At 36.6% G+C, this 144,179-nt stretch overlaps 1 protein-coding gene and 1 long non-coding RNA gene across 5 annotated transcripts; one reads left to right on the top strand and one right to left on the bottom strand.

Annotated features, from left to right (window-relative positions):
• The first annotated feature begins 57,928 nt into the window (after positions 1–57,928).
• On the top strand, positions 57,929–109,251 carry LOC119877803. The gene is made up of 3 exons (XR_005382925.1): positions 57,929–58,001; positions 106,141–106,191; positions 108,711–109,251. It is a non-coding gene; the product is annotated as an uncharacterized LOC119877803 (long non-coding RNA).
• Positions 80,760–90,333, bottom strand: NAA11 (N-alpha-acetyltransferase 11, NatA catalytic subunit). 4 transcript variants are annotated; one of them, XM_038582329.1, is made up of 2 exons: positions 89,820–90,333; positions 80,760–81,399 (listed from the first exon to the last, which is right to left on the bottom strand). In XM_038582329.1, exons 1-2 carry the CDS (start codon positions 90,204–90,206, stop codon positions 81,220–81,222), a joined length of 567 nt encoding a protein of 188 aa, XP_038438257.1. In that variant the 5' UTR covers positions 90,207–90,333; the 3' UTR covers positions 80,760–81,219. The 4 variants fall into 4 exon arrangements, with proteins under 4 accessions (XP_038438257.1, XP_038438258.1, XP_038438256.1 ...); XM_038582330.1 differs by having other exon boundaries at positions 89,505–90,331; XM_038582328.1 differs by lacking the exon at positions 80,760–81,399 and adding an exon at positions 89,052–89,261 and having other exon boundaries at positions 89,505–90,332.
• Positions 109,252–144,179: the final 34,928 nt, after the last annotated feature.

Below are 144,179 nucleotides of genomic sequence, written 5' to 3'. Positions count from 1 at the left end.
CAGTTACTCAACTCTGCCATTGTAGCATAAGAGCAGACATAGTACATGAACAAGTAAGCATGACTATGTTTGGTTTATTCACCAAACCAGGTAGCTGACTTGTGGGACATAGTTTGCTGACCTCTGCTCTAAGACATTTGGATGGAACTACCTTTCCCCTCTCTTTCTATTTCAAGTATAGGCACATGAGGTGGAACTGGCTAAGTATATTTTATCCATCTGACTGTTGTGATAGGCTCATGATGGACATTTGATTTAAGCTGGACCAGTAAGATTTATGCCCAAGACATTTACTATTACTACTAAGGGAGATATATACTCTTTTAATTGGGAGAATATATTCCTGGGGTTATTGGTGAGCATCTTGTCACTAGAATGAGAACTTCCAACTGAGGTGGAATTCCACCTAAAGCCAACACAGAACACAGAGCAGAGAAAAGATAAAGAGAACGGAGACCTCCTGTGTCAAAAAGAGCTAGTTCGTTTCAGGAAAACTTTTCCAGAAAAGAAAAGATCACAAAACTAATAAATTAATGTTTGTGTCAAGTGATGATTTCTTTAAAATCTTTCCAGGATATTTTTATCTTTTGCTGTAGAAAGTCAGGGCTTTGATTGCAAATATGTCTCTCCATAGGTAGACAGATAGGTAGATAGATACATAGATGATAGATAGATAGATAGATAGATAGATAGATAGATAGATAGATGATAGATAGACAGATCTCCTTCGGTCTGGGTTAGACCCAGAATTTTTATTATTTTAGGAAAGTTTTGTTCCTATAAGTGGCTATTCCCTTGCCCCATCACCCACTCCCAAGAAATCCCATAGCTTTCTATTTAAGCACATGTCCTGTTAGTCGTCACATTTCCTAAAACGATGTCAACCCTGATTACTCCCAGGATGGATGGTTACCAGGGCATATGGGTCTATATTTAACTGGCCTAGAAAAAGAGCTACAATCCAGATACTTTCCAGGCAGCATAAATTAGAACTCACTGACATTTATTTTGGGGTTAATGAAGACAATAGAAAACTGTGAATTTAGTTTTCAAAATGTTTTGCTTTTGTTGAACTATATCTCAAAGCTTTGCTATTAGTTTACTGAAGGTCATTATTAGAAGTGGCCCCATGGAATCTGTTGCAGTTACTGAATGGATATCATTAAGGATTTACTGTCTATATCAGGCAGTGTCCTTTTAATGAGAGTCCATGAGAAAAAATTCTTTCAAATCTCAGTGCCAGGAATATCTGATTTTTTTCAAATCAATTGAGTAGGTTTTTTTTTTTTTAATCTTATGAATGCCATTAATCAACTTCTCTCTGAGCAAGCTAAGGTACTCAGTGTTCTGTTTATGACTCACCTCTACTGAAAGTATAAGATCTTAAAGCATATATTTTTGAGAAATACATTTCAGTCATCTTTTTTCTCAGCCATTATTTTTCTTTTATCCTTATTTTCTAACTATATTAATGTATCACATAGCACTGTGAAACAGTATGTCAATATCTACTGTATATTACATTAGTGAATAGTGAAATGTTAACTATGAAAGGAGAAAGGAACAAGGAAAGAAGTGGGAGGGCACCAGAGGCTGGTTTTTTATAATCAGTTTAATTCTGTGTTTTGCCTGAACTACCAGGTATCTTTTCTGATAAGGGAGAAGCCATGAAGGTGTTCAGACTGTATTGCTTCTAAATATGTGCCAATTCTCAGAGACCCCATCTTTTGGGGGACCTAAGCCTTAGAGTTGAGAGCACCCATAGGATTCACGCTTCCCTGACTCTGGGGTTCTCTTTAGGTCTTTACCAGATGGAAAACTAGCACCTCAGAGCCAGTAAGGTGGTGAGCTAACAGGCTTTATCGACAGATGGAGGACCCCAAGTGTGAATGAAAACAGCTTCAGCTTGAAAAGAAAAAAAAAAAAATTCTGAATCCAGTCTATGTAAGCAAATCTCATACCAAACCAATTATCTATAGAAATTGATCCAATGGCTGCTTCTGTGACTTCACATAACAGGTATTTACCTGTCCACTATCTTCTTAATCCTTTCGAATAGATTATGCTAGGTTGACAAAGAATGGTGTTTTCCTCTTTTAAATGTGAACCTAATGTAGAGTGAAGAATTCCCTTTTGTTGTTGTTGGTGCTAGGATAGTTTTTGACAATTTAGGGCAAATAATTCTAGGCTAACAATTTTATCACACATTGTTTGCAAAACCTGAAGTGTATCCCTATATTCATGATTTATCTGAATGTAAAGAAATAAATGTATAACTTGGATCATATAGAGAGATCAGAGTCCCATCATTTAGAAATAGGACTACAGTTATGAAGTGTTTGTCTAAAGGAAGAAGTCTCCTATCCAATACTTCTAACCGTTTAAATTTTTTCTCTTTCCAGAAATACTAACATTTATGCAAAGAGGATGTTTCTAGTATCCTTAGTTTTTATTCTTATTGTTAAATACTTCTTATAGATTAATTTCACAACATACTTGTCAAAACTATACAAATCTTATAAAAATGGATCTTTTCTTGGTTAACATTTTGTATTTGTTCTATCCAATGCAGAGAAAACATTGACAAAATTCTTATAGGTATTTTTAACTTCTTCTTACAAACTTCTATTTGTTTCTCAACTTCAAAAGGAGTCCAGATATAAATATTACATTCTACTGACCACCATTTCACATGTTCTTGGGTTTTTAATTGTCATAAAAGTTGAAAAGTATATATTTTGGGGACTGTAGTCTATGAATGTAAGTATGCTTAAGATAAAAATCAGGTGTACCTGGGTGGCACAGTCAGTTGAGCACCTACCTCTTGGTTTTGGCTCAGGTCACCAGATGTCAGGCTCCACACTCAGTGCAGTCTGCTTAAGACTATCCTTTTCCCTCCCCCAACCTCCACCTCTCTAAAATAAATAAATAAATCTTTTAGAAAAATATAATCATAAATCTTTACCTAACTTTAAAAGGCTTTCAAAAGAAAAGGGGCGGGGGATGCCTGGCTGCCTCAGTTTGTACAGCATGTGACTCTTGATCTTGGGGTTGTAAATGTGAGCCTTTGAATTGGGTGTAGAGATTACTTTAAAAATTAGAAATCTTAAAAAACTAAAAATAAACGCATAAATAAAAGTTTCTCTAACAGTTTAATCATCGACAAAATATATTTTTCTTCCCTGAGGGTCAGACAATCTAAATTTCATTTTAAAACTGACCTTTAAATTCTGAAGAAATTGTGCATCAACCTGAAGGGTGATTTATATTTTAAATGTTTAAATTTGAAGAACATTCTTTGAGACCATAAAATTTTAATTGTATCATAGATACCAATAACACTATCAGAATTCTTTAGTTAAAGCTGAAGTATTCAAAACCCTATTGAAGTTCCCTTTCTGCCACTGGGAACATGGACTATGCAGCAGAGTTGTAAAGGGCCACACAAACAGAGCCATGTCTGTACAAGTAGCAACACTGTATTGGTCGTGATGGTCGATGGTCTGCCATCTGTCTGATAAAACAGCTCAGTGTGCTAAGTGCTATTGACAGGAAGATGGGCAAACTGCCTCCTTTTGCAGGGCTCTGGCTGACCCTTCCTCAAAGCCTGGCAAACGTTCAAATGTCTGTTTCTTCAATATAAAATACCATCAATCTGTCTGCCTCAGTATTTCCGTTTTCTTAGGGTACATGCAACATTCTTTATGAAAGGAATGGCTATTAGTATATTGCGCTGATCAAAAATGATGAGACTTAAGGTACCTAAATAGGGTCATGTAAATGAGCTTTTTACTTATAGATAAAATGTACCAGATACCAGAGGGACATCTAATCAGCAATGGTGGTTAATGACACGATGGTTCTAGTGATTACTTCCAAGTTATAAGGATGGTGTTAAGGCACACAGTAAGTAGGCTGAACAGTCACATTCAGCTGCTCATCCAACTATGCAAATGTAGATTTCTGGAGACAGCTAGTTTTAAGTAGGTTAGGGAACAGATGTAGAATTTCAGGGCTTCGGAGGAAGGTACTCTTTTCTTGACAATCACCTGTAATTTTTTTCTTTAAAAAAAAAAACCAGCTGTATTACAGTATACTTATATACCATACACTATATATATATGCACATACACATATATATGTAAATAAATATAATTTATATTTCACCCATTTTGAGTATCGGCTTCAATCATTGAAGCACTATCACCTATCACCTATATTTTTTACTTACTAGACAATCTGCTTCATTCTGACAGTGTTTTAGCTAGGAGTATATTATGTTGATTTCTATTTACTTATGAAGCTGCTAGCAATTATTGAGAGAAGTTTTACAATTATTGAAGATTAGTGAAACCAGAAACTTAGGTTTAAGCATTGCATAAAAGCTGGTTCAAGAGTGATCCTTAAATCTTTACTTCTATATAGACTTCATATATAGGTCTCATTTTCCTCATCATAACAGAATATGTATAGTTCATTTGGTGCTATAATTTGGATTATTCATTATATGTCTGTCCAGTTTCCACAGATCAGCAAATCAATTCATCATATATATATATGTTGGATAGAAGCTATATGGTGAATTTAATGGCTATATGGTCTTTGTACTAAAAAAGACAAAAACAAAAACAACAAAAAACAAACAAAACACATTTTTTTAAAGACTCTACAGAATCCCACTTTATGAAGCCTGTATCCCAGGCAACTTCAAAGCTTTGTAAGGAATGCCAAATAGACAGCTGCTATAGCTACTACCAAAGAACAAATCTTTGTTCACCTTGGCATCTGGGTTTTCCATTTGTTGGCCAAAAGAAGCACAATTTCAGCATTGTCTTTAGCCATCCAATAAATACCAGTGGGTAGGGCTACTGGGAATACTGATGAAGAGCAGTTGTTTGGTAAATGCCATAAAAGCCATTATTTTGGCTGTTAAAATCAATTTTCTGAGTAAAAAAATATAATAATCCGTGTTGTTTAACTGAGATTTTTCTGAATTCCTTCCTTTTCTCGTAGCTCACTAAACCTCTGATGGAAAGGTATGCTATAATTTAGAAATTATACAACTTAAAACTTGAAATAAATTATGGAATGAGATTCCAAAGTAATTTTGATGGCCATATATTAAATAAAATTAATTTATGGAACTTCAATACAACAGAGAAAACAGGAAAAATACATTAAGAACATTACAAAACAACCATGATTTCTCTTTAAAAAAATCCCTTATAGTATTATGATGTATATTAGCCCACTTTACCTAGAAAACAGAGCTTGAGACAAAGCTGATGTGCTAATGCTTTCCTGGAGAATACAACCCCAGTTAATAAGAGTGAAGGAAAACGGGAAATGAGATCAAGAGAAAGGAGAGCAAATAAAAATCATTTGTGGGCAGCCTGGGTGGCTCAGCAGTTTAGCGCCACCTTCAGCCCAGGGCTTGATCCTGGAGACCCGGAGCCTGCTTCTCCCTCTGCCTGTGTCTCTGCCTCTCTCTTTCTCTCTCTCTCTCTCTCTCTGTCTGTCTCTCATGAATAAATAAATAAAATCTAAAAAAAAAAAAAAAGAAAGAAAGATTCTCTCTCTGCCTTTGACTGAAGAATTCCTTTAAAAAATCATTTGTTAACTACTCAGTTACAGATTCAGAAAACACATATGGCCAGCTGCTTGGTCATAGGGAATGTCTCCTGAGATGATGTCAGGAATTCCTGTGCATTAGAATAATCAGCAGGAGGAAAGGAAAGAGTTTGTCAGTTCTTACCTGTTCCTGTATCACTCCTGGTCAAAATTCTTGCCATGGACACTAATGTCAATGCTCTTCTGGGTTGTGTTACTTGGCCATTTGGCCATCTTTTGGGGAAATCCAGGTCATACACCTCATAGTGTGATCTGGTTGAGTTGGACAGGAGGAGGTACATTTGCTTTGCTTTCTCCTCTGACAGGAGCCTTAGAGGTGTGCCTAAATCCAGACCTCACTGTGGGAAAGATTAAGAGAATAGCATTAAGTAAAAACTGACAATGGCAGCTGCCAGGAATCCATTGATTAAGTATACAAGGCCCGGGAGTCAGGTAGGACTAAATGAATCTAGGAAGTCTCATAGCTGTATTCAGGATGGAATGTTATTTGCTTTGTAGAAATCCAGTTTGTATGCATCATTAACATTTCACCAACCTAATTATTTTGGTTGTCTACTATGTTTTGAGTGAGAGATAGCCTGAATTACAGATGCAGTGATTCAGGTGCAGTTGTTAATTGTTTGGCTAGATGATCAGGACTTAACAAGCTATGGGAAAGGAAGATTGGTAACAAGGGGGTCTAGTGGACTTCTTAGAATGTGAAGATATTTATTTCCAATGTTACATCCATCTTAAAAGCCAGGCGTAGGGCAGCCCCGGTGGCTCAGTGGTTTAGCGCCGCCTTCCGCCCAGGGTGTGATCCTGGAGACCTGGGATCGAGTCCCACGTCAGGCTCCCTGCCTGGAGCCTGCTTCTCCCTCTGCCTTTGTCTCTCTCTCTCTCCTCTCTGTATATTCTCATGAATAAATAAATAAAATCTTAAAAAAAAAAAAAAAGCCAGGCATGGAAGATGACAAGTTCTCAGGAGGTTGGTCAGCTTTTTTTTCCCCAGGTACCCTATTGCTTGTTTGTTTGTTTATTATTTTAATTTTATTTTTTTAAGTAGGCTCCATGCCCAATGTGAAGCCCAATGCAGGGCTTGAGCTCATGACCCCATGATCAAAACCTGAGCTGACAGCAAGAGTCAGATGCCCAACCAACTGAGCCACCCAGGTGCCTGCTTAATTAATGGGCTCATGCACAAAGTAGCCGTGGTATCAGACATAGGATCTTAACATCATGGCATACCTTTACCAGGGATGAGCTAGTTAGTACTACTGCTGAGTGCCTACTCTCTGACAACAGAGACCAATACTGAGCCCTTGATATGGTGGTACCAGTTCTCAAGGTTTCCAGTTAGACCCTTGATAGGAGATTAATTACATTGGATGTCTTTCATCTCAAAGAATAAATAGATTTGTCTCTTGGAATAGACATATTTTAGATATAGATTTGCCTTTCTTGCCCGTTATGCTTCTGCCAACATTGGACTAACAGAATGACTTGATCTCTTCATTACCTTATTTCAAGGTTAAGTCTGGTTAAGGGACTCATTTGAAAGCAAAAGAAATTCAGCAATAGCCTCATGCTGATGGACTTATACCACATCCTGCATTACTCAGAAGTGGCTGGCCTAACTAAAAGGTGAAATGGCTTACTAGACCAATCAGTAATAGTATAGTTAGGAGACACTTCCCTGAAAGGATAGGGCTCTCTTTTTATAGTACTCAGTATATATGTTGAATCAGAGACCATTATATGATAGTGTTTCTTCTATTGCCAAAATACATGGATATGGGAAGCAAGAGATAGATTTGTGGTACTCTCCTCAAAATAGCACATCATAACCTACCCATAGAAGTTTTGCTGCCTGTCCTTAAAATTTTGAGCTATGTTCCTTTGTAGATCTTAGTCCCCAGTTGGATGGGAGGCAAGGGGTCAGGGGTGGAGAATGCTTCCATTTGTAGGCATAGTAATGATTCCATTGAATTGAAAGATGAGACTGTCATGTGGTCATTTTGTGCTTCTTATTCCACTGAAAAAATAGGTCTGGTTGAGGTGATTGATTCAAATTATCAAGGAGAAATTGGGTTGCTGCTACACAATGGAATAAGGAGGACAATGTCTGAAATTCAATGGATTCTCTGGGATGCCTCTTAATACGTTCATCCTCAATAGTAAAATTCATTGGGAAACTATAGCAATCACAAAGAGGTAGGGTTATTGAGGACTCAGACCCTTTGGGAATAAAAGTTTGGATAACTCTACCAGCTAAAGAACCCTAACCAGCTAAGGTTCTGGCTGAGAGAAAGAATAATATGGAGTGGATAGCAAAAGAAATGATAGATATCAACTGTAGCCTAATGGCCAAATGCAGAAACAAGGAGTTTTATATATTCTTTTTACTTGTAATATTTTCATATACTAACCATTTTCTTCTTCTAATGGCCAAATGCAGAAACAAGGAGTTTTATATATTCTTTTTACTTGTAATATTTTCATATACTAACCATTTTCTTCTTTCTTCTTCTAATTTTATATACTAGTTAGTAGAAGTTAACTTTATAATCTGGTCTTTAAGTAATGGCATATTCAGTTTGAATTATGACAGAATTTGAGGAATTACTGATATAGCCAGCAATGGATACAAAGAATGCTAGGATTATGTCTCTATTCACTTTGGGGAAAGGGCATGAACTTCATCACTTGTAAATAAGATAGCTAAATTTTTCTAGGTGGAAATACAGAGTTGTTGTATGGACTTCAAATGTGTTAGAAGGGTACACATGGAAACCAAGTAGCCAAAGACATGGCCTCATGGTCTGTGATGTTAATAGTTTATTGCTCCACAGCCCCTGATCTGCCACTCATTGCCTGCCTTGCAATAATTTAGATGGACCCTAAAAGCATTTCTCTTTTGCATTAAACATGATGTTAAACTTTGTCAATAGAGAGCACGTGAAGGAACTTTGCAACAAGAATGGGATTCCATCCCTGGTTCCAGTGTGCTCCCAGATGCTTCTTCTTGTTCCTTTGTGCCTAGCTGACAGTGATACATGTGGGAGACATTCAGTGGTACTCATTCCCACTAAGTTTCATTGACAATCTTGTGGATGGCTTCATATTAAGTTGTGTGTGTGTGTGTGTGTGTGTGTGTGTGTATGTGTGTGTGTTTGGAGGCATAGAGGGGCAGAGGGAGAGGGAGAGAAAGAATCTTAAGCAGTCTCCACACCCAGTGCAAAGCCCAACATGGGGCTTGATCTCATGACCCTGAGTTCATGACCTGAACCAAAATCAAGATCTGGATGCTTAACTGACTGAGCCACCCAGGCGCCCCTTCCTATCAAGTTTTATAGGCACCCCCACAAGTGGATTCCTAGCTGAGTTTTGTAGGGCCTCCAGCAATCAGCTTCACAGCAGCAGGTTACTTGTGCCTTGGAGGGGAATTTCCTGCTTGTTAGTTCCAATCTAGTGTCCTGCCTGCTAGCCTCAGCTCACCTGCACCTGGAAGGTCTTTCTGGCTTGACAGTTCTGGCCACGATTCCCTGTCCACCAACTTTAGCTCACTTGTGCTCTAAAGGAGTGTTTCCTGATTACCTAGCAATTATGGATCCACCTGGCCTGGGGAAACTCAGTGAAATTCTCTGCCATTCAGTGGTTTCTAAAATACATTCTCCAGTGAGTTCTGGAGTTAGAGGGTAATATTTTCCTTCTTTGGGTGTACTCTCTCAGCCCTAGAGTATTTTTTAGTGTTCTTTTTATCCTATTGTAGTAAACTATGTTTAAAATCTTTATATTAAACTTTCCCTCTTCAAATGACTTTGAATACTAGTAATAGTGTTTTCTGTCTCAGTCGTTAGTAATTGATAAACTACTTATCTATGAAATCTGGAAGAAATTTTGTATGATAGTTTTTTTTTTTTAGATTACCCAAGTCATTTTATGGGACTGGACCAAATGGGAAATCTCTGGGTAGTAGTCTGAGATTGAGGTAGGACTCTTTCTGGTGTTTATAGTAGTTGAGAGAAAACCCTAGAGCACAACCCACCAAGAAAGACTTCCTCAGGTTCTGAAGACTTCAGGACCCCCCCTTGACCTTCATATCATGGTCTTAGTTGGAAAATGGGTACCTTGATAGTTATCAGTAGTTATACCTAGAGAAGCTTCAAATAAGGTGAATAAATTAGAGAAGGTGCTCTTTTTTACTCAATTATCTTAAGATCTTGACAAAATTGTCAGTTTTAGCAAGAAGGAAAATAAGAAATGTGGGATTCATATCTTTCCCCCTCATGAAAACACTTATACCAATGAAGCATGGAAGATAAGTAATTGGTAAGTAATTTAATCTTTCAAATGATCTCACTCATTTTTAAATTTTTTATTGCATGTTCTCTGCCTTTCCCCCACCACTAAACTATAAACTCCATGAGAGCAAATATCTTTTCTGTCCTGTTTACCACTGCATTGCTTGCATGCTTATTGTATTCTCTGTGAGACAAATTCACTTAGGATACTTCCGGTAGTACTAAACCATGAGACATTAGTACATGTTTGTTGAACGAATGGCAGATATATTGCCTAACTTTTCATTTAGCACATTGTCTGTTATCTTTTCCACTTATTATTTATCTATTATCTACTTATTAGTAAAACAATATTTGGTACACGGAGGTTGGGATAATGTTAATGTTTCCATTATAGTGTGATATGTTCCCAAGACAAAATTTAAGAGCTAATAATTTTACAATGCCATTTAAACATTCTATTGTAGCTCTTGAAAGAGAACTTAAGCAGTTTCTTTTTTTAAAGATTTTATTTATTTATTTGAGATATATAGAGAGAACACAAGCAGAGGAAGGGGAGAGGGAGAAGCAAACTCCCCAGTGAGCAGGAAGTGGACTTGGGGTTTCATCCCAGGATGCCTTGGGATCATGACCTGAGTCAAAGGCAGATGTTTAACCAACTGAGCCACCCAGGCACCCCTTAAACAATTGCTTAAGAGAAATGCTAGAAATGCTCTAAATATTAGTTTAGAAGAATCTTTCAAAATATAATTAAGTGATCAACACCAATGGGGTAATCTGTCACATGGACCCTCTGCATCCCCCAAATGAAAATGAGGCTACCTAATAAGACCCCCTGCCCTTCCCCATAAGGGAAGGTGACATTGCCTGGAGCAATCTTTTCTTTTACTAACAACTTTCTTGCTCCACCCACCCTCGTTCCTATAAAAACTTTTCATACTCTACAACCCAGCAATTGCACTACTAGGTATTTACCCAAAGGATACAAAAATACTGATTCAAAGGGGCATATGCACCCCAATGTTTATGGCAGCATTATTAACAGTAGCCAAATTATGGAAAGAACCCAAATGTCCATTGACTAATGAATGGATCAAAAAGATGTGGTGTATGTATGCAAAGGAATATTACCTAGTTATCAAAAAGAAGGAAATCTTGCCATTTGCAATGAATGTATTATATTGGTGAAATAAGTCAATCAGAGAAAGACAAATACCCTCTGATTTCATTCATATGTGGAATTTAAGAAACAAAACAGATGAACCTAAGGGAATTGGGGAAAAAGAGAGGGAAGCAAACCATAAGAGATTCTTAGCTATAGAGAGCAAACTAAGAGTTGATGGAGGAATGTGGGCAGGAAATGGGCCAAATGGGTGATGGGTTAGGAGGGCACTTATTGTGATGAGCACTGGATATTATACCTAAGTGACGAATCACTAAATTCTACTCCTGAAACCAATATTACCCTATATGTTAACTAACTAGAATTTAAATAAAAACTTGAAAGAACAAAAAAAAACCTCAAAAGAACAAAAGATAAAGTATTTGATAAATAGAAAATGAGCAAATAAAAAAACTTTCATTTTATTAAGTTCTTAGATCTCTACTAGCTCAATTGGATGCTGCTCAACTCATGAATCATTTAATAAAATCAATTAGATCTTCAAAAAATAATAAAGTATTTAAACTAAAAAGACATTTAAAAAGAAAGACCTAGTGATATCTTCAGAGAAAAAGAGTAATCCATTTATTAAAAGTAAGTAGCAATTAAATATTTAAAACAGACTTATTTAACACACTTCAAAAAATCTGATTAAATTCATCAATTGAACCTTGCTTACTTCTCTGTTCCTAAGGCAGTTTACTAAAGTGTACTAATCATCACAGCATGTGCTAAATAGTGAACTAAACACTTAACATGCATTATTTCATTTAATTAATTAGTATGCTGTGTAAAGAATGCAAAAAGACCTTGAATTGACTGAATCTACTGATCATTGGTTTATAAATTCATTATATTCACTTAGAATTCAGATTTCTTTGATCTAGAAATTTGTTCCCCTTGCCCCAATCTATCAGAATTTCTCTCTCTTAAGACAATCATGTCTGGCCCAATGAGTGCCACCTGAGTGATGAGGGTCAAGTTTTGGCTTCTTGAGGCAGAGGTAAGGCAAGAAGACTCCCACAAAGACATGGGCTCTGGAGGTCTGGAGTCCTAAGTCAAGTCAGGGGTATGAGGTGGGGGGGCTTGTTTAAACACCAATCATGATAGGTGCTGCAAAAGTAAGATCTGAGACTTTGATTCCAAAACTAGAAGTTCAGAAGTGGGTGTAGTTTATAAAGCAATGAAAAAACAGATGGTAAAAAAGCTCAGGACTGGAGGGATTTAATTTGATTATTGCAACTATCCATAGATATTTTGATAGCTCATCTTCATTGGTCCAGGGGAGAGTGATGTGTTTATCTGGTTTAAAAAGCTATATATAGGGAAGATCATTACTAGTTCTATATCATAAATATTTGGTTGTTCTCTTGGAAGCCTCAGTTTTTCTAGATATATTCTCTCACCACTGAATTTCAGAGAATTTCATACTCTTCCCTCTATCTTGCCTCCCAGTTTTCCCTGGAGTGGCTTCTTCACAATATATTTATTCCAATTCCTTCCTCATTTACCCATATTCTCCCAGACATCCACTTTATAAGAAATTAAAGACCATTAGTATTTCTTTTTTTTTTCCGTTAGTATTTCTAACAAGAGACAATGCTTAATGACTTAGAACCAAAGGATCTGAGAATAAGAAGACAACTTATTATTAATTATCCCAGTACTTTAATTTAAAAAATTTATCATTTATTGAACACCTAAAATGCACTGGGTACTGTTTTAGAACTGGGGAAATAAAGTTGAATAAAAGATTAAATACTTGTCTTCATGTAACATACATTTTATTAGGGAAATAGATAATAAACAATTAAATACATATAGAAGTGTAGTATAAATTATAGATAAAAGCTATAAAGAAAAATAGAGCATGATAGTGGCATAGAGAATGATGGAGGGAAGAAAAGTGATTGAGATCTTCTAAAAAGTGAAATTTGATCAGATAAATAAAATGAGGAGAAAAGACTCACATTGCTGCTCTGAGAAAAACATGTCTAGGGAAAAGGTAAAAAACTCCAATTTTCTAGGTCAGAAAAACATTTGAGGGTCAGAAAGGAGGCCAGTGAGACTGAAAAAGAGTGGGAAGAATGGAAAGAGATGATATTAGAGACAAAGAGGTCAGATCACATGGTCACGGTGAAGAATTTGGAATTGATTCCAGTGCAGTAGGAATTAAACTATGTTAAGCAAGAGAAAGACAGATATATATTTTTTAAAAATAGATTTTAATGAACCATATATTGAAGAAGGGCAAGAGAGAATGCGAGGACACCAGTTAAGGGGCTCTTGACGTTGTCAAAGTGAGACATGATGAGAGCTGGGATGAAGGCAGTAACAGTTGATGTGGTGAGAAGTAGTCAGGCTTGGAATGTATTTTTTAAAGTTGAAGTTGACAGCGCTTTTGGTTGATTTCATAGGGACTAGTGAGGACAAGAGAGGGGTCAAAGGTGACTGTAAGGTTTTGGATATGAGTGGCAGTGTATATCACATTTAGTGAGATGGGAAAGACTAGGAGATAATTATGTTTTGAGGGGCAACCAATAGTTTAGATGTTTTAAGCTTAGATACTTTTTAGGCACTCAAGTGGAATCATCAAACGCAATGGATATAAAAATATGGAATTTAGGAGAGGTACAGGATGGAGTTATCAAACTGTGGGAATCTGTTGAATGTTAATGGTATTTAAAGCCATTAGACCCGATGAGATCACCTAGGGAGGAGGTATAGAGAAGAAAAGTCTGAGGACTAAGTTTTTGAGCACATCAACATCTAGCAGTTAAAAAGAAGACAAGAAACCAGCAAAAGGGATTTGGAAGGAATGTTCAATGAAGTAGGAGGAAAAGTCATGGTTTTCTAGAAGCAAAGTGAAGAAAACATTTGAGAGAGAGAGGAAGGAGAACTAAAGTTTAGTTATTGGACATGGCAAGACGTATGTTGTTGGTGACATTGACATAAGTAATTTCAGTGGAGTAATGAAAGTCTGACTGGAGAATATTCAAGAAGAAATAGGAAATGAAGAAATAGTTTTCAAAATAGAGATCAGAGGAATGGGATGGTAGCTACAGGGGATGTCAACTCTAATAAGGATTTTATTATTTTTTTTTAATGAGAGGTATTAGAAAATGTGCATATGCTGACAAGAATGATCTGTCATGCCTCGACTTTTGAGTTTGAGAGGAGGGCATATTGTCAGACTTTTATTTGTCAAAACAGATGAGCTTTGTGTCAAGAGAGGAGGTAGTTTTTGTTGATGTCTTCATTAGAATCAATAGCATTGTTTATGAATAGCTTCAGATTTGCTCTTTTAAGACAAACATAAATAACTTCTCAGGGCTTGCTCTGCCTTACGCAGATTCCCAGGCATCTAGGCATGTGGCAGGAGTGGCAGACCTGCCAAGTAGTGTGTCTGGCCCTGTGTGATGGATTGGTGGGTTTGATGAATGGCCTGTTCCAGGAAGCACCATTAGAGCTGACTGGCTCCAGCAAGATTAATTGTTTTAGATTGTACAGGCAGCTTTCAAGAGGGAAGTATTTCTGTATATCTATCTTCTGTCCATCATGAAGGGGTCCTTTGCAGCTTGTCATAATCTATAAAGAGGAACAAAACATTTTCATACCCATAAAGAACGCTTTCAACCATTTCCTCAGTTACTTTTTAGATCCTCAGGGCCAATATGAACATACTGATTTTCTTGTGGTTGTTAAATTATCATTGTAAGTTATCCCTGGTACCATTGAGGAGTGAAAATTAAAACTGAAAGGTCTAAACAGCTTAATATTATGGTTTAATCTAGTTTGTAGAACATAGCAATTATATTATAAATATTTTTCTACATGTCTTAGTTCCCTTGAGAGATACCATAGGGCCTGGAATATATTTATTCAATAAATATTTGTTAAGTGAATTAATTTATGAATGAGATACATAATACTATTTTAGAGTTAATGGTACTTTAAAGGAATATTTAAAAAAGCTTTGACCTTTTCTTAGAAGAAACAAATTGATAAAGAAAATGTATTTCCAAGTCACATACATACTATTTATTTTTTTTTCATACTATTTATTTTTAATCAAACACTTCTTTTCTTTTCTTTTTTTAAGATTTTATTTATTTATTCATGAGAGACACACAGAGAGAGAGGCAGAGACTCTAGAGGAGGGAGAAGCAGGCTCCTTGCAGGGAGCCTGATGTGGGACTCGTTTCCAGGACCCCGGGATCACGACCAGAGCCAAAGGCAGACGCTCAACCAACTGAGCCACTCAGGCGTCCCTAGTCAAACATTTCTATAGAGCTTATTATATGGCAGGCAGTATAATAGTTGCCTTACAAATATGAGCTGTGATAATTTCTTAAGTCAGTATTATTATCAATGCTTGGTAATTGATTTAACGTAAAATATTTTTCAGAATCAATTGCTCTTGACCAGGAATAAACTATAATCAGAATGCTGCACTTGGAACTGCTTTGAAGTGTGAGAGATTCATGTTTTGAAGTCCACAAGACAAATAATTACTGTTCAGTATATATTTACTATTGCCAGGTATCATACTAGGTTTTTTTTTTTTTTTAAGATTTATTTATTTATTTTGGAGAGAACAAGCAAGGAGAGAGGCAGAGGGAGAGGGAGAAACTTCAGCAGACTCTGTGCTGAGCGCACAACCTGGCATGTGGCCTGACCTCAAGACCCTAAGATCAGGGCATGAACTGAAACCAGGAGTAGGATGTCCAAACAACTACACCACCCAGGGGCCCTATGCTAGGTTCTTTATATGTACTACCTCAATTCTTAAATGATGAATCTGAGCAATAGTTTTTACTCTATTTTATAGATAAGGAAACGAAAGTGTGAGTGGAAGAACTGGACATCAAACCCACATATGTCTTATTTCAAAGTCAAGGCTCTATAGAATGACTCAGCTAGGAAAATAAAAGGACCTATTTAAATAAGTCAACTTTGTAGAGAAGATAGAACCAGCTGGGTTGAACTACAGTGTTTTTTGAAGTTGGAATTGAATTTAAGATTGTGTTCTGTAAAAATTCCATTTCATAACATGTGAAAATAAAAATTTCCACTATTTTTCATTTTTATATTTTGATTAATAATTTTGTGTAATTCAAGTAGAAAACCATGGAGAATACAAAAAAAGAAGTGATCAATAACAATAATAAAAATGAAAGTATGTATTCTTAGCAGAAAAATAACTCCTTGCTTTTGTCTTCTGAAATTTATTCTTACTAGGAATCAAGAATTTTGGGCTTTATCTTCTCTTGTCCACCTACAGTTCTATCAAAGTTATCAGAAAATAATAACTGACCTTTGATCTACCTTGGCTAGCTGCCATGTAAAGTACTTTACATGCACTGCCTAATTTAATCTTTATAATAACCCTATTAGTTAGATACTATTATTATTTCATTGATTAGGTAACTGAGAACTAGAGAAGTAATCACTTGCCTAAATTCTCTCAGATAATAAGTAAGAGAAGTGAGATGTTAATTATGGTCTATGTGATTCTAAAGATCATTAAGCATATTTGTTGTAAATTACAGCACCCAATGATAACTGCTTAACTATTTAGCAAGCACTTCCATATCCTTTATCACATTTAATATGATCAATTTTGTGAGGTAGGTAAGTCAGACAAAAGAAAGACCAGAAATATCTTCAGTTTGGAAAAGCTTGTTTTTTAAATGAACAAAGACTATATAAAGTTAAGTACTACTGTTCACCAAAAGGTATATTTAAGAGAAAGAAAATGTAAGCCACAGAATGGGATAAAATAATCTCAAAACCTAAACCTAACAACAACAACAACAAAAACTCTTTAAAATTAATGGAAAATAGGCAGATAACTTAGTAGAAAAATTAGGAAAGACTTTGACAGGCACTTCACTGAGGGTATCAACAGACCAATAAACCTATGAAAAGGTGCTCAACTTGATTTTCCTCAAGAAAAACAAATTAAATCCACAATACAATACCATTTTGGCTAAAACAAAAAAGTGTTGGTAAAGATATAGAGTGGCCAGGACCCTCATACACTGGTGGGAGAATAAATTTAAGATATTTTGAAAAGCTATTTGGCATTTATCTACCAAAGCTGAGTATATACATTCATACCGCATGACCCAAGAATGCCACTCTTAAGGACATACTCAACAGAAATGCATATATATGGGCACCTAAAGACATGCATTTATATTCTATAGAAGCATTTTTTGTAATACTCTAAAACTGTAAACTCTCCAAATGTTCATTGACTGTGTCAAATGGAGAAGTATGTGCGATATATTCACATAATGAAATGCTATACAGAAATTATAATAAAATGCAATTTCGCACAATGACATGAAAGGATCTCCCAAACAAAATGCAGAAGGAGAAAAGACAGATACGAAAGAATACATGCCATGTAGTTCTGTTTATATTACACAGAGAAAACTAATCTATACGGTTAGAAGTCTTGGTAATTATTGGAAAAAAGTATGAGAATAGCATGTGTTAAAACAATGTATTCTGTTATTGATGGATATTTGTGTTGTTTTCCATTTGTGGTATTATGAATAGAGCTGCTCTGAAAAATTGTATATACATCTTTTGATGGATATACATGTTTTAGTAATATTTTTTACTTTATACTCTACTGATATTAATATAGTCATACCCATTTCCTTTTTGTTAATGTTTGTGTGGTATTTTTTTCATCCTAATTATGTCCTTAGAAGACTATATCATGGGAACAACCTAAGTGTCTATCAATGAATGAATGGATAAAGGAGTTATGAGATATGAGATCTATCTGAATACTTATATATAGATCCAAATGGATATATGCAGTGGAATATTATTCAGCCTTACAAAACCACAAGGAAATCCTACCATTTGTGACAACAGGGATGGAACTTGAAAGGCATCATGCTAAGTGAGATAAATCACAGAAAGAAAAATACTGTATGATCTCACTTGTATGTGGCATCTATTTAAAAACACACATATACACAAAAACTCATAGAAAAAGAGATGGGATTTGTGGTTATCAGAAGTGTGAAGTGAGGGGAAGGGGAAATTGGAGAAAGGTAGTTAAAGGGTACAAAATTTCCAGTTATAAGATAAAATAAGTATGCTAGAGATGTAATGTATAATATGGTGACTATAACACTGCTGTATGATATATAGAAAGGTTAAGAGAGTAGATTTGAAGACTTTTGATCACAAGGAGACTTTTTTTCTGTGTAATTATAGATATTCTTCTGACCATGTCAAAAAAGTTAAAAGGAGCTTATAAAATTAATTTTCATATGTTTATCTATATCTTAACACAAATACAAAATTATCATTTCTATATGTATTCAATATAAAATCATTGAGATATTTTACAATCTCTTTTTTTGTACTAAATCTTTGGAATCTGTTGTGTATTTTATATTTATATCACATCTTAATTTGGACTAGCCAAATTTCATGTGCTCTATAGACATGTGACTATGAACTATCATGTTAGATAGCACAGTTTTAACTCTTTTATGTTTGTAAATTAGCTGGAGTAATTTTATAAGAAGATGCTTCTTTCTGATCATAATTTTCAAGTTGATAGGGGAAGATAGATATAGAATATCTAAGAATTACTGATTTGCTTTATTCAGCTACATATACAAGGCAGTCTCAGCAAACAGTACTATTATCCCACTGTAATTATTTAAAAGAATTAAAACTTCTTTTGCATATTCTCTCTCATTTCGTCCCATCTTTTAGTGTTTTACCATTTCTACATTAACAGAACATATGTCCATTACCATATACACTCTTCCTTTTACTTATTTAATCTTTGTTCTGCTAGTAACCGTATGTTTAATGCTGATAAGTGTGCTGATGTTTCTCTAGTCATTTTGGTTGTCTAAATGAAGTTTGTTTTCTAGAAGATGCCTCAAGTAGGGTCCTGGGAACAATATTTTATGATTACTTGAATGTTTCTAACAAATATTCTATGCCCTTTCTCTTTGAAAGTAAGCTTTTCTGGAAGTGAAATTCTCAGCTCACTTTTTCTTTTCTTGAGAATCTGTTGCTCCTCCCTTTTATTTTTTGGCATTCGGTGTTGCTTTAAAATAATTTTAAAAAATATTTTAGAGAAGTTTTCTTGGATTTTGCCTTTAGTTTTTGTTTAGTTTTAGTTCCCTTGCTTTGATTTTCTTCTTTATGTCTCTTATTACTTATAACTTTGCATTAATCTGCATAGATTAATATGCATAGATCTTCAATAGGTGCCACTTTTAAGACCTTTTTATCTCTTTCTCATTTCTTTTTTTTTGGTAAAGATTTTATTTATTTGTTTTTTTTTTTTTTTTTAAGATTTTATTTATTCGTGAGAGACACAGAGAGAGACACAGGCAGAGACACAGGCAGAGGGAGAAGCAGGCTCCATGCAGGGAGCCTGATGTGGGACTTGATCCCAGGTCTCCAGGATCACACCCTGGGCTGAAGGCGGCACTAAACCGCTGAGCCATCCGGGCTGCCCGATTTTATTTATTTGACACAGAGAAAAAGAGCATGCGCACAAGCAAGGGGGAGTGGCAGGGAGAGCGAGAAGTAGGTTCTCCTTTGAGCAGAGAGCCCAATGTGGGGTTCTATCCCAGGACTCTGAGATCATGATCTGAGCCAAAGGCTGATGCTCAATTGACTGAGCCACTTAGACACCCCTCTTCATTTCTTTTTTATTCTAACATTTCCCCCTTTTTAGTTTATATTTCTCTTAAGTCAATTTTTGGTTATGTTTATATGCTTTTGTATTACTTCTAGTTTGATCTTGATTTCTAAAAATTTTTTATTTCTAATTCTTTGAAGTCTGTCACATCATTTCTGAGCTTTTCTAATTCTAAATTGTGCTATTTAATATCTTATATAATTTTGTTAATGCCTTTTAGCTAATTTTAGAATGTATGCTGCTACTTTGATTTATATTTGAGCATGTTTTTCTGGCATGCTTTCACTGTCTGCAGGATGTTATCCTGGCTTTGATTCTCTCTCTGCCATATATCCATACCATTACATTCATTCAGTTCAGATATCCCTGTCCTACTGTTTTTTATTCCACTCCCAGAAGTTTCTTCTCAGTATGGGGACTTATCTTGGAAAGAAATCCTAATGGGTCACTTCTGAGAGTTCATAGGGCCTAGAGTGCAACAGATACTTTATGCCTTGCTACAGGCTTATTAATTTCACCCTCTATTGGATTGGGCAAAACACTTTACAATTTTAGATGCTCTGTCAAATGCATTCATTGCACTTTCCAATGAATACCTGTTTGATATTTTGGGGTTATCTTAATCTGAGGTCCATCAGACATCCTATTATTTCCTTCTGCTTTCTTCTGCACAGATGCTAGTAACACACAAATCTTGGGGCTATTGGTAGTTTGTCCTTGTCCACTTTTACTTTGAAAATAATTGGGATACTTTATCATTTAGCTTTGTTGTAAATGTCCTTTGGTTTTTGTTTTACCATCTGTTTTAATGTGGAAATTTTGGAAGGTGCAAAAACTATGCTGCCATCACAGTTGCCATCTTTCTGGAATATGGTGCTATTTTAAATTAGCTTCCTGAATACCAAATTCCAACAATGAACACTTGATTGACACCTGGCTAGGCCATTCCTGTACCTTCTGTAGAGTAGAATAAGATGAATTTGGGCATTAAATATAGTATACATAGAGTTTTGGCTTGTGAACACCTACTATCCACCATCTGGACTAGGAAAGCATATTCAAGGTTATAGAAAGCTGATTTCTATTTTTGATGAACAGTGATTGGGACTAAGGAAGAGCAGCCATTTGAACACAAAAGGCCTGGAAAGAACTCTTAATAAGAAGGAAATGGAAACTCAACTCCATCCAGAAAACTTGAATTGAAATCTTCATGATGCACTACTATCTCTTTGACTTTGGGGAAGTCATTTATACTAATTGAAAATTAGATTTTTTTTTTTAATTTCTAAAACACTTTCTTTACTTGACTAGGAATATGGGAGGGGAGAAGCAAAAGATGCAATGTTTTAAAGAGATCCTTTAAAGCTAGCAAGTCACTTGTTTAAATTATTTTTGTTACATCTTTTCTAAATATTACTTCTGTGGTGTTATAAAAACCAGTTCTGGGGTCTCTTTAGCTTTAGGGCTATATGCCACATTAGAACTATATCAGCAGGCATTGACATGAAGATTAAAAGGAGAGGTTAAGAATTGCATTACTAAGCACATTGATACGTGATATAAATAAATACTGTTCGAAAGTGATAAAATGACATCACTGAGACATGTGAGGGTCCTCTAAAAATGACTTTAATAAATAGTCTAAATACAACTTTTTTTTTTTTTTTTTTTTTTTTTTTTTTTTTTTTTTATGCAGCTCTTTGTTCATGACACCGGTAAATTTTGGCTTCTACATTCAATCTGGCTGGAAACTCTTGGGCCAGGCAGCCATCTGCCTTGGATGCTTCAGGTGTTGTTTTGGCTAAGTGTGAGACCAAATGACCTTTGAAACACCTTCTGTGATTCTATTTCATTAGGAAGCAGGAAGCAGTGTATATCATTATAAAGTTGTATTATACTATATTCAGTATAGTATACTTTCCAAGTAAAAGTTCACTTGGAGTAAATATAGTTTACTTCAATATTACATATTGAAATAATATGCATTACTTCAGTGCATACTGAAGATCTATGCATATTAATGCAAAGTTACAGGTAATAAGAGACTTAAAAAAGAAAATCAAGACAGGCAGTCTTGTCTTTATTTTATATATATATATGAAATATATATATTTTTTGTATATATATATATATATATGAAATAAAGTCCAAGAATTATTGGAATGGAAAAGCTCAAATGATCATGACTTTCACATTAATTTGTATCAGTAATGTAGGAGAAGAGGTAGGGATAGGATAGGGATACAGTGTGCTTATGTCCTGGACTCGAAGTAAAACTTTGCATATGGATCAGCTAGAGAATAGATAATCACTCAGAAGTTCAACTTTGAAGAATATAACTTTGGGGGAAAATATGGGATCATGAGGTTGAACCCAGGTGATACAATTGTGTTTTTATAATTTTAAGTCATTTAAGGTCCAGAGTCCTTAGGTCTTCAACAGAAATAGGCAACTAAGTGTCTAAAAATATCTAGACCAGCATGATGAAAGATTTTTCCCTTCAAATATTCTCTCTCCGGGCAGCTCCGGTGGTGCAGCGGTTTAGTGCCGCCTGCAGCCCAGGATGTGATCCTGGAGACCCTGGATGGAGTCCCATGGCAGGCTCTCTGCATGGAGCCTGCTTCTCCCTCTGCCTGTGTCTCTGCCTCTCTCTCTCTCTCTCTGTCTCTATGAATAAATAAATAAAATCTTAAAAAAAACAAATATTCTCTCTCCAAAATGCTCTCTGAAAAAATAAATCCTGTTAAATATTAATAAATAAATCATGCTAAAAATATTAAAAAGCACAGCTTGTTATGTGCCCCTTTTGGAGATTTGGCAGGATATTAGCATATTAAAAGCACTGAAAAAGACCAAAGTTTAGAAACCTATTTATCCATCTATAATCTAATATTTCTAGGTGACACCCCTTACTCTCTTTTTATTTTCAAAAAGCTATTAATACTTTGGAGACAAGTGGCTATCTGAGGCAAACTAAGTCTTTGGATCTAACGGTATGGACTGAAAGTTGGTGGAGATAGAAGTGTCATGGATTCGATTTCGGGCTTTAAGCAATCCTAATAGTATTCAAGTGCCTGAAACTGGATAATCATGTAGCCGAAAGTACAATTTCCAATTATATTAGTGGATACAAGGAAGAGCTAGAACCCCCGCTGAAAATCATGGAAGGACAGACTTGTTAAACGTGAGGACAAAAAGAGTTCTCACATACAGGAAGTAGCATACTGTGACATTGCAGCGCTGGGAGATCTCTGCAAAGAATGAATGAGCTTGCTTGGAAAAAAATGAGCTGGACAAATATTATTAACAAATATTTGGTTAATATAATTATTATTCTTAATTCCTTCTGCCTTTGCCACCTCTTACTATAGAGGTTGAAGAAATCTAAATAGTCACTTTCCTTGCAGCTATGGCTGGCCATGTGACTGAGTAATGGCTGGTAAAATGTAAGGGGAAGTTGGGAAATTTGTGAGAAACACCTTGCTGTATAACAAGAGAGAGAAATGTCTGTCTCTCCCAAATACTCTCCAGCTCTGCATCTTCTCTAAATGAGGCTTGCCTCCATAAAGTAAGAAGCCAAGGAGAAAATGATGGTGGAGTCTATGTCTTTGAGTAGCCCAATCAATTATAGGTTCTGCCTAATTGTGGACTTTTATAAGAAAAAACAAACTCTATTTGTTTGAGTCATTAGTAGCTGAATATCTGTTATTTGAAGCCAAACAAAACCTAATTGGTAAAGTAAACATGTTCTAAAGGGTGTAAATATAAGACGTTCTGTGAACTCTACCATTTCAAAGATAGGCAGTTCCCAAGTTCTAATGAGGTTATGATGCCACCAAGTATTTAATAAATGATTATTCTACATCCAGCACCATACTAAGGATATGAAAGAAATACAAGACTGTCTCTGCTTTTTAGAGACTTAGACAGTGACAAGGATGGCAAGATTTAAATACATAAAACATAAATAGTCAAAAAAAATATATTCATATTATAAACTATAAATACTATAAAAATTCAGGCAAGGGAAATAACAGTGTTGTGTGGTTCAAAGTGAGAGCAAGGAAAATCATGATATTTTTATCCCTTTTAAATGGAGTGGTGGTACCAGTGACTGGTACATAGTAGCTATTCAATAAAAATCTATTAAATTGAGGAACACCTGGGTGGCTCAGCGGTTAAGCCTCTGCCTTTGGCTCAGGGCGTGATCCTGGGATCCAGGATCAAGTCCCACATCGGGCTCCTTGCAGGAAGCCTGCTTCCTCTCTCTCTTTTCCCCCATGTCTCTCATGAATAAAATAAAATCTTAAAAAAATCTATTAAATTGAAATATGATTTCCAAAGTCTTGAAGAAAGTATAGGATATAGATGACATGCAGAATGGGAAAAACATTTGTCTGTGATCTTAAATATGTTGTTGCTTGTGTGTATGTGTATACATATATGAGAGAATTAACAATAAAGAATGACTTGAAGAATTGACCCAGTGTGTGCTCAAGATTGAGGTATGACTCTGGGTGAACTTACATGGCAGGTTTGTAGAGCAGAAAGGAAGCACCATGATTTCCTGGGCTAATTGAATGAGAGGTTTTAGCAAGATTAATGTGGTTATAATACACAGATACATTGGCAAAGGGTAGTCATTTAAGATAGTATTAAAGCAAATAAGACATTTAACAATGAATGCTTTTACAAGAGCAGAGGCAGCAGGACTGTAGGAGAATAAACTTATCTGAAAAATGTTACCAGAAAAGCACTTTCTCCTCTCTTGCCCTCTCTCCCTCTCTCATAACCTCTTTACCCCTGGTTAAATAACTCTTCTATTCCATGTCTGCATTCAAGAAGGCATGTATGGTTGAAAAAAAAATATAGACAACAATACCAACTGAACTAACTTTAAATTCATGGCTCCAAGTCTCAAGCAAGTCTACTTGGCAATCCTACTAGACTTTCTGAGTCAATTTATACCCTCATTCTTATAGACTACTTGTTAATCTTGCCTCTCCTCAATTTCCCAATACTCCATACGCCATTTTCACCTACTCTGTGTTCATGGAGGAAATAAAAGCCAGTGGAAGAAAACCTCCAACATCCTTCCAGAAGTCTACTCTCCTCGCTTCATCTGATCCCATATACTCTGGCTTCCTAATATATAATTTTGGATTATTTCAGTCAACATTTCCTCTTGTGAAGTGGATCAGCCCTATTCAAAGTGCAAACCGTGGACTACTGCTGGTCATAGACTAATAACTTATCAGTTTGTGATAAGACAAATACAAAAATGGAGAATAAATATACAGAAACTTTTATAACAATTTAACAAAGTTGACTTTATGTCAGTTTCATATTATTTTTAAAAATGATATTTTATATGATGTGACTATGATTTCTTTCATTATTCTAATATTGATTTTGTGTTGTGTTTAACAAAAGCATTGATCTTGGACAAATTGAGGGGAGCTGGTTTTTTTCATCACTGGATAATTTGAGAAACACTGCACTGATATTATTCCCTTTGAGGACATCTCTCTTGCAATTGTTCCCTATCTTGGAACATCAATTTTTTAAAAAAAAAAATCTATCATTTCCATCATTATACAAATAAGCTGTACTATCTCCCATGGTAAAGTAAATTTCCCTGAATCCACCATTCCCCTTCAGCTTCTGCTCTATTTCTCTGCTCCTTTTACAGCAAAACTAATTGAAAGAGTTGTCTGTTCTCACTATCTCTCATAGATGTTTCCCTCATGTCTTTGCACCACCATTCCAGTAAGAGTCATCCACATGACTCCAAAATACCTGATTTTGTCATGCTCCTCAGTGATCTTTACATGGCCAGATCCAATGTTTAATTCTTATTCCTTATGTTTCTTAATCTTTCATCAGCATTTGGCACCGCTATTCACCCCTCCTCTTTGAAATATATTTTGTGTTTAGCGAAGCAGCATTCTTCTTGTTTTTATCACCTCATTGGCCACTTCTTAATTTCCTTTAATAGACCATTTTCACATTTCTCTAAATGCCTGGTTGTTTGAGGACACAGACCTTGAGTTTTTTCTAATCTACATCCATTTCCTAGAAGACCTTCATTGAGCTCCATGACTCTGATGACCATCTCTAGCCTGATGAGACTCCAGCCACAACTTCCTTCTCGTTGCTACATTCCAATGAGAGTCTCATTCATAGAGTCTCTATGAATTCTAAATTTCATGTTGCCTACTCAACTTCTCTATTTGAATATCTGATTGGCATTTCAAACTTAAAATATCTAAAATAGACTTCTTAATTTTCTTCCCAAACTCTTTCCTCCCCTAGTCTTCCACATCTCAATAAATGTAGTCCCATCCTTCCACTCACTTGGGTTAAAATCTCTGCAATCATCTTCATTTTTGTCCTTTCTTAAACCCTATACAACTTATTAGCAAACTCTGTTGCTTTACCTTCAAATTATACTTCAAGTCTGACCACTTTATTCTACTTCTGCTAACCCCACTCCAATGCATCATCATTTCTTTTCTGGATTTCTTCAATAACCTCCACACTGGTATTCCTTCTTCCATTCTTGCTCCTCTGCAATGTGTTCAACACACAGCAAGAGACTGTTTCTGTTTTTTAAATCTAGGTCAGGTTAAGTCAGTCCTCTCTTCAGTACCCTCCTCTGGCACCCCTCTTACTCAAATTATTATGCTGGACCACTGTTCCTAATAAGACTGTCTTATCCCCTCCCTCTAGCTTACTCCCTTTCACCCGCAAAGGTGTCTTGCTGTTCTTTGAACACACTGAGCTCTTTCTTACTTGACAGTCTTTACTGTTCCTTCTGCCTGAGATGCTTCCTCCAGTTATGTGCAGGGCTTACTTACTCCCTCATCTAATCAGATCTGAGCTCAGAGAGGTATTTATCAGAGAGGCATTTCCCGACTAAGTGTTAAAAAATAATGCTAATCTCCTCTACACCACTCATTTAACCCTATGTTATTTTTCCTTAGAGCACTTTTCACCCACCTATTAAAATGTTTTATGTGTGTATTTGTTATTTGTCACTCTCCTCTAGAATTATTATGCTCAGAATCCTTGTAAAAATTATCTTTATTTCTTTAAATTAAAAGGTCCATGCTTGGTCCTTTTGCCTGTTGGGAAAATTTGGTCTTAAGCTCACATTCTTCTGCTCTCCCTTTTCAGTGTTGTTGTCTATGCCTTTTAGATGTGACTCTCTCCCACCCACTTGCCCTCACATCCCCACTTCTGGAGCATCCATTACACATGCATTCAGTTTTATAACAGAGTGTGAGACTTGCAGGGCCTCTGCCAAAGCCCTGCTCACCCAGAGTCATTTAGTGAAGGAGTCCATTATGATCAGGACTTGCAGAGCAAAATCCCCTGTGATGGAGGCAGCCCACTCAAAGCAGACGCATTCTCCTCCTAATGACATTCTGCTCTGTCTGGCAGGCTTCCTGATGGGGACTCTGCCCCCCTGGAAGAGCACCAAAGCACAGAGGAACATCCAATAATGACAATAGCCACAGCAATAAAAAAAAATGTATATCTTCACAGGATTGCCTGAAGAGAGACAAAAGAAACTGAGCTTTGTAGTCGTTGTGACTGTTTTCGGCCCTCAGCATGATGGCGTTGCTAGGTCAGGCACCTGACATCCTGGGCTTTCTTGCAGTTTGGCATGCTCTTTCCTCTAGAAGCCAGGTTCTTATAGAAGCTGACAGTTTTTATAGTCCCAAACTCAAGAATCCTTTCATGTGGGGAAAGAACTTTAAAAAGGTCTTTCAGTTGAAGACACCTGGGAAACTCTTCCAATAACTAGAGCAAGGAGTTTTTATTTTTAGGATGTAATCACACCACAGAAGATTCTTCTTTTCCTATTTTCTGTTAGCATTATTGAGTCACCACTTCACCTGGGAACAGGAAGCAGAGACCAAGAGGAAGGAAAGTGTACATATATTAAGGGGGTAATTAGGGCTTCACTCTATCAATGAGGAGCATTATATTAAATCAGTAAAACTTTTGGAATAACATATTCCACCGAATGATGAATTTATAACTATTCAAATAAAAAGCACATTAAAGGACAAATAACATGTTTTATTAAACTATAGGGAAGAATTTCTAGAACAGGGATAATTCAGTCACATATTATCCAGCTTATATATTTAAGCAAACGGAAATGCTTTGAGTAGATATAAATTATCAAAAGCATAGACCTAAATCACAACTGTCTTCCTGAAGCAACTTCATTTATATGTTTTAACTAAGGGAAAGCTGAGAGAAACTTCATAATAGTCTTCAGGAAGATGCAAGCATATTACATACTAAATATGCTTTATTTCTATGGAGAACAGAATGAAGACAATGAATTTCAGTGGGGGAGATTAAGTAAAAATTAAATGACTTTTCAGAATGAAGATTATTACACCAGGGGAGAGACTAATAATGAAGGAGGAACCACCCCTAGCAGTGGAAGTCTAGAAACACTGACAACCTCAAACATTCATCCAGACTCTGAACATTTGGACAAGTCCTAGAATGTTTCTTTAATTGCAGAATGAAAAGGTAGATCCTTACGAATCTTTCTATCTACAAAGATATAACTTGTTTGGAGGCAAAGGGCTATACTATTTGAATGGTTGAGTTCTTCCCACGGAGATGTTTCTTTGTATTGGAATCTCATAACTGCAAATATTAAAGCCTGAGACCGAACCCTGACACAGCAGCTTCAGGGAGAACTTCTGGTTCTTTGTCCTCTTCTGGGGGAAACAGACTTTCCCTGCCTGCGGTTGCTGGCATGACACCACAAGAAGAGTTTGTTTCCCTATTCTGATGACTGGGAAATGGCATGTGCACTAAGCCCTCAACAGCACTGAAGAGTTTTGGGGTGTGTGTCTTCAGTACTGTGGGAGCTGACGTTCCCGTTGCTGTTTCCTAGGAGGAAACAGCAGCTTCTGCCTGCCATATGTTCATATAACACTGCATGCCAACTTGCATGCCATATCATGCCAGCCTGGAAACAAGTATGTTCACCAGGACTATATTAGCATCATTCTACTTGCAATCTAATTAATAATTAGCTGTCTTCCTGCAGCCCTTGAAGACAAATGTGAGAGTAACTTTGTCATGTTTATTAAGAATACACTTATCTTGTGGTGTTTTAATATGGACAATGCAAAAGGGAAATTTCAAAATCTTGGAGCATTGGTGAATTTGAGTGAAAGGTTCAAGGGACTCTTTGTACTGTTTTTTGAAACTTCCAGGGAGTCTTACAATCATTTCTAAATAAAAAGTTAAAAAAAAAAATCTGTGACACAAAATCAAGGCTGGCCTCATCTATCAAAAGAGTAAGCAGTAACTTAGTATCACTCCAGATATTTACAAAGTCCATGTCAGAAGCTAAAATTCTGATTCCTTTCAGTCTTCTTCAGATCATTTTAGTGTAAATGATTTAGGAAGAAGTTATGAGAAGGTGAGTGATAGAAGATCAAGGAGGCTGACCTTTCTTGCTTTATAACCCTACCGCAGGTGATCCTTGAGGTTGGTTCATTATGCTCCTAGACCTGGGTTACTGGCTAGTACTACCAGAGTACAAAAAATTGAGACCATTTTGCAATTTTATCTTTTTTATTTTATCTTTTATAAAGTGTGTTTTTCTTTTTAATTTTTATTTATTTATGATAGTCACACAGAGAGAGAGAGAGAGGCAGAGACACAGGCAGAGGGAGAAGCAGGCTCCATGCACTGGGAGCCCGACCTGGGATTCGATCCAGGGTCTCCAGGATCGCGCTGGGCCAAAGGCAGGCTCTAAACCACTGGAAAATTGACTATGTATCTTGGACATCTGGACCTTGAAGACCTCTTGCTGTAATGTCACATTATTGCATACAGAATTTTTTATTCCTCTAAATAGAACTATCTTTATGAGCAGCTAAGGATACTTTGTGTTTTTCTTTTCGTAAAAAGGAACATAAACATTTGTGTCTCTTGGGACACCTGGGTGGCTCAGTCTGTTAAGTGTCTGCCTTCAGCTCAGGTCATGATCCCAGGGTCCTGGGATGGAGCCCTGCGTCACGCTGTCTGCTTGGCGGGGAGTCTTTCTCCCTCTCCCTCTGTCTGCTGCTGCCCCCAGCTCATGCTTTCTCTTTCTCTCTCAAATAAATAAATAAAATCTTTTTAAAAATTTGTTTCTCTCCGCACACTAAATGATTTCTTGATAGGTTAAGAAAACTTAGGGCATTGCTAAATAATTAAATATGTTTAGGGGAAATACTCCTTTTCAACTTAGTAAGAGGGAAGAAGCTGTTTCCTAATTTTTCCACAAAATTGAACTAAAATAAGAGCAATTTTTATTTAAGTAATGTTCAAGTGTTAAATTCTTACTAAAATTGCTGTAAATTAGGAATTAGGCTGTGTAAGTCCATTTGGTTAATATGTAAACAGTAAATAAGGCAAGAAAATACAGTAAAACTATATTTGAATGATACATTTACAAATAAAAGGCAACTCATAGTGTTGTTGCCCGTCTCCTGAGGATGTGGTAGGGAGGCGGGAATGGTGAGCTAGAATCCAGAGCGTTTACGTCCTAATGCAGTGCTCTCTTCCTAGCCATTAAGCAAATGTAAAGTAACTGAAATAACACCATATGCTTATTAGTGTATAACTATTCCTCACTAAAATTTATATATATTTGCGCATATATACACCTATACATAATATATGCCATATACACAAATAAGGCCATATTGTAAAGGTCTTATCTTGTACATGGTAAAAGCACTTCTTAAGGCTTCAAAACTTGTACTTTTCCCAATAGTATCTACATATTTATAATTGATGTTGTCAAAAGAGAATTTGTATAATTTCCCAAAGTTGTTGGAATTTTATTAAAAGAACCAAATTTCCTGGAAGGAAGTGTTGATTTTATTCAAATTCAAACCAGACTGTTGGATATATATTTAGACAAGAAAGACCAAGTACATTGATCTGAATTGATATCCTGTACAATAGCAGAGACCTAAAATATCTAATCGCTTATTTTATGGGCAAAGCAAGGGAGTAAACCCTTCGCTGACAATGGAGTGAGTGAGACATGGAATAGAAGAAAAGAGGAGTAAAATGGATTTTGAGCACTTGCTTTTCTTCCTTTCCTTTAGTTTCTTTTAACTAGAAACTACGATGATTTTTACTGTATGAATTACAATTTCAGAGGGAGATTTTTCTCTTATAGGTTGTAATATCAGTGTTGTGGAATGATGCTAAAGAAGTTACAGATTCACGGGGGGGGGGGGGGTGGGGTGTCTTCCAGGTACCAACTGCTGTATAACATTTAAAAAATCATGTTATTATGCTCGCAATTCTGTAGGTCAGTAATTCAAGGACAGTTTATCTCCATTATATTTAGAGCCTCAGTTAGGATGGTAAGAACAGCTAGAGATGCTGGGATGGCTGGGATCCTGGAATGTCCCAGTTGCTCATTCTCTCACATGAACGGCACCTGGGCTATGAGAGCTGGGACAGCTGGGGGATGGCTCTTGTCACTGTCTCTCCATACTATCCCTCCACGCGGCTTCATTAGGCTTCATTACAGCATGTGAGTTCCAGAGTATTAAGGGTTCTTACATGGCACTTTGCTTCCCTCAGAGCAAGAGTTTCAAGATAAGGGAAACAGAAACTGACAATCCTCTTAAATTAGGCCCATAACTGGCAAAGTATCACTTCTGGCATGTTTGATTGGTCAAAACAAGCAGTGGCCAGCCCAGATTCAAAGGATGCCATAGATTCCATCTGTTGATGGGGGAATGGCATACAAGTACAAGGAAGGGAGAAATTGATAGTGGGCACTTTGGAAACAAGCTACCATAAGCCATAAGGGAAATTTTTAGTTTATGTAGTTTTGTAGATACTAATGCAATTTTAGCTCATGTAGATGATACCCTATTTTTATAGCTTAAAAAAATGATGGATTAAAAGAATATGTATGGAAGGTCAATTTCAGACAGAAATTCAGAGGAAGCTGGAACACAATAAGTTATATTAGACTCTGGAATAGTCTCCACGGGGTGGGGGGAAATAGGGAGAGACCAATTGCCTGAGTCGCTTTAAACCAGGCTGGAAAAAAATACGCTGCAGGGATCAATGTTGCATTGGCAAGGAAGCGCTATTGGTCTTTTTAACTCCAAATATCTATGGTGTGTTGCAATATATGTATTCTTTTGTGGCCGATAAAACTATGTCATAAAGTTCACTGAACTGTTCACATTGTCCATTTTGAGGATTCTATCCAAGCATGTTACCAGGTTCCTGGGATGCCACTGAACTGTGTAATCGATCACCCAATGCAGTTTGTTGGTGTGTTAAAGGAAGTTAAGTACATTGCTGCTGTGAAACTCCTCTATGCACAACTTTCCTTCCTCTTCTGTGAACATAAAAGTGCAGGAATTCTTTCATCAGGCTATTTGCAAGTCCCTTGCTCCTCCATGTCAGCTGCCCTTGGCTGCAAGATAACCATAAAACATTTACTGCAAAGCCATGAAGAATCCATATGTCCATTTGATGTGTCAGGCCACCAAGAAGCCAGAGCTTGTGGGGTAGCATAAGGATGTCTGAAGGTGACACATGCTGTCAGTTGATGAACAGAGATGCAGAAGGGGGTTCTGGCAGCCTCTATCTTGGCCTTGACAACTTGTGATGGTGACCAGGTGGGGTGTGTTATCTTAATAGTCTGGAGCTCTTGTGAATTATTTGCTGATAGATGTAAACAGCTGTTATTCTTGGTAATGGAAAGCAATTAGAAACATCTGTACTCTTGGCTATGAGTAATGCCTCCTATCCTCACTGCTCCCAAGTGCCAATTGGAAATAACTACATCATTGAGATGGTGTTGGCAATTCTATGCCACATTATGGGCTGATGATTAGTACTGAGCTGTGAAGAACAAGAGGTGAAGTGCGGGAGAAAGCGCCTTTACCTGGGATTTATGAAGCAGAGGGAAACACTGCTTTATCCGTGCAACAGAAAGCAAGCATTATGGCCTTGGGAAAGGTATTTTGGCTTCCATCTCAGAGACACTTCAGTATAAAAAGTTACCAGTTCCTAAAAGAAACTTGTTCATTGACAAGTCTAACCTAGTAATTAAGCATGGGCTTCAGCAGTTGGGACTCATCAGGTTTGCCTGCCAGCCCTGCTACCTGTGTGACTTTGGGCAGGTGTTTAACCTCTCCTAGCTTTAGTTTTCTCATCTATAAAATGGATATAATACCTACTATATAATGTGGCTATGAGAATCAAATGAATTTGTATATGAAAAGTGCTTAAAACCATTAATGGCAAATAATAAGTACCCACACAGTCTTATCCAATGTTGTTATTAAACACCTACTGTGTGGGCAGCCCCGGTGGCTCAGTGGTTTAGCGCCGCCTTCAATCCAGGGCGTGATTCTGGAGACCCATCGGGCTCCCTGCATGGAACCTGCTTCTCCCTCTGCCTGTGTCTCTGCCTCTCTCTCTCTCTGTCTCTCATGAATAAATAAATAAAATATTAAAAAAAAAAAAAAGAATCTGTAGGTGGATACTGTCAGGGTAGATAATAATGAATTAGAATTGTTAGATTTGTTAAGTAATTATATTCTAATACTCTCTCATCCCAGAGATTGCTATAGTTTTTTTTCTTTCTGATGCCCATTAAATGTACAGCACACACATTGCCAAATTGAAATATGCTGCTATCTATATGCTTCATCATTTGGAAAAAAATAGAGATCAAGTTCTGTCTCTGGGTGTAATTGTCACAGTATATAGTTTCATGATAGAGATCTGTGAGGAAGACAAATGTTTGTCATAGGGAAAGGTGATGGGGAATTTGAGTGAATTCTGTCATAAGAAAGGGGAAAATTGAGGCATTTCAGCCCCCTACAAGTTGAGTATCATCTTAGGAATGATAGTCTACCAGATAGAGACTTTGTCTTGGTAGGACAATATTTTTCACTCATTTATTCAACCAATATATAATATATACCGAAATCTAGACTTATGTAAAATAGAACAGGGTTCTAGTTTACTATGGACAAGGAAAAAAATGAGATGCTTGCAAACTGCTGAAAAGGGGAAGTGAAAGAGTTTCTCATTAAAAATGAGAAGATCCTCAAAGTTAGGTGAGTTAGGACTTAGAAGGATATGCTGTAAGCAACATGCGAAATTTGCAGTGAGCCTGGCATTCTTTTGGATACTAACAAATGCATGCTTGTTAATTTAACTGTTTAAGAAATTTACAGTTTAGGAGGAGAAGACTTCTATGAAACTCATGCTTAATCATCTTGACAATATATTACATATTTTTAAAGGACTGGGATATTTTAATGCTTTTTCTTCTGTTGCTAAAAGTCCTTACAGGTCTTGCTCAACTGCTCGTGTAAAGGGAAGGCATAGATTCGGCTATTCCCATTCATCAAATACAGAAACTGAGACTTAGAGCATCTAATCCATTTTATAATAATTTAAGCAACTTTCCGATTCCTACTTGGAAATCTTGCTCTTTTGATCGTGTTCTTGTTTGCAAGAAGAATGCATTTCTTTTCTTTTCTTTGTTTTTCATTTGTTTGTTTGAAAATGCATTTAAAATGCAAAGGTTGACTAGAAAAGAAAGTAAAAGCCAATGGAGACTGGTAAGTCTTCACAAATATATCTGCACCACCATGAAGAAAGACAGGCACGTGACACTATCAGAGTAGCTGAAGTCTGGCTCACCAGGTCTCCTGGAGTGATTTATTTGCAAACTTCTTTAAAGAAAAATTGGCCAGTAGAAGCTTCCCTTTCTTGGTTTCCATTTCTTGGACTCGCATTTCTATCTCCCCTACCATCCATAACCCCATACAATTAACTAGTTCTAGAGCTTCCCACTTTCTTTGCCTTTTCTCTCCTCTCTACTGTCTTATTTTCCTCCCTTGTTGCCTCCCACTTGGACTCTTAGAGGAACTTTCTTCATATTCTTGTCCCCTTCAAATTCATCTTCCACTTAGTTGCCAGTGGTTAGCCAATAGACATCTGATCATGCTGTATTATTTCTTATTCCCATTCTGAGTTCACATTGCCTAAAGAAAGTCTAAGTTTCCTAACATGTCATAGGATGCCCTCAATTACCCAGTTTCTACTTCTTTAATCCTATCTCTCACTTTCTTTACTTTGACATTTTTTCTTAAATCTGTTTATAATCACTCTGCACATATGCCTTTTTCATATTGTTCTCTTATTTTATTTTATTAATTTTTTATAAGATTTTATTTATTCATTCATTCATGAGAGACACACACACAGAGAGGCAGAGACACAGGCAGAGGGAGAAGCAGGCTCCCCACGGGGAGCCCGATGCGGAACTCGATCCCGGAACTCCGGGACCATGACCTGGGCCAAAGGCAGACACACAACCACGATCCGCCCAGGCGTCCCTCTTATTTTATTTTTTAAAAGATTTTATTTATTTATTCATGAGAAACATAGAGAGAGGCAGAGACACAGGCAGAGGGAGAAGCAGGCTCCCTAATGTGGGAGCCTAATGTGGGACTCTATCCCAGGACCCAAAGATCACGACCTGAGCGGAAGGGAAGGCAGACGCTCAACCACTGAGCCATCCAGGTGTCCCCATACTGTTTTCTTTGATGACAACGTTCTTTGCCTAAAAAACTCCTAGATATGTCTATGGGCTATCTCTCCAGAGTCATCTCTGTCAAGAAGCTCTCTGGACCACTTAGGGCATAATAGTTGGATTTTCCCTATGCTGTTTTTTGGGCTTATCTCTACCATTCATATTTCATTGTTTTTAACTGTTTGAGGTCTAGATTGTGAGATACTTGAAAGCTAAAAATTGCATCTTATTGCTATTTGCACACTTAACATTTTTATAGTGGGTCTTCAGTAAATATTCTATGATTCAAATACCAATGATGATTATTTTAATAGTAATGTATATTGGTTACTTACTATGTGCTGGGAAGTGCTTTGCAAGAATTTTCTCACTTAATTCTCCTAGCAAATCTATGAGATGTGTACTACATTTACTCTCATTTAACAGATGAGAAATTGAGGCTTAGAGTGAATATGTAACTGGCTTTGGGTCACACAGCTGGTGAGTGGTGGAACCAGGGTTATAATTCAGGTCTAGCTGGCTCTCTTAAGTGTTCTTTTGAATTAAACTAGATTTTGCCTAAATCCTAAATTCTCAAGTTAGCCCTGCAATTAGCTTGCTCTGTAACCTGGGGATTAAGATTCCTCCAACTTTATTTCCTCCTCTAGAAAAGGGAACAATAATGTTTTCTCTGAGTATGAAAAATTAGCTCAATGTCCATAATCCTTTCCACCCGAAGCACGAAGCCAGAGAGACCCTATAAATTGCTCCCCTCCTCTCAATTCCAAAAACTCACAAAGCTCTCTTGGCTTTACCTTTTCATTGCTTACTCCAGTTGGACTTGATCCTACAGACTTTTCTGGCTGTTGCCCAGCCTACTAAACCTTAGGTTGTTCTTTTTTGGATTTATTTGTCTACTATTTCAACAAATCTGTGTCAAGTACTTGCTATCCACCAGACACTGTTGTAGAAGTTTGCAGCACATCAGGGAACAAAGAATAAAGATCTCTGATCTTGAGGAGTGTATATTTTAATGGGAGTTTTAGACAATAAAAAGCAACATAGCAACTAAGTTACATAGTTGATTAGAAAGTGATTTGTGGTTATCTCAACTCCGGGTCATTAGTTTGCTATGATGCCCCATCTTGACTCAGGACCCAGTGCTGGCCAGAGCTTCTGCACCTCTCTGTATGGTTGAGATAAATAAATGGATAAATTTTGGATAAGTGACATTATCAAGTGAGTAAATAAATGTGAAAATGTATTGTAAACCTGTTTTTTGTCTAATCATCTCAGAATCACATTGCTCCCAAGGAATTAGATGGCAAGGTCTCAGAGGAGATAACCTATGGCTTCTCAGGTAATCAGAAACACCCCTTGGTATTCCAGCCTAAACTGAACCCCTAGTGCTGTTGGGCGGAAGATGAGGGTGCAGCTGAAGAAGAGAGCAGACATATGAGACATGTTCCAGGAGATATATCCATTTCCTGTCAGACAGCCAGTACCAGCAATCATCTGTGGGCCTTTTTCAAACTGGAATACACGAGAAGTACAAAGGTATAATAGAGGCCACAACTGAGTAATTTTCTTGGGGGTTTAGAACATTTATATAAAATATACAAATTATGATGCAAGAAGGCAATGCTAATTGCCAAACATCAGGAACTTTGTAGAAGTTCCAAGAAAGACGTGATGGTTAAATGCTGGAGCAGCATTTATGACCTGTACCTGAAAAGAGCTGAGGGCTTAGCAAGTGAAATGACAGGGAAAGAAAGCTGGGAGAAAAGAATGGACAACTAAGGTGAAGATGAAATAATCTTGGACTTGGGGCTACAGTTATTTCTGAGTTAAAACTATCCTACCTACTAACTGCCAAACAGAGAACAAACCTCTTAACATTTCTGAGCATTGGATTCTTACTCTATTTTACAATGTAACTGTGAGGAACAAATGAGATCCTGGGACATAAAAATTATTTAATTATAAATAATTATATATATAAACTATTACTTTTATAATAGATGCCAATAGTTTTTGCTTTTCCAGCCTCCAGGCTTGTCTTTTCTTATAAGAACACTCCAATTTTGTTTTGGGGAGTTACACTTCCTTCTCTAGATACTATGCCTTCCCCTGGCTGAGGGATGGACATATAGCCCAGGCCAGCTTACTTATGTTATTTCTCTGGGATATGACTCTTGAGAAGAATGACACGAGGATGAAAGTTGTTGCTACTGACTCCTCCTGGTTAGGACCATGAAGACCCTATTCTTTAGTTCCTGTAATCTAAGACCTACCATGATTCTTTCCTTCCTGAGTCTTTTTTTTTTTTTATTTCCATTTTTTCCTTGGATTCTATAAGATCTACCATATTCTTTCAATAAATATGTTTTCTCTATTGAGGCTTTCTAAGATCAGTTTATGTTTCTTATAATCAGAACCTTAACTGATAAGTGGCTTTAGGAGACTAAAGAATTTGAAGGAAAAGGTGGCATCTTTCATTTATGTATATCTCCAACATCAATAGTGGGTCCAATACATGTGCTTAATGTTGGATGAAATAAAACGTGTGCACATGGCTTGGACTGAATGGAAGTGTTCATATGATGCAATGAAGGAAGCTAATTAATATGAAGAGAGATATAGGTATTACATCAAGGAAGGCCTTGAAGGATAAATCACATTCTTAATTATTTGAGAATAGGGAGGGCTTGAAAGGTTTTTATCCACAGTTGCAGGGTATGATGGGTTAGGAGTTGATGCAGGAAAAGCAATGTTTTAGAAAGATTAATTGGACAAGCAGGGAAGAAACTAACCCTCATTAGTGCTCTCTAAGCTATGGCCAAAATTGTTCCCATGGATTACTGTGAAAATTAACCAATTCTTCACAACAGTCTATGAGATGGGTACCTATTTTACAAATCAGGAAACAGAATCACAGACTGGCCAAATAATGTATCTGCAGTCAAACATCTAGTAAGTGATAGAGTTGGAATTGAAACCTAGGCAGTCTGACTGAAGAGTCCATGCTTTAACTATTTATTCCACTGCTCTGCCTCCATAGTATGGCTATGCAGATGGGGAGAAGAAAGAGATTTCAAGGAGGCAGTAACAAATTCAAGTCATGGGGATCTGGGTTGGAGTAGTAGCTGTAAGAATAAAGAGTTGTCAAGATTTGGCCTCACTGGATATGGGCTGATGTTTGGGAAGAATCAAGGGCCAAAGTTAATTAGTCAGTAATGTATCCATTAGTTCCATAAGCATTTATTGAGGATCTACCAAATGTCAAGCACTGTTTTATCTGCTAGGGATGCCATGGTGAGCAAGGCAAGCAAGTTCTTTGTTGTCAGAAAGTACAGATTCTGAAAAAAAAAAAAAAAAAAAAAAAAAAAAAAAGTACAGATTCTCTGAACTGACCATAAACAATTAAATTTAAAAAAACCTCAGGTAGCAATAAATGCTATAATAAAAATAAAAGAGTAAAGTGGTAGGGACTTAGGGTCTGTTTATACAGACCAAAAGTTCTCTTTGAGGAATTGATATGTACATAGAGATCTGAATGATAGGAAGGAACCAACCATCTAAAGATCTGCAGGCAAGTGTCCCAAGAGAGAGATCAGCAAGTACAAAAACTCCAAGGAAAGAATGATCTGGGCATGCTTGAAGAACCCAAGTAAGGCAAGTATGTCTGGGGTATAGTGGGCAAAGAATATAGAGATAAAGACACTGCAGTGAACAGAACCTGCTTTATACAAGGCACTGGATGCCAGGATTAAGGGTTTTTAATTTAGGGAGGTTTATTTATTTTTTTTTAAAGATTTTATTTATTTATTTATTTATTTGAGAGAGTGCACAAGCATAAACGGGAGGGGCAGAGGGTGAGGAAGAGAGAATCTCAAGCAGACTCCATGCTGAGCATGGAGTTCCATCTCAGGATGCAAAGATCATGACCTGATGGAAACCAAGAGTCAGATGCTTAACCAACTGAGCCACCCAGGCACCCCAATTTGGAAGGTTTAAAAAGAGCAATTACATGGTACAAATTCTATTTTAAAGAAAGTCACTGGCTAATGTGTGAAAAAGGAGTAGTGGTATAACAAAAGTAGAAGGCAAGCACCATGTTCAGAGATAGAAACAGCAGTCTGCTTTGTAGTGATAGGGAATAGGGTTCATGGATTTGGAAGATATTGTGGAGGTAAAATTAACAAGATTTACTGGTGGATTAGACATAGGAAGGAAGAGAGGAAAGGAAAAGATTTCTAAATATTTGAACAACCAGGTTGATTGTGGTGCTTTGTAGTGACCGTTTTTTCTTTGGTTTTATTTTATTTTTTTTAAGATTTTATTTATTCATGAGAGACACGGAGAGAGAGGCAGAGACATAGGCAGAGAAAGAAGCAAGCTCCCTGCAGGGAACCCAGTTTGGGACTTGATCCCAGGACCCCAGGATCACACCCTGAGCAGAAGGCAGACACTCAACCACTGAGCCACCCAGGGATCCCTGTAGTGACATGTTTAAAAACAAGGGAAAAGCAGGTTTTGCAGGTCATAGAAATTTTGTTTGGGGTATGTTAATGAGACACATATTAGAAATTCAAGTGGAAGTATCAAGAAGCCAATTGGATTTAAAAGCCAATTTTGGGTAAAGTTCAAGGATAGAGAGATAAAACTCAGAATCACTGGAAATATGAATGTTCTTTAAAGCCGTGGGATTCGATGATATCAACTAGTGAGAAGGTGTAGATAAGAAGAGAAAGAGCCCCATATCCATACTAAGGAGCCAGCAAAGGAATGGCTGGTAAAGACAGAGGAAGAGTCAGCAGTAAAGTATCTTTAAGCCAAAACCAGAGGCTTTCCAGGAGGACAGAATGGGCCAATGCTGTTAAGAAGTCTATAAAAATGAGAACAGAAATGTTAATTGTGGGATATGAAAACAGGTAAATGATGATGTTAGTGGGCAATCTCAGTGGATGGAAGTCTAGAAAGCCTGTTGAAATGGGATAAGGAGAAAATAGGAGTGATGCAATAAAGGCAGAAACTACAGACAACCTTTTCAAGAAATTTTGCTCTGTGTGGGGGTAATATAATGGTCAGTAGAGAGCAGAATGTTGTGGAAATGTTTTTAATGCACAAAACTAAAAGTTCTTTGTTAATAAGAATGATCAGTGGAGAGGGGAAAATTGATTAGACAGTATAAAGGCAGTCCTATTTGCAGGAGGAAATTTTTTAAGGATCCAGAAGCTATTGTGTGTCGGGTGCAGTGAAGACCTGACTTGATAGGAGGGGACTGTCTTCCATTAAAACAGACAAGAAGGCAAAAATTACAGTTAGAGGTTTGATAAACTGGTAGACTTCTTGTTGGGAAGATGAGGGAGTTTCTGTCTCATTGTGTTTAGTTTAATCAGAAAAGCTGAGGCAATATTTCAAGTCAAGATAACTTGAAAAATGATGGAACAAATCACATGTACACAGAAAGAAAATCACTATGGGTGTATGGAGTCTTCACGGGGTACATAGAGATGAGCAGAGAACTTAGAAGTGGATAGTCACTTCATCTGTCTCTATTGAAAGAGCCCTCATAGGGATGCATGTCTTTCACATGGTAGAGATTAGAGAAGGGGGGAAAACATAATTTTGCACATTCCTAAAAGGGACTTTTAATATCAGTACTCAAAAATCAGTTGTAGTGATATATTTCATGCCTTTATGGAAACCAGGAAAAATATATGTATATCTCAGTTGTTATTTTTTTATATATTTATTTTTTATTGGTGTTCAATTTGCCAACATATAGAATAACACCCAGTGCTCATCCCATCAAGTGCCCACCTCAGTGCCATCACCCAGTCACCCCCACCCCCTGCCCACCTCCCCTTCCACCACCCCTAGTTTGTTTCCCAGAGTTAGGAGTCTCTCATGTTCTGTCTCCCTTTCTGATATTTCCCACTCATTTTTTCTCCTTTCCCCTTTATTCCCTTTCACTATTTTTTATATTCCCCAAATGAACGAAACCATATAATGTTTGTCCTTCTTCGATTGACTTATTTCACTCAGCATAATACCCTCCAGTTCCATCCACGTCGAAGTGAATGGTGGGTATTTGTCATTTCTGATGGCTGAGGAATATTCCATTGTATACATAGACCACATCTTCTTTATCCATTCATCTTTCGATGGACACCGTATCTCGGTTGTGTTAATTGGAATTGTACTTTTTACTTACCTATTGTTAAAAAAAAAATCAATATAATAAATGTGAAGATCTAACTGCCTTCAGCAAACAATTCATGAATCCCATCCAGCAAGCAGAAGGGAACTCCAAAAGGCTACAGAAAGGAAAAGGTTATTAAAGGTAGGACAAGAAGTTATAAACAGAAAAAAAAAAAAAATGACGATTTCAGGTGCAGTCACCTTCAGTGGGTTTTAGCAAATTTAGCAAATACTTCCTCTGGAGTATGAAGAGGGCTTATAACAGATTACCTTATTGGTGCTGACCAGAAAATACCCTGATTGGTTAAGACTACTTTTCTGGGGAGTTGAAACTGAGTTACGGTAGGTATTAAGTCTCGGTTTACTGACTAGGGGTCTTAACATAACTGACAACCATTTTGGGCCTATGGTTGTTTGTTTGTTTGTTTAACACTATACATCCCCATTAATTGCCACAGAGCCCAGGGCCCTAATAAATATTTCTTGAATGGATGGATGAATGAAGTGCTATGAAGAACTTGGAAGTCAAGGAAGGCACTACATTTTTCCAGGATAGGTGGAACAGTACATGAAAGAAACAAAGATTTCATAAATATAATGCTTTATCTCTAAATTTAAAAACAAAAGAGTAAAGTTGAAGAGGGAGCAGAGTTAAGGTAGAACTCTTAGGAAATGTAACTCAACTTTTATGTAGCTCTAGAAATTACTAATTAGAGTAATTTAAAAGGCTCCAGAGAACATTGTGACCCTAGATAACAATTTTATGTCCCCTTTCGGATAGTAGTATCCACCAAAGTTAATACCTAAACCATGGTTCTTGAGAAATAAAAGGCCATATGAATTAGTATAAAGAAGCCTCATTAACAGAGTATCCTATTTAGTTCCTAAATAGAATCCTAACTGTTAAAGAGAATCTTCTGTGGCAGGCATAAATTTGCAATCCCTGCCTATCGATCAAGCCCGAATCAAGACTATCGGGTTTATTATGTGAAAAAAAATCTGCAGTTAATCATCCTGGGTAGCAACATCTAACAACAGATTCTAGTTCTTCTTCTTCTTCTTCTTTTTTTTTTTTTTGAAGAATGGTGAATGCCTCTAAGAATGCGAAAATTGAATATTATAGCATTGGTTAGGAAGTAAGTGACCAGTTTAGTAAATTCTTTAAAAGGGAGTTTGTCATTTTTTGGTAGGGTATATTTAAAATCAGTTGGAGATTACACTGATAGCTTTTGCAGCATTGGGCAGAGCCAGTAGATGGTGGTCTTAAGTTGCAAGTTGCTTTTACAGTAACACCTGTCAGCATGTAAAATAGCTACTGCTTTCCACAAAATGTCAAAATTCACTTTTCCATTCACTGTATGCTGTAAATTGGAAGATGATGGGATAAGAGAGCATTCTGAGATGGCATGTTAACTGTTATTTTTTGAAAGCATTCTTTCCTTTTAACAAAAATCATAGGAAATTTATAACAGCATTTAAAAATCATGCAATAAAAATGCTTATATCAGAATGTGATATAAATGGCTTTATCTATTGTTTATCTTTTCTTCAAGAATTAAAGAGATTTTTAATTTCTTAATTAGAATACTCTTTTGGAATTCTCAAAAAACAAGTCCAACTCTAAGCTGTAATACCTAAATAAGATATCTACTTAACATTCTCTGTTGTTAAATGCACTTTAGAGAGTCAGTTGCAGGAGTATTACAATACCTTGTAATTATGCAGACTGAGTAGAATTAAAGACTTTGGAAATTAATTTTGAGTTGAAATATTAAATTAAGTAGAATGTTTTATCATAATGGCATAATTTAAAACTAACTAAAAATAGCATTAATAATAATCATGATCACCCTCCTTTCATTAAAAGAAGAGATTTAGCACTAAATTATTAAATGATCAAATTTATGGTGCCCAAGTTAGTAAAGATTTTGTAGTAGTGTAAATCATGGTACATGATTTCTGTCCAGTGACTATAGCAAATTAGTCATTCTAGTAAATTTTAGAGGGTGTTAATAATACAAACACTTCAGTGTTGGAAGCTTTGGTAGAATGGTACTGTATACATCCTTGGGCATTCAAATATTCCTTTTTGTTGTTGTTGTTGTTGTTCCAACAGTGTATTATCTAACTGCCATGGGTGGTAACAGGGACCTTGAACAAAAGTAAAGGGTAAGCCTTTTATTTTATAAGCCAACGATTTATGAGAAGTGATTTCTGCTTTCCAACAGCAGTAACATTTGGCCTCTTTCTATTCAACAGTCTTCTGATTTTACTCTGCAATTGTACTGTCTGTGTTCTAAGCAGAACATATGTGGCTCATTTTCTTTAATGATTCTCATATCAATTCAATTTTATTCTACAAACTAAAAAAAAGCAAGAAATAATTTGCTTTTCAGCTTATTTAAAATCATCCCCAATTATATATATAATTTTATATATAATTTCCCCCATAATTGAATTAGATCTACCAATATATGAGTTATAAAATGGGCAAGCAACCTAAAATAGAAAGCAAACACACAATAACCCCTTGAGTGATGAGGGTGGGGTTGTGTTAAGGTAAAGGGAGATTTGCTTCATTTCATATGTTACTTAAGGAAAGTTTTTTATAAGGATGCCTGGGTGGCTCAGTGGTTTGGTGTCTGCCTTCCTTCAGCCTGGGGTGTGATCCTGGGGTCCTGGGATCAAGTCCTGCATTGGGCTCCCTGCAGTGGAGCCTGCTTCTCCCTCTGCCTGTGTCTCTACCTCTCTCTCTTTCTGTGTCTATCATTGATAAATAAATAAAATCTTAAAAAAAAGAAACTTTCCTATAGATATTTTAATGTACACATATGCTATAGACTTGTCTGTATTTAATACCTTTAAATGTTTCCTTTCTCTTTAGCCATGGATATGGTTTTTGTTACCCGATTTACATTTTAGAAAGTTATCAGATCTGAGATCCCAAAAGCCATGTAATATTGCAACGAATTGGTGCATGTCTAAAAATGTTAGGAATCATCCAAATCACTCCTTAGAAGAACTTTGTCTTTCATAGTCTAAATATCAAAGTCTGTGCAGGTTTTGTACCAACAAAAACTATATGTAACCTACCTGTTAATTCATAATGCAACTTTTAGAAAATTGTGGGGAAATAAGTCACCTAACCAAACTTGCCATTATGGGTTCATTTTTGAGAATGTTAGAATTATTTTTGACCAAGAATGCTAATTTAGAGCAAACCAATCACTTGTTACTCTTATTTTACTTAGTAACATTTTGGCCATGAGTTTAGTAACATTTTGGCCATGAGTTTATCCTATGCCTTTAGCATTACCCAAATCATTTTGGCAAAATACATTTTGCAGAGAAAATTCTCATTACAAACATGGATTGAAGATGGCGTGGTACAAAACCCGGGTAGTGCATTCTTCACAGAACTTTGGGGCGTCATTAACAAGAGGCTAGTTATTAATGATCACACATTCATTTATTTAGCATGTTCACTGTACTTTATAAAGTGATGTGTGAATAAAATCAACACAATTGGCATATCTCTGGTATCAAAGGCACTTTAGCTTAAGATAATTTTCTTAAAATATTAATTCGACAGATAGGATATTCAGTAGAGAACTAATACATCATATTGAGACAATTAACTAGGCTCAGGAGTCAAACACACATCTGAAAACATCTATCGACTCATTAATATTGTTTCAGTAATTGCTTTGGCTTTCATATAACTCAGGAAATAGGAAACCATAACATCGTAAATAGTGTTAAACTGAACCTATCCATGTAGCCAAAGCAATTTTAAGCCAATCATTTCTCATTACGCTAATGCTAGTAAAGTTTCTTATTCAGATAATTTTTTTTCTTTTTTCTTCTTTTGGCTATTCAGTAGCCAATGAGGTGTAATAAGTTTTAGCAAACTGGGGCTGAGGTCTCTTAGGTTAGCTTTATTCTTTGCTGTAAATTACAGTAGCTTTATAACTGCTTAACACAGCTCTTGAATCAAGAAATGTCACACCTGAATTTTTTTGTTCAGGCTAAATGACTGGCAGAGAGAGAGAGAGAGAGAAGGAGAGAAAAAGAGGAGGAGAAAGAGTGCATACACTCCTAGAATTCAGTATTAAAACTACTTTCAGACTGTCATACTGATTTATATTTTAACCATTGAGCAGCTGACATGGCAATTTAATAGGATTCCAATATATTAGCATTTTCCCATATATTTTCTCTCTGCAGATTACAATTTGGCAAATTGTTGAATTTTTGAATGCACTCTGTGTACCTGCTGTTGACTTTGAATTGGATTTTGTATTTTGTAGTTTACTTTTGATTTCAGGTTCAAAACTATGAGGTATGATGTAGATTACTTGCTTCTCCGACTTCACATCTGTTTCTAAAGCACAAGAAAGTCAGTCACTGCTATAAGGACCCTCACTTGGTAAGCAGCAGACTTACATAAGAAGATGGTATGACAATAAAAAGGATACTAGTGTAGAAGTCTTTCTTCTCTTAGCAGCTTTCAATCAGCAAATGTGACTTGTTGGCTGTCTTCCTGTTTTTCTCATTGACAGTTCATTACAAAATGAGGTAGGTTTTTTTTTTTTTTCTGACTAGATTAGCAAAAACAGAAAAGTAATTAATACATAAAGTACCAAATATGAAATATTACTCTGCACAGAGGCATTTCACACTTCATTGATTTCATGAGTAGGACAGAGGTGCCAGAACAATAATTAATATGTTGTAAGGGAAAAATTATTATGCAAGGTCAGCAGCATTTGAAGACTTTACAAAAAAGAGGCATGAAAAGATATTCTGAAACTGTTTCTCAAATAGGACTTAAAATTGAATTTTAAATGAATATTTGAAGAAATACATGATTTTTATATGAGAAATTAGTAGGGATTTTTCATTTATCACTGAAAGTATACGCTCTTTATGTAAGCATAAGGTAAATCAATATACTGGTATTTGGGGGGAATCTGAATAAATATGCACGGGTATGTATAGACTTATGGATATCATCATTTACATTTCCAAACTGTTAATGAAATAGAAAAATTTGAAACTCAAGGAAATTCATTTACATTATTTTTAAATTACTAACCAGTACATGTTTTGCAAAAAAATAACAATCTCAGAAAAGCAAAAATAAAAACATCACATCAAATCAGCCATAATCCTACTATGCTGATATATAGATGTTAATATTTTGGGAGTGCCTGAGTGGCTCAGTTGGTTAAGCCTCTGCCATTGGCTCAGATCATGATCTCAAGGTTCTGGGACCGAGCCCTGAGTCGAGCTCCCTGATGTGTGGAGAGCCTGCTTCTCTTTCCCCCTGCTCCATGTCACTTGTGCTCTCTCTGTCTCCCACTCATTCTCTCTCTCAAGTAAATAAATAAAATCTTAAAAAAATAAAGATGTTAATATTTTGGTATATATCCTTTCAAAGTTTTTCTCTAAGAAATATATATATAATATATATATATATTTTAATGGTATATTGCAATGTTGTTTCTAGTGTGCTTTTTCACTTATTGCACTATGTGCGTATTGCACAATGATTATTCCCTTATGTCATTCAGTATTTTTCTACTATTTTTAGTGGCTACATAATGCTTCACTGGATATATCATAATGTATTTAAGCAGTCTTCTGTGGATGGGGATACAGTGGTTTCCAATTTCTAACACATTGCAACACTCTTCCTTAGAGTTATACTTTGATCAAGACTTTTTGGACACATCTCTAGAAATGGAGTTCCAATTGCTTCACATATATTACCAAACTGTCCTCCATAGAGATCATGTCAGTTTTCCCCCAACAGAGTGTCTGTTTCAAAATCACTCTCAGCTGTGATTTTAAAGCTCTTCTTTACTCTGATGTCATGTAGTAAGTAATGGATTTTCCAGGATTAATTGAAGATGATTGAGAGAAAATCTCTTGAAAGACTTTTCAGAAGCAAAATGTTCCCAGTGATTATCTTAAGACCAAAATAAATAAGATCATTTAATATCATATTTTAATCCCAAATTGAAAACTACTAATAGCTATCATTTAGTGAGTGCTTACCATGTATCAGCGATAACTTGGAAACATTTCTATGTACTTCACATCAATTATTTATATTTTATCCTCACAGTTATCCTGTGAAGTAAGTTTATTAGGCTCCTTTTAAAAACAAGGAAGCCAAAATTCAGACAGTATATAAACAAACTGCCTAAGGTCACACATCTAGTTGGCAGGGCAACTGAAATTTGAATCCAGAAGCACCTAATCCAAAAGATCATATTTCAGCTACTGTAAAAAAAAAAAAAAAAAAAAAAAAAAGGAAAGACCTTAAACTTGTGATTCTGAAAGTACTGTACCTTCAAATAGCACACACTGTAGCTAATTTGTATATTTACAACAACCACCTTTTCCCTCAATCTATTGTCATTTTGGTATCAGGACTGTAGGTGTCTGCTTGGATTGACTATGGATTTCTACCACCTGGAACTGTGCTAAGAAACAGTGGGTCTCATTTCTCAAACATGAGGTGCTAGGAAGGCTGGAGCCAGGTTGGCAGAGCAGGTTGTCATCTTTTCTTCGTGCATATGGCTCTTTGGTGTAGGAAGCTACCACTAGTCCCTCAGTTTTTTTCTCCTCTACTCACAAACTGGAGTCCATATGATAGTGTGACTTTCTTGTTAACCTCCTTTCTGTGACTCTGAGATGATATAAAGAAGGAAAAAGCCAGAAAACTGGGAGCAGGGACAGCGTTGAGTTTTCCTTGGGAAACTTTCCTTGAGGCACCAAAACATTGTTTTGAAATCAGACTAGTGGGGAGGGGCATTTCTGAAAGGATGTCTCTCTTCTGACATAATTCTGTGAGGGCTAGGTAGGGGAGACAGGAAGAAGTTAGGTTCCAGACAATATTCAACCCCAGATACAGTGGGAGTTCATAAAGGGAAAGGGAGAAAGTATTCTCTATTCTGGATATGGAGTTCAACAAAGTGACATAATTAGGACCAGAAATTGTCCTATTGTGGCATTCCAAATGCATACTTGAGCTTCTGTCCTACTCATTATGAATCTTCATCCTTTCCTCTCCCTCTGCTCCCTCTCTCATCAGCAGGCTAAAGAGAGGATACATCTCTAGCTTAAGCTTGGGGCTTTTTGGCACGAAGCTTGATTGTCTCGGTTTCCTCTTGGCAGATTTAAATTGTTAGAGAAATGAAACTCGTTTGAAAACAGTAGGCCCTGGCAGGCACTCTCCCAGGCATTGCCCAGGACTCCAGGAACAGTTGTCAACTTGCATGGCATTTGTCTAGGTTGGGTTTGATCTTATTCTCAGATCCCATATGGTAAGAAATAATTCAATTTTAAAGTTTTGTGTGTTTTACGGTTGTAGGGATTGAGGTCAGAAGAGGGAGAGAGGTTGCTGCATATGGAGCTTACAAATTTTTTTATATTAAAAGTAAAACTTAGTGAAGATGGGAGATCAAGGAAAAAATTCTCTAATTTGCATTAACATGAGACAAAACTGAACAGGATTTTTTTTTTACTTTCTCTGAATATAAGTCTTTATTTGATTATGATGTCCTTAATTGTAAATGCTTCTACCATTATGGAAATATAATCCTGACAACTAATATGCATATATGGTAGTTTAGAGATTAAAAACACATTCATGCTCCTTAGTTAAAAAAAAATAGTATATAAATGAAGAAACAAAAGAAAATGATACCATTTCTAGTGGTTCTAACATAATACCCAGTGTTTATTTATAAGAGCATATGCTGCACTATATAATGAATCTAGTGGTAGGTAATAATATGCTTAGTGGTACTAGTAAGATATTTCCCAGCCTACTTACAAGTTTTTCTTTAGAATTATAATAGAAGAGAATAATAGTAAATAATTAGAGTAAAAATACCCTCCAAAATATGGGGGTAAGTTTGTAGATGCCATGCATAACTTTTATAACCATTTTCTAGTGAAACCAATACTGCTATTTGATTATGTAGTTTCAAATTTAATCTTCCTTCTTCTATCTTCATATAACTAAGTGGGAAGAGAAATGAACACTTAGAAGCTGGATTTGTGAACACAGAATGGATTTCAGAGCAACAAAATGTGTATGCAGCTCCAAAGAACATTTTAGGCATCATAAATAGCCAGTATTTAAAACCACTAAATCCCTTGTATACTGCCTCTGTTTAGTTTGCCATGCTACACCATTGTTCCTCTTCAACACACAGTTTCTTCCTCTTCTTTCAGAATGTCAAAGGGGCAAATACTAGATCCATTTCACAGACTCAATTTAATATAGACTAACATGCACAATGATAGATGCAAAAGTACCAATGTAAGCTTTCTGTATTTGATGGGTTTGGGAGTTAAAATAAGTTATCATCTGACACCTCAAACATGATTTTTGACCTGGATTTGTTCTTTACATATCCAGCCATCAGGTAGCCTGTTAATGGAAGCCAACGGAGAGTAGACTAAACTGGGGGTAGAGGACCAATCTGATTAAATCTAACAATTTGTACATCTGTGTCTGACTTTCATCACTTCCTGTGATTGTACATAAACTACCTGCTGTTGAATGAGGGATTAAGCCCATTCCAATAATTGATGCTTTTTAACTTTACAGATGTCAAAGGCATTTCTTCAAACCTGTTCATTTCCAGAGCAAGGCTTTTCCAGATGGGAATTAGAAAGCAAGATTTGATAAAATCTGCTTCTCTATTACTCAATACAAAGGAATATTACAGTAGCACTCCTGTTTCTGCTAATCCTTTCATTTCAGGTTTGATTTACCTTTTTTGCCTTGATCTAAAATCCATGTGGCTTTATAGGATTTATATTGCTATATTCAGGTTTTGAATGAATCACAGTGTATGTATTTTAATATGATTTCTCTGATTCCAAAGCCAGGATTAACCTGTTGTTTTTTATTAAAAAGATTTTATGTTTAGATTTTAGAGGAAGAGTGTTAAATTTCTCTAGTTATTTATAAATAGACAAAAGAAATTCTATTTGTTGGCTATATTGATGGAAGGAATGAAGGAAGCATAATTTTATAGAGAACTTAAAATAGTAATACTTAATATCAACTCTTAAATAAGAGTGAAAATTTCCTTAGCACCGAGCCTTTTATTCCTTATGTTGACATCTTGCAGGTTGAGACTACTGAAGCAGACCTCATTTGAATCTAGTAAAGAGAAATATTGGTGACTGGTTAGGTCTTAGAAATTAGATACTAGAAAACCAATTACTTTAGTGTTTAAAAATCAGGAGACATTCTACTCTCTTCTCTTGTGGTGCTTTTTAAATTTTTTTTTTTTTTTTTTGGCTCTGCTACAGTGCTTATGTTAGTAGGAAGATACAGTAGGAGTGCCTGATATTATTTTAAGGAACAATAGTATTGTAATAGCAAAACCTTAGAGATGCTTTGAATGTGACATGCTGCAATCTCATGATAAAAGTTTTAATGAATGAGTTGCTTTCTATGGATGAGCAAAGAAAATAGTTCTTGATGGAATCTACTCCTAGTGAAGATGCTATGAAGATTGTTGAAATGACAACAAAGGATTTAGAACATTTCATAAACTAAGTTGATATAGCAGCAGCAGAGGTTGAGAGAACTGACTCCAGTTTAGAAGAAGTTCTGCTTTGGGCACAATGCTGTCAAGCAGCCTCACATGCTCCAGAGAAACCATTCTTGAAAGGAAGAGTCAGTCAGTGCAGCAAACTTCAGTACTATTTCATTTTAAGAAATGGCCACAGCTCTCTTCAACAAATGGTGCTGGAAAACCTGGAAAACAAATGCAGAAGAATGAAACTGGGCCACTTTCTTACACCACACATAAAAATAAACTCAAAATAGATAAAGGGCCTACATGTGAGACCTGAAACCATAAAAATCCTAGATGAGAGCACAAAGAGTAATTTCTCTGACACTGGCCATAGTAACATCTTTCTAGATATGTCTCCTAAGGCAAGAAAAACAAAAGCAAAAAATAAATAAATAAACAAAAAACAAACTATTAGGACTACATCAAAATAAAAAGCTTTTGCACAGCAAAGGAAACAACAAGACTAAAAGGCAACTTCCTGAATGGGAGAAGATATTTGCAAATGATATAGCTGATAAAGGGTTAGCATCCAAAATTATATAAAGAACTTATACAACTAAACACCAAAAAATAAATAAATAAATAAATAAACAAACAAACAAACAAACCACAAAACCCAAAAACCATATAATTAATTTAAAAATGAGCAGAAGACATAGATATTTCTTCAAAGAAGACATAGAGATGGCCAACAGATATATGAAAAGATGCTCAACACCACTCATCATCAGGGAAATTCAAATCAAAACCACAGTATCACCTCATACCTGCCAGAATGGCTAAAATAAAAAACACAAGAAACAACAAGTGTTGTCAAGGATGCGGAGAAAAAGGAATCCTCTTGTACTGTGGGTGGGAATGCAAGCTGATACAGCCAATGTGGAAAATGGTATGGAGGTTCCTCAAAAAATTAAAAATAGAACTACCCTATGACCCATTAGTTACACTACTGGGTATTTACCCAAAGAAAACAAAAACACTATTTTGAAGGGATACATACAACCCTATGTTTACTGCAGCATTACTTAAAATTATTTACAATAGCCAAATTATGGAAATAGTGTAAGCATCCATTGATATATATATAGAGATAATAACTAGAGTGTACATGTGTACACACACACACACACACACACTGGAATATTATTCAGCCATAAAAAAGAAGGAAAGACATCTTGTCTTTTGCAACAACATGGATGGATCTAGAAAATATAAATGCTAAGAAAAATCAGAGAAGATAAATACCATATGATTTAACTCACATGTGGAATTTAAGAAACAAAATAAACCAACAAAGGGGAAAAAAGAGGCCACCCAAAAACCAGACTTTTAACTATAGAGATGGTTAAACAGAGGGAGCTGGGTGGAGGATGGATCAAATAGGTGAAGGGGATTGAGAGTGCACTTATCTTGAACATATATAGAATATAGAATTGTTGAATCACTGAAACGAATATAATACTGTATGTTAACTACACTGGAATTAAAGTTTTTAAAAAATTGCCAAAGCTACCTCATCCTTCAGGAACCACCACCCTGACCAGTCAGCAGCCATCAACATCAAGCCAAGACCCTCCACTAGCAAAAAGATTATGATTTGCTGAAAGCTCAGATCATGATTAGCATTTTTTAGAAATAAAGTATTTTTAAATTAAGTTATGGACATAGTTTTTAGACAGTGCTATTGCATACCTAACCGACTATAGCATACTGTAAATATAACTTTTCTATGCACCAGAAATCAAAAACTTCATTTGACTTGCTTTATTACAATATTCTCCTTATCACAGAGGTCTGGCACCAAACTTGCAAAATCTCCAAGGTATGCCTATACTAGGAAAGATGACTTTCTTTTGCTTATATCTGGTGACTTCATTCAGATCACTTTCTGTGGTCCTTTTACCCAGTTTCTTACAAAGAAATCAAGCATTACTCTCTATCCTTAGTGAAATAAGATTTTAATTTTAAGCATTTCAGTGTATCTGAAAAATAAAAATGAATCTGATGTGAAAAATTGTGATCCATAATTTTCTAGGGATGCACTGTCCATATACTCGTTTGTATTTTCAACTGGATTCTGAACTCCTCAAAAAAAAAAAAAAAAAAGCTTCTTATTGACTATTCTTGTATAATCTACTCAACTCCCCCTTCCCCATGCCCTCATCACATTCTATATTGATAGCAGTGATGTGCACATAGTAGATGTTTAATAAATATGTGTTGTGTGAATAAATTGCTTTCCATCACCGAAGCTTTTTGGGGGATTATTTTTTAAACAATAAAAGGGCTTATAAAGAATATAATAAACATAGTTCACAGCTGGGGTTGAATGTAAATCAAGCATCTATCTCCAGGTCTCTGATTGTGACCTCCAAACAGTGCTTGACTACAAAGCAAACAGGTATATCATCAGTACATCTTCCTCTGTCGAAGGGACTCAAAAGGTGTAATGAAAAAGAAGAGATGATGTTGGAATTTGCTTTCTGGCTGCATGCTTTGCCTTTCAAGCACTAACTGAGCTGCAGCATAAGGTGTGAAATTTGGACAAATGTTCCAAATCCTAGAAAACAAGTATTTTATTTAACTCTATCCTGCTTAAGAAATCTGTTTCAGCACTGTAGGTTTCCAGGAGAGATTGGTGACTAAGGAGTGGTCAGTTTGAATGGGATAATATTTGACAATGAAAGCTAAAATAAATGCTGGCACAATGGAACAGCTTTGATAATGATGCTCACAATGATGTATCAGTAGTTTCAGACACAAAGGAAGAATAAGAGTAAATTCTTAGCCAGTTTATTGTTTAAAATCATAATGGCCCCAATGTTAAACACTGGATATCTGCATTACTCCAATTTTCCAGGTTCCCTGGGTAAATTTGAAATTTTCAAGGATTGGCAAAGAGGCAGCCCAGTCAGATAGTGTAGAGGGGAGAGCAAGGGAGAAAATGTTTGAAATGTTAAATATCTGATGAATATTTAACATTTCAGTTGTGAAAGATGTTTCTTGTTCAATGAGTAAAGACAGTTTAGGAAAACGAGATAGTCGAGGATAAAGTATTCTTTTATTATAGTATTTTCTATTTCCATCATTGATAAAGTAATGCAGAAACAGATTGAATTATTAGAACCACAAACTCTCCTTATTGATTTAATATAAAATACATAATTTGTCCTTCTGCCTGAGAGTTCTGTTCCTCTGAAAAATAATGTCTTTAAATTATTGGATTAGATGTAGCTTCTAGTTGCTTGTATTCAGTCTTGAGCTGAGCTAATATTAATAACTGGATTCTTAAAAGCCACTTTTTAAGGAGATTCTTTTTTCTTTTTTGCTATTTGGAATTTCTTTCCTTCACTTAACCAAAATTCTTTATTCTGTAATTAATTCATTTTGTGTGATTCTATGTAGAAGTAGAAATAGCTCTATATTGAACCCTTACTTATATGACAGTGTGTTGAATGCTTTATATTAATGCACTTAATCTCCATAATAGTGCTATCAGGAATGTTACTAACTCTCCCCGTTTTACAGATGAGGAAACTAAGGCAGAGAGAAGCAACCTACCTAGGATCACACAGCTTATAGCTATGCAGCCAGGCTTCATCTTCCAGAGGCCATCCTTTTAACCAATAAGCAACACTCTATTCTTTAAGAGAGAGGACATCTTGTTCATCATTGTATTTCACACATTGGTCCCAGTGCCTAGTACTTGGTAGGCGTTTATAAAACGTTTCTAAAACTCAACACTTTTGAGCTCTAGAATGTTACTTCCTTCATTTCTTTTTTTTTTTAATAAAGATTGTATTTATTTATTCATAGAGACCGAGAGAGAGAGAGAGAGAGAGAGAGAGAGAAAGGCAGAGACACAGGCAGAGGGAGAAGCAGGCAACATACAGAGAGCCTGTCGTGGGACTTGATCCAGGGTCTCCAGGATCACGCCCTGGGCTGCAGGCGGCGCTAAACCGCTGCCACCGGGGCTGCCCTACTTCCTTCATTTCTTCTCAGTTCTCATCTCTGCAGCCAGATACATCTTGTTCCTTCTAAGAGCACCTCATTAATTTCTTCCATTCTGACCTTTAATTGATACCAGCTTAAAGAACAGTTTTGAACTTTTGATTTCATCCCCTTGTTCAGAATTCTACTATGGATCCTCATTACTTCTGAACTGTTGTGTCTGGCTTTCAAGGCTCTCTATTCTTTGCCCTAGTTTATCTTAACTCTTGTTCACCACAGCCTTGTACACGCATTCAGTATGCCTAACCGTCCCACTCAGTCTTGTCGGAGGATGCCCTATGATTTCACATTTACCTTCACCCATAGACTACCAAATGCTTTTCCATTGTTGTGTGCTTCTGACATTTTCAGACCCCCATCTAATAATCTCCACTATGATTAAGGCTATTGATTCTTCAAGCTTCAAATCCTGTGTTAACACTTTAGTAACATGTTATCCACTGATTTCACTTGACTATATTTCCTCCCTCTTTTGAACCTCTAACAGTACTTTACCACATTCTACTTGATATTAAATGCTTTTATCTTTTCCTTCTAATTAGGTAATAAACTTCTTGAGACCAGGGATTTTATCTTATTCATTAAGAACTGACAATGAAACAAAATCCATGTGTGTAACTGTGAGACTATCACCAAATATCTGTTTTTTTTCTTTCTTGAGGTCTGTTTTGAGAAATTTGCTATCACAAACTCATTATACTTCATAGCAGGAAGAAACTCCTGCAATTAATTCAGTACCTGCCTTATTTAATAACAAAAAAACTAAGATGTGGTGAAATTTCATGCTCAATCCTGAGCCCTACTCACTATACAGTGTTACCTCACTACATTTTTTAAAAGATAAAAAGATAGTATAACAACAAATTAAGGGACTTTAAAAGCTTCCAGATGGCATTGTGCTATCCTCTAATAGGCCCTGTAATGATTCGCCCAGCAGGAAGAGACTCTAAAGGGTGGTAGGGGTTTTAAGGTCTTAATGTTGGAACTATGGTTGAATCTTCAATCAAACTCTGACCAAGAGTTTTTATAGAGATTGGCTATAAAAAAAAAAAAAATCAGTTCGTTATGTTGAATCTTAGTACTTTAACTTCTCTTGACATCTGTTATATTAGTTGATACCCTCTCCCCCCAAAAAACAAAACAAAACAAAGACCCAAAACAAAACAAAAATTGTCAGGGATCTTGGATAGGTACTGTTTCCCATTTTATGGGTAGAGAATCTCAAAGGAAGTGACTGTCAATATTAGGATTGTGACCTTAGCCAGGATATGAGCCAGGAAGGATCCTGCTCTCAGATGGTAGATACCAGGGCAACCTCCTTCCTCAAGAGAGGGTAACTCTAACTTCTTAATGTGATATTATGATATCCTAAGTATAATTTCATTAGCAATGGAGACTGCAAGTGACAGGTGCTAAGTCTGAAGTCAATACTGCAGAACCAGCCACCACTGCCAACGAGCTGTGGCTTGGTTCAGCTTGGTTTCCCCATGTACTTTCAGGTGATGGAGATGTCATGCCTCAACATGTCCAGTTACGCTACTAATGGCAATCTGTTGTACCTTCCAAAATGAGGCAATGATGCCCATAGGAGCAAGCACTTACAGATACTGAAAGAGTAGAACAATTTGGGAAATTGTGATAATGACATGGAATGACATTGAGAACTGCTTCTCCTGAAAGATTCAGCCACATGATTGTGTAAGGTGTTGTGCAAAATGCTTGTCCATGTTTGTAGAGGAAAGAAAGGATTGGGGCAGAGGGAGCAATATGATGAAATGTGTTTCTATACTTTGATGTATACTTCAAAATATGTTTCAGTGCAAAGAGCACTTCAGGTTAAAATCCAACTCTCACACTGGTATTCAAGGTGCCCCCACAATCTGGTCTACCTATCTTGCCACTTCTGTCACTTGTTCCCTTCACATCCCACCAGTCGACACCGGCCGCTTGCTGTGCTCTCAACATGCTGACTCAGCAAAATTCAAATAAACATTTGTTTAATGTCCACCATATGCTTGGAATTTTACTAGAAACTAAAGAAAGTAGGAGAAGTCATTGCTTCTATCTTTAAGTAACTAGAAATCTAGTGGGAAAGACAAGCAAGTACATAAATGAATCTGATACAAAGCAGAATCAGCAGTGGGAAGGGCAAAATGTAGAAAGGTAAATTGGGGCTATTAAAGGACATTAAAGATTTGTGAATAAAACAGAGAAACAGATACTAAAATTAGGGAAGCCATACTTTAAGTAAGCTATAATAGCAGTTCATGTGGGATTTGATAAGGGCCACAAAGGTAATCACTGGCAGTAGAAGTGAGATTGGAAGGGATGAAGTCCAACAACATTGCAAAAATGCTGTTTTAGTACAGTGGTTAAGCATGTGAATTCCAGAGTTAGACATAGTTTGTACTCTGTCTCTGCCATTTATTAGCTTTGTCACCTTAATTGAATTAATAAACTGGTCTATGTATCGGTATCCTCAATGAAATTACCTTGGCATCCAATTACAAGTGTCTTTTGAGTTCATAAGAAATAATCCTTATAGAATAGCTGGCACAGAGTAAGCATTCAGTAAATGTTAACTGACATTATTATTATTATTATGGATGGGTTTTAAGGAAGGTGGCTGAAGAATGTGATCAGAATATCCTCTTCCCAACTTTTTTTGAAGAATTTCTTTCTGCTTTCCTCTTTGCCTTGTTAGAATCTGCCCATCTCAGTCGCATTTCCACTATGAAGAATCCCTTGAATGGTCCTGTGCGCAGTGATCTTTCCTGTGAGTTCCTAAAATATAATATGCCCCCACTAAGCTATTAAGTATTTTGCTCCCTTCCTTATTTCAATTAATTTACAAATTCTGTAATATTTCTTGTATTACTCTGTATTCTCCACTGTACGGGCATCAGCTTGCACATTTGCCCATGATAAAAATGTATTGATTGTTTAATATTGCTAAATATGTCAATTCTTATTTACCAGAACTCAGGGAAACTGTAACACAGGTTAACCTTAGAAAGTAATTTCATTTTGGCTCAAAACTTGGTTCCAGAGCCCACTTCTCGATCATCTCCCTAGAGTCTTTAAAAGGACAATGAATTAAGTTAAAACTATTCCTGCACCGAGTGGTGATAAAGCCTGGGCACCAGTGGAAAAGCAGATGAGCTCTAACCTGGGGCTGAGCAGGTACCAGGGCTCCAGCTGGCTAAGGAACAAAGCAGGAAGCAGTTGATTCTAGGGACCATTCTACAATCACCCACGATGAACATCTGAATTCAATTCTAACTTTTTAGGATAAAGATACTCTTTTCAATAGTAGCTAATATTTATTTCACAACTTACTGTATTCTAAAAGAGGCTTACAATTAATTTGTCTGGAATGGGAGGCAATCGTAAGGAATCTCTATTTTTTTTTTAAAGATTTTATTTATTTATCCACGACAGAGAGAGAGAGAGAGAGAGAGAGAGAGAGGCAGAGACACAGGCAGAGGGAGAAGCAGGTCCATGCAGGGAGCCCAACGTGGGACTCGATCCTGAGTCTCCAGGATCACGCCCTGGGCCGAAGGCCAACATAAATATTTTTTGAAAGCCTGCAAGCTAATCCCTAATTTAAAAGGAAACAATGAAAGAAGTAAATTTACAAGTTAGTTTCTAACTTGGCTCCTTAGTTTCTCTTTCTTCAGTCTCATTGTTAGTGTATAGAGATGCCACTGATTTCTGGGCATTGATTTTGTATCCTGCCACGCTACCAAATTGCTGTATGAGTTCTAGAAATCTTGGGGTGGAGTCTTTTGGGTTTTCTATGTACAGTATCATGTCATCTGCAAAGAGGAGAGTTTGACTTCTTCTTTGCCAATTTGAATGCCTTTTATTTATTTCTTTTTGTTGCCTGATTGCTGAGGCTAGGACGTCCAGTACTATGTTGAATAGCGGTGGTGAGAGTGGACATCCTTGCCATGTTCCCGATCTTAGGGGAAAGGTTCCCAGTGTTTCCCATTGAGAATGATATTCGCTGTGGGCTTTTTGTAGATGGCTTTTAAGATGCTGAGGAATGTTCCCTCTATCCCTACACTCTGAAGAGTTTGATCAGGAATGGATGCTGTATTTTGTCAAATGCTTTCTCTGCATCTATTGAGAGGACCATATGGTTCTTGTTTTATTTCTCTTGTTGATATGATCAGTCACATTGATTGCTTTATGGGTGTTGAACCAGCCTTGCATCCTGGGATAAATCCCACTTGGTCATGGTGAATAATCTTCTTAATGTACTGTTGGATCCTATTGGATGGTATCTTGGTGAGAATTTTTGCATCCATGTTCATCAGGGACATTGGTCTATAATTCTCCTTTATGGTGGGGTCTTTGTGTCTGGTTTTGGAATTAAGGTGATGCTGGCCTCATAGAATGAGTTTGGAAGTACTCCATCCCTTTCTGTCTTTCGGAACAGCTTTAGTAGAATAGGTATGGTTTCTTCTTTAAACATTTGATGGAATTCCCCTGATAAGCCATCTGGCCCTGGACTTTTGTGTCTTGGGAGGTTTTGGATGACTGCTTCAATTTCCTCCCTAGTTATTGGCCTGTTCAGGTTTTCTATTTCTTCCTGTTCCAGTTTTGGTAGTTTGTGATTTTTCAGAAATGCGTCCATTTCTTCTAGATTGCCTAATTTATTGGCATATCGCTGCTCATAATAAGTTTTGAAAATCGTTTGTATTTCCTTAGTATTGGTTGTGATCTCTCCTTTTTCATTTGTGATTTCATTAATTAGAGTCTTTTCTCTTTTGTTTTTAATAAGGCTGGCAAATGGTTTATCTATCTTATTAATTCTTTCAAAGAATCAACTCCTGGTTTTGTTGTTCTGTTCCACAGTTCTTCTGGTCTCTATTTCATTGAGTTCTGCTGGAATCTTTATTAACTCTCTTCTTCTGCTAGATGTAGGATCTATTTGCTGTTTTTTCTCCAGCTCCTTTAGGTGTAAGGTTAGCTTTTGTATTTGAGTTATTTCCAGTTTTTTGATGGATGCTTGTATTGCAAGTCCTCTCAGGACTGCTTTTGCTGTATTCCAAAGATTTTGAATGGTTGTATCTTCATTCTTATTAGTTTCCATGAATCTTTTTAATTCTTCTCTAATTTCCTGGTTGACCCTTTCATCTTTTAGCAGGATGCTCTTTAACCTCCACATGTTTGAATTTCTTCCAAACTTCTTCTTGTGATTTAGTTCTAGTTTCAAAGCATTATGGTCTGAAAATATGCAGGGGATAATCCCAATCTTTTGGTATTGGTTAATACCTGATTTGTGACCCAGTATGTGGTCTATTCTGGAGAAAGTTTCGTGTGCACTTGAGAAGAATGTGTATTCAGTTGCATTTGGATGTAAAGTTCTGTAAATATCTGTGAAATCCACTGGTCCAGTGTATCATTTAAAGCTCTTGTTTCTTTGGAGATGTTGTGCTTAGAAAATCTGTCAATTACAGAAAGCGCTTTGTTCATGTCTCCCAGTATAAGTGTATTATTATCTACGTATGTCTTAACTTTGGTTATTAATTGATTGATATAACTTGGCAGCTCCCACATTAGGGGCATAAATATCCATGATTGTTAGGTCCTCTTGTTGGATAGATTCTTTTATTTTTTTTATTTTTATTTTTTTGATAGATCCTTTGGTATGATATAGTGTCCCTCTTCATCTCTTACTACAGTCTTTGGGATAAACTTTGATTTATCTGATATGAGGATGGCTACCCCTGCTTTCTTTGTGGACCATTTGAATGGTAAATGGTTCTCCAACCTTTTATTTTCAGGCTGTAGGTGTCCTTAGGTCGAAATGAGTCTCTTGTAGACAGCAAATAGATGGGTCCTACTTTTTTATCCCGTCTGAAACCCTGCACCTTTTGATGGGATCGTTAAGTGCATTCATGTTCAGAGTTACTATTGAAAGGTATGAATTTAGTCATCATAATACCTACTCAGTCCCTGTTTTTGTGGATTGTTTCCTTGGACTTCCTCTTTCTTTTACAGAGTCACCCTTAATATGTATTTGTCTTTCTTTGTCTGACTTACTTCACTTAGGAAATGCCCTCAAAGCCCATTATGTTTTTGCTTATATCAGGAAATCCTGTTTATTTTTGATGTTCACATAATTCATATAAAGACATTTTTATTTTTGTTTAATGTATACAGATATGTTGTTTTTATATTTTAGCAAGATTTTTTTGAAATGAGCTACTGAATAGAAATATTTCATTTGGATAGCCAATATAGTAAAATCAAATTGTATCTCACGTACACATTTTGAAGAAATTGTATACTTTTAACTACTTTTAGTGTCCTCCTTTATTCTCAGAAATATCCTGGTTTGGGGTTTTTATGTGGTCATACTCCCTAGAAATTTTGTGTGTGAGGAACTTGAACTCAACACAATACCCAAACCTAGGGAGTGACAAAGGAAAGCGGGCTTCAGGCAAATCAAATGATTCTGGAACCTATTCTGAGCCTTTCACTGTAATAGAATGAGTACTATACCTGCTTGGGTGCAAATTAAAAGCACTCTATCAATAAAAAGGTTTAATATTGAGAGCCCAGGACTCATGTGGCAAGAAACGGACATAGTGTAGAAGCAGGAATACAGGGCCTACTTTTCTTTCTCCCTCCACTAGCTCCCATCCCCCATATGCTGCACCAAGAAATGGCCCTCATTGGCAGTGGTATCTTATCTCTCTGTCATGGAAGGAGTGGCCTCTCCTTGTGGGCTGAATTCTTTCTTTCTCCGAACATTCTTTGGTCTTTTATGTAGAGAATACTACCGGGACTGACTCATGCCTTCTCTGGATGACATTTGACATGTGACCAGATAGGTTAGCACTACCAGCTGTGGTGTTTATCTTCAAATAGAAATCCCCTTCCCCAACATGCATAAAGTAGAGTGGTGAAATGAAATGATGCTTAATAACTGGGAAAAAATGCTTTACATGAATCTTAAAGATTCAATAAGAAATCTTGGAAAACAAAGCCATTACTATCAAACTGCTCTTTAAAAATTGTTCATATTTCCCAAAGTAGAACATTACCACTGCTATACTCACATGGCTATTAATTCATCTTGAGTGTTCTGAGATCTAGATTTAGTAGAGTTTGTACCTAAAATATTTTGAAAATCGCTCATATGCCCCAGAAAAGCCCGCATGGATCAAGTGAACAGGGCCTTCTTCTTAAGGTGTGCATTTGAGTATGATGCCAAGTATTTGTTTCATGTGAGTGATGTCATGGTCCCTAACGGCTTTATTTCACATCCTGCTGTCATTAATAGGAAGCATTTACTTATTCATTATAAGGACCCTTAAAGGGACAGAATGTTTGGGGAAGAAAAAAAAAAGTCATTTTTTAGTAATAGACCTCAAACTAGGCTCCTTTTGCTTATTTTGTAAAATAATCTGAAATAGTATAACTCTATAATCCTTGAAAAGCTATTTTTCATTATTCTCCCCCCTAGTAGTTTATAAATATTTCTTCTTTATACCCAATCTGAAATCAATTAGCAGGTATGTTCACTTCTTCACAAGTTAACTCACTTGTAAAAACAGATGTTTCTATGGGGATCGTGTTTTCATGCTTTCTTGGTGCAGCTCTGGCAAGGCCCTTTCCAGCTAGTTATATGTGACACTTTAATCTTAACAGAGATGATGTGACTGAATATTCACAAACCAAAGTTTAAGCAATTAAGGGAACATTGATTTCCATAAGTAAACACTGAAAATCTGGATGTTGTGGCTCAGTTAAGTGTCTGCCTTTGGCTCAGGTCATCAGGATATCCTGTATATTTTTGATGTTCACATAATTCAATATGATCCCAGGGTCATGATCCCAGGGTTCTGGAATCGAGCCCCTCACTCCCTGCTCATTGGGGGAGTTTGCTCTCCCCTCCCTCTGTCCCCTCCCCTTCTCCCCTCCCCCTGCTCATGCTCTCTCTCCCTCTCTCTATCTCAAATAAATAAATAAAATCTTCAAAAAAAAAAAAAAAAAGAAAGAAAGAAAGAAAGAAAGAAAGAAAAGAAAAGAAAACTTGGATATTTATACCAAGTGTCAGAATTTTGTCTGAGCAAGGTAGAAATGACTTAAATTTAAGCCTATCTTCACTTCCTTATTTGCCTTTAAAAGAGAAAGAGAACTGTACTAGCTGCTAGGGCTGCCATAACAAAGTACCACAGACTGTAGCTTAAACAACACAAATTTATTTTCTCACAATTCTGGAGGCTGGAGAAGATCACAGCAGCACTGGTTTGTTCTAAAGCTTCTTGGCTTGTGGTTGGCCATCTACTCCCTGTGTCTTCACATTGTCTTACTTCTGTGTACCCATGTTCTAATCTTCTTATAAGGATTAGGGCTTAGTCATCTTGATTAGAGCCAACTCTCATTTTAGCTTAATTACCTCCTTAAAGACCCTATGCCTAAATAGAGTCACTTTCTAAGATACTGTAGGTTAGAACATCAAAATACAATTTTGGGGGGGACATAATTCAGTTCATAACAGGAACCATGCCTATTACTTTTATTTTTCAATGACAGTACTTTAAAAATGACATTGTTTCTCCTTCTTGCACTGTAAAAGTAATGGGATATGTTCAAGACCACAGGACATCTACATAGGTAAGTATAAATCTTGTTGGCATTTTAATTTTCTCACTGGAAATCTTGTTTCCATGTGCAAGTACTGAAGGTTCTGGGAGATTTTTTTCATTATTGCTCTCCTTATGAAAGCAGCTGTTCAATGAACACGGCATATTTTGTTACCTCATCAAGAAGCAGAGGAAGATTATGTTGTGATCAGGTTTTGTATGGCTATAGTCAATGCTTTTCTGATTGTCTGAGCCCCAGTGATTGATTTAATAGGTCTACTCCAGGGCAGTTACTCATCCCTGATATTTGTCCAACTCAAAGCTCCATGTTATTTATGTAAACGATGCTTTATATGCCTTCCATGAAGATAAATCCAAGTTGACAGAACTGTTTAAGAGATGAGTGTGCCAACCAATTGGGATTATGATCACAGAATTTATCTATATCAACTTTCATATTACTTCACTGGCAAATTGGGAGCTTTGGAGGATAAGAGGATAAGATATGATTGGTAGAATCTATTTTCTACTCTGAAGGTAGTATTTTGACATTTCAGAGGACTGTGCATCTAGGAAGACTTCTGAACACAAACAAAGAAAAACAGGCTTGGGAACAGATTATTTGTCTTTGAAAAATGAAAACACCTCTAAACCATGGGGAAAATAAACCAAAGTCATTTAGACATACATACCCAGCATTTGGAAAATGTTCTTATATGTAATGAGTTATGCATTTTTAGCTTTGGCCAGGGATTTTTTTTCTCTTACATGGTAGAATATGAGCCTTATGTATTCTCTATACATGTGGTTGTTAGAAGATCAAAAGGTTAACATATGATTTCTGCTTTGAAGATGATGGAGTGAGGCCTATGAATTGTACCCTTTTATAAGAAATCATCCAAAAGCCCAGAAAGAATGAAGAAAAATTAATGCACACTTGGTCTCTGATAGGACTGAGAGATACATGAAATCTCAAAACAATAACAACAAAGTAGGAAAAAGTTAACAGCCAAAATCAATAAAAGGCCAACTGGAACAGATGAACATGTAAAATGAGGACTTGCATAGTGACAGAGCTCAACAAGCTCAGCATAATCTCTCAAATAAGTATGTTCCACTGAAATATAAAATAATAGCTATCTTATTTGTAACAATGGGAATAGGGAATAACTCTGGATGCCTGGAAGTCAGGGTTGATTGAGGAGTCACATGAATAATCCATGACTGCAGAAAGTAACTCTGGTTGTAGGAACGAGGAGGAGGACACTTTATATTGTTAACAGTGCTGCAGTTTGTTAGCAGGGAAGATGTAAAAGCTAAAATAGCTTACACAGGCAACTCTGTCACAAGCAGAACTGCTGGTAGCCTACAACACAGCTTTAACCATTCTTCCACCAAAACCTTCCTCAGAGGGCTAATAGGAAGGGTGCTTTGAAAGGAGACTGATAATGATAACAGGAACCACCACAGACTCCAAACAAAGCTGTTAAGAAGAGGAAGAGGAGGTAAAGAAACAGGAAAAACAAATAACAGGTGAAGAACACTTACCAAAAAAAATATACCATGGAGGAGGTAAAAATTATACCCACATAGGTCATCAAGAATTAGTAAAACAAAACAAAACAGCTTAATGAGGAAATCATAACTGATAAATAAAAGGACATAGTAGAGATATAAGAGCTCAGAAAAAATGCTCCTCCAGATATACTCCATACCTTTTCCACCCTCCTCTGTATCCCAGGAAGCTGGGATACCTCGGAACTAATTCAAAAGGTTCGCTTTTCTAGCTTCTTGTTGGGCTTGGGCAGCTAAGAGTATTAGCAGAAGAAGAGAGGGAAAGAAGAGAGTAGGTAAAGGTACTTATTCCTTTGGCTCTCCCCATGGGACCATGCTAGCTGGCTCCCCTGACTAAGTAAGGAGCTCCTTTAAGATGGCACTCTCTGGGTTCCAGTTACTACTCCTTCTCTTTGTGCCTTTGAGCTATCGTAGTTACAGTGGCCCAAGTGGGTTACTGCACTAACCCTAGAGGCTTTCCTACATTCTGCCTTCACCTTCAGAATAATCTCTAGTAATTGTCTTCAATTTGACTGTGCCATCTCTTTTATGCAAAAATTCTAACTGATAAGATGATGAAACTGGCAAAGCTGATCAATGAAGTAGAAGGAGAAAAAAATTAAATACTATAGAAATGAGCCAGATTGGAAGCAGCACAAAGGAAAATTGTGTCTTTTGAACAGAAGCTTAATTAAGGGTAGGAACTAGAAAAGATGCAAAATGAAATTAAGATAGTTTGAAAAGGCAAGAGCGAAAATAATGGATATGGAAGATAGACAAATCAGTAATGGACGAAGAGAACCAAAATAATGTAACCAAACAAATATTTAAAGATATAATTCAATATAACTTACCAAAAATAAAACACTTGAATCTACAGATGGGTTGCATATGGCATATCTAAAGAGAAAAAATAACACAGAATGATCAAAACAAAAACTCATCCTAGTAAAATTTCATAGTTTCAATATATACTTATATATAATCTGCATCCAGATAGAAAGATCAAGACACGCAGGGAAAAAAAAATGTAGGATAGCCTCAGATTTCTCTCTGTCAATACTCAAAACTAACTGTGGAACAATCAATGCCAATTAAGTCCCTGGAAAAAGACTGATTAGAATGTAAATGTTAAAAACCTGGACAAATAGAAATTACATACCCAACAAAAGTTGAGATGAGGGAGACAGCAGTAAGAGGTGGAATAAATATGCTGACCTCTTTTTCTCACAATGGATAGAGATATTATTAATAGGGATATAAGGATATCTGGATATAAAGGTGGGCTGATTTTGATACTAAGAGGAAACAGATGGCATATTCAAAAAGGGTGATTGAAGAGAGTTTAATGAAGGTCTGTTTATAAAGGCCTGAGAAGAACAAAAGAGATCAATAAGGGAAGACATTAATTACCATTCCTGAGTCTGAAGGAGAAAACCATTACTGGAATGTGAAGAAAAAAGTAGTAATGGGGGCAGCCTGGGTGGCTCAGCGGTTAGAGCACCTGCCTTCGGCCCAGGGCATGGTCCTGGGGTCCCAAGATCGAGTCCCACATCAGGCTTCCGGTATGGAGCCTGCTTCTCCCTCTGCCTGTGTCTCTGCCTCTCTCTCTCTCTCTATGTCTTTCGTGAACAAATAAATAAAATTTTTAAAAAAGTAGTAATGGGACAATGTCTGCTAGACAAGAACTGTAGCCATAGATAGAGGAAATCAATCAAATTTAAAAATTGTGGATAAGGAAGGGGTGCTGAGGACTAAGGTAACTTCTTCAACTTTTCTCTTTCTACTTGGTTTCATTGACTCATCCTAACTAGAAACTAGAAAGGGCAAGAGAATTCATAGAGGTCAGCCTTCTATGAAATAGAGCAGGGCATCATAGCCACACCCAAACATACACTTATTCTATGATCTCTTTCCCTCTACGACCCTCAGCTGGATGAGTGCTTTATCTGGTAAGATGACCCAAACCTTTTTGACTATAGGATCTGAGTTATTAAGTTACTATCGTTTTGGCTAGTACTTTTAAACAAGGGAATACTAAGATGTGTCTTAGTTAAACTCCTGGATTCCAGACATAGTCTTTTCTGTGCAAGTATATGACAACAACACAAGTTTCTTTCTAGGAAATGGCATCAATTATCCTGATGGTTTACTAGTTCAGAAGCATGAGGAACCAAAAATGGCCAGAGGCAGTCACAGGTTCCAATTTAATAGATTGATAAAAGTATTCCTCTTTAGAATACTAGGACCACTAAACCCACTGAGCCAAGATTATAGAGTTGTGAAATAAAAATTAGGTAGGTTATTAGTTATAGTATGAGAAGAACTACTATCAACTTTATCCCTAGCTCTCAAGCCAATATATCCTGACTCTTGGAGACATAACACTATACACTGGTGCCTAGTTTAAGGTGTATGCTGCTTCTTACAGAAAGTTTCCCAAACTCTCAAGGTTGAATGCCACTGAACTTTTCAGTTCAGTTTTTTTTATTTTAGCCATTTCTAGAAGATGGGACATGGTAAAACCAGTGATTCCATGGGCATGAGCCCATTGCTACATTTCCTTTGCTAATAGAATAGGTTTCTTGCCCAGGGTTCCTTGCTTGTGTAGCATTACAGGGCAATGATAAAGGTTTCTTAAAGTTCACAAATAATGGTATTGGAGAAGTGTTGGTAGACTAAGAGGGAAATCCATATCCAGAATATGTTTATTTTTATATAAAGGCAAATTGCTATATCCTCCATGAGAGAAGGGATCCAATGTGATGAACTTGTAACCATGTTGGGCATTCAGCAATGGTGGTAGTCAGATCAGCCTCATTGAGAGGAAAAATCATGTTGAGCCCATACATAGCTTCCATCCTTGACTATATGGATACTCTGTATAAGAAACCATTGAGCAAGTATTGGAGGTACTGGAGAAATAGGCTTTACAATACATAGTTTAGATATGTTTGCAAGCAATATATGGACAAAATTTTTTATGGGTGTGAATTCAATCTGAGCATACAATTATATTTACTGTCCTATTTTACATATTTGGATTTTTTTTCCTAGAGGGAATTCAAGTTGTTACCCTTATTTATATTAAATTTTGGTTTATTCTTGTCTTCCTATCTAATGATCTGATAGTAATGAAGCTACACACAGATCCATAATCCCTAAGACTACAATCTGGCCTATTCCTTTCTGCTATCAGGGCATTAGAATATGTCAACTAGCTAGGCTTAGTTCTAGGCATTAGACTGTATTCTTCCTCACCATTCAACTCCTTATAAATTTCTTACCTGAACCATCAAATTTTTCAGCCTTTTATTTTTTAAAATGATTTTTAAAATTTATTTATTTGAGAGAGAATGAATGCATGAGTGGGGAGAAGTGGCAGAGGGAGAGGGAGAGAGAGAAATCCAAGCTGATTCCACGCTGAGTCCAAGCCCAACTCAGGGCTCGATTTCACAACCTTGAGATCATGACCTGAGCTGAATTCAAGAGTCAAGACACTCAACCAACTGAGCCACCCCTGTGCCCCTTTTTCAGCTTTTTATTAAGAGACACTACAATTTCCTGATTTCCCTGGGACCTTTTCATTTCCTATCATTCCATGGGATGCCTGTCTAATACCTGCCTCCAGACCTGAGGTTAATGATAATCATGTCCTTTGAGTTTCTGCTTTATTTTGCCCCACAAAGACATTTGTCTTACTCTTGATCCTGGCTAAGTTGTTTTGGTTATTGTTCCTTATATTTTATACATCTTTGCTGTATATATGGAAGAAGAGTAAGCCAATGAATGAACCCACTTTTAATTCTGAATGCATCTACTCACTATCTACTATTTAGTAGTTAAGGAATAAAGAGAAACATCTGGATATCTAAATATATGTACTGATTGAACCTAAGAGCTACTTTACTCTGTTTATATTCATTGGGTATTGCATGTCCTCAATCCCTTGTGTTTAATTACTAATAAGAAATTATTATTAACAATAATAATATTCCATTCATCTATTCTGGCAAATTTTACACTGTATCATATGTAAGACTTTTTGGTCCTTGTTATATGGGGAGGGATGAATTAATGTAATGACTTTAAATAGGGAAATAAGTAATACTCTGGATTTTTATTTAAAAACCCATCTATAGGGACTCTTGGGTGGCTCAGTGGTTGAGCATCTGCCTTGGGTTCAGGTCATGATCCTGGGGTCCTGGGATTGAGTTCCACATTAGGCTCCCCACAGGGAGCCTGTTTCTCCCTCTGCCTATATCTCTGCCTCTCTCTGTCTCTCACGAATAAATAAATAAAATCTTTAAAAATAAATAAATACCCATCTATAGTAACAGAGGACAGCAGAGATATGGCTAAATGGGAGCACACATCACAAGGACTTTAGCATTTTAGTTGAATAAAAGTTCTGCATAAATTATTAATATATGTCCAAAAATCTCATTTAAGTTATGCACAATAATATAAATATAGTGATGAGGAATAGGTCATTGGATATCCCCTCTCTGCTCTCTATGGATCATGCTAAACATAAACTATTATTTTCAGTCTCAGATGCCATATTTTAAAAGGAACAAAGTGGAGTTTATCTGGAGAAGAGAAATAAAAATATTAAAAGTTGTGAAAACTATTATAAATAAGGAACATTTTAAGCAACTGACCTTTGAAGGACTTCATAAGCATCTTCAAATATTTCAAGGATATAAATATGAAAGGAAGATTAATCAGTCCACGTAGTTCAAGAACTAGAATAGATATGTTTTCTAATTCTATAAAATTAGAAAATATTGGGAATTTTATAAATATTAGAATTTTAAAAATAAATTCAGGTATCTTTATTGCGATGAGTTTCTAATCATTGGAGTTATTCACATAAATGCTGATGGATATTATACTAAAGATTAATAATTCATTGTGTCAGTATCTTTTCCTTTGAGGTTCTACCATGTATCAAGTACCTCACTAAACTCATACATTTTTGTAAACCTTGTCAACTCCATTCCTGCATTATGTGCCAAATTCTCTTTCATATGCTCTGCCTTTACAAATGTTGTTTTATCCCATTTTTATCTCCATCACTATTTTGCTTAAACTCTTCTTGTCTTTAAGTCTCAGCTTCTTCTCAGTCTCACTTCTTCCTGGAAGATTTGTTTTTGTTTTTTTTTAAGATGTTATTTATTTATTCATGAAAGACAAAGAGAGGCAGAGACACAGGCAGAGGGAGAAGCAGGCTCCATGCAGGGAGCCCGTGTGGGACTTGATCCTGCGACTCCAGGATCACGCCCTGGGCCAAAGTTGGGGTTTTCCAATTACAAGTCTAACTCTCCAGTAAGTCATGAGTTCCTTTAACTAAAACACTATATATCCCATGAGTATACCTGCCACTCTATACAGTGCTTGACACAGTGGATAGGTGGGTAGATAGACTAATTACTTGATTAAGGTTTGTAGTATTATTCTAGCCGTAAACAGAAGCAAGACTTAGGTGTCAGCATTTCGGCAAAAGAAGGCTATAGAAAGTAGCCAATGGCAAGACATATTAATTTTGGACCAGGAATTAAAATAGCCAGAAAAACAACAAAAGGCCAACAGAAAAAAATTTAAATTGGAAAGCATTATTTGAAAGGGAGAGGGACGCCTGGGTGGCTCAGTGGTTGAGTGTCTGCCTTTGGCTCCAGGGTGTGATCCTGAGGTCCGGGATGGAGTCCCACATCGGGCTCCTTGTGGGGAGTCTGCTTCTCCCTCTGCCTGTGTCTCTGCCTCTCTCTGTGTCTCTCATGAATAAATAAATAAAATCTTTAAAAAAAATGAAAGGGAGAAAGAAAATATGTGCTTGTGAAGAAATCAATTCACCTTTGTATATTGTTTTCTATGGTTGATTCAACTCCAATGCTTTTGATTAGAATAATTTTTCATGAAGATTCAACTTTGCTTATGATGTAAGAGGCCAGAAAAACCTAGGAGAAAAATTATATTTTATTGATATAATTCTAAAATATTCCATTCACTGGGATTTAACTTCTTTTACAATGTGAAGGGCATCTGCATTCTATATTGGAAATATATGGGCCAAGTTGTTGTATAACCAAATAAATCACTACTATGTTCTAGTTTTATAGCTTTGACACTCTGTAATCCTGTGGATATATAAATATATAATGGAAACACCATGATAATTATTTTATGAAGGGAAACTAGTATATTCTCATGTCCTATAGCCTTTTAAAAAGATAAAAAGGAGGGGAAAAAGCCCTTATTAATTCATACCTGCAAAACAATTGCAGTCATTTTCCTGGCTGAAGACTAAATTATTGTACATTATAGTGTGCACGTCTATGATAAGTAGATTACTATAGATCATTCCAAAAGGAGGTGGAGGGAATATTGCACTAACATTAGCTTCTCTGGTATTTGCAGGCTGTAAATTTCCTTAAATGATAGATGTAAAGATGGAAGACAGATGGATAGAGGAAAAGACAGAATCAGATACTGGATGAGTTAGTAAAGCAGCCTGTGCTTCAGTGCTGTCTTATTAACACAAGGCTAGCAAGCATCCAAGCCCCCCCCACCCCCCACCCCAGCAGCCCCCACTCCCTCCCCCTGAAATGTACCGATTTATATGAAAATTAAGATTACAAATTAAAGCCTGGCTATCCTGGAGTTTTCCAGTTCATCAGCCATCCAATAAAAATGATGTCAAGCCTGTATGCATAATTCCCAGAAGATTACTTTGTCCTTACAGCTAAGCCCTGTCCCTGATATGAAAGATCTCTATCCACTTTTATTGAAATAAAGAACTAACATCATAATCCCAATATTGAGGTATAATCTTCATTATCTCCTGACCCTCTTGAGGCTCCCCCAATCTATATTACTTCAGATTTGTTATTTATAATCCTTATGTATTTACCTTTATTGAGATAGGATTAAAAACTGGAGGGAGGGGGAAGCACCAAAAAATCCTTATGATTTCAGTTCACCAACAATCAACTAATGTGTTAGACTGAGGGTTGTTGTTGTTGTTGTTGTTTTTTAATGGTTCTTATAGTTGTATAGTCTAAGCTTGAAAAGACATTAATTGGTCCCCTGAGTGTCCTCATTTCATTAAATGAATTATTTCCAATCCAACCTGGTTTGTGAAATGATGGCAGCATCCTCTTTTCCTATTTATTAAAATAGGTGGGGGAGGGGTTAATGAAAAAATAAACATAGAATAATCCAAAGTAACTTTTATCTCTTTTCTTAGGAAGTTTTGATTCATACCTATAGTTAATTACTGGTAAACCACAATCCCCTAACCTTTTTTCCCCCCCCCAGAGCCTTAATGGCCTCTGGCTATGCCTCGGGCTGTTAACTACCAAACTAGTCATTAATGCTGGTCAAGATGATTTCTTGGAGATCACTGCTCATTTATTTTTTTAATAGACAAAACAGACTTTGTTCTACACAAAGAATGAAATAGTACTTTAGCCTTTTTTTCCCTATCAAAAGCATAAAGAAACACCTATGAAAAACACATTTTACTGTTCTATTTTAAAAGCATTTCAAATATTAATTTTACTTCCAAAGTGCAAATTGAGTTTTCAATGTTCTGATTTTCACTGATAATTGTGCTTTCTTACTTTAAATGATTGTTTGCTATTGTATTTGGAAAAACACATCTTGATGAAGATATTTGATAGTGTTCTTAGTTATCTGTACCTCTTATTTTTATGTTTTGTGCAAGGAAATGTTAGGGCAATATTATTTGGCTTTTAGATTTGAAAACAGATTGGAAATAGAAGTACTTTAGTATTAGCATAAAACTGCACTGGAGCACTTTCTTCTTAAAATAAGATTTATTGATTGTAAAGGACTCTTGTTCTACAATTATTTGATGTAAAGTGGGATTTTTTACAATTTTCATTGGCTCAGTTATTCCTCATCTGTGAACCCTTGCTTTTCATTCAACCTTGCTTTTACTTGAGCACCTGCTATTGCCTGGGCACACTCAGAGATAAATAAGAGTAGAACAGAGAAGAGAGAGTGGGCAGACAGAAACCACTTAATGATCACTGAATAATCTTTTTGCAGGAAATGATATTCAAATATAAAATCCTACATTGGTATTGTTAGCCTTATTAAAATGTTTACTTACTAATTGAAAGGGAAGTTGCTGGATCCAGTATTTATTATGCACCTAATATTTTCTGAATATTGTTCTGAGTAATTTTCATGAATATTCTGATTTAACCCTTACAACAACTTTGCAGTCCTTAAAGAAATCCTACAATTATTCCTATTGTATGGATGTAGATACTGTGATTTTACTGAAGATAATGGGAAAAAGAATAAGAAAGAACTAGAGGAAAGATGCAGAAAAGAAAGTTTGGGGGCTTCAAAAATGTATATTGCTTACTTAGTACCCTATACCTTCATTTGCTCATAGACGGGAAATGCATTCTCCCTTTCTCTTGAAACCATCCCCACAGAGTCCCAGTTTAGATCCTTTAAGAAGGTATATCACACCAATCAGAGATTCATTTGAATTAAATATATATTCTTTAAAGGATCAAGCCTTCTAGTTATTTATAATTTAGTATGAATTTTTAAAAACTGCTTATTACCAACTAGGATATGGGATCTACAACTATCTATTTGCTTATTTATTTATGGGAAGTAGGAACAGAAGGGAAAAAAACTGAAAATACAATCTAAGAATGTGAGTCATTTCAAAGGAATTCTAGTCTAAGCTAGGGGTGTATAATTTAAGACCAGAAAAGAAAAATAGAATGAGTATCAGGGATGGAAGAAGAATTCAGGGTGAAGAAGTGAAAATTAATTTATGCCCTTAGCTTAGCCTAGCCCTATCTGACATAAAACAGTGTGCAACCATGTCCTGGAAAAGGTTTATGATTTATAAAGCTTTGAATTTCCAGGGATAAGCCATGAATTACAGGGTAATTCTAAAAGCTTTACATTCTAAGATAAGCCCCTATTATCCTTTTTCCTCATCAAAAACAGGAACTCCTGTTTTTTAGCAAACCTGACCCTAATGTTTTCCAATTAGAATTGTACTGGTATACAAAAATTTAAGCTATAAATATGGCCTTCTTTCTTTATTCTGAAACTACTCCCTTTCATTGTGCAAACAAAATTCCAATCAATTATTTTAAAAATGATCTATAATTTTTTTTTTTTTGGACAAGGGTAATAGACCTAAAACAAATTTTATGAACAATCTTTGACATTCTAACAGTTGACAGTGTCTTCCATTATTATACACTATTACTTTTTTGTTTTTTAAATATTTTATTCATTTATTCATGAGAGACATAGAGAGAGGCAGAGACACAGGCACAGGGAGAAGTAGGCTCCATGCAGGAAGCCTGAAGTGGGACTCAATCCCAGAAGTCCAGGATCACTCTCTGGGCCGAAGGCAGGTGCCAAACTGCTGAGCCACCCAGGGATCCCCCTACAGTATTACTCTTAAACTGATTTTATAACTCTGGATTTTGATTTTATCATCAGCTGGCAAATGACTATTTCTTTTTTTTTTTTTTTTTTTTTTAATTTTTACTTATGATAGTCATCACACAGAGAGAGAGAGAGAGGCAGAGACATAGGCAGAGGGAGAAGCAGGCCCCATGCACCGGGAGCCCGACGTGGGATTCGATCTCGGGTCTCCAGGATCGTGCCCTGGGCCAAAGGCAGGCGCCAAACCGCTGCGCCACCCAGGGATCCCAAATGACTATTTCAGGTTACATCAGGTGCCTGGGCAGGGTTTAGTGTTGATAGGGTTGCTATCCTTACAAAGCAGGGTATATGGGATTATTTACATACTTCCAAAGCAGGTGCCTCGGAGTGTAACTCCAGGTGTAACTTACAATATGTGAGCTTAAGCACAATACGATACTACTTACTACCCATCAACTTAAGGCAGTTGAGACAAAGCTACTGATCAATTAGGGCCACAAAAGCTGTGACACTTTAGCCTTAGATGCTTACTGTATATAAACTAACCTAACCCTTATCCTAAGCCCCAATTTTAAGGAAGAAAATAAAATTAACATGTATGAAGTGCTGAAAAATATACCATAAATCATTGTTTCTCATACTGAGGAGTGCTTTACAAGGGATACAAAAGAATGAATAAATTTAAGGGACTTAAAATCTGTATCTTCAGCTTCCAACCGTACATCTTCCTAGACTGATGTGCCTGCGAGCATACTTGGTGTTGGTTCTTCTTTCTCACCTTTCCTTCATACCAATCTTTCTTCCATTTTACAAAAGAAATGTCTACCTCTCACTCACCAGGGAATCTTACTAAGTAGGACACACTGTCCCAAGATACAAAATGTCTTGGATGCCAAAGGGACAATTAGAAATATTTGCTTCCTAGAAGCCTCCTTATATGAGGGAGTCCGTAAGTTTCAAGATTCTTTATAACATCTATTATTTAACAAACTTTAGCTTTTGCATCTGCTTTCAGTAAAAAAGCAGGGACAATGGGACTTAACACTTTGCTTAGGGCTCTGGAATGGAAAATCAACCAGATGCTTGCCCTAACACACTATTGCAGTTTACTAAAGCTTTTGAGTATGTGAAAACTTTGGTCACTGTGTGCATTGTGTGTGTGTGTGTGTCTTTTACTCAAAACCATGTAAAACGGGAGGCAAGTACAGTTTGATTTACATGAATAATCTTATTACATTTGAATGTTTAGGTCATAGAAAGAGATAATCTTATTAATCCCCTTTTGTTTTTAAGTGAATATACAGTTTATTTCCTACATTTATAGGAATCCGCTCCTTTCTTCATCCCTTGGAATACTCACACACATTACACATTCATCATTGTCAAAGCACTGATTTTTTTCTGGATGGCTAGGAAGGAAAAAGAAAATGATCACTGTTATTTTGCACAGTTTGAATGTTGGGATAAAAGTCTCTGAAAGTAGAAGTGTTAGCAATAGCATTTACATGTCTTCTTACAAATTACAATGCAGTTTTTCTCATACTATCTCATTACACAATAACCCTGAGGGCATGGAAGTTATTTTTATCTCTATTTTACAAATGAGAAAATTGACATGCCAGAGGATATCCAGGTAGTAATACACCAAACTAGGATTAAGAGTTAAGCCTTAGGACTCTGAGGTCTATGATTTCCCACTCTATTAAACCATCCCTTGTGAAAATTGTTCAACTTGCTAAAGACTATGTTCTCTAGGTAAGCTTTTAAAATATGCAGTTGAGAATGATGACTCCAATCCCAAAGTGCAAAATCTATCTTAATTTTGGGTAGGAAATCATATATGTATGATTTATAATCGAAGGACTTTTTCCCCCCAGAAATTCACAAAATGTAATTCCTATGTCCATATAAGGAAACATGGTGTTTAAATAACCCTTCAAGTATGTGTCAAGGAAATGAACTGTAACTTTTAAGATTTCAAAGAAGCATTCATGTCTAAAAAAAATGTGTAAAGAAGGATCTTGATAAGTCACTTGATCTGTTTCATTGGTTTTTGGCTGAGTACTATTAATACAAGTTCTAGCTCAGAACACCCAAATGATGATAGGATATGAAGAGCTAATGAAACATGAGTAGATGGGCATGTGATTCCAGACTAGTCTGGTATATGGTTCTTAAGTGGACATTGCATTATTTGAGCTTTTTGTTTTAGAAACAAATTAACAATCTAGTGTAATTTGTGAGTGTTCTCATTCTTCAAGCTGGTGCTATAGCCACATTTGCAAAATTGTAGCTGTTGTTTGCTTTACAAGAACTTGGAGAGGGGCACCTGGGTGGCTGTGGTGGAGCAGGTCTTTGGCTCAGTTGTGACCCCAGGGTCCTGGGATCAAGTCCCACATCAAATTCCTTGCTGGGAGCCTGCTTCTCCCTCTGCCTATGTTTCTGCCTCTGTCTCTCTCATGAATAAATAAATTTTTTAAAAAGTCTTAAAAAAAAAAAAAACTTGGAGGGGAAAAAACAGGATAAAATTATGTTTACACTCTAGGGAAAGGGATGTGGGTAGACTGTGGAAAAGATTGGAGGGGGCAAATAATGACCAAGAAATGCTCTAAAAATAACATACATGACATAATCACATTTATGTAAAATATATATATAATCATATACATGGATCAAATGATTACACTTAGGTAAAATTGTGTGTATATATTTTTTAATTAATAGACTATTTGAGAGCAATTTTAGATTTACAGAAAAATGAGCAGATCATAGAGTTCCTATATACCACCTCAACCATTTCCATATTTTATAATAAACAAAAATGATTTAGATCTTTGAGTTTTTGCTACTCTTGACAAATTAAATCTGGAAGTATCACCATGGCAAAAGTGCCCTTCAAATTACTTTTATGAGGAATTCAACACCTTGTACTAGTCAGTGATTTTCAGATGGCACTTGGTGAAAAAATCTGAGCTGGAGTCAATTCGAGCTGCATCTTTTAACATAGCATCTGGGTGACTTTGATGTGTAGGTTGAAAACTCCTGGGCTAGAAATTCTTATCCCTGGCCAGAAAACCTTTCTTAAAAGTGTTTCCCACACCACCTCCACATAAAGATCTAACATCTGATGCTACAATTTAAAACAAAACAAAAGGTTGTGTTCATTTTCAAATTGTGTCAGATGTCAGCATGGAAAAAATTATTAGTGTCTGGGGTAATCTATGGACCAATGAACACAATAAATTGAGTGATAGTGAAAAGTGAAGTTTTTAAAAATCTCATATACTGTTTACTTGCTTGGATATCAAAGGTGAGGAAATATTAACTTATCAAAGCACTCTAACAGAAGATGTAATGTCAATTATTATCAATATATTTCGTACTGTACATATACTTTTTTTCTTGTACACATTTTGATGAAATAGACTGGAATTTTTATTGAAATTATTAGGTCATCAACCCTATGTAATAAAACTCCAAAGACAAACAGGATTTATGTGACTCTATATTTAACAATGGGCTTCTGAATTATTTAGTGTCTAATCCAGACTGACTCAAGGGCTAGTCACAGGTGTTTTGGACTTTGTTCCAGGGTTGGAGATGAGCTTTAAGACCCTCACTAGGCAAAGTGTGGTTCCTAGACCAGCAACATCAGTATTGTCTAGAAATGGCTAGAAATGCAGACACTCAGGCCCCAACCTAGACCCACTGAAACAAAATCTGCATTTTTAACATGATCTCCAAGATGATGCATCTGCACATAAAAATTTGAAAAAAAACTTCCCTCCAGCTATTTCAGAGTCCTGATCCTTTCCAAATTTTCCCAGCTTTGAACTAACTTCCAGCACTACTCCCTACTTTTCCCACACACCCACAAACCCTATTATTTTTATTTTAGATGATCATCTTCTGCCCCTTGTTCTCATCTCCAAAGAGAGAATTCACACAAATTCTAACTATGTAACTCACAGGCTTCATTTCATTCACAAGTGTCTCTCTTGCAGCCAAAGATAACTCTTCAACTTGATAATTAATATTTTTTTTAAGATTTTATTTATTTATTTATTTATTTATTATTTATTTATTATTTAAAGGCAGAGAGAGAGAGGCAGAGACACAAGCAGAGGGAGAAGCAGGCTCCATGCAGGGAGCCTGACGTGGGACTCGATCCCGGGTCCCCAGGATCACACCCTGGGCTGAAGGTGGCACTAAACCGCTGAGCCACCTGGGCTGCCCAGATAATGAATATTTCTGAATAGTTTTCTGACAGACCTGAGCCCAGCCAGTAGTTTCTTTCTAACTCCAAATAAAGGAGAGGGTATGGGTCATTCTCTCCAGCTAGTACAAAGTTGTTCACCATTAACTATCCTACATCCTTGCTTCAAAGCCTTGCTTTAGCCTTTCTAGGATTGTACTTAAGTAAAAACCAGTCAGGCCTATTTAAACACACACACACACACACACACACACTCTGATCTGTTCTATGTAAAAAGAACACTGTTACTACAAACAGCAGTGTCACAGGTTTCCACAATTTCAGTGTTAACAGAAAGCTACTGGTGCTGCTAAGTCACTGTTATTACTCTGGAACCACTTAGGAACATGCTAATTTATGCCCAAAGTAATATTAGTATTATTATTTATTTTACTCTTATTATCTAAAGAGGCACAGTTCAAACTAGGTAGGTTGTTATAATTCTGCCTTCTCCTGGTACAACACTGGGAAAAAGGATATAATGGTAACAAAGAAAAGCAGCCAACAGTTTTAGTAAATAACACTGCAAAAGCCAGATATCATTTCTTATTTTCCAATTACTCCAATTCCTATCATCAAGTTACTATAGACAGTAATGTGCCTGGTGCTGGAGAGAAATCACTCAGGTAAGCTGAGGCTACTCCTTCTGTTTCCCCATCTGCTAAGTTGTTAACACGAAGATATATTGACAAGGGCTCAAGGAAAACATGGAATATTTCATCGGTAAGATTATGCTGCCCTAGAGACAGATGTTAGAATGCTGCAATATTTAAAAATAAAGAGATAAACACATGCTTGAGGGGAAGGAATAAAATAGTTTTAGAGCTGGGAGAGAAAATTGAAAAGAAAAAAAGGAAAAATGGAAAGATAAATGAGAGGTTTGTATTACCACAGGAAATAGCAAATCCTTATTGTGTACGGGAAAAACTTTTAAATCTGCCTCAGGCAAGCATTTACTATTAGTAGGCATTCTTAGAGTACACTGGGGCAGATTTGTAAGAAGTGCTTAGCAGGGCTGATTATGATTACAAAGAACAGATTTATTTCTTGTCATCAGATGGTTAATGTCAAGGCTTTGACTTAAAACCATATACACTAGTTTTCATAAAATTTAAACATGAGAAATGTTATATACTATGGTAATTCACATTCAGCGAATATAAAAACAACATTAAGTAATGATAACTCTGTATTTAGCTAGTGACTTACAATGCAGAGGTCAAAGCATTTTGTCTTCACTTATTTTACTGGAGAAAAATAGGAAAACAGGATTATAATGGTGGGTTATATAAAAATATTTACAAAGGATATACAGTTGCCATGTATTAGGTCAACAAAGCATTTTAAACTGTAGATTTTCCCTTTTTTTGGCTATAGTTTTCACTTTTTTATAAATAAAATGCAAAGAGTGGCAATAGGAAAGTGAAAGGAACTTTGGTCTTGAATTCAAATAGACTCTGGTTCAGATCCTAGATATTTACTCTGCTTCTCTAAGCTTCAGGTTTTGTCACCTATAAAACAGGAATTATAACACTTATCTCCTAGGGGTGCTGAGTTAAATTATCATTAATAAAAGTCTTACATTGTACCTGAATATCATAGGTACTCAATAAATGGCAAGTTATGTCATAAGAAAAAAAAAAAAACTGACACCAACAAGGAGATTACATATTGCAGTTTAATTACTGGTTGTCCTTTTTCTTAAAATCTCCAAGTTCTGATTGCATAGTAGAACCCCTTAGTCGTGACTTTTTCCAACTGGTAGAGAGGGAAAATACCTCCTCAAGAAAGGGGAGGGTATGACAGAGTCGATGAGTTCCCAGAGAAAGGAAGAGAAAAACAGAATACTTCTAGAAAAGGAGAAGGGAGAGAAAGGAAGGCATGAGGTCTGACTTGATGGTTCTATCGCCTCAAGAATGAAAACCCAGATAAATAATGTCAGAAACTGAAAGCAGAGGAGCTTAAGGAGTTTGCCCTTTTTCCTGTTCAGCATTCTGGGAGAAAACACTGCAAGACAACCACACCCAACACAGGACTACTACGGAGTAAAATGGTGGCATGGTGTGAGTAGGCCAAAGAAGATTCTGTGATGGCAGGCCTCAAACTTTCTTGGCTCTTGTTCAGGAAGCTCTTCTATCCAGGCATTCCTTTATAATCCCAGTAGGATATGTGGAAGGTTGCTGTTGAGAGTGAGAAGCCACTGGTGTCACTGAGATGACCCCAGAAAAGGTGCTGCAGAGCAGACAGGCTAAGCCAGGGCTCAGAAGGCAGACGTGGCTGAGACACGAGGAACTGCAATGCTGTTGAGAAGTGAGAAGACAGCGAGTGAGCAAGAGAGGGCTTACAGGTTCTAACCACTCTAAAAGAATAAAATACTGGCTTAACCAGTAAGACTTCAGCAGTTGATCAACAAGATAGTAGTAACCAGTTTAGACTATAGATACATCTCCGTGGACACCAATGGAAATTGAGATGACAGCACAAAGATCCACATGTGGATCTGGGGGTCTCTCCCCTTACAGCCATGAGGACACATGAACTTTTCCTAGTACCTAAAATCCACTTCTGCCAGGAAAGGGGAAGGAGGGAGAACACTGAAACACCCCCCAAAATCCAATTTTAACCTAAAGAAACCAAGATACTTTTGCTTGCCATCTTCAAATTCTAGCCCATCCTACTCCACTCAGAAAGAAATTTATTTCAATTCTAAAGAAATGAAAGGCCTTTTTAGCTCTTGATAAGCTAGATACAATGTGTCCAATTCTATAAGTCATATTTTCTTTCTGTGAGACCAGGAGATGAAACCAAAATATCCATTAGATCTCTTTATTCATAACTTTAAGATGTTCTAATTAAGTTAGGTAATAGGAAATAGTACCTTATATACATTTTCCTTTTTAAAATTACTGCATAGGTAATTTGGGAGTTTCCTTTCTTCCGTCATTCATTTAGTAAATATTGACTGCATACTTACAATGAATGAATAATGTGCCAGGAGTTTAGGAAACAAAGATAAAGGAGACATGAACCCTATCCTTATAAGGCAGAAAGGTTTATAATGATATGTGAATGGAATATATAAGTTAAAGAAAAGCTAGTTGAGTATTGCTGCCCATTGCTGAATAACTGCAAAACAACAACAGAACTTTACAACTGTAAAGATGCATTTTTCTCATCTATCAAGTGCACCCAAAAATAAGATAAAGGTTATTATGCACACAGCAGTTAAAAAGCATTTTTTCCACAAAATCATAATTACAGAAAAGTCAGTTTCTAGAATAACAATAGTAAATCAAGTTGTAAGACAGAAACATACAGTACAAAATCTTATTTTTCTTTAAGTTTATTTGCTGAAATAGAGGAATAAGATGTGAGAGAATGGGTCAGAAAGACTATCTTCATTACCTTTTTCAATTTGTTTCAAATATTAAGATAGGCATGCAAAAGTAGTTATATGAAAACCAAATATTCTATAGTTGTTTTAATTTTCTCAGTAAATACTGCTTGATAATATTAAGACATTAAATTTTAAAAGTCAAATAACAATGTAATAAATGCCCTAGGACACTTCATTCTTTAAGGGTGCAGAAGCTTTTTAGAGTGATTCTTTTAAAAATACAAATATTAAAGCTCTTAATTAGCTTATTAAATTCAAATTTGTAAATTACCAGGATTTTTTAAGATAAAAATCTTAATCTTAATTGTATATTATCAAAACATTTACCCAATTCCCAAACACTGCACGTCATTTACAAATATTTAGTATCAAAATTACCTAGAATGAGAAATATTAAATTTCAGTAAAGCTAAATTACAAGTCCTTGTAAGTTTTTTTCCTTAGTTTATTTTTTTCTTTTTTCTTTTTCTTTTTAATTGGAGTTCAATTTGCCAACATATAACATATCACCCAGTGCTCATCCCGCCAAGTGCCCCCCTCAGTACCCCTCACCCAGTCATCCCATCCCCCCGACCCACCTCCCTTTCCACTACCCCTTGTTCGTTTCCCAGAGTTAGGAGTCTCTCATGATCTGTCACCTTCTCTGATATTTCCCACTCACTTTCTCTCCTTTCCCCTTTATTCCCTTTCACTATTTTTTTATATTCCCCAAATGAATGAGACCGTATGATGTTTGTCCTTCTCCGACTGACGTATTTCACTCAGTATAATACCCTCCAGTTCCATCTATGTCGAAGCAAATCGTGGGTATTTGTTGTTTCTAATGGCTGAACATTACCAGGATTTCTTAAAGGTGGGCAATAGAAGCTTGAGAATTTTTTTTTTTTTTTTGGCATAGAGCCCAATGCAGGGCTTGAACTCACCACCTTGAGATCAAGACCTGAGCTGAGATCAAGAGTTGGACACTTAACTGACTGAGCAACCCTGGTGCCCCTAGCCTGAAAAATATTTTAATTGTTAACATGATTTTATGAATATAAAACAGAATTTTATACTTTACTTTTTTTATGCTTTGCTTAAAAAAAACACACCTATGCAGTTTTGAGGATATTAGTCTATAGAAATAGCACTGCAGAATGTTTTCAGGAAGGTTTTTTCCTCTGGCTCCACTGCCATTCACATAATTTTTAATATCCTCTTTACCTTGTATCTTCTACCATAAAGCTCACATTCGAATTTATATACTGGAGCACAGATAGAGTATACAATTTAGGAAAAAACCTCTGCTTCTATCAGTTACCCCTGACAAAGTTGGTATTTCATTCACTCTAAATGTACATCGTATACTGATTGAAAAGTGACATTGTTAGAGATTATAAATAATTCAACAAATGGTATCTATCTGATTAGTATCTCAAAACAATATTTTATCTCTTCCCAACCCCCTCTTTATCTTCACAGAGTGTATTTGCATTTGAAATCTATGGTTTCTGGCATTTCTGGGGTAAGGTTATACTAGGAATTTACCAGACCTGTCAGTCTCTAACTTTCTTCCATATTTCATTATATCATTCCAGTTATAATTAGTTGTCTGGTAAAATTAAGAACAGTCTATTTCAGTGAATGCGTATGTGAACATTTAACAACTTTTTGTTAGGATGACAGCTTAGCGACAGAAAGAATAAACCAGAAAGGAGAGTCACTGAAGTAACCCTGGCTAACTCAGTATTGCTAGCTGAATGGAAAATTTTGAGATTTTGCTTTTTTTTTCTTTTTTGTTATTAATCATCAAGCACATATTTCATGTCAGGAGATAAGCATCAGTTTGATAGCATTCCTGCCTCAACTAGCATGTTTTGAACTGACCTGTCTTCATTGCTACAGCTCCCTAGAAACTTTGCTGTTGATTAGCATTGATTCAGCTGAATGCTTTGACATTCAGCTTGTCAGTGAAAGCTATTTTAATCATTAAGATGCATCTCCCTTCCAAGATTGCAAACTGTTGCTACTTATACATAACATTTTATCATTTGATTATTGTGGAGAAGAAAAGTAAAGAAGCTGAATGGTTACTATTTTTTTTTAAAGATAGATCGATAGATAGATAGATTTATTTATTTATTTATTTATTCATTCATTCATTCAGAGAGAGAGAGAGAGAGGAGAGAGGCAGAGACACAGGCAGAGGGAGAAGCAGGCTCCATGCAGGGAGCCCGACGTGGGACTCGATCCCGGGTCTCCAGGATCACACCCGGGCTGCAGGCAGCGCTAAACCGCTGTGCCACCGGGGCTGCCCTGAATGGTTACTATTACTACAGATTATATTAAGAGCTAAAATTTACAAAATATTTGCCTGTGAGGTGTTGTGCTAAACAATTTATACGGATTGTCTCATTTAATCCTCACCATTATGGAGTCTCACTATCATAGTGTTCATTTATTATCTGTAAGTCAGGCAGCCCTCATCTGTAAAATGGAGTAATAGTACATAACTTCAAGGGCTATTATGAAGATTAAATGAGATCATTCATAGACAGTCCCTAGAATAGCATCTGTAACATAGTGAATTTCATATTCTTAGCAGTAATTTTTATTACTTTGTAGATGAAGTCACTCAGTCTCCTTCACCAACTGCCCTACTCACCATCACCTCTAACTTTAACTGTTTCTATTGCCCAGACCCAAAGGAGGAGAGAAAAGAAAATGGAAAGTTACTATTTCAAGACTTTCTCTGTAGGTATTTGAACTCTAGCTCCAAGGAAGGTGTGTCATAATTGTGGCAGGATAATTAACCTTTAAAATCCTTTCTTCCTGTTCTTTCTGTCCTCACAAGTAGGCTTTTCCCATACAGGCAATTAAACATACATACTAGTGAAATTCTGTTGAGTGGGATGGCGATGAGGGATGATAACTGAAACTTTACAGTTTGGGGGTTTTCAGAATAAAGGAGTCATTTCTTTCAGGCTCTAATGAGAGGCATGAAGGCAGCAAGGTAGCCAAATCCTAGTTTTCCATGCCCAAGTCTGTACAAGAACAGAAAATACGTGTCCTGTGATTAAGCAGATAGCTCCGGGTAGCCTCACGTGATGGCGAGGGAGCAGCACAACAATCCCAAGCTCTTAGATAGGCAGGAAGCAGAATTTCTCCTAGTCCACAGCAGTATGAGGATGTCTCCTACCATTGCAGAAACTATGCTGTCTGGTTACCAGAACTCATTCTTCTTCTTCCTGGGCACACAGCTAAATAACATTTCCTAGCTTTCTATACAGTTAGTGGGAAAATGGTACTGCCTTTTTTTCTTAGGATTTTATTTGTGAGAGTGAGTGTGCAAGTGTACACAAGTCTGGGGGGGGCGGGGGGGACAGAGGGAGAAGCAGACTCCTCACTGAGCGGGGAGCCCGACTGGGATCATGACCTGAGAAGGAAGACACTTAACTGACTGAACTGCCCAGGCGCCCCAAAGTGGTACTGACTTTAAAACCTACATAAACTTCCATGTGAATTCTCTTCCCTTATCTGTATGTTGAATGTATATGAGTCAGTAGGGGACACATGACTCTAGAAAATGGCAGAGTTGCTGAATCAGGGGTTCTTAACCTGCAATTTTATAATAGAATTTAGATTATGACTGGGGATTTGGAACAGAAATATCCATATTTTCATTAACCTCTAACTGAAATTTAGCATTTCCTTCAATTATGAATGTAAGCACCGATGCATACGAGGACTAGCATTACTTGTGGCTTTGTCACCAACAAAAATACCTAAACCATAGGTACCTTCATATTATATTACAGCTGTTGAAGGTATCTCAAAATATCATTTATAACCAAATTTTCTTTGAAGTAACAGCAATTACTAGGCCCATAGGTACTTTCATGTTATATTACAGCTGTTGAACGTATCTCAAAATATCATTTATAACCAAATTTTCTTTGAAGTAACAGTAATTACTAGGCCCACTGCTTGATTTTTAAATTTCATATGCTAACAAAGAGGCACATACATAACAAATTTATTTTAAAATAGCTTGATAACTGTATTTCAGTAAAACTGGTTTCCTTTGAAATCCTAAATGATTTGTCTGCCTTTTAAAAAACAACTTTCTTAGAAGAGATCCCTTGGCTTCACTAGATTGCCACAGAGGTTATGGGGAAAAAAAAAACAAAGTAAGAACAACTGTTCTCAATGGATTTCTGAATGACTTTATAGAGTAGGGCCCCACTTTTCCTTTTCCTTTCACATCCCTACCACACTGCTGACTGACCCACACTGGACTGTGATGTAAGAAATAAGCTCTTATTTTGTTAACTTACTGAGATTGAAGGTTATTTATTTTTTTTTTTTTAGGACAGTTAGCCTATGTAGACTAATCCCCTTGCTACCAAAATGGCCCAAACATGGCAGAGTATAGAGACCTTAAGAGGCTTCTGGGTAGAAAGGACCCAGAAGTGAATAGCGAAGACCAAAGATTAGATGGGGCCAAGGAAGAGGACTGAGCAGATATCAACCTGGAAGGATACTACAGGAATCATCTCCTTCAACTTAGTAATATAAAGAAACATTTTAACTAGCCCTGAATTTGGACACTGACATTTGTAATTGTCACACAATAATTTTCTTATTTCATAATATATATTATTTTCTCTTCCCCTATTAGGATGACAGTCTTTTTTGTTTCTCATAGCAGATATTAAGCACTTTTGAATTCATCAAAGTATGTGTATATATGTGTATATATACACACAAATGTAAATATATGTAATATAAAGTATATAAATAACAAAATATTTAAAAATATATGAATCCTTTATATATATGAATATATATAATTTATTCATTATTTTAAAGCAATCTTCAATTAGCTCTGTTTTAAAATCCTTCTTAGCTACAGTGTAACAGCTGAAGAGAAGGCAGCAACCAGGAAGATGAGATCAATATTACAGAAGTCCGATTTAGTGATCTGAACATTGGTAATTTTTTAAAGGCTTGCTGATATAAATGAAAGTCTTGACAGAGCTCTCAAGATTTTTTTCCTGCTTTTCAGTTTTCATTTTAATTCCAGTTAGTTCACATATAGTGTTATAGGAGTTTCAGGTGTATAGTATAGTAATTCAACACTTCCGTACATCACTCTGTGTTCATTACAAGAGCATTCCTTAATCTCCATCATTTATCTAACCAAGCCCCCACCTCCTTCAGGGTTTTTAATTTGACAACACTTCTCCTAAGGCATTAAGTTTTATTTCATTTTACCTTCCCTTTTAGACGACTGTTTTGCTGCCTTTATCTTAAACTTAGACTAAATGAATCAGTCATTTTGAAATGTTCATGTTGTTAAAAACCAGATGCAAAGAGTCTTCTGAGATTAGACTCTTTCTAACCTCTATGAAATTACTGTATCTAAATTTTTATAACCTATGGAACTGTATGTGAATGATAATAAAATAGGGTTAGTGTGCAATACAGTTTGGGTTTCAGCATTAAAAGTCACAAAAAAGTTAAGTGTCACATAATGCAAACATCAACCTGTCCAGATCATAACTGTGTACCAACCCTAAGCGTCATGCCTGGTAAGTAAAAATATTTAAGAATGAGTAAATCAAGCAGCATTTATTTTAACTATATGCAGTGTCTATCACTCATGAATGGACCTTAAGGTGAGGAGACTAGGTTTAGAAGTTAAAGCTTCCAAGTGGACAGTAGCTCATGATCCTTGAAATTCTTAGGGTGTTAGAAAGTCCTGATGGAAATTAAATAGTCTTTTAAAACTAATTTTTAGTGGCTGCTTAGTATTAGCATTAATGTATTAGGAAGTATACTAACTTTCACACATTCAAAAGAGTAAAGAATAGCACAATGACTCCCCCCCCCCCAAGTACTCACTGCCAACCTCAACAATTAGCACATGTTGCCATTCTTATTTTATATATTTCTCCCTTCCTAACTTTTTTCCTCTCTTTTTGCTGGAAATTTTAAAGTAGACCTCATTTTCTCTCACCTTTAATTATTTCAGTAAGTAGCTATAATAAATAAGGACTTAAAAAAAAAATACAATACCATTTAGTTCACCAAACAAAATCACTGACAATTCCTTAGTAACGTAGGCCATGCTCACAAATTTTGCTTGATTATCTCAAAATGCCTTGTATTTGATTTATTTAAATCAGGACCCGAACAATGTCCACGATGGTTACTTTTGGATAACATATCCCTAAAGTTTATTTTAATAAGTCCCTCCTCCCCTTTTTAAAATGGCAATTATTTGTTTGTTGAAACCAAGCATTTTTTTTCTGTAGAAATTCTCTCTCTGTAATTAGCTGGCTGAATCATGGCACAATTTAATATGTTCCTGTAATTTTTTTTTTTTTTAATAGAAATGGTAGTTAGACCTAGAGAACACTGTTGGGATTCAAGATTAATTTTACACACACACAATTTCCTTTTGGCAAGAATATTTCCTAGGTGTTACTGTGCAATTCGTATTACATTAGGAGGCACCGTAACATTTGTCTCCCTTCTAGAGATGTTATACTTGCCCAGTGACTTCAAGCGTTGTCAACCTGATCCACGACTGCAAGCGCTTCAGCTTTCACGGAGCAGTTATTAGCCGCTGATAACAACGGTTGGCTAAATCTCTGATTTTTATCAGGAGTTACAAAATAGTGATTTTATGATTCTACCATTCTTTCTGCACTTATTAGCTGTGATCCTGTAGGAGATTTCTTTCACCAACGATGCGGGTACCCTGAAATACAATTCACACTAAAAAAGCTGGATAAATGCTGGTTTCTTTTACTCCATGTAATCTACTTTTAGCTTCTAAGTAGGAATCCTACTAACTTGCAATAGTGAGCAAGGAGTCCCCTCCAATCCACTCTACTCTCCTCCCCGAGGTCACCAGGTGGTCCAGCAGGTCTAGCCTGGGATGGGACAGGATGGGAGCGGGCAGGCCCAGGGTGTGATGCAGGAACTCAGGGGACAAGGGACTGAATCGGGACAGAATACCTTAAGCAGGTTCTAGGAGGTGGAATCTGAATCTTCTGAGCTGTTCTGGACATCGGTGCCCTCCGTGGACTCGCTGGGCTCCTTGCTGTCGCTGCCACTACTGTCAGCGGCGGGGTTCTCCTCCCGACCATCCTCTTGGGAGCTAGGAAGCGTGTTTCCCTGCGTTTCCTGGTTTCCCCGGGAGCCCAACACCACACCCCCGCACTTCTTCAGCTCCAGCTGCCTTCTCAGCTCATCTGCCATCTGCGAGAGATCTCGCTTCATAGCGTAAGCGTCTTCCCCGTCTGCATAGTATTTGGGCTCCACCTCACTAACCTGAAAGCGGAGGGTGTTGGAATACAGGTGCAAGGCTGCTCGGTTACTCTTCCTGACGTGCAGGGACACGTACTTGGCACTGAAGTTCTCGATCATGGCCCGGGAGGCCTGGTCCATCAGCTTCTGGGCCAGGCCGAGGCGACGGTGTGAACGCTTCACGGCCAGTGAGGTGATGTGTCCATGGGGGACGTCGTCTGGGTCCTCCTCCATTTTGGCCAGGACGTAGCCCACGACCTTCCCGTCCTCGTCCTCGGCGATGTAAGAAAGCTGGGGCCAGGACAGGCCGTGGTAGAAGTAGTACTTCATCTGGTAGTTCTCCGGCAGGCAAAGGAGGTTGCAGTGCTGCATGTTAACCAGGTCGTCTGGCCGAGCATTGCGGATGTTCATAACGGCGGCGGGAAAGAAAGGGGAGTCGGGAGACGGTGACCAGGGCACAGGCCTCCGCCTCGAGGGCCCGCGGCGAAGCGCCGACGCCTGGGGGTCTGCCGCGGGGGACGCCGGAGGGCGGGAAGCCAGGGCGGCGGGAGGCGGAAGAGGCGGTGCTAAGATGCGGCTCTCGGGAGAGCGACGGCGGCCGCAGCCAATGAGGGCTTCGCGCGGGGGGGCGGGAGGGCGGTGCGCGCGACGCTGGGCGGAAGCAGGGGGCGGGCCGTGCGCTGCCTTGGGGCGTCGCTGCTTTGGCGTCCGCTGTTCCGTCTGTTGCTGCTGATGGAGCCGTCAGGGATGGCTTCTTGATGTGGATACGTCTGGGTGAACTTTGGTGACCTCAAGAGACCCGGATAACCGGAATGAATGGACGTCAAGAACCAGAACGTTGCTCACGCCCCGGAAATTCCCGCTCAGATCCCCTTCCGGCGCCCCCTGACCTGCCCTGACCTGCCCTGACCTGCCCGACGGCCATCGTGCCCCCTGCACCTAGATTTCCGACGGTGTAGTCGGGAGCTCTTCACCTTCTTTCCCGTTTGATATTCCGTTGCCTGAATAGGTCACAATTTATTCAACCCTATTCTACCGTGGGGGGTTGTATTCTTTCCATTTTGGGGGGATATAGCGGGGAATGTAGCTGAACGTTCCGGAACATGCCTTTTATAGAGACATCCATGTTTGCCCAGGATGAGAACGGCGTCGCATCGGAAGATATTATGATGTTCAACTTTTATGAATTCTTGCAAGCAGTTTTCCGAAGTGGTTGCTCTGTAACCGGACGCAAATCTGTCTGACCCGTGTGCAGCAAAGCCAGTAATCACGGAGACATCAGGTCTGCAGCGAGGGAAGTGTGTTGGAGAAACAACTGGAAAAGGAGATGGGCAGACACACCTGCAATCTGCCTTCCCAGGGAGGAAAGAACAAAAATCCCTATGATTTTTTTTTTTTTTTTTATCAACAGTGGGATTGAGATTTATTTATATTGATGAAAAGGGTGGGAAAACAGGCGGAAAGATGGAACATGTACGTTGAATAAACGTATTTGTGACATGCATCTCATGGGCACCTTGGGAGTGGAAACAGCATCCATCAGGAGGCTAAATTCAGTTCCTGAAATCATGAGGTTATCTTAAGACAAGGAGAAGGGGCTATGGGAATGCTCTGAGAGCAGGTATAAACTAGATGAGTCTTGGGCTTATCATTTCAGGTAAGAAATGTAGGGCTTTGCTTGTTCCTAGTCTGGAACCAGTTGACCTTGAGTCCGTGCTTCCTTAGAGACCAGTGATTTGTTAGTGGAGTCTGAAAAGACACAGCAGCTCACTAGGGGGAAACCGTTCTCTGAAAAACAAGCTTTAAACTTTCTGCTAGTTTCAACCATGTTAACCCAATGGGTCATGGTTTTAGTTCCCTATTTTTATCAATATTTGGTATTTGCCATCTTTTTTTTCATTTTAGCCGTTCTTGTGTGTGGGTAGTGGTATTACAGGATGGTTTTATTTTGCATCTCCCTGATGACTAAAGAAGTTGAACCCCTCTTTTACACCCTTATTAGCCACCCTCTATTCTTTTTTGTGAAGTGGTTAAAGTCTTCGGTTCATTTTCTATTGGGTTGTATGTCTTTATCCTCTTAATGTTTAATAGTTTTTTTTTTTTTTTAAGATTTTATTTATTCATGGGAGACACAGAGAGAGAAAGAGAGAGAGGGAGGCAGAGACACAGGCAGGAGAAGCAGGCTCCATGCAGGGAGCCTGACGTGGGACTCGATCCTGAGTCTCCAGGATCACGTCCTGGGCTGAAGGTGGTGCTAAACCACTGGGCCACCCGGGTTGCCCCAGTTTAATAGTTTTTTATGTTAAATTCCAGCTAGTAGGGATGCCTGGGTGGCTCACTAATTGAGCATCTGCCTTTGGCCCAGGTTGTGATTTGGGGGTCCTGGGATCAAGGCCTGCATCAGGCTCCCCATGGGGAGCCTCTCCCTCTGTCTATGTCTCTGCCCCTCTGTGCCTCTCATGAATAAATAAAATCTGAAAAAAAAATCTAGCTGGTTAATATATAGTGTTATATTAGTTTCAGGTGTATAATTCCATCCACCACTCAGTACTCATCACAAGTCGCTGCCTCCTTAATCCTTACCACCTATTTAACCCATCCCCCCCCCCACCATCTGCTAGCCTCTGCTAGCCATCAGTTTGTTTTCTGTAATTGAGTCTGTTTCTTGGTTTGCCTCTATTTTCTTTGTTTTCGTTTTCATTTCATTTTCATTAAATGCTATATATGAATGAAATCATATAGTATTTATCTTCCTCTGACTGACATTTCGTTTAGCATTATACTCTCTAGCTCCATCCATATTGTTGCAAATGGCAAGATTCCATTTTTTATGTCTGAATAATATTCCATTGTGTAAATATACCACATCCTCTTTATCTAGTCGGTCAATGGATAGTTGGGGCTGCTACCATAATTTGGTTATTGTAAATATTGCAGCTATAAACATAGTGGTGTGGGGATGTCTGTGGGGTGCAGTTGTTTAAGCATCTGACTCTTGGTTTTGGCTCAGGTCAAGATTTCATGGTGGTGAGATCAAATCCCACATCAGCCTCCATGCTCAGTGCAGAGTAGGCTTGAGATTCTATCTGCCTCTGCCCCTCCCACTCGTGCTCTCAAATAAATAAATAACTTCAAAAACAACAACAACAAAAAAAACATAGGGTTGTATCGTATACCTTTGAGTTAATGTTTTTGTATTTTTGGGGTAAATAACCAGTAGTGTAAATACTGGATCATAGGGTAGTTTTATTTTTAATTTTTTGAAAAATGTCCATAATGTTTTCCACAGTGGCTGTGCCAGTTTGCATTCCCACATCCTCACCAACAATTGCTATTATGTTTAATAGTTTTTAAAAATCTATATTCTGGATAAGAATCCTTTATCAGATATGTTAAAGTGAATAGCTTCCTACTTTATTGGTTTTTCACTATCTTAATTATGATTTTTGACACCAAGTAGGAATTTTAATATAGTCCAATTTATCCAGTTTTTAAATTTCATGGTTAGTGCTTTTGTGTCCTATTTAAGAAATCTTTGCCTCCTCTAAAGTCACAAAGATGTTCTTCTATGTTTTCTTCTTAAAGCCTTATTGTTTTACATTTTATATTTAGATATGCATTCCACTAGAATTTATTTTTGTGTAAGTTGTAAGGTAGAGATTCAACTATTTTTTTACCTGTATGGATATTGTGTTCATCTAGCACCATTTTTGGAAAAAATCATACTTCCTCCCCTGGACTGCACTGTTGCCTTTGTCATAATGTAACTGAACCCAAGGTCATCTGCTAGATACACAGCAAAGACAAACATTGAAACTGTTGAGTTATGTAGCAAGGAAAGGGTTTGAGAGGCAGCCAAATAAGGAGTCAGGAGCAGCAAGCCTCAAATCTGACTCTCCAGAGGAAATGGAGGAGGTGGAGGAGGTGGAGGAGGTGGAGGAGGTTGAGGAGGGAGGAGGAGGAGGAGGAGGAGGAGGGTCCGGAAATTTAAAGGCAAATGAAAAGGTCTAAGTAAAAAGTTGCATCTGGTTTAGTGGTCAACAGCTGAGATTAGTCCCATTAACCCTTTGGTTACTGGTTTCAATAAATCCTAAAATGCACTTCTAGATACATTAAATTTTTATGCCATCCCGATAAAGCATAATTTGGAGTATTTCTTTGATAGTGTAGAGAGGTCACATTTTATTGGCACCACTTGAACATAAGCTGGCTATAAGCCCCAGAATTTTCTATATATTTTGTACCATTTTCCAATTTTCTAGAATATCATTACCTGGGTACTCAAACACCAAAGTTTATTCTGTTGTAATTAGTTCTTTTCTTATATCATTAGCCAGGTCCTACTTACATCTAACTCATCTACAATATGTATGTGACATTTCTTCCAATGAAGATAGACAGGTCTTTACTAGAGCCATGTGATTTGTGAAACATAGCTTGAATAGCAAATATTTTTGGTTGTAGTTTCACAGTTCTGTTTTCATTAAAAAGTTTTTAAAATTTAAGATAAGATTTTAGTTTCTTGATGTTTTGATCAACTCTATATATTATTTCCCAGTATTATTCCCATTCAGAAATTTCTGTTTTATGTTATACCTCATTCTGTGGACAGGGATATGTACCTTGAGATGATATAGCTCTAAAAATAATCCAGAAGAGTCAGTTGTTTATTTTATAATAGTTTCTTCTGAAAGGGAACTACCAAAATATGAGCACATTGTGTTCTTCTATAGGAACATTGTGTCTTTACTGGAATTCCTAAAATATGGGCTTGATAAGTGGGGCAATTGTGACAAAATTAACCAACTCACAGAATTAAACTCACACATCAATTGTCTGTCATCGGTACTGTCGTCTCTTTTGTTCACACTACTCCTTCCATGTATCAGGAAAGCAAAATGAAGAAGACCCTTGGATCCATACATTTGGGAAGAAGAGTCACCTTATTAATGAATAGGTCTTGTTTGATTGATTGATTCTGTTTAATCCTGAATCTGAGACCTAATATTAGAGTAAGACAACAACAAAAAGAGTTTTCAAAGGCAACTAGCTGGACGCAAAGGGGAAATGGCTGTTACTTTGGTTGTTTGAACCAAAGCATTTCCATGCCTAAGTTGTTTGGAGGGCAACACAGTTTATAATAGCTATATTAGAAAGAAATTGTATGACATATAACAGATCCTCAATGAATGAACAAATAGCATTTTTATACTTTCTGAGGTGATAAATTCTCATTGTTTCTTTCACTCTCCATGGTCATAAACACCACCAAAGATTATAGATTCAGTCATGTGGGTAAGCAACAATATAGATAGCAAAGAAAAATATTCTACTTTCTCATCTTACTGCATATTCCAAACCCACCTTTTTTTCTGGCTAGTGACAGTGTACATCAACATAAAAGATGAGATTAAAAATTGGGGAAAAAAAGTTTTTGAAGTTAGCACTGGTTTTGTGGGCAATGGGCAGTGTCCGTAAGACAGTCATGAAACTCCTCTTGCATTGAAACAGGAGCAAAGAGGCTGGGTTCAATAAAAACCCAGCCTTCTCTGTTGGCAGAGAAGAATAAATTTTTTTTTAGGCTGGTGTTAGAGTGTGATTGTGTATTTAGGAATGCTGTGACTATGTGGGGAAGAGTTCAAGTCAGAGAGGTGCTCAAGACCAAAATAGAGGAAACCTCAATCAGAATAGCAGCTGCAGACAAGAACCAAATCCGGGCAGAGTGGACTCACATTAAGCAATGGGCTATTTTTTGTCTGCATGAATCTGTATTCACACCTAAAATGGTTTCTTTCTCCTCATAGCATGAAAACATATGGGCTTATGATTATCAAGACTTCAGGCTGAGATTCTCTATAAGATTGTTTTTTTGTTGTTGTTATTTTTAAAGGAGAACAAAGCCTCTTTGTCTTCTTGTGGCAAAAGTCATGAATCTGGAAGGTTAGTTTAAATTTCATGCAATAGAAGTTTTGAATTAGAAGCTATGTTATTATGCTATATATGCAAAAGCTAGTTAGGTGGTAAACATTTGTGAAATTTGAGATCAGTTTTTATCCTAAAGGATGTCCTCACTCCTAGTATAGGTATGTAGTGTCTCAAGTAGTGAATCTGAGATAGGCACCACCATATATTTTTAGAGTCTTTGTAGCACAGAAGAAGGTCTACAGAAGCAGTAAGATTTAGGTATCACATTTTCCAGTACGAGAGTGGCTAACAAGTTCATCTATATCTTGTGTAGAGTTTCCAGTATACGAAATGTTATCTGAATCCCTTTCCAAATGTGGAAAACAAAGAAAATTTTTGATTACAGCCTCTCATACAGCAGATCTGTATGACTCTTGGGTTGTACTGGGAAAGAATGCAAGTTACAACAAAGATCCACTGCTATAAAGTATTCAGTAGTATGTAGGAAGCAGAATAGCAAGGGGACAGGGTTTGAAATGACAGAAAAAGGAGTTAATGCTGTAGCATGTACCGCTTTAAAATTATGAATATCTCTGCTAAGTTTCTGGAATTACTAAGTGGATAGAAATGTGAGAGGTTATTTTCAAGCATTTTCTTGAAGTAAGCAAATGATTCAGTATTATAATCAATACAGAAGGTGGCATATAAGCAATCATTATAAGATTATTGTGTGAATGGGAAGCCTTCAGAGAGATGAAGCATTTGCTTTGATTTTTCTTATATTTTCAGATTAGGTTCAAAGAGCCTCTCTTCTAAGAAGCACAGGTGGCTCTATCGGTTAAGCGTCTGCCTTCAGTTCAGGTCATGATCCCAGGGTCCTGGGATCAAGCCCCAAGTTGGACTCCCTGCTCATGGGGGAGTCTGCTTCTCCCTCTCTCTGCCTCTCCCCCTGCTTGTCCTCTTCACCCTCTTGAGCTCTCTCTCAAATAAACAAATAAAATCTTAAAAAACAAACCCAGAAATGCTCTCTTTTGTTCAGTCTTCTTTGACTTGCTTCCTGCTGGAAAAAATGAATTATTTTCTTATTTGTGTGCTCCTCTCAATCATATTTATGTAGTATATATATATCATTTACTTTATTCTTAATTCCTACCCTCCATTTTTTGAGGACATGATCCTGTCTTATAAAAATACTTGCTTTTCTAGGGATTGGCAAATTACATACCACATAGTAGGTCTTGAGTGGGTGCTTATATAATGAATATGTAATTGGAGGTATACATATCTTGACAGACGAAGTAAATCCTTTCTTTATACAATCCAAGTAAATTGTATGATTTTAGTACATATTTTTGTGTAATGATATCCATTATTGTTGCTTAAAGTGTATAATGAGAAAATATGATAGTACTTATGCTACATTACTTTCTATACTTTGCCTGATTTTCACTAACCAGCTACATTATGTACCAAATGCTACAATGTCTAGGCTACTTAGAAATTTGCAGATGATTTTTATTATATAAAAGAAAAGTAAATTGAACATAATTCAGCAATCCGTTTGCAGCTCTAAGTTTCCTCTTTTATGCCTTAGGAAGTGGATTGGTCATTGTCTGCTTACTAATATTTATTTTTGACCCTTCACCCACAAAATGTTTCTCAGACTTAACTTGCAAACTGGCTTTTGGTAAATTTGGTACATGCAAGGCCTGGGGTTGAAGTGGTGATGGGAGGAAAAAAAAGATGAGAGAAACCAGGGTATTTCTTCTTTCTAGCTTATCCATGGGTAATATCTTTCTATAATGGCCAGTGTCCTCTGTGTTTTTTTATTTTCTTCACTACAAAGCCTTTGCTGAGTTCTAGTGTTTCCACCACCAATCGTGATTTCCAGTCTCTGATAATAAGACTTTCCCCCTTTGTCCTTCTAGGGCCAGAAGTGGTAGTAGCTTCTTGCAATTGTGGAAACCACCAGGGTTGTTTCATCATCCTCTACTGGCTTCTCAACAATTCCATCACTCATTACTTATGTATTAAATCTCCTCAATTTAAGTTACCTACAGTAATTTCCTGGATATTCCCTGATAGGAATGATAGTAATTGACTATATTTTTAATGTGAATTTAAGTTGTATGTGATTTTCCCAGACTGACATATAAAACCTAAATACTCCAGCCACTAAAGAATGATAGTAAGGCAAAATATTCAGAGACAGTCATGAATTCACTGTCTTCAGAAGAGAAGGAAGACCTCTTTAAATTTACAGACTCGCTGCTTGCAAAGGCACCAGAAACTTGTTTCATCAACTCTATACTATTTCCTCATAAGTATCTCAGTTGGTACTGGTGCCACAGAGAATTCAGGCACTGCAAGGCCTTTGGAGATTGCCAGAAGTCCCTTGTAATTAGTGTTGTGTCCACAGCAATTTGGATGCAAGCTCATAAACATTATTGCATGGAAATAGATATGGAAGTGAAGAGTAAGAAGAGAGGAGTGATGAACAGAGACAAGCTGATGCATCTAAGGAGAAGTGTGGCTTTAAGAAATCATACTGAGCATTGTGCAAAGAAATTTCACTTCTATTCTTAGTTCGGTCATTTATTTAGCTGTGATCTTGGGCAGGCCACTTCACTTTTCCAAGCATTCTCTTTTCTTCTCTAAAGAATGGAAATCTATATATCAACACTGCTACTTTAAGAATGGAATGGGGGACGCCTGGGTGGCTCAGCGGTTGTCTGCCTTTGGTTCAGGGTGTGATCCAGGGGGCCCTGGGATCGAGTCCCACATCGGGCTTCCTACATGGAGCCTACTTCTCCCTCTGCCTGTCTCTGATGAATAAATAAAATCTTAAAAAAAATAAAAAAAAAGAATGGAATGGGATGATGTATATAAGAGCTTCATGCAAAGATTAATATTATTATCAAATGTAGTTTTCCTATGAAAAGAGCTTAACTTGAAACCCTGAAAGGGCTGACTGATAGGTATACTTGATGAGAAGGAAAATTGGGGGCAAAGGCAATACGACAAAATTTATTTATAAATAGCAGAAGTTATGAATTGGCTCCAAAATAATTTGATTAAGAAAAGTAGTCCTGGGGTACCTGAGTGGCTCGGTTGGTTAAGTGTCTGCCTTTGGCTCAGGTTATGATCTAGGGTCCTGGGATCTAGCTCAGTTTAGGGCTCAGCGGGGAGTCTGCTTCTCTCTCTACTTCTCCTTACCACTCCCCCTGCTCATACTTTCTCTCTCTCAAATAAATCAATAAAATCTTTTAAAAAATAAAAAAGAAAAGCAATCCTGCAATGACAAACAGAGAAGAGAATAATAGTCTCCAGCTTTTGAAAGTATCCAAGAAGAGAAAAATTTATCTCATTTTTCCATTTAAATCTTATAAGGTGTTCCATTGTTAGTTATATAAGCAGCCTTCTTAAAACCTCACTGGCATATTTTGTTCCATGATCCCTTTGGAGCATTGGATGCAACCAAATCCCCTCACCTATATTTTGAAGTAGGAAGTAGAGTGATTAAGTATGAGAAATAAAACCACTTGAGAAATTAGTCATAGATTTTAGAGAGATGGCAAATTCCTACATAAATTGCTTTTGGTTTCCTAGTGTACAACTGGTTGCCAACATTTATAAATGTTGTTCCTTTATAGTCTCCATGCTGCAAGGTCCTATTCCCCTTGAAAATAGTTGACCTAATTATTATTATTTTGTGTGTGTATGCCAAAATCCAGCTGTTAAAAAGTGAATTCTTTCTCAAATTCAGGGAGCTAATAAACCTTCTCAATGATGGTCTATGGGAAAAATCCAGTTTTACTTTTCTAGTGTTCATTTCAAAAAGAAATTTTAACTACCACCCCAAATATAGTGTTATTGTTCAGCTGAGCCACATGTTTTTTTTTTTTTTCCTTTATTTATGATAGTCACACACAGAGAGAGAGAGAGAGAGCGAGGCAGAGACACAGGCAGAGGGAGAAGCAGGCTCCATGCACCGGGAGCCCGACATGGGATTCGATCCCGGGTCTCCGGGATCGCGCCCTGGGCCAAAGGCAGGCGCCAAACCGCTGCGCCACCCAGGGATCCCTGAGCCACATGTTATCTTGAATCTTTTCTAGTTCTAAAATTTTGCTGACTGTTTAGTCTAGTACAGATGAATTTATTGTTGGGAGTGGGATAGTGGGAGTCAAAGAGGACAGGGATAAGGCAGTGTCCTAATACTTAAATATTAAGTTGAATTCACTAAATGAAAATCATTTCCTCTAACCTAACAGCAATGATTATTAAAATTTTTATGCTGGAAGGGGAAAATTGGTGAATTCTTTTTTCCTTATTCTTAGTGATAATTTTTTATAGTTAGTAATTTGATCTTTTTTAAGCCACAGCAATAACATATATAGATACTACCACCCTGTTTATGCACATTCCTATTATTGTAGGCTAGAATTAGTTTGCAAAGTAGAATGTGTTAAAAGTGCCTGGTAATTTAGAAGATACCCAGTGATCCTTTTTAGCTGGTTGTGAGAATTAAGCTTTGTGAAATCTGAGTTAGCAACATTTTGTTATAAGAAACTTTTGGTACATCTATACAAAGTCTTTTTTTTTTAAGAGTTTATTTATTTATTCATGAGAGAGAGAGAGAGAGAGAGAGAGGCAGAGACACAGGCAGAGGGAGAAGCAGGCTCTGTGCAGGGAGCCTGATGTGGGACTTGATCCAGGGACTCCAGGATCACACTCTGTGCTGAAGGCAGATGCTCAACTGCTGAGTCACCCAGGGATCCCCTATACAAAGTCTTATTGCAAGGTGTTCCTGCCGTAGATCTAGCTCAGATCGTTCACTTAGCCATAGTGGTCATGAGATTCAAGACAACCATTAGAGAAGTAGAATTAGATTTGGAAACTTAGTGTAGAAACAGAGAACTGGCTTGTCTTTCAAGATTTCATTAGGAAGGTTCACGAGTTCTGGTTCCACGGAGTTTCTCAGGACCCTTACTAAGATATTCTTCTCATAAGCAAAATGGTTCAATACTCAAGATGTATAAGCAAAACAGTTCAATATTGTAAACATAGGTGGTGTGTTTCAATTGAATAAATAATTCATCCACAATCACATTGCCAGTTAAACAGTGGTTTATGATTCACTTTCTAATTAATCCAAAAAATGTGAAGCATATTTAAATTTGTTTTCTCTCCCTGCTTTCAGCTTTTGTGTCTTTCTCTTTTTCTTTTTCTCTTTCTCCATTATTAGTGCTTGGGTTTTCTCTTGGCTTCAGTTTCCCAACACAGCACAGATTGAACATGCAAAGCATACAACACAGCAGAAGAAAGATGACACCTGGGTCACTAGTCTCCTGGCTCACTTTGCTAATCTGCCTCAACTGCCATCAATAATTAGGGTGAAGAGATGACTACTACCATGGCTGCTACTGCTGTTGCTGTATTTAAATGCACTTGGAGAGCCATACATAATTTTTTTCCACTTGATGAACTTATTACTCGATTTCTAATCTAGGAAGACAAGAAATTAACTTTCTGGAGTTTAGGGACTTTAAAAAAAAAAAAAAAAAACAGGATTATAGGGCATCCCTGGTGGCTCAGCGGTTTAGCACCACCTTCAGCCCGGGGTGTGATCCTGGAGACCTGGGATTGAGTCCCATGTCAGGCTCCCTGCATGGAGCCTGCTTCTCCCTCTGCCTGTGTCTCTGCCTCTCCCTCTCTCTCTCTCTGTGTCTGTCATGAATAAATAAATAAAATATTTTTTAAAAAAAACAAAACAGGATTATAAACTCTTAGTGGTAACTTTTCCATTTAAAATACCATTTTTAACATATATGCAGAATTTTAAAAATAATAAGCTCCCACGTACTCACCACTGAGCCTAAGAAGTAGGCTAACAACATCTTTGAAGCCGCTTTTATAACCCTCACAAGTATCTTCCTCCACCAAAGGCAATCTCAATCTTGACATTGTATATTAACCATTTCTCATTGATAAATGTCTCTAAATGATATATCATTTAATTTTTCCTGTTTTAACAATTATATAAATAGAGTCATAGGGAGTATATTTTTATGATTTGCATGTTTTTGCTGAATAGCTTTTTGAGATCAATTTATGTTGATATAGTTTATTTAATTTTATCATGGTTTAGCACATTTTATGACTATAATGAAATAATTCATTAATTCATTTGCTACTCATAGACATATGGGTTATTCTAGAATGGCTTTGTTTTGTTTTTGGTTTTTGTTTTGCCATTACAAACTGTGTTATTTTTCTACTGTTGCATAACAACTTACCACAAATTTAGACTTTGAAAACATCACAAATTTGTTATTTTATGGTTTTATGGGTCAGGAGTCTGGGCACAGCATGGATCAGCTAGCTGGTTTTCTTTACTTAGGATCTCAAAAAGTCAAAATAAAGATGTTGATCAGAGTCTCTTCAGAAGCTTCCAAGCTGTTGGTAGAATTTAGTTTTTTGTAATGTGAGACTGAGGTCTCTGCTTTCTTGTTGTCTGCCAGCTGCAGACTTTCTTAGTTTGGGGGCCACTTAACTTACGTAGCATATGAACTATTCTGCAACATGGCAAGTTTGCTTATTCAAAGCCAGCAAAAGAGACATGTTTAGCTTTGAATGTCTTCTTCTTTTCAGGGTTCCTTGATTAGGTCAGGCCCACCGAGAGTGTTATTTCTTTTGATTAACTCAAAGTCAACTAATCACAGATCTTAATTACTTCCACAAACTCCTTTCTGCCACATAATATAAAATAATCCTGGAGGTGATATCTCATCAGGTTCATAAGTCCTGCTCATACTCAAGGTGAGAGCATTTTACAGGATATGTATATACCAGAGGGTGAAAATCTTAGGGGCCAATTTAGAATTTTGCTTACCACATGAATGTCTATAAATAAATACATTTGAATATGTCTCTTATTTATTTTTTTGTAATTTTAGGAATTCTTTTTATGTTTTCCAACTCAGTACTAAGTTTGGCTAAGTTATTTCAAGATGGTTGTACCATACATAGCTACCATTAAGTTAAAAGAATTTCTCTTGTATATATCCTCACCATAATTAGAATTTGTATTTCAATTAATTTTTATAGTTTCTTCATTAAGTTTTATTCATAATTAGACTTATTCCTAGGTATCTTACTTTTTATTGATATTGTAATTTTTGAGTTTACTAAATATTCCTGAAAACTTCAGTGAACTCACTAAATTACTTTATTACTTTTAGTAATTTGCTTGTAGGGTTTTGTTTTTGTTTTTGGATTTTCTATGGGGGCAAATGCATCATTTAATTAATAACGACAACTTTTCCCCCTTTTCTACTTACATATTGATTTTTACGTCTTTTTGAGCTGGGTAGATCCTCCAGTACAATATTGAATAGAAGTAGTAATAAGCATTCTCTTTAACCACTTTCTGGTTTTAGGGGTAATGTTAGTCTTTAATGTTTAGGTGTTAAATATATAGTTTACTATATGTTCTGAGCAGATATCCTTTATCAAGTTCTTGTCCCTGTCTTCACAAATTTGATGTAAAATTTCAAAGAAATTCTAACAAAACCTCATTAGGGACTTTGGGAAACTTCGCAAGATGATTTTTATATGTATATGAAAAAAATGTGTATGAAAGAGCAAAAGTCTTAGAATAACCAAGATACCACTGAACTGAAGAAAAAGAAAAATATGTGGGGACATGACCTACAGATATTAAAACTTACCATCAGTGAAAAAGAAAGTCATTTCATAATGATAAAAGATCCAACAGGACAGAACAATTTGAAAGATTTTTAACTTAAGAAGAGAGCTTCAAAATACATGAAGTAAAAAACAGAACTGAAATAGACAAATCTTCAATTATAGCTGGAAATTTCAATATTTTGCCCTCAATAACTGACAGAACAAGCAGACAGCAAATCAGTAAGTATGTAGAACACTTAATGCTATCAACTAATTTTACCTAATCGAATTTATAGAACAGCAGAATCTGTAGTGCACATAACAAAGTTACTAATATAGAACATATTCTGGACCATAAAACAGGCCAATAAATTTAAAAGGATTTAAATCATCAGAGCATGTATGAGCTTTGACCATAATAGAATTAAATTAGAAATCAGTAACAGAAGATAATAGAAAATACCCAAATATTTGGAGACTATACAATGTATTTCTAAATATCCTAGGGGTCAAAGAAGAAATCACAAGGGCAATCTGATGGTATTTTGAACTGAATATGATAAAACTTAAAAAAAAAAAAGGGAAAAAAAATGGACGAGTCAATGATATTTGTCATGTTAACATTGTTAAATTGGGTGGTGGGTTGGTTCATAGGTGTTTTCTTTGTTATGCTTAAAGCTTTCATGTATATTACTTGTATACTTCAGTTCATATTGAAAACATACAATTAAAAGAAAATGGAAATCAGTCTAAAATAAACACATGGGAAATACTATCTTAAAGACTATGTAGGCATAATTCAAAGTGGATTTGGGCTTGATATATTCATATGATAGATTTCAGGCTTTAAATTTAAAAAAGCATTAAATCTTAGACTACAATACAAGAAATCACTTGATTAATGTTGCTATTTTTACTTCTAAAAACATTTGACCTTGAATAACACTTAACATACCACATCCCATGCTTGTTGCAAGTTCAGGTTCTCTGTAGTCTTTGTAAGAGAATAGAAAATGAGCATATGTGCTCCATGCAGTTGCTTGTATCATTAGGCATAAAAAAAAAAAAAAAATCCACAGCATCTGCAATTTCTTGTTTTAATTAGATTGTGAAGCAATGGCTACAGCTGAGCCATTTATTGTTTCTGTAAACCAGAGCCAGTAGAGGGAAGATGTTTGTCCTAACGTTACTTTTGAAAGATGAATTTGATGGCAATAGCATAAATGGGACAACTCAGAGTGAGCAACTGAGACTATCTTCTAGTGTAATGGAAACAACTGAACAAAGTGTGTTTATCATCTAGGATCAAGGGACACAGGACAGGCCATAGAAATGTACTTGTGACATAAAAGCACAACATGGTAACATAGAGTTACCAACCAAAGGATAAAATCAATAAAAAGCCAGCTTCTAATTAAGTTTTTATCTTAATAAAATGAGTAAATACTTTCATTCTTAAATCATATTTTATTTTATTTCTAAAGATTTTATTTATTTATTTGAGAGAGAGAGAGAGCATGCACATGTACACATACGGGGACAAGAGGGGTAGAGGAAGAGAAAAGAGAGAGAATTCCAAGCAGACTCCTCTGTGAGCATGGAGCCTAATGTGAAGCTCAATTCCACGGCTCTGAGATCATGACCCATGCCAAAATCAAGGATCAGAGGCTTAACTGACAGTTATCCAGATGCCCCAAATCATATTTTAATTTAAAATGAGAATTTTTTTGGAATTGTGTGTGTGTAGAAAATTTTCCTGAGCTATACTCCCCACTATAATCACAAATTCAATTGCTGTTAACTTATTTGATATTTCTCTGAAATGAATAGTTACATACTTTTTATTAGTAGCATTTTAAAATTATTATTAGATTAAAAATATATGTAGACTTCATATAGCTATAATTTCCCCAGGTGAAAATGTACCATGACAAAATATTGGTTGCTGAAAACCATTATGTGTATTTTCCTAGTTTTTGAAGATTAGAGTGTAAATAATCCTTTCTTCCTTTCTTCCCAATATTGACAAACTTGTTTTTTAGATTCTAAACTTGTTTCTTAAAAAAAAGATCACATCATAAAGATTGCACAGAATATTTTTACTATTGGCTATAAAATATATTCTTGACTATTGACTATAGCTCAGAAAAATGACATTTTCGTAATATTAAAATGGGACCAGGAAAGCATGTCAGATTTATAAAACTATTTGTTCCTGCAAAACTTGGAGTAGAAGGCTTTAGAAGAGGGTTGGCTTGAAGCACTTCATTATTTTGAATGCCCGATTAATGTTCATAGTTTTTCGTTGCTCTCTTTTATGTGGGGGTTGGTCTGAAACGCAGTATATTATGCAACGGTTTTGTCATGTATCAGTGATGATATTAACAGTCTAATGCTAAACAGGTTCTGAGGAAATGAAGAGGGAAAAAAATGACTTACCTTATTTACCCTGAAACAAGATTCAATCTGCCAGCGTATTTAATGCTATATTTTTCATTATCTCACAAGCATATGTTGAAACTGCTACAGATGATGAAGTTAGCTGCTGGGCAGAGTTATCATCAATGCTTTCCATCTTTATTTTAATAAGAAGAACGAGCAGATTGTGACCTTTGTCAAGGGCTTCCTAGAAGACAAGAAACCTAACCACAAAATCACTAGCCTGGAGCCCTACTGAATATGCAAAACCACCTTTCCTAGAATAAAATGTCTTATAACAAAGCTATTGTTTCTTTTTTTTTTTTTTCCAAAGCTATTGTTTCTGATAGAGCCTTGTCTTGAACAAAAGATCCAGAAGCTAGAGGTAAAATGTTATTTTCTTTAAAAAATGTTATACTTGTCAAATGTGTAAGTGGTCATGTTGGGTCTGTAGGGAAAATACATTTCCTTAAGGTCAACCCATTCTTAAAAACAATAACGCCTGCCACCACTTAGGACACTGGAATCTAAGTTAACCTTGACACATTTGTAAAACGAAGACTCCTGAGTTAGGTGAAATCACCATATCTAAATAGCAATAGTAGCATCTATTGAGTGCTTACCACTGTTGCTGTGCTAAGCTCTTTACTTGGTTATCTCATATAATCCCTTCTCTAGAGATAAATCCTGTGATTATCTCTGCTTTATAAATTGGCAAACTGGACAGAGAAAGACCAAGTAACTTGCCTAAGGTTACCCAGTCAGTGTTGGAGCTCATATGATGAGCCACAGACACAGTTAACGTTCTATATTGAAGTGATCTGGACTTCCCAAATTGCTATGGAATGATCCCATTCATTATATAAATGATGTATCTGCTTTTTTCTGTAAATCCAAAGGATAAGAGAGTGAGAGAAGTGCTTGGTTTCTGTGGCACACACTCAATTATCCTACTAAATTATCAGAACAATGGATAGTCTGTTTCCCTGTAGGAAGATTACATTTCCATTCTAGAGTTATCCTGACCTATCTCTAGCTCAAAAATATTTTAAACACGCTTTTGGTCTTAATCTGGGGACCAATATATTTTAGATGACATTCACTTTATTGCTATGAGCTAAATGTTTCCGTCACAAAATTGATATGTTAAAAACCCTAATGTGATGGTATTTGGAGATGGGACCTTTGAGAGATAATTAAGCTTAGATGAGGTCTTGAGGGTGGATTCCTCATGATGGGATTAGTGTCCTTATAAGAAGAGACCAGAGGCCCTCCTTTTCTTCTTTCTCTCTACCATGTGAGGAACACAGAGAAAAGGAAGCTGTCTGGAAACTAAAAAAATGACTCTCATCAGATGTTGAATGGCCAGGATTTTGATCTTGGACTTCTCAGCCCCGAACTGAGAAACTGTGAAAGAGTTCACTGAGAACTCTGGAAGATAAATGTTACTTGTTTATGCCATCCATTTTATGGTATTCTGCCATAGCATCACAAACATAGTAAGACAGATGTCATTAAGAAAGCCTAAGCTAATATAAGCAGGTGCTTACAAGCTAAAGTTCCTCATTCCTAAGTGGAAAATGGCCAACATTCCTTTACTTATAACCCTAGTTATAAAATGGTTCAATCTACAATAAAAGAGAAAATAAATATTACCATTACCCTTGCCTGTCAGTTATGGGAAGATTGCTGAAGACAGTACAACATGTGAACTTTTGGTCTTTTATGTTCATTTCCTAAATGTTATTTTCTTACAGTTTTCCCTAAATAGCAGTATATTTTTCTAAAACTCTCCTTTAGTTATTTATGTACGTGAAAATAGCACTGGTTTGAGAAAAATCAGTTGCCTATTTTAAAGCCCCACTTTATTCACATGTGATTTTAAAATCTTGATTAGAAACAGATATTTAACAGTGATGATGCATTGAAATAATCTTTTCTTAGACAAATGCTACATAAAATGTGGTTAGGCAACTGGTGGCAGTATCTAAACAGTCCAGTCCATCATACACTAGGGAGCTTGCCCCAGAATGGAAATCAACACATTGCTTTCTTTATTGTGAGTGTCTTGTAATGAAAAAACAGTATCTATAGCTGAATCAAACTGTATTTCTGACAAAGTTGATTTAAATTCTCAGACCGGCATTTTGAGTAGGACTTCCAAGGACCACTTTCAAGCTAGACTTCACAATTGGAAACTATTTTCTTTACTAGATTGTCTTCGCTAAAGGCATTTATCTATTACCTTTTATTAAGGTCATTTAGTCATTTGAGAAATATATCTCAAAATCTTGATAAGAACATGAAGCATACCTTATCAGTAGTTCTCAGTGTCTTCATTTTTTTTATTAAGTAGTAGCTAATAGTTCTAATATTTCTTAATTAGTAAAAACATTATCAATGGTTGAAGTTTTAGGGTGAAGAACTCTGGACCAAAAGTCCTAAGAGAAGGTTTGGTTTCTTCTTTCACTGAATAGACATATGTTGTTCACTCAATTTCCTTATAAATTGATTTCTTTAAAAAAATAAAACAAATAAATCACTTTTCATTTAAAAAATGAATTATATTAATTTCCTTTAAAAATATTGCCATAAACCACCCCTTTTAAATTCAATAAACACTTCCATGTCACCATTTCATAAAAATCCCTCTCATTATTAGAGATATTTCAATAGCTATATTATGAACCAATGTCTTAAGTTTGCCCAAATTAAATGACTAAAGCCCCTGACACTGAATTTCAATCATATAATTTTATGTACATGCATCTGTTAGTTGAAGAATTGAATATACACTGTCAAAAATTTTTAAACTGAAAGCTGTTTTGTAACATTTTAAATGGAAAAATGGAGTACAGTGTTATTCTCTTAGCTTGTTTCATTCTTGTTTGTTTTTTTTTTTAGCTTCAGTAAAGGATTCCTGTCACAACATTAAAGAAATATGGACAGTCTTCAGTGATGAAATTGATAATGAACAAAAATGAAAATAAAACCATGGTTAATCATAAAAGACATACTGAGAAGAACAAATTCGTGTTTAGAAGTGAGGAAATCTATTAAGTCGTCACTAATGTAAGAGTTATGTAGTTGGAACAATGTTGGAGAGTCCAACTTGACACTCCTTCAGGCAAGGACATACAAATGACTAACCCCCCAGACCCCCAATCCTGAGCCCTGCACAGGTCCCCTCTATGGGATTAGCCCTGATTTAATGGCTTTATCTAATTTGAACATGATACATCCTTTCAGCTCTTAAATTTCTCACATCAATCTTACTGATCATTTTTGGGGGTTTAATCTGCCTAGTGTTTTAGGGGCTACACATGAATCTTTTTCAGTGACTTCACTCCTAGAAATGCATTCATGGAGAAATAGGAAAAATAGCTGTCTTGTTGTGAACTGGCTTTCAGGGTGGAATGCCCACTTGCTTTGTCTTAGGCTAACGGTTAGGATTTAAACATATGTGCTGGAAAGTCTTGCCGCTGTTTGATATTGGCTGCTACAGGAAGTTTGCAAAGGAAAACACATGTCTTGAGAATAATAATATTGATATCCTGTAGACTTGCATAAAGAAATATTAAAAGAAATATTACCTAAAAGTAGTCTCCTACTTATATGTCTTCTTATGTTACCATAGACTTGGCTAACTCTGTCTTTTGCTATTGGGGTGGTAGTCTGTTTACACTAAAATGGAAACCATTATTAAAGGAGTAAATGTCATATAAAAGAAAAGAAGTGGAATTTGGAGTCAGGAAGTCTCATTCTAGATTACCAATTGAGAGAGTGCAGAGAAGTCTGTCTCTCTGAGACATCTGAAAAACAAGGCTCTTAATTCTTACTTCAGAAGATATGCCTGTAGTATAAGAGGAAAAAATGCAGGGCAGCCCGGGTGGCTCAGGGGTTTAGTGCCGCCTTCAGCCCTGGGCGTGATCCTAGAGACCCTGGATTGAGTCCCATGTCAGGCTCCTTGCATGGAGCCTGCTTCATCTCTCTCTATGTCTCTGCATCTCTCTCTCTCTCTCTCTGTCTCTCATGAATAAATAAATAAAATCTTAAAAAAAAGAAAAAATGCATTAAAGACAGCATAGTTCCTAATAGGCAGTAAGTGACTAATTAATATGTAAAATTAATATCTAGGTGCAAATAGATTCATTCTTATTTTTAAAATATATTTATTTATTTGAGAGGGGGAGGGGTGGAGAGAGAAGAAGCAGTTTTAACCAGACTCTGTGCTGAACACAGAACCCCATAGGGCTTGAGTTCACGACCCCAACAGAAACCAAAATGGGATGCCCAACCAACTGTACCACCCAAGTGCCCCCATTCTTGTTTTTTTTTCTTCTTTTTTTTTTTTTTATTTATGATAGGCACACAGTGAGAGAGAGAGAGAGAGAGAGTCAGAGACACAGGCAGAGGGAGAAGCAGGCTCCATGCACCGGGAGCCCGACGTGGGATTCGATCCCGGGTCTCCAGGATCACGCCCTGGGCCAAAGGCAGGCGCTAAACCGCTGCGCCACCCAGGGATCCCCGATTCTTGTTTTTCAAAAATGGAATTCTGAGTTTCTATAACCAACTGACACCATTGTTATATCCTAATATGAAGGTCATTCACTCATGTATTCATTCCTTTTGCATATTCAGTGTCTATGTGTGCGCACATAGAAAATTATACATATACACACCCACACCCACATTTGCCTCTAAATTCAGATGATTTATGGACTCTCTGAAGCCCATTGAGATTTTTTTTCTCTATATCCATGAACCCAAATATAAGAAATTTCGATTCAAAGTCTTTGTTTATCTCATGACATTCATTTGGATGATTAAATAGATAAAGTCGCCACTAATAATGCTATCTGCCAAGTGGTTCTGCATTCCTTTGTCTTCCTTGCTATTTCCTTGTTGGCCGAAGAATCAGGGAAGAAACTTCTAAAATTTGTAAAGTCAAACTGTAAAAGCTGATTGGCTGTCTTCCAAGAGACCAAAGCCAGATTGTCCTTGGAAATTGAAACTAAAACCCTGCATTTATGATCAGAGACCTTAGAGCTGCCATTTATTAATACCATTTTGATATCCAGCACTTGAAAAATACTCTGTATGAACAATTGGGGAGTCTAGCAAAATAGTTTTGACATTTTGCTAACATTAGTTCTTCAACACTGAACCATCTGCTAGAGAGTTCTGAGTCTGAATGAAAGGTGTAAACCTGGATTAGCATCGATATGGTTTTCTATCAAGTTTGGCTTATTCTCATCTCACTGGATGTTTTCCAGGTCCCTTTGGAAGCCAAGATTGCCATTGTAGAGTGTAATGCCATATGTTAAGATTCATATGACATATTACCTAAAAGTCATGAATTATTACACCGTGTCTCTTTATGGAGCTGTGATTAGAAATGTTTATGTAAATGCACCTCCAAAGAAAAATGGTACCTACTGTTAGGCAACACTACGCATGGAAGCACTGAAGAGATTCCCTGACTTGCATGTATCTTGAAAACAGTCTAATCCTGGGATAATGGAAAATCAATGCCTTTTTCTAAATGTACTGATGGGGGGAGGTAGAGATCAAAGGAATCATTAGGAAGAAGCCAGGAACTTCCTCTCTAAAATCACAAAATCACTAATAAAAATGACTCCAAAAGCAAAACAAAATGCTGTATGTCTAAGGGCAAGTCAAAAATGACAGAAGAACATATTATATTGCCAAAGAAAACAGAAATATGAACTTTTGTTCTGTTGAATATTTTAAAATATCATATATATATATACACATGTACGTATACATACACCCATACACATACTTATGCACATATACAAACATACACACGGTATTTTCTAGTTGTTTATGAGGGATTCTGTAGGTTATAAGTAGAACCTGACCCTTCTCTAATGTTATCCAAGAAATGGATAAATAGAGCTCATTTTTGGGATCCAAAAATATTACACAACATTCTGGTTTTTAAAAAGGCTTTGAAACTACTAGCTCTGCATTTCTTCATGCACACATGGAAGGTAAGTACTGCTCTAATGTCACTCCTGTTCTAATAGTATAGACTTGCACAGCTCCAGGAACGTTCTCCTATTCTAATCCTTTGCTATTAAAGTTTTATGGGTTAATGCATAAGGATTAGACTAACTTTGGGCAGGGGTAATGTTTCTATAATGTAATCAATGTTCGATATTCTATAATATTCACAGACACTGATAGATGTACACTTATGCTTTTCTTAGAGTATCTGGAATAAGATCATTTTTTTATTCTAACATTAAAAGAAAATACCAATCATTGTGAAAAACAAAGCTAAGTCTTTGAAAGCAAAACTTCAATGTGTCAGTGTTTTTGATCTTCTGGATATGCAACATTTGCTCCATACATGAATTAGTAATGAAAGATTAACAAGACTGGTATTTCTATAAATCACCTGTAGGAGATATATACTTTTCTATGCCTATCAATAAATAATTGATTTTGTCATTAACATAGTCTACATATATTTGAAGTGATCTAATAAATACGACATTCAAATGTAAGGAATGCTCCCACATAGAACTAATACAAATTATAAATATTTCCAAATCTTTAGGAAATTATATGGAAGTAAGGTGTTTTTATACATACATGCATGTAAACATGTACATTTCATGTATTTATAAAATGAATAGCTTCACCCAAACTTGCTGGCCTGTATATTCTTAGCTCTAATCATACTCACTGGGCATATACTCAAGGCTCAGTGTCACTGTGAGATCAGCATGATCGGCTGTCACTGGTTTCACTGACATCTGTCCCCACAGTGAGACAAGCTGCAACATGAATTATTGAAGACATACACATGCAGATCTGTGTCATGATTACGCCAAATAATACATGTTGCCACACTCTAGAGAGCTGAAGAAAGTCATGGCCGACATAGTCTTTAACCCTTTTTGACAATCTGCTACTGTGTTACAGATTTAAAAAAGAAACACCAATACACTTTGTGATCTGCTTTTGTCTCAGGTAAAAAAAAAAAAAAAAAAATCTCCCAAAAGAGGTATTATCTGCTCTCTTTAGCACATGCTAGCCAAATGATTTGAACATGCTCATTTTGTTAAATTTCCTCTTTCACCATATGATTAATATCCTATAGTTAAATGATTAAAAACAAAATTAGCCTCCTCATTTGTAAAGTGATTTTAACTTGGCAAATTAGTTACTTCACTAAAAAAGCATTTCTAGCAGGGTGAGCTTGAAGCAGATTACAAAAAATAATAAATGCTTGTATCAGTAATCTTTTCTAAAGTTATTACAGAATTTAAACAACTTTGTTGATATTCTTATCAAATAAGAAATATACTGTAAAATAATCTTTCAAGCGTCTATTATTGAATATTTGCTGTACTCTGAATCAGTGCTATTATAATAAACCCTTTAGAACTTCACTCAGTTTTATCTATTATGTATTTTTATAGTTTTGTGTTCATCAATTAAGGGTTGAATGATAAATACATATTTATAATTCTGGGGCAAATTATATTGCTATATTACTAATGATATTATTAATTTAATTGAACACAAGTTTACTAACCTCTTTGTGTTTGTTTTATTTTGCTATTAAATGGCCTAACAGTTACATACTTGCCTTTCATGCAGAAACATGCTGTATAGATAGAATAAATCAGTACATGTAAGAATGCGTAACACATCAGAACACTACTATTTAATATCTGTGTTCATAATAGCTGTTTCATAAGCTAATAGCTGTTATAATGACATTCCTCCAAAGATATATGCATTTTAACAAAAGGATCTAGGAAATTTCCCAGTAATTTTAGATACCCTATCTTATTTTATACTCAATTCTTATTTCTTTTCTTTTCTTTTTTTTTTTTTTTTTTTAGACTTTTTATTTATTTATGAAAGACACATAGAGAGAGGCAGAGACATAGGCAGAGGGAGAAGCAGTCTCCCTGTGGGGAGCCCAATGTAGGACTCCATCCCAGGACTCAGGGATCACGCCCTGAGCTAAAAGTAGAAGCTCAACCGCTGAGCCACCCAGGCGTCCCTACTATTTCTTTTTCTAGGGTAATGCAAATGGTGTCTGCAGCTCTTAGAAATACATTCTTGCAAAGTGCTTGGAAGAATGCGTTGGATACTGTTGGCAGACATGTCTTGTTTCTTTCCATGTGGTTCATGGATGAAAACCCCTTTTTGGTTCTGGACTATTATTTTAAGTATGTCCATAGCAAACAGCCTTGGAAGATAAGGTAACATCTTTCTCCAAAATAAGGGGCATGTATGCTTACTATCCATTATCCAAGATTTGGGTTTTCCAAGCTCAGAGTTTTTCTTTATAATGCAACCCAGCCCTTTTTGCATGGCCCTGAAGGAGCTAAGGCTCAGCATAAATGCTGATTTTCTGACCACTGCTGTTGCTATGAGTAATAAACTGTCCTTTGTCTTTGACCTTAGAATCTTATGTCATTTGCCAGCATTCATGAAACTGTGGTGGGCTAACTTGTTAGGTTGCAAGTATGGTAAAAATCTCAGACCCATCCCGGTTCTTCATAGATATTTCCAGAAAAATACCCCACTGTGTCCCTGTTCACAAGTAGCTACCTTTTCACAAAAAGAGATTGCAGGTGAGGTGGGGGACTGCGGGGAGAGTGACTTTGAAATAAAACAATTACAAAGTAAGAATGAATGGAAAGGAGTCCAAATTCACTATTTATTCCTAGTTATCAATAAAGGAAGGCTTAACGGTAGTACAAACCTAATGGTATTGGTAATAGCAGGTTCTAATAAACTCTAAATTCTATACCTTTAACCTGCTTCACTCACCACACAGCAAATGCCTTCTGACCATAAACCAAAGAAGTTCCAGTATGGTTTGTAGTCATTGCCCAGAAAACCACTTGTATCCCTCTGACCTGCTCCTAATTTTCATCTCTGTCTAGCTCCTAGATCTTGACATTGTTATTTGGTTAATGCCTTGTTTCTTCATTTTGAACCTGGTATCTGGCTATCAACATCAACGCACTTTGGCTAAGGGGTGTCCTTTCTTTTCTTTCTTGAGTAATAAATATGGTAAAAAATTGTTGTTTGACAGCTAGTATATATTTCTCCGTTTTTTGTTTTGTTTTGTTTTTTTTTTTTGGTGAAAATATCACAAACTTTCTTTGGACAGATAATTTTTATCAACCACATGCTTAGATGAGATCAGATCCATCCTAAGCTCTAGAGGTGGGACATTGATTGCTTAAGCTAAAAAGCATATTTTGCCCCTCCTCTCTGCAATGATAGCAAGATGGACATATTACTTAACCAATCCATTAAGACTGGATCTCAGGTATTTTGTTGATTATGCTGAGTCAGATCTTGATGAATTTGTACAAAGAGATATAGTTCTGGTTACTGCAGCACCCATTAACAGACCTGAGGAGATGGAGGAAACAAATAGAGGAATATAAATTGGTTTCTAGTCACATAGTTTTTCATGCTGGATCAAGACTTATTACGTGATGCCTTTGATAGACTTTTCATTCAATAGTACCAAAAATTTCCTTTATTTTCTTGGGTTTTCTGTTACAAGCAAAGTATTCTAATTAATAGGGAAAATATATACTGCCCCAAATTGAGTCCTTTAGGACTCAATGCTTTGTATTGGCTCAGACATTGCTGTGGTTGAATCTATACAGATCCTTCTAAACTATTGTTTACAATATTCTGGAGCGTGTGAACTCTCTTGGCAATATGAAATCTATGAGTCCTATTCCTCCAAATATTCACACAAATAAACATAAACAAAAATTTGCATATGGCTTAAGAGGGTTTATTGTTTTCCTAAATTCTGTCTACTGTTCATGGGTCCCAGGTGAAGAACCTATTGACTAAGTTATAAATGACAGATAATAATAGCTTTATGTGTTAATCTCTCTGCCAAAATATTTTCATTTAAACAGCTGTTAGAGTCTAAAAAGACACAATTCTAACTGTAACTTTGTACACTAATCCAGTGGATGTAGAAGATAATTTGGGTGGAGGCATCTTCCTATGTTCCCTGAACCTTGACTGGTCAAGGCCTAACCTACTATATTCTCACTGGCCTAGTATATGAAAGTGGGCATTGATGGGAATCAAGGAAGTAGTTCCTAGTCATTATATTAGAATTATATAGTCTTCTGTAATAATGTTGTTGTGCCCAAGATTGCAAATCCGAGAAACCACCAAGGAGCCAACACCGATGCAAGTACATGAGGGTTTATTAGCAAGCTCGAGCTTGGGTCCAAGTTTACCTCACACAGCAGAGCAGGCACTTGGACCCCGAGGTGGGTTCCAGCTGGGTTTTTATGGGCTGGTCTAGGGGCCCTCCAGAAGGGGTGGAGGAATTTCTCAAGCTCTGTTCTCATTCTAATATGGGGCTTTCAAGGGTGTTAAACTGTTTTTTCCTGTAACTGAAGTAAGGTAAAATTCAGCTCTTATTCACAGGGGCCTGAGATGGCTGTACTTGTGCTAACGCTGAACTTAAGGTGGAATGGCCTTAATTTTCTTGGCCTCCACAATGTAGTAGTAGTGTACTGATGTATTTACATTAATAATATAATAATGCTGACTCGGTAGCAAGCAGACTTGAAAGTTGTCTATATGGACTTGTCTGATTAATTTCTATTATTCCCCAGGCTAGTATGGAACCAGAATAAACTTTGGAGAAGGTAAATTTCCTTTTCAAACTCAAAGTGTTGAAGGCACACAATTAACCAAATATAAGAATCATGATGCACTTTTTAGTACTTGAATGAAGTGTGTAAATTACTAAGATTGCGTGAGTATAAATTTGTTTTGTGCCAGGAAAAGAGAAAAAGGTGCAGATCTACCTTATCCCATATGTCTCATGATCCAGGATATGCATATGTTACTATAAAATTTCATTTTAGAGCCTATCATATATACCACACTTTAAATATTATTTGCACACAGTTACAATATATTTTGCTTCTGAATATTGAAGCAGTTTGGGCTACCTTTGGATTTCTGAGGCAGGATAGGGAAAATTAGGAGAGCGAAATCTTTATAATGAATTCATAGTCTCATTTAAAAGGTGATTGAGTGAGAGAAAAGTTGTTTTTCAAAAAATCTGTAGTTCTCTGTTGTAAGTTAATTATAAAAAGGATATATGGAAAATACTTGCATTGTTTGCGGCTGATACACTGGTCTCCCCATGCTAACTTATTTATGAGTATGCAAATTTTATGCAAAAGTAGGAGACTCCCTGGGGGTATAGCATTCTACTGTCAGCAAGATATTCCAAAAACAGATGTTTTAATATAGTCTTTAGGATTTGATGAGGGAAATTATGGAGTGCTATGTGAAGTCAGCTTTTTGTAATTTGAAAAAATTTCAAAATTATATTGATGCATTCTTCCTTATAATATATATATATACAAACCCTCTTTTACTACAAGTCAGAACACAAAAAGATTTAGTATGGCAAATAATAATAAGAATGTGCCATCTTAAAGGGCCTTTCAAAATTTAGGCATTTATTTCCTTTTACAACTTTGATTATAATTTGGCCTTTTGGGCGTTCTATATCAAAAACCTGCACTAATTTGTGCTTTGTAAAAATGGATTATTTATTAAAATATACTCTAAATAATCATATAGCTTCTATAAGAAAAGTAAGGATTATAGATTCTTCACAATTTTCAAATATTCATAGGCTTTATATAATTTACTGTAAAATTTATGGAATAAAATCATTTCTTCAAAATGGAACAGAAAAGCCCACTGATCTGTTATCTCTTTCTCTAGACCTCATTTAATAATGAAAATAAACAGAAAGCTTTATTCTTTTCGTCTCACAGAAATTTGTGAATTAGTGGCATGACACATGCCATGTCAGGTGTGAGAAAGAGTAGCCCCTTCACCTTCTATTCCCATTTCTTACTTGTCCATCCCTTACTTTCTCAGTTAATTTCTTTTTTTTTTCTCAGTTAATTTCTTAAAGCTACAAAAATATGTTTGTTCAATAAGAATTAGATCAAATATCAAAGTTTGTAACTCTTTGAGCTTTTTCAATATTAAATATTATATTATAAATGAGTTGTATTCATTTCATTTATAGTCATAAACTCTGATTAAACAAAGAAGATTCTTTTAAATAGTTAAAGCAAAGTAGGCCTGTGAGGAGAACATTTTTTTTTCCCAATGATATATTCCCATTTAAAAAAAAAAGCGCTAGGCTTTTGGCTCTCAATACCAATTTGCATTCTATTTGCATATATTTGCATATGACATTCCTGAGCCCCTAATTCCAAATATCCAAAATAAAATAAAATAAATTAAATAGGGAAGATGACTACAGTTGAATTCCAACTCAATGGGAAGGGCATGGCACACACAAAATACCTAACAGATTTAAAAACCAATCATTCTAATTGCATCCTAGAGGAAGTGCCAGTAACCCTGAAGCAAAAGATGGCTTTGCCTCAACTTTTCTTGGCAGAGGGCTTGCCAGGGACTCCTTTGGCAAATCCTGCCTTTCTGGCTCTCCTAGTCCCATCTATTAGAGGTCACACCACCATCATCATCATCATTATCATTATTAGTCTACATTTTTATACTTGTACATTTATATACATGATCTCATTTGATTTGATTTTCACATCAACCCTCTGAGGGAAGAAAGAGGAAATTATTCTCCTTAATTCAGAAATGCAAAACCTGAGGGCAAGAGAGGTTAAATGATTTTCCCAGAATTATATTTATAACAGGTAGCAGAGTTGGAAAAAAAAAGCAAAGCTGGGATAGTTTACTCCAAATTTAATTTAATCTTCTCTAAGGTATTTCTCATCTCCCTTCCATTCTAGCTTTGTGAATAAGATAATCGCTGATCAGTTTTATGTATTTATTATGCCAATTGCAAAGCTCTTTTGGGGCATCCTTATGTACCTTTCTCTCTATTACTTCAGATTCTTAATGTTTTAATTTTTTCTCCATTTCATTTCTTTGATTTGTTTTAAGAAAAAAGATCTTATAAACTCATTTGTGTGCCAATGTTTATGATTTGCTGGGTTACATTAAATAATCTTGCTTCAGCAAACCTGATGAACATCTGTTTATCAATTTATTGAGAATCTATTATATGCCAAGCCCTTCTCTAGGTTATGAGTACAATAGCACAGAACATAACATTTAAGAATATTGCCCTTATGGAACTTAAATTTGGGGTCAGGAGAAGTAGAGATAGGCAATAAATAAATTGTAAAAGATACTAAATGATTATAGATGGTATGGAAAAAAGAAAAGAAGAGGATAGGAAGCACCAGATTTGGGTTGGGAGAGATTGGTTCAATTTTAAATAAGACATTCAAAGAAGGCCACAGTGAGATGGTAACATTTGAATAAAGATGTGAGGAGGTAGGAACCAAGGCATCCCAAAGGGCATCTTGGACCTATCAGTTCCCACTGGGAACTAGAAGCATGAGCTCAGTGTAGCAATTTCAGGATTGCTACAAATGAGGACTACTGTGTGCTTTCTGTTGTGCTCCTCAAAGAAGAAGAGCATCTAATGAAGTTCTTTAGTCTCCAGTTTATCATAATATGTTGGGTATATATGTGGGGTACAGATCTTTGTGGTTTGGATAACTGCCTTCTTAGTGAACAGATCTCTGGGTGAAAACGAATGCAGCTAAGGAGTTATATCTGTATCTGGGCCAGATGCAGATTGTGAGATAGAGACGTTTAAGTTTGATGCTATATTGGGATGAATTGGAGGAGAGAGGTAAGCAATATTGTGTATTTGTTAAGAATAGAGATATTTGTAATCAGAGGATGGACTGTGGTGGATTGAAAAACATGGCTGCACTATTTTGTATCTCCTTTCATCAAAAAGTGTGGTCTATCTGGTTTAGGCTACTGGATGGAGGGCAAAGGCTATATAGAGGACTGAGTTTCTCCAGCCAACAGCATACCAACTGCCAAATCTGTAACTGAGGCTATCTTGGATCTTCCAGCCCAATATTCCAGCAAAATGCAGCTGCATGAGTAAGCCCAGATGAAACCATCAGAGGAACAGCCTAGCCAACCCATAGACTCTTAAGAAATAATAAGTCATTGTTGTTTTAAGTCATTAAGTCTGGGGATGATTTGACTCACAATGGCAGCTAATAAACACCATTTTAGTAGGATAGCTCTATTTTGTTCTAGGTAGTCTATAATGGACAAGGTGGTGGGACTAGAGAAGGTAAGGAAGCATAATGACAAGTCAAATACCTTCCATCAAACTTAAAGGAAATAAGAAATAAGAAATTAAGATATAGGAAGCTAAGTAACATACCCAGGTTGCATAGCTAGTAAGAGCTGGAACTGGAATTCAAACCCAGGCAGACCTGAAATTCTAGTCTGTGCTCCAAACCACTCACTACACTGTATTTCAAAGACAAAAAATTTGTAGGAAGGTCTTGGTTAAGTAACATTTATTGAATTTCTGCTTTTACTGGGTTCCAATTTTGTATATTATATTATTGAATACCTAATGTGAAGTTTTAGGTTTTTTATTTTTTGTTCTTAAAATTAATTTTTTTTTTTGGTAAAATTGAGGCTTAGTCTATCTAGGATAGTGAGTAGAACAGTGAGGCAATATTTTCTAGATCACATGATACTTGAGTTATGTATTAAAGAAAGAACAAAAGAAAAACACGAAAAAAATACTTTTCAAATCTCTGTGCACATTCAAATCCTATCTAGGTTTCAAATCCCAATATACGGACTGTTTTCTATAAAAGCATGTCTGATTTTTCCCAGCCTGAAGTGTTTGCTTTCCCTCCAAATTTCCTGGACAATATATCTCTTAGAACTTACTTTCTATCATGTCTAACATTCACTTATCATATGTTGTATGGCCTTTCAGTTGGAATCCAGGTATGATTTATGTTTGTACTTTTTTTGTTGCCAGTGAGATAAGATGGGTAGAAGAATGAACTGATGATTAGAAGGATGGATAGATGGGTGAAGGAATGAATCTCTTGCCTTTGAACTAATTCAAACCTCTAACCCATGTTTTTGACATTCCTAAGGGAACATTTTCCGTAAAAATGTTTTTCTGATGTGCTAAGATAAATTAATGGAAGTTACTGAAAATATAATAGAATTGTATATATCATAGAATTAGGTAGGATGAGTATGCCATACTGTTTGGCCTGATTGCCTGCCTTTCCACATTAACTACCTAATAATTACTCTCTTCTATCTCAAAATTGGCAACACTTATCCCAGTAGTATGTTTCCTTTATTAATTCTTTTTTGTACATCTATTTGAATGTTCATATGTAAGGCACTATTTTGCTAAACTGCTAGATCTTTCTTACTTCTCAACAAAGTCTCTCCCATCAAAATGTAAACTTACTTCTTCTCAACTGCTGAATATGAAGACCACCTAACATACTTAAAAGAGGTGAGTTACTTAGGGCAGTTACATAATTTACAGGACCCAGGGCAAAATGAAAGTGCAGCCCTCTTGTTCAAAAATTATCAAGAATTTCAAAATGGTGACAGCAGAGCACTAAACCAAGCACAGGACCCTTCTAAGCACAGAACACTGTGTGAATGCACTGGTTGCTCACATGTGAAGATGTGGGCCCTAGAGTTCCCTTAGCCTTTTTATCTGTAGCCTTGATGAGTAGCTTTTACCATGTAGACAGAGTGAAAAACCTACCTACTCCATTTTTCGGTGAGGAGAGAAAAACAATTAACATAAGTTGTCCCTGAACATACTTACTGGGGGAGGGTGTATATGTCTGCTCTGCTTGTTGAGGTATTAGGACCATATTGAGGTACAGCTAATACAGGTACGTGCATATAATGTCAGTGTACAGCTTGATGAATTTTCACAAATTAAACCATTCCTAAGTAACCAGAAACAAACAGAAAATTATCCACACCCAGGGTGTCCCTCTTGTGTCCTCTTTGATTTCTTTTATTCCACCACCCCAAGTCAAGTATTATCCTGACTTTTAACAGCATAGATTAGTTTTGCATGTTTTTATATAAATGTAATAATGTGGACTCTCTTATGTCCCCCCTTTTTTCTCTCAAAACAATGCTTGTGAGAATCATAGCTGTCACTGCATTCAGTTGTAGTTCACTCAATCTTGTTGCTCTAGAGAATTGCATTGTGTGAATATTCCGTAGTTTTGAAATTTCCGTTTTGGGTATTTGGACAATCTTCAGTGCTTCGGATAGTATGAATAATGCTGCTATGGAATAATGCAGCCACGAACATTCCAGTAATGATTTTTTGTGCATATATGTATGAATATGAATAGATGTATGAATCTATTACTACTGAGTATATACCTAAGTTGGATTTGTTAAATCATAGGTATGCATATGTTTAGCTTTAACGGATATTGTCAAATAGATTTTCAAGGTTGTTACACAAATTTATACTCATCAGCAATATATGAGAGTTCTGATTTCTCCACATCCTTGCCAACACTTGATGACCAATAAAATTAAAGACTTTTCCATGTGTTTACTGGGTTTTGGAATATCTCTTTCATGGTGTCTGTACAAGGATTTTGACCATTTTTCTATTGGGTTGGTTTCATATTTATTTATGGGAATTTGTAATTTGTTCTGGACATGAGACCTTTGTTGGATATATGCATCAATAATATCTTCTCTTTCTCTCTGTAGGTTACCTTTTCATTTTTTTAATGATGTTTTTTGTTGAGTACTGGGTGCATATTTTTAAAACACATATTTTAATGGACCATTATAGGAAAAAAAGAACCTAAAAGGACAAAAAAAAATACTTTCCATGAAAAATACATGTTAGCATTTGTGCAAGTTATAATAAATTGATAATAATAAAGCTTAAAATAATAGAAATTGATATTAAAATACAAAAATAACACTATCATGCATTAAAAACAAAATCAAAGAATTCTCCATGGAAATTGTAAAGACTCCAACTCTCTGTATGTATATGCATAGTAGGAACTTTGTGATATTGCTAAGTGTTGTGTGGCAACCAGACTTCTTAGCAGAATACCAAAAGTTTAGTAAATTCTAATAACATTAATTTTAATTCATGAATACTAAAGTTTAATAACATTTCTTAATTAAGTAGATTATTGATATTTAGTATTTAGACCTTTTTCACACTTAAAATAAGTCTCTAACACAGGTCTGATTGATTTTGAATAATGAATAACAAATGTATATTATTTTCTGACTTTTATTTGCATTTAAATTTGCTTGTAGTCATCTATAGCTTTCAGAATTCTTCCTTCTATAAAAACTAGTGCTAAACCAGTCTTCCCCAAATATATTTGTATTATTTATTGCTTTTTGCCCTGTAAACTAACACAAAATCACTTACAATATACACCTTACATATATATTTATATTTTGTCATCAAAGGGTAAAATTTTGTTTGCTGGCTTGTTTGCATTCATTCATTTATTCTTCATCCATCCATTCATTCATTATACACTTAACAAATAATAGTTTTATATCTACTAGACACTAGGAAAACATTAGTGAACCAAACAAACATCCCTGCTTATATGAAGCTAGCATTCCAGTGGAGGAGACAGATAATAAGATATATCTATATCTGTATCTGCATCTATCTATATATTTATAATGTTAGCTGATGAGGATTGCCATGGGGGAAAAAATATGAGGAATGGGGTGGGGCTCATTTGCAATATTAACTGTTGAGGTCAGGAAAGGCCTCACTGAGAAGGTAATTGAGCAGATACCTGAAAAGGTCAGGAAAGAGCCCTGGCTATCTGGGAAAGAGCACTCCAGGGAAGGGGAACTGACAGTATACAGAAACGAAGGCAGGAGAATGCTTATATGGAGCTGACTTCTGAGTTATTGTTATTGATGATGACTTCAATTTCACACTTACTTACTTACTTACTGAGATAGAGTATCTTTGTAATCAAAGTCACAATTTGGCAATTAACAAGCTTGACCCAGGAACTTTAACTGGAAATAGGTCTGAAAACAAAATTATTTACCGATAAATATACTGTTCAGCTGGGATAATTAGAAACACTACATTCATCAGATGTTGAAAGAGTTCTACGGCAATTCTGAGGCAATTTGAAATCACAGGCAAAGTTGTGACCTGAGATTTTTATGATCCAGAATGAGCAATAAAGTGTTTCTACATTTTTACCATAAAAAGGGCAAGGTTTACTTTATTTCCTAGGCATTGAGTTATTCATAGTTTAAAATAAAAAAAACTAATTTTATCAGAGTTTGATAGGAATTCAGTGTGTTAGTGTTCCAAAGTTCACAAAAAATGAGGAAAAGCCATGTGCCTGATTATGGTGACCTAATCACAGTCAGATGGGGTGATTACTAGGTACATTAAATTCCATTGTTCTTCTGAAAAGTAATAATTTTTTGATAATTCTGATAAAAATATTTTCATAAACATTTGCAAGAATGATTATGAAAAATGTTGGAAGAGTTGCAGTGATTACTTAATATATCATGATTAAAATTGGTCAGCAAAACTTACTAGAATGTTTTTTTAAAAATCGATGTGCCTAAACAGAAAGACAGGTATTAGATTCACTGAAATCATTCTTCTTTGTTGAATTCATTGAATATTGAATTCTTAATATTCAATGTTAAGTTCAATTATTATTAAAGTTCAATAATTCTCGACAATTTGTGGATGACATAATTTACTTACAAATATATTGTTCTTACTGCATCAGTATAATTCTAGAGCCTGCCTTCCTTCCTTCCTTCCTTCCTTCCTTCCTTCTCCCTCCCTGTGTCCTGCCTTTTCTCTTTTTTATGTGTTTTTATTTTTATCTGTGCATGATATTGATTTGTCTAACTTTTAGGCAAAATACAATTTCATGACTAACACATACTCCAGCATTGTGTATGTAGCCGTATTATATGATGTTCATTGAGCAGTATCCCATCGGAAGTGGTTAGGCAGTCAAGTACCCATTAGCCAACTGATAAGTATATAAGCAATAAATTTTACTTTTTTTCCATCCCAAGCAATAAATTTACCTTTCTACTTGGTGAAATATGATAGCTTCTTTTCTCTATAAGCTGCTATAAACCTCCTCAAAGTTAAAACAGTTCTCTGAGTTTTGATGGTAAAGTATTTTGTTTGTAGAACATGACAAAACATCTTGCCAATCAGACTAATACTATACAATGTATGATATTAACAGTTTTAAAAGTGATTTCCCTCTTCAAGTTCTTCATTATTTTCATGAAATGTAATTATTTAAAGTTACTTTTGAAAATGAGATTACTTTTCTGTTATGTTTATTTGGTAAAAGTAGATTTGTTGGGATGTGCCTAACACTTTAAACGGAAAGAAAAATGGGGATTTGGATGTTTGTATATTAATGGAAAATAAGTAGATTTAGCTGGCTAATTCATGCGACAATTTTTTATTGTGCACCTACAGACATGGTTCTTGTCCTCCTTGAACTTAGAATATTATGTGAAGAGACAGACTGTTCTAAGCAAAGACACAGATATGTAACTACAAACTGTGATGTGTAGTGTGAGGGAAAAGAAATAGGTGCTGTGAAAGAGAATGGACTGGGGACGACGTTTTATTTTATTTTATTTTATTTTATTTTATTTTATTTTATTATTATTTTTTATTTTTGGGGGGGCGGGGGGGCATGGCCTGGCCTGCGGTTAACCCTGTGCATGCCCCCGGCAAGCCTGAATGACTTATTTTAAATCAGATGGCTAAGACAAGCCTCTGAAGAGCTGACATTTCATCTGAGACCTGAAACCAGTCACTTGGGGGAATATTCCAGGTGAAGAACCAGGATATTGAAAGGTCCCAAGGCAAAAAAGTCTTCGAGGTTTTTTGCTTCATTTCCAAGCATTTCCATTTCTATTTCACCCATGATGTGAGACATATCTTGAGTGGCTGAAGGAGTAATTTGCCTCCATTAATCCTTTTCTCGTGGCCTATTTAAAATGTCAGTGTGCCCTCCAATGGCAGCAATGCTAGTTCAGGACTCGATATGTTGCTTTAGGTATTTTCCTCTACTGATATTAGGTTGAATGCAATGGTATCACCCATTTATGTTTTTCTTTTTTGGGTCAAAAACAGAGGACTGCTGGCATTTTCACTTTGTTCAGTCTACATATTGCCAATAGCTTCTGTGGATCCTGGAAGCTCACTAACAAGATCACTAGGATGTTTTTGCAGAATAAATTGGAGAGTATGGACTTATTTTGAATGATTTCCCCTTGCACTTTTTGAAGATGTTTACATTACAGAGAGAATTTGGCTCTATGAGAATACTTTTACCAAATTATAGATCATCAAATTATGGAAGAGAATTAAGCATACTTTTTACTTTTTAAATTTTTGTTACTCTAGTGCATGAAAATTCCAATATTAAGACAGATTTTAAAAGCATAAAGAGAAAAAAAAATAAAAGCATAAAGAGCATTTTGAAATATTTTTATACCTCAGCATATTACATCTTCTTTTTGTATATGATGTATTTTGAAAGTTCTATTTTATTGACTGCATCAAAATTATTATTTTCCTTTATTTTACCATATTTCTAAATTTATTGTTATAACTCATTTATCTGTACCCTAGAAATCATATTTCTATGGTTCTATCATAATTATTTGGATAACTATTAAAATGTAGGTTATTGGTTTCAGTTTATGCACAATTGATACCAAGTGAATCAGAATCTTTGGGAAGTTACCTTTTTCATAAACATCATAGTTAATTATTATGTGCCTTAAAGTTTGAGAAAAACTTCTCCAACCAAATAAAAAAAGTAGGTAATTGTATTTTGGCTTTTTTTGGTTCGTCTTAAGTACTTCTCCTGTGTCACTGAAATACATTTGTAGGTGAAGATTGAGTACAACAGGGGCAAGATGACGGAAGAGTAGGGTCCCCAAGTCACCTGTACCCCCAAATTACCTAGATAACCTTCAAATCATCCTGAAAATCTACAAATTCGGCCTGAGATTTAAAGAGAGACCAGCTGGAACGCTACAGTGAAAAGAGGTCGTGCTTCTATCAAGGTAGGAAGACGGGGAAAAAGAAATAAAGAAACAAAAGGCCTCCAAGGGGGAGGGGCCCGCGAGGAGCCGGGCTGAGGCCGGGGCGAGTGTCCCCAGGACAGGAGAGCCCCGTCCCGGAGACGCAGGAGCTGCACCAACCTTCCCGGGGGAAAGGGGCTCGCAGGGAGGTGGAGCAGGACCCAGGAGGGCGGGGTTGCCCTCGGGCTCCCGGGGACACTAACAGACACCTGCGCCCCGGGAGAGGCGCCGAGCTCCCTAAGGGCTGCAGCGCGCACGGCAAGACCCGGAGCAGCTCTGGGGGGCTCGGGGAGGCTCCGCGGAGGGGGCTGCGGGGCGGGAGCAGCTCGGGGGGCTCGGGAGAGGCTCCGCGGAGGGGGCTGCGGGGCGGGAGCAGCTCGGGGGGGCTCGGGGGCGGCTCCGCGGAGGGGGCTGCGGGGCGGGAGCAGCTCGGGGGGCTCGGGGGCGGCTCCGCGGAAGGGGCTGCGGGGCGGGAGCAGCCCGGGGGGGCTCGGGCAGAGGAAGAGGCTCCGCGGAGGGGGCTGCGGGGCGGGAGCAGCTCGGGGGGCTCGGGGGCGGCTCCGCGGAGGGGGCTGCGGGGCGGGAGCAGCTCGGGAGGCTCGGGGGCGGCTCCGCGGAGGGGGCTGCGGGGTGGGAGCGCGAATCCAACAGCGCAGGCTCCGGAGCACAGGGCGCCGGGACACAGCCCAGGACCCAGCCTTCCCCGGGACAGGCAGAGGCCGGGAGGGCCCAGGACGGCAAGGACGCTCCTGCCCCGAGCTGAGCAGATCAGCGGCCCCGCCCCGGAGCCTCCAGGCCCTGCAGACGGAGAGCTCTGGAGCTACTGCGGGGGCTGACTCCAGGGCTCCAGAGCTGGCCACCGCCACTTGTTGTTCCTCCTGGGGTCTCACAGGATAAACAAGCCTCACAGTGGCCTCACCGGAGCCTCACAGTGCCCTCCCCGCATAAGCAGCTTAAACATCATTCACTGAGCCCTGCACCAGGCAGGGGGCTGAGCAGCTCCCCCAACTGCTGACTCCTGAGAATCAGCACAGCAGGCCCCTCCCCCAGAAGACCAGCTAGAGGGACAGGGGAAAAACAAATTATTGACCAAGCAGCACTGGAAAGTTCCAGGGGAAGTCAAGGGACTTACAGGATACAGAATCAGAGGATACTCCCCCTTGTTTTTTGTTTTTTGATTTCTGTTTTCTTCCCCTCCCCCTTTTTTCTTTTTTTCTTTTCCTCTCTTTCTTTTTTTTCTCTCTTTTCTTCTGTTTTTCTTTTTTTCTTTTTCTTTCCTTCTTTCTCTTCTCTCTTTTTCTCCTTTTCTCAATACAACTTGTTTTTGGCCACTCTGCACTGAACAAAATGACTAGAAGGAAAACCTCACCTCAAAAGAAAGAATCAGAAACAGTCCTCTCTCCCACAGAGTTACAAAATCTGGATTACAATTCAATGTCAGAAAGCCAATTCAGAAGCACTATTATACAGCTACTGGTGGCTATAGAAAAAAGCATAAAGGACTCAAGAGACTTCATGACTGCAGATTTAAGATCTAATCAGGCAGAAATTAAAAATCAATTAAATGAGATGCAATTCAAACTAGAGGTCCTAATGACAAGGGTTAACGAGGTGGAAGAACGAGTGAGTGACATAGAAGACAAGTTAAGGGCAAAGAGGGAAACTGAGGAAAAAAGAGACAAACAATTAAAGATCATGAGGATAGATTAAGGGAAATAAGTGACAGCCTGAGGAAGAAAAATCTACGTTTAATTGGGGTTCCCGAGGGCGCTGAAAGGGACAGAGGTCCACAATATGTATTTGAACAAATCATAGCTGAAAACTTTCCTAATCTGGGAAGGGAAACAGGCATTCAGATCCAGGAAATAGAGAGATCCTCCCCTAAAATCAATAAAAACCGTTCAACACCTCGACATTTAATAGCGAAACTTGCAAATTCCAAAGACAATGAGAAGATCCTTAAAGCAGCAAGAGACAAGAAATCCCTAACTTATATGGGGAGGAATATCAGAGTAACAGCAGACCTCACCACAGAGACCTGGCAAGCCAGAAAGGGCTGGCAGGATATATTCAGGGTCCTAAATGAGAAAAACATGCAGCCAAGAATACTTTATCCAGCAAGGCTCTCATTCAGAATGGAAGGAGAGATAAAGAGCTTCCAAGACAGGCAGGAACTGAAAGAATATGTGACCTCCAAACCAGCTCTGCAAGAAATTTTAAGGGGGACTCTTAAAATTCCCCTTTAAGAAGAAGTCCAATGGAACAATCCACAAAAACAGGGACTGAATAGGTATCATGATGACACTAAACTCATATCTTTCAATAGTAACTCTGAATGTGAATGATCTTAATGACCACATCAAAAGGCGTAGGGTTTCAGACTGGATAAAAAAGCAGGACCCATCTATTTACTGTCTACAAGAGACTCATTTTAGACAGAAGGACACCTACAGCCTGAAAATAAAAAGTTGGAGAACCATTTACCATTCAAATGGTCCTCCAAAGAAAGCTGGGGTAGCCATCCTTATATCAGATAAACTATAATTTATCCCGAAGACTGTAGTGAGAGATGAATAGGGACACTATTATCATACTTAAAGGATCTATCCAACAAGAGGACTTAACAATCATCAAAATATATGCCCCGAATATGGGAGCTGCCAATATATCAATCAGTAATAACCAAAGTTAAGACATACTTAGATAATAATACACTTATACTTGGTGACTTCAATCTAGTGCTTTCTACACTTGATAGGTCTCTAAGCACAACATCTCCAAAGAAACGAGAGGTTTAAATGATACACTGGACCAGATGGATTTCACAGATATCTACAGAACTTTACATCCAAACTCAACTGAATACACATTCTTCTCAAGTGCACATGGAACTTTCTCCAGATTAGACCATATACTGAGTCACAAATCGGGTCTGAACCGATACCAAAGATTGGGATCGTCCCCTGCATATTCTCAGACTGTAATGCCTTGAAATTAGAACTAAATCACAACAAGAAGTTTGGAAGGATTTCAAACACATGGAGGTTAAGGACCATCCTGCTAAAAGATGAGAAGGTCAATCAGGAAATTAAGGAAGAATTAAAAAGATTCAAGGAAACTAATGAGAATGAAGATACAACCGTTCAAAATCTTTGGGATATAGCAAAAGCAGTCCTAGGGGGGAAATACATTGCAATACAAGCATCCATCCAAAAACTGGAAAGAACTCAAATACAAAAGCTAACCTTGCACCTAAAGGAGCTAGAGAAAAAACAGCAAATAGATCCTACACCCAGCAGAAGAGAGTTAATAAAGATTTGAGCAGAACTCAATGAAATTGAGACCAGAAGAACTGTGGAACAGATCAACAAAACCAGGAGTTGGTTCTTTGAAAGAATTAATAAGATAGTTAAACCATTAGCCAGCCTTATTAAAAAGAAGAGAGAGAAGACTCAAATTAATAAAATCATGAATGAGAAAGGAGACATCACTACCAACACCAAGAAAATACAAACGATTTTAAAAACATATTATGAGTAGCTATACGCCAATAATTAGGCAATCTAGAAGAAATGGACGCATTTCTGGAAAGCCACAAACTACCAAAAATGGAACATGAAGAAATAGAAAACCTGAACAGGCCAGTAACCAGGGAGGAAATTGAAGGAGTCATCAAAAACCTCCCAAGACACAAAAGTCCAGGGCTGGATGGCTTCCCTGGGGAATTCTATCAAACATTTAAAGAAGAAACCATACTTATTCTACTAAAGCTGTTTGGAAAGATAGAAAGAGATGGAGTACTTCCAAATTCATGCTATGAGGCCAGTATCACCTTAATTCCAAAACCAGACAAAGACCCCACCAAAAAGGAGAATTATAGACCAGTATCCCTGATGAACATGGATGCAAAAATTCTAAACAAGATACTAGCCAATAGGATACAACAGTACTTTATGAAGATTATTCACCATACCCAAGTAGGATTTATCCCCGGGATGCAAGGCTGGTTCAACACTCATAAAACAATGTGATTCATCATATCAGCAAAAGAAAAACCAAGAACCATACGATCCTCTCATTAGATGCAGAGAAAGCATTTGACAAAATACAGCATCCATTCCTGATCAAAACTCTTCAGAGTGTAGGGATAGAGGGAACATTCCTCAACATCTTAAAAGCCATCTACGAAAAGCCCACAGCAAATATCATTCTCAATGGGGAAACACTGGGAGCCTTTCCCCTAAGATCAGAAACAAGACAGGGATGTCCACTCTCACCACTGCTATTCAACATAGTACTGGAAGTCCTAGCCTCAGCAATCAGAAAACAAAAATAAATCAAAGGCATTCAAATTGGCAAAGAAGAAGTCAAACTCTCCTTCTGTGCAGATGACATGATACTCTACATAGAAAACCCAAAAGACTCCACCCCAGGATTGCTAGTACTCATACAGCAATTCAGCAGTTGTGGCAGGATACAAAATCAATGCCCAGAAATCAGTGACATTTCTATACACTAACAAGAGACTGAAGAAAGAAAAACTAAGGAGTCAATCCCATTTACAATTGCACCCCAAAGCATAAGATACCTAGGCATAAACCTAACCAAAGAGGTAAAAGATCTATACCCTAAAAACTATAGAACACTTCTGAAAGAAATTGAGGAAGACACAAAGAGAGTGAAAAATATTCCATGCTCATGGATTGGAAGAATTAACATTGTGAAAATGTCAATGTTACCCAGGGCAATTTACACGTTTAATACAATCCCTATCAAAATACTATGGACTTTCTTCAGAGAGTTGGAACAAATTATTTTAAGATTTGTGTGGAATCAGAAAAGATCCCAAATAACCAGGGGAATATTAAAAAAGAAAACCATAGCTGGGGGCATCACAATGCCAGATTTCAGGTTGTACTACAAAGCTGTGGTCATCAAGACAGTGTGGTACTGGCACAAAAACAGACACATAGATCAGTGGAACAGAATAGAGAACCCAGAAGTGGACCCTCAACTTTATGGTCAACTAATATTTGACAAAGCAGGAAAGACTATCCACTGGAAAAAAGACAGTCTCTTCAATAAATGGTGCTGGGAAAATTGGACATCCACATGCAGAAGAATGAAACTAGACCATTCTCTTGCACCAGACACAAAGATAAACTCAAAATGGATGAAAGATCTAAATGTTAGACAAGATTCCATCAAAATCCTAGAGGAGAACACAGGTAACACCCTTTTTGAACTCGGCCACAGTAACTTCTTGCAAGATTCATCCATGAAGGCAAGAGAAAGAAAAGCAAAAATGAACTATTGGGACTTCATCAAGATAAGAAGCTTTTGCACAGCAAAGGATACAGTCAACAAAACTAAAAGACACCCTACAGGATGGGAGAAGATATTTGTAAATGACGTATCAGATAAAGGGCTAGTATCCAAGGTCTATAAAGAACTTATTAAACTCAACAGCAAAGAAACAGACAATCCAATCATGAAATTGGGCAAAAGACATCAACAGAAATCTCACAAAGGATGACATAGACAGGTCCAACAAGCACATGAGAAAATGTTCCACATCACTGGCCATCAGGGAAATACAAATCAAAACCACAATGAGACACCACCTCACACCAGTGAGAATTGGGAAAATTAGCAAGACAGGAACCAACAAATGTTGGAGGGGATGTGGAGAAAGGGGAATCCTCTTGCACTGTTGGTGGGAATGTGAACTGGTGCAGCCACTCTGGAAAACTGTGTGGAGGTTCCTCGAAGAGTTAAAAATAGACCTGCCCTACAACCCAGTAGTTGCACTGCTGGGGTTTTACCTCAAAGATACAGATGCAGTGAAATGCCAGGACACCTGCACCCCAATGTTTCTAGCAGCAATGGCCACGATAGCCAAACTGTGGAAGGAGCCTCGGTGTCCATCGAAAGATGAATGGATAAAGAAGATGTGGTTTATGTATACAATGGAATATTCCTCAGCCAGTAGAAATGACAAATACTCACCATTTGCTTCAACGTGGATGGAGCTGGAGGGTTTTATGCTGAGTGAAATAAGTCAATCAGAGAAGGACAATATTATATGGTCATTCATTCGGGGAACATAAAAAGTAGTGAAAGAGAATAAAGGGGAAAGGAAAAAAATGAGTGGGAAATATCAGAAAGGGAGACAAAACATGAAAGACTCCAAACTCTGGGACACGAACTAGGGGTGGTAGAAAGGGAGGTGGGCGGGGGGTGGGAGTGACTGGATGATGGGCACTGAGAGGGGCACTTGATGGGATGAGCACTGGGTTTTATCTTATATGTTGGCAAATTGAACACCAATTAAAAATAAGTTTATATAAAAAAATATTGAGTGCAACAGCAGTTATAGACAGCACAAAAGCCTCAAAACGCAGAAGCATGTGTATATGTTTGTATTTAGAAAATTAAATTATGATATGTTACAGCATGCATATTTCTAAAACTAAGTGCCTGCCAAGTGAAATTCTCAAAAGATAGGAATAATTCTTCCCAACCATGGAGAAAGTATCTGTGGTCAATTTTACTTTTATAAACCACTATAAAAAACAAACTGGAAGACTATTCTAGCACTAACGTAGTAGCTTGTAGTGTATACACTTTGCAGAGCTTTCAATTATATTATCAGATTTTTCCCCATTATTTGTGTCCAATCCAATCCCTTATATTCAGTTTACTTTCTTATTTACTTGTAAAATCATAGTTTTACTAAATTTGTGTTTTATTAAATCTCCTTGGCTAACTTAAACATTGTTAACCTGTGACCAAATCTCCACTGAGAAAATCAGCTTTCAGTTAAAGTGGGTAAAGGTTTCTGTGATTTCTGCTTCTGACTCTTTAGGAAACTTCACCTTTACTCGTGGTATCTGTATCTGGCTGGAGAAATTCATACGACTAATGAAAATGTGCAGAAGTCGCCAGAAACGAATCCACAGAAAATTGGTCAACTATGATTTTCATCGGCCACATGCTGCCTTTCATCAGCCAAGAAAACCATACCTGCCAAGCTTTTTACAATGATTTTTTTTTTTTTTTAACTGTAAACCTGCAATCGTATCTTCTCTCAGGAAGTCCTGATGCTGTTACATAAATCCTGGGAACAGGCCCCATTGATCCTCCAAAAACATAACAATAAGAAATTCTACCTCACCAGCTTTTTCTCATGACAGTATCTTTCCTTTCATCTAGATGGTAGTGCCTCATGGTGGTTGAATGAGCCATGCACATCAGGCTTAGGATTTCCTTGATTCTGCAGCACTGAGACTTTATCTGAAAGGTCCTCAAGACTAACTGTCTTCCAAGTGTCTTCCCTGGCATTAGTTTCTTACACCGTGGGCTATCTTTGTGAGAATATCTTTTCCTTGTAGTAGTTCTTCACTTAAAAAGCCTTCAAAATATTAACCAGTCGCTGAAAGTTCTTTGAAGAAAAATATGACTGCTCGTGTAAACAGTTAATGGTTGTTAAGCATGGCAGTGTATATTATGACAAACAACACATGCTACATTATGCCAGCTGGTGTAATGATGTGATAATGGCTGACTCATTAACTCTGGCACACAGTTTACGATGCCCTTCTATGACAGGATTAATTGATTCACACATACATTAAAACAAAAATAACTACACTGAAATTCAGCTGGAAGCCTGGCTCCTCATTTGTCATAAACCCTGCTGTTGGTGATAGCTGACAAAGACCCTAATGCTGAATGGGCCGAGGTTCCTTTACTGACCTCATCTTTGTTTCTGACTGAGAACAAGGGCCTTGGAAACACACTGGAATGCTTTAAGGTAAAGGTTTTCCCTGAAGAAGAATTCACACAAGAGCAAAATATGCACACATAGAGTTTTAACAGTAAAATAGCTCAATATACTTTTAAAAAACAAGTCTAGGAACAAAACAACTGTCATAAAGTGTGTCTTACCTACTAGAAATATAATTTTGATGCTTTTCCAAAACAGCTAGATATTGAAAGAATTGCTTTCGGATAACTAATCAAATACTTCTCAGGGCACTTTTTGGAATTGCAGTGAATTCCGACTTACATTAGGCATAGTAAAAAACAGAGTGCTAAAAAACAGCAGATTTCACTTAAAACTTGTAAATCTAAAAATAGAATCATTAAATTGAAAAGTTCACTCATTTTAATATAAAATCCCTATTTATTGTTATTCTAGGGTCCTTTTAACTAAAAACTCAATTATTTCTTTACTAAAGATACTTTGTTTCAATTGAGACCACATATATTGTATTTAACAATCTCTATTTGTTTTGTTAAATAAAAACTGAATCCTATGACATGATTATCATTTCTAAAGTGCTTTACACATAGTGTTTTTTCATATTATTCTTGTTTACTAGCAATTGTGGCATAAATGTTAGAGGATATAGAAAACCTGGGAGTTTACCAGAGTGTATGTTTTTCAATACACTGAAAGGAAAAAAAGTGCTAATTTTTAAAAAATTAGAATTCCTTTGATTACTTTCATTAATTTTATTCATTTTACCATTTTTGTTTTCAGAATTTAAGGATGTATATCATATCTGTCTTTGTGTGTGTGTGTGTGTGTGTGTGAGAGAGAGAGAGAGAGGGAGTGTGTGAGCTGAGATGGGCAAAGGAGGAGGGAGAGAGAGAATCTTAGGCAGACTCCTCTGCTGAGCATGGAGATGCCATGGTGTTACATCTCTCAACCCTGAGATCATCACCTGGGCCAAAATCATTAGTTGGATACTTAACTGACTGAGCCATCTCTTGATGTCTCACATCTCTTCTCCCCTCACATCTCTTCTTTATGCTGAGACTAAACATTGTTCTAGGCTGGTCAAGTAAAAGTAACCAAGTGATCATTTTAGGTTAATGAGTGTTAAAGCTTGAAGAGAGGCCCTGGAGTCATCTTGGAAGAAAGAAATGAACTAATTAATTTACCTCTCTTTTTATCTTGCTAATTTCCATTACAGCATAAAGTAGTAATTCCAAACTTTTTCATTACTCAGGACTATTCTTCCATTTTTTTCCTATAGATCACTTTTAAAATTTTATTTGCCCTTATCATAAAACCCATATCTAATGGAGACAATTTAGAAAATTCAATGAAAACATGAAGAAGAAAATTAGGAATCATCCATAATTTCATGACCCAGAGATAATCATAATTAATAGTTTATCCCCTGTCAATTACTTTATGTGTATGTTTTTTCTAAAACCGAGACAGTGTAAATGTGATTTTGTATCCATATTTCTTTCTTCTTATGATTATGTCCTGAATATTTTATATTTTATTAAGTGTTTCAAAAACATTTTTAATGGCTATTTACCATTTACTTCAATACCTCAACATTGTTGGACATATATACATTGAATTAAACTTTCATTTATTGTAATAAGATACAGTGTCATGAAAATGAGTCTTATATTTTGAAAAGTTCAGTCTAAAATAAATTGAATTTGTCAATAAATAATTCAGATTCTATACCATTTAAAAGTTAAAATGACACTAACAGCCATCCAGATTTTCAGATCAACATTAGAAATTAGTCTTGTTGCTCCGATTAGTAACATTTCATCCAAAGTGGAAAGAAAAAGTTATTTTTATTGTTTCTATACAATTTTTTAGGAAAACTCATGATCTACCTTTGATGTGTTGACATATGATAAACAGCTCAAGAGCTCGAAATTGAAAACTACTACATTAGTAGATAATAGTTAGTCACACTTTACGAGTATAAGTAGTATTGATGAGAGGTAGCTTTATTCTCCCTACCTTAAGAAAGGAAATATGTTTTCCAAAGAGATGAGTGTGACTATGTAAACCACAGCAACAGGAAGAGTAAGCAGTGAAGAATTTTTTAAAAGATAGATAGATGATAGATAGATAGGGTTACTGCATATGGCTTTCTAAATGGGGACATTTATTTTGTGGGAAGAACTGAGCCCTCCTCAAAGTCAGGAGTGTGAGATGTTGCTTCTCTGTGTGCTGCCTCTTCTTCCTGAAGCATTCTCAGTATTCGTTTGGCGAGCTTAATGGTCTATGCTCATACACTGTGGTAGCTTCCTTATTTCAGAGATTGGTACATTGTACCTATTCCTCATGCTTTTATTTTTCTACTTCCTGTGTGTATTTTATCTTTTTGTTTGTAACTACTTTTACTTTTAGTGGGGTTTGACTAAGGAAATTGAGAAAAATGTCAGGACTGAATCTTTAAAAGACTGTTTTCTTTTTAATGTAGAAAATAGACTGGCCTATCAAAGCTGGAGTACTTGTAATGTCTATATATTGGGTCCTTGTGGGCACTTAAGTTTGCAATTCCTGTCTAGAAGTAAGCTTAGTTGAAAAAGAAAGGTTTATAGTGACTTTGCCACTGCTGGAAGCAGAATAAAGTGAAAGAGGAGAAAGAAATAGTGAGGGCCAGGTTGCAATGGATATCCAGTTCTTCCCTGTATGCAACACCAGTTGTAAGAACACAGAGGGAAAACGTCTCAAAGGTATAAAAAATAATATATTTTGGGACCAGGTATTGGAGCCATTAGCTCAGAAGAGTTTTTTGACAAGACTTCAGCTTATTCCACAATTCTGTCATGGCCACACTACTTTATACTCTCTAATAAATAACTCATCCACTCCTTCAAACTCAACTACTAACCAGAATGAATGTTCACAAAAAGAAGTAGAAAAGCATATGTAAACAAATGAAGCACTTATATCTAATGAGATAATGAGGACTAAGGGCTTAGAAGTGTGTCTGCAAATAGCAAATGCTCAGTAAGTGTTGGACGTACATCACAAAAGTAATCATCCAAAGAGACATAGACAGTGTATGACAAATATATATATATATGGTCTGAATGTTTGTGTCCCCTCAAAATTCATATATTGAAATTTTAGTACCCAATGTGATATTATTAGATAGGCAGGGCCTTTGGGAGGTGCTTAGGTCATAAGGGTCAAACTCTCCTGAGTGGGATTAAGGCATTATAAAAGGAACACCAGAGAGCTCTCTCACTCCTTTCCCTTCTAGAACAGATATGTGTGTGTGTGTGTGTGTGTGTGTGTGTGTGTGTGTATATATAATGGTTTATATATATGTATAATGTATATAAAACATTACATATATAACATATATATCTTATATATACACCTATGCAGAGAACACTGAAAAAGAAAACACAAGATACAAAGATTATAAAGCAACAAAGAGATTAAAAGTTATCAGCTAGAGCTTAAAATAGAAATGGAAAACAAAAATACACATGAATAGAGACATAAAATAATGTTGGAAACACCAAAAACTAAAGTAAATGTGAATTAAAGAAAGGGACACAGTGCATTGATAGACTTGAAGAAATCATTCAAGGGATCCCTGGGTGGCGCAGCGGTTTGGCGCCTGCCTTTGGCCCAGGGCGCGATCCTGGAGACCCGGGATCGAATCCCACGTCGGGCTCCCGGCGCATGGAGCCTGTTTCTCCCTCTGCTCTGCCTCTCTCTCTCTCTCTCTCTCTCTATCTCTCTGTGACTATTGTAAATAAATAAAAATTAAAATAAAATAAAATTATAAAAAAAAAGAAATCATTCAAAACAAAATTAAGACAAGAAAATTGAATTACGTATAGGCTATATTAGATCCCCCCACCTTGAATGAAACACAAATAGAATTATGTCAGGGACACAAAGTACAAATAGGCTTGAGGAAATCACTCAAAAGAAAACAGGAGGGATCCCTGGGTGGCGCAGCGGTTTAGCGCCTGCCTTTGGCCCAGGGCGCAATCCTGGAGACCCGGGATCGAATCCCACATCGGGCTCCCGGTGCATGGAGCCTGCTTCTCCCTCTGCCTGTGTCTCTGCCTCTCTCTCTCTCTCTGTGTGACTATCATAAATGAATAAAAATTAAAAAAAAAAAAAAGAAAACAGGAAAAGAACAGGAATATGAAAATGATAACAGGAATGAAAATTCATCAATAGGGATCCAACAAATGCATAGCTGATACTCTAAGAGAACAAAAGAGAATAAAAACAAACAAGTAAGTAAATTCTTTAAAAATTTTTTCATTTGAAGATCAAGAGAGTATACAATGTCCCCAGGACAAACTATTATCTAATGTTTAATACCAAATTATACTTTGGTGAATTTGGTAACCTAAAGAGAATACAGAAAAAGTCATAAGGGAATCCTGGCAGATGGGATGTTACAGAAGCAAGTCCTAGACAAGAGGAATAAATATGATTGGTTTGAGACTTCCTTCAATGCCCCATTCAATGTCAGAAGACAAAGAAGCAAGATCTAGAAAATTTTGGGGAAAACAAAGTATGACTCAAGAATTTCATGCCGAGCCAAATTGTCTTTCAAATTTAAATGAAATTAGAGAAATTATCAAGAATTCAAGAACTTCAAAAGACACCTGAGTGGCTCAGTGGTTGAGCGTCTGCCTTTGGCTCAGGGCATGACCTGGGGTCCTGGGACAGAGTCCCTCATCAGGCTCCCTGTGGGGAGCCTGCTTCTCCCTTTGCCTGTGTCTCTGCCTCTCTCTCTCTCTCTCTCATGAATAAGTAAATAAAATCGTTAAAAAAAAAAAAAAAGAATTCAAAAACTTAGACCAAAGAGCCTACTATTAAAATTGAAAAAAGAAAAAAAGTTTCTATGCCAAAGTTGAGACAACCAAAAGATGGATGAAAATAAATATTTCAGGAAAAAAGACCCTGAGACCAATGGACAGATGAAAAATTGTGGGAATTATGTACAACTTATAAAATTTGCTGTCATAAGACTAGTAACATGCCTCACAAAGCAGATGAGCTCCAGAGGGTGAAAAGCACTTACATGTGTGCTAAATTCCATGTCCCCTAGCATCAAGTCAAAAATTAGTTCAAAACTTAACCCTATAGTTCAACAACAACAAAAAAAAACCATGAATTCTGACCTCTTACAGAAGTCTTTACATTAAATAAATTCTTTGGGAATTGAAGTCTTTGTGCAGAAATATGTGAATTTCCTCAATCTCTTTAGTTTCACTTAATTATTTTTCCATTGAAATTCAAATAAAATTAATTTCATACTGACCACGTATTCACAATTGCCCATTTCTTACATCTGCTTTGTCTTGATTAGGCTTTAGGCAGGCTTCTTTCCTTCTTTGAGTTCTGATTACCTCCCAAGCCTGAGCAAGCACTAAAAAAGCAAGGACAAGGGGCTGCCCCGGTGGCTTAGCGGTTTAGTGCCACCTTCAGCCCTGCCTTCAGCCAGGGTCTCTGTATTCCTGGAGACCCGGAATCGAGTCCTGCGTGGGGCTCTGTCTGTGGAGCCTGCTTCTTCCTCTGCCTGTGTTTCTGCCTGTCTCTCTCTCTCTCTGTCATAAATAATAAATAAATAAATACATCTTAAAAAAAAAAAAAAAAGCAAAACAAACCCCCAAATCAGTTTATTCTGAGAACTCGCTGAATGCGCCAAGACTCTTTTCCCATGAGACCCCATTGGGCATTTCTCCTTGCTTGCCCAACTGCCTCTTAAAAGTTTCTGCTAATATTTTTTACCCCTTGTGTTAGTCTCTTAGATCTGCTGTAACAAATTACCATAAACCAGGTGGCTTAAAACACTAGAACTTGATTCTTTTACGGTTGTGGAGGGCTAGAAGTCTGAAAGGTCTTCAAGGTGTCAACAGGACCATGTTCCCTCTGAGTCGCAGGGTGCAATCCTTCCTTACCTCCTCCTAGCTTTTGGTGGCTGTTAATCATTGGTGCTCCCTGGTTGGCAGCTATATTACTCCGGTATCCAGCTCCATACTATTTTCCCCTTGTATCTTCACATGCTCTTATAGTTCTATTGGATGAAGGGCACATCCTACTTCGTATGACCTCATCTTGACTATCTGCGATGACTCTTTCCAAATAAGGTCACGTGCTGAGATACTGGGATTTGAGACTTCAACATACCTTTCTGGGAGACAAAGTTCAACCCGTAACACTTCTCCTTCCCCTGCACATGAGAAGACTTTTCTGTCTGATTTTGAGACACTTAGAGATTTCTGAGATTGGAAGTTGTTCCTGGTTGCAAAGTCTTTCTTCTGGTAACTCTCCTTATCTAAGTTTGAATTTGTTTCTGGCAATACTTTATTGTAATATAGTATGAGTTCATCTTTAAATAAATAAATGAATAAATTCTATTCTCTCTATCACCTTTCCATTAATTGACACAAGGTTAATGCTCAATAAAAGTTGATGATTTGAGAGTCCTTTGTTTTCAAGGATGACATGTGCCATTTTTACAAAAACGTAAGTCATTTTTTGGACTAAAATCTTCACAAAAAAAACAAGTACTTTTTTTTCCTGTCTTACGAAAAAGACAGAAAGAAAGACAGCTGGCAGTGAAATGCTTAGCAAGTTACTGGCAATATAAAACTGGAGCCTACATCTTAATTGGTTAATTCAAACAGGGCTGCTTTAGAAATTAGAGACAGTTCATATGAAAATTAAAAATCCAGACAATCATCTCTGATTGACTTTGATTTTATAACATTAAGCCAAAATCTGTGAGTCTGATAATCTCCACTATTTAGAAGACATCAGAATGTTTTATTCTTTGTCCAAATATTTGTTATTATAACCTTTTGGTCTTCAAATTATTTCTTTCAGAATTTATAGCATACTATGAGAAGTCAATTTAGAATACAAGAAATTTGGTGAGTAGTCCAGAAATGGGCCTTTAACACCCAGTCTTTAGAGAGAGGTTTTATTAGACATATAATTAAAAGTTCACTGAAGATGTGCAGAAGTATTTTTGCACAATTGTATTTAATGAAACCAAGATCCTCAAATTTCAACATTTTCTATTCAGATAAATGACAATACATTTCAAAAGGAAAAAGAATTTTAAGCCATTGATTGATCTTTAAAGAATCTCATACAGAGAATGCTATAAATGAAAATAATAGGGGCGCCTGGGTGGCTCAGTGGTTGGGTGTCTGCCTTTGGCTCAGGTCATGATCTCGGGGTCCTGGGATCGAGTTCCACATCGGAATCGGGGTCCCCTCAGGGAGCCTGCTTCTCCCTCTGCCTGTGTATCTGCCTCTCTCTGTGTGTCTCTCATGAATAAATGAATAAAATCTTTAAAAAAATTTTTAAAAAAATGAAAATAATGAAGCCACTAAGACAGCACTAAAATAAATTTCCTAGCTAGGATTAGGAGTAATTTAGAGTAATGATAGTAACTGTTGGAGTAACTGGAGTTCAGTCACTTGGAAATCTATAGAGAATCTATAGAATCTTCTAACCCCAGAAGGTAAGAAGTGTCTGTGGTGGTCCCTGAGGAGGAGTAATAAGCAGGCGAGCTTTGCAGTTAATCACAGGAAATCAAGAGAAGTTTTTGGAGTCAGACAAATACTACATCTGCCCTTAATATCTGTGTAACCTCCTAAGCTCTGCTTCCTAGCAGTAAACTGGAGATAATGGAAGATAACACTCTAGGTTGTTATAGGGATTAAGAGAGAGTATCTATCTATTAAATCCTCTTTACATTGTGTACTTCATAGTAAATATTAATCTTCTCATTTTTCCTCTTCCACACAACTGAGTTTCTATCTGCTGGATCACAGGCTAGATTGACCTGATTAGATTACAACTCCCAGTTCAAAATCAACTCAGCAATCCCATTCAGAAAATGCCTGAACCACATATTTACTTTAAAATTGTATTCTTTCAAAGAAATTGCTATTGAAGTTATTTTTACTCTGAAGAGCATCTGTGCCTTTCTCAGTCAAAATGTGAGTTTTTCTGTGTGTATGAATTTATTATTTAATATCTTCATAAAAGATATTTTCTCTGGGTTAAAACTATGAATGAATGATATTTTAATTAATGCATATGATAAGTAAAGTAGCCTTTGTATTCCCAATCGAAGTGCAGATGAATATCTCTTGTCATGTAAATCAAAGAAAAATCTATTGCCTTGACTTGTAAACTTTGTTCTTTACATATCGTGCAATGGTGTTGACAGTGGTTTCCTTGTGAAGAAAACAATCTAAAATATGTATTATACATGACAAAGCAGAAGTTCTCGTAGTATACATCTACCCAGTATGACATTATCCTGCCACATTATACTTCATTTATTCATCCTGTGCATTCATCAAGATATTTATTGCCTTCTACCCTATACCAGGTGCCATGCTAGATATAGGTTCCCTATAGACAAATGCCATGTTCTAGAAGTTAAAGTAAGGTCATGTGTCTAGAGCACAGAGAATGAGGGAGCTCTTGGTAGGAGATGAGGCAGGAACAGACCATGTGGAGCCATGAAGCTCATGTTGAAGGTTTTGATATTTATCCTAAGAACAGTGCAAAAGAAGACAAGAGACATGATTAAATTTGCATTTTAACATGCAAATCACTCTGGTTCAAAAGTGCAGAAGAACCTGGAGAAGATCAAGAAGGATAAGAGGACCAGAGTTAGGATGCGAGTAAATACATCTGATGAGAAACAGTGGCAATTTGAGAAACAGCAGCAGAACTAGACAAAGATGAATGAATTTAAGAAATGTTAATGATCTAAGATTGGTAGGATTTGGTGAGAATACGGATATGCTCTAGATAGCAATGAGATATGTGGGAGAGACATGTCCAAACAGGACTGTCAGTTTTCTGTATTCCGAAACTGGCTAGTGACACCCTTGACTGATGCAGATTGAAAGCACTGCAAGAGGATCATGTTAAGTTAAGCCTTTGGGATGGGTCTAATCTCTTTGTCTTCTTCACATATTCAAAGTTTATAAGAGCTTATTGCTTCTTTCATTTTTTGCTAGATTTTTGCCTTATTATAAAAGTAATCCAGTCCATTGCTTTGTTAAAAAAAAAAAAAAAAGGAAAGAAAAGAGAATGACAGAAAAAAGACTAGGAAATCACCTATTGGTCTATCAATTTTAACAAAGCAATTATAAACAAAAAACTGGCTAGCTGGTAAATGGATATTTTAGTTTACTTGAGACTTATTACAAGAGTATATTTGTTTCAATTTAACTTTTTTAAAAAATATTTTTATTTATTTATTCATGAGAGACACACATAGGCAGAGACACAGGCAGAGGGAGAAGCAGGCTCCATGCAGGGAGCCTGACATGGGACTCGATCCTGGGACTCCAGGATCACGCCCTGGGCCAAAGGTGGCACTGAACTGCTGAGCCACCCAGGCTGCCCTCAATTTAACTTTTTGACGAGAGTCTAAAATGTAAACCCAAGATAAATTTAAGATGTAATTGCTAAGAGTATATTTTTAAAAACCCTTTAGTTTC

The sequence above is a fragment of the Canis lupus genome, chromosome 32 (assembly GCF_011100685.1).
Source record: "Canis lupus familiaris isolate Mischka breed German Shepherd chromosome 32, alternate assembly UU_Cfam_GSD_1.0, whole genome shotgun sequence".
Lineage (NCBI taxonomy): Eukaryota > Metazoa > Chordata > Mammalia > Carnivora > Canidae > Canis > Canis lupus.
The sequence above is the reverse complement of the archived record's forward strand: the minus strand, read 5'-3'. Positions and strand labels throughout refer to the sequence as shown.

What these genes read in the sequence shown, in the direction of transcription:
- NAA11 (XM_038582328.1), bottom strand. Translation starts at nt 90,206, where the DNA reads ATGAACATCCGCAATGCTCGGCCAGACGACCTGGTTAACATGCAGCAC.